Below are 144,179 nucleotides of genomic sequence, written 5' to 3' on the forward strand. Positions count from 1 at the left end.
AGCTCAATGTCTCCTTCCATGTATCCGAGCTTTATGCCCTTAAAAACCTGGCCTCCAGACATTGACTTAATCACTTGACAGCTTACAGGTTTACAGCATTGACGTTGAGGTGCTCTCCTTGGGCTCATTCGATAATCCTCGCAATCAATGGGCATTTACTGCCCAAGCAAAAGAAGATTTAAAAAGTATTGATTCACCTGATGATGCGTGGAATTTTCTAGTTTCCTATGGCTCTCATTTTGTTCCTCGAAGAGCCGTCTACCATTTTGGAGGACTCCAACTTATACACAAGATAGAAGTGCATGAAGAGTTCAAACAGGAAAAAAAAGTTCAGAATATGCCAAAACAAAATCAAGAATAAAAGGAAAACCAGACCCATTGATTTCAGAAAGACAATTGTTTTCTGATTGGAATAACATGACTAAAGAAAGCTTCATAAACCAAGTTGAAAGTTTCCCTGGAAATGGCAAAATTATTTCCCGTGGATCTCCAGATGAAGAATTAGAGCCAGTCTGGGAGATTGTTCAGGAAAAGTTTCCTGATGCAGCAAAATTTCTGAAGATGGAATGGCTGAGGACTGCTCGTTCTCAATTACCACAAACCTTAAAATTGAAGCAACAAATCAGAGATGACTTTCAAGAAAATCGTCGCAGACTCACAAAAAAATTAGAGGAAAGGATGAAGAACGCCAACCTTGAATGATCATCTAAACCAGATCATCTAGGATTACTGACCGCTACAATAGAATAGTCGATTTGCCGCTGATGTACGTTATTACGTTTTATAGCATTTTAACATGCAAAATATGTGCTTAAAAGTCTAAATGGTTTATAGTTAAATGTTTTTTTTTTTTCAGGGTTCGATTATTTTTTTTTTCAAACTTTTGTTCTGAGCGGTTTCAGTATGTATAGAGGATAGCAATAAATGATTATCTTTATTATTAATTCACATAATTTGCAATATATCAAGGTAATATATCAGCTACTGGGAGCTACAAAAATTGTTTTGCCTTCAAATACAGTGAATTTGACTTACAATCTACTAACTTCCAATTAGCGTATACCCTTGTAAAGTGTGTGAACTAGGGGTTTTGAAAATTTATATCTTGTGTATAAACAGTGCCACCATCTGAGTTTTAATCATCCCAAAGTACCCGTTATCAATTATTGACCATTTACAATGTTTGACGATTTACAATGGACGATTTACAATGTTCAACATAAGAAAAAGTCCGTCCGACAGTGTCGTAGTGAATATAAAGATCCCGCAATATAGTTTTGCTCACCATATAGGATTCTAATATCACTGATTAATGGTTGTTCTCAACAAGGTAGGTTTCCAGATTGTAAAAATGAAGGGAGAGAGACAACAGTGGGTATAGGTTGTGACAAAAATGATCTTGGAAAAGACCAACCTATATCAATGCTACCTGTTATTTCTTGTCTTGTTGAAAAATATATCAGGGCCAGTTAATCCATTTGGAGAGGAATTAGTTGGTTAAATAGTGATTAGTCTGGTTTTTGAATGATTACAAGGGCAGAAAATGTATGGATATTTATAACTAGGGTAATTAACGTAGCTATAACTAATGGCTTTAAGATTAATGCTGTGTTTATAAATTCAATGAAATCTTTACACAGTTGAAGATAGCCAACTGTTCGAAATATGCAAACTGTATGGGATTGCGTAAGAAACTCCTCAGTAATCAGTACTAGTTTGTGGAGATGAATTCTGCTTCAAAATGCGATATCGTGTCACACTTTCCTGAATCAAACAGTTCGTGGTAACGAACTGTAAGTAAGGAGCGACCCGGCTCAATGGTAACCTAAACTCTTGAAAACGGGTTTTTTATACCCATACATACATAAAAAGAATCAGATTTTAATGCTGATTTCAAATATATAACTTTCATCAAGTTAGTTCTACCCATCAACAGTTACTCGCCTTAGAAAATTTGGCTGATTTTCGAAAAAAAGATAAAAGACCCCCTAAAAGCTATAGAACCTTAATGAAAATCACACCATCATATTCAGCATATCAGAGAACCCTACTGTAGAGGTTTCAAGCTCCTATCTACAAAAATGTGGAATTTTGCTTTTTTTGCCAGAAGAATGATCACGAATGCGTTTTTATTCGTTTTTTTTTTTTTTTTTTTTTTTAACAGGGGTGACCGTATCGACCCAGTGGTCCTAGAATATCGTAGGAGGACTCATTGGAACGGAAATCAAAAGTTCTAGTGCTCTTTTTAAGTGACCAAAAAAAAAACGAGGGCAACTAGGCCGTCTCCCACGCTCATTTTTTTCCCAAAGTCATCCGATCAAAATTTTGAGATAGCCATTTTGTTCAGCATGGTTGAAAATGTGATAACTATGTCCTTTAGGATGACTTCAATCCCCCAAAGTCCCGGGGGGGGGGAGGGCTGAAAGTTATGAACTTTACCCAGTGTTAACATATAATGTTGGTTATTGGGAAGTATACAGACGTTTTCAAGGGAGATTTTTTCTGGTAGTAGGGGAGTGGGTGGGGGGGGGGGGTTATATGGGAGGATCTTTTCATGAAGGAAGTTTTCATGGGGGAAGTGGCATTGCTATGAAGGGAGCGCCGGATTTCCCAGCATTATTAAAAAAAAAGATCAGAAATTAAATATAAAAAAAAACAAGTTTTCCAACTGAAAATCAGAAGCAACATCAAAAATTAAAACGAACAGAAAATATTACGTGTATGATTGTGTTAACCCCCTAGTCAATACCTCGCTCTTTAAGCCAAATATTTTTTTTTTTGCTACTTTCATTAGAGCTATTTATTCTAAATAACAGCCTTTGTGATTAAGGGGTCATTTTTAAAGGATTGGGACAAAATTCAAACTTTATCTTAAAGAGCGAGGTATTGACTAGGGGGCGAGCCACCTAATATACGTATTAAAAATGTATGAATATAGAAGTTCAAAAATGTATGAGATCGTCGTCTGTATATATAGCTGTATCAGTACAGGAGCTGTATCAGCTCCTCATGTATAGCTGTATCAGTGATTACCGAACATTGCCTCTGTTTGTTGGTTCCATGTTTTTGCAAAGTCAAAGCTTATACGATTGTGATTATGATCGTCGTCTATATGAATGTCATAATAGCGACCCCCCCCCCCCCCCGCATCCGCTTTGTTCATCTCTCAAGAAACCTAGAATTTATCTAATTTTTTATAATAATGCTCAAAACCTCATATGTCTCATCCAGTTTTTCGTTTGCCCCAATTGTGGAGTTCTTCCAGAACTATCATGGAGATATGGTCTTTCCCCTTGTCACCTAATCCGCTATTTTACGATACAAATACAAGCTGTGTTCCAGAACTCAATTATCATTAATTGTAATCAGGAGCGGATCCAGAATTTTTGTTCGGGGGGGGGGGGGGGTACTAATTTTCGACTCGGTTTTTCGACTAATTTTTACTAAGGTTTTACTAATTTTCGACTCGGTCAAAAATTTCGGGGGGGGGGGTCAAACCGGGTAACCCCCCCCCCGGATACGGCCTTGATTGTAATTAACTATTTTTATTGCTTTCAACCTAAATTGGCAGATGACAAATTTAGCACCTAAAACCTGTATAATATATAATTAACAATAATCGGATATATATCTAAAAAAAAAAAATTCTCGAAAACGGCAAGATGATTTTTTAAGAAAACTGGGATATTACCCTTTTCCGGCGCGAAAAAACAATTTATGCAGGTAACGATTTGGAAAATAGTTTCCAAATTATTTTTTTTCTATTTTTTTCCTTATTTCTTTTCCTAAGTTAATTATTTTCCAAATAATTAACTATTTTTATTTCTTTCAGCCTAAATTGGCAGATAATGACAAATTTAGCACCTAAACCGTGTATAATATATAATTAACAATAATCGGATATATATCTAAAAAAAAACTCGAAAACGGCAACATGATTTTTTAAGAAAACTGGGATATTACCCTTTTCCGGTGCAAAAAAAAAACAATATGCAGGTAACGATTTGGAAAATATTTTCCAAATTATTTTTCATATATCGTCTGCCAACTGAAATTAAAGACTTCTAAAGGTTGAAAGCCTTGAGCATCAGAGGGAGTTTCAAAACGGTATTTGTTGACAAATCCTTTGATTCCGAGTTTTAGAGAAGGGCGGGCATTCCCGTTAGATAGCTGCGCATAGTCTTGGATTCTTAATTTCGTATTAAATTCTACGCATTGCAAAACAGGGAATCGCACTTTACTCAGCGATTATTGCTCGTTTAATAAGATTGTTGGTTTTCTAGTGCGAAAAAACGATCTGGATAGGTCAAGGACTTTGGTAAAGCTAGTATAGGACCTTAGCTAATTTTGGAGACAATTTTCATATAAACGACGTCAGAAATACCCAAACATCTACTACCCTAGTGGTTTTACGTACTTTCTACAGGGAATAAAATGAAACTGAATGGTTTTACGAGAGTTCAAAAAAAGAACTTTTCACTGAGCGAAGCTGTTCCCCTGGTATAAATGCATGATACATTTAGTCTGTTCTATACTTATAGTAATGAAAATGGATTATGATTCTTCGTTATCCGTTGTCTTGAATAAAAATAATGACAATTAATTATTCATGATAACCCGAGGGGTCACTCTCTCTCAGAAGTCATGTACAGCAGGTGGCGTGTGCCAAGCGTTTTTGGGACTGTCCCAGGGGTGCCAGAACTGTGCGGCACACAATGTTCAGTGATGTACATCAGGTGGCGGGAAGTCAGCAGCCCCTTGAGATAACCCGAGTTCAAGAACACACCCACAGAAAGGAACCAAACCCTTATAAAAGATTACCTTTAGCAGTTCGTCACCAAGCGTTTTGCCTAAAATTATTCTCAAACAATAAACTAAAAGCATGTTTCATTAAGAAACCATCATTCCAATTTATTCCATCATTCCTGATTAACTACTCATTTTTTCAGTGCCAAAGACAGTGAAGATGAAATATGGTTTTTGGATTGGTTAACCATATATGCATGAAAAATTGGGAAAAAAGAGGGATTCAATCTTTATTGATAAGGGTCTCAGTATACAGTTACGCAAATTTTGCGAGTAGCGGGTTCAAAAATGAAGCGATGGTGAAAAATCAGGAAAAAGGCTAAAAACATGAAGCACTGAACAGGTGCAAAATAAGGAAAAAAGCGTTGTAAGATCAAATCAATTGTATTTTCATAATTTAACGTGGCAACACTGACGACGATTATACTGCCAAAAACTTCATCATTTTTAAACAGTCTAAAGAAAAATATTAAAAATCGCGAATTTCAAGTTTTATTTTGAGATATTTTTTAACTAAAGGTAGGAAGTTAATCAAAGAGGAGCTTGCTCTGGTACCGTCCAAATAGATTCTTATCAGTCCAAATAGATGCTAACTAGATTATACAGGAGAAAAATAATTCCTTAGTAAAAGGACTAGTGTTAACTAAGGCGCGCAACACGAGAACTATATTTAGTACTGGAATGTAATTGGAATTTTGGAATGAATAAAACAGGCTTTTAAGAGAGAAAACTAAAAAATACGAAAAAATGAACACTTTTAAAATCAAGTATGTTTATTGATCATAAATCGAATAAACAGTTTTTTTTTCAATTATTATATTAAGAAACAATAACTTACAAGTATCGAGCGGAATTAAGAACAATTAGTTTAAATAGAATAGTACAATACAATATACAAGAAAATAAAGAAAAAAGCATTAGTTTACCGAATCGGTAGCATAAAATTACATCAACCTGTAACCGGGATCAAAATTAGATTTATTTAAATTAGACACATAGTCCAGGCTTTTATTTCTCAAATAAATATTCTAAAAAAATATATCTTTCGCATATAAATACAAACAAAAGGCATGCTTATAAATAGCTAGCAATAAATACGCAATAACAGACCACTATTCACTGTTAGAACTCAATAAGCACGATTTAAGGGCCGCTTCAAGACCAGTCTGAATCAGAAAGAGGACCAAAGACAAATAGTTTGAAAACAACGGTGAATAATGAATTAATCACTATTATAAAATATCAACGTGCTATAACTTAAAATACAATTTTGCTAGCGTCTGCATCATTTCAATGTCTTAGGTTGCTTTTACAAGGAAGATGTTAAGGCCAAAAACTTTTTTAAAAGAACGATCAAAAGAATTACCCTCAGAGGGAAGGGGGCTCTGACACGTCTAAACGATGTTTTAATACAATTTTTTTTTTGATTTGCACATATTTTAAGTTTTAAAATTTCGAGGCGACATCACCTTGTTTTTCTGTACAAGGAAAATTCCCCTACATAGTTACCCGACGCACATTAACACCTTATAGCATTATGTTTCTGACCCACGCATCTAGATGTGAGCTTATTCAAGGTTAATAAAATCTGATTAACAAAAATAAATACATTTCTTACAAGGGGAATCTCCTACCATATGCTGTCTAAGCCCCCCCCCCCCCGACACACACAATTGAGAGTTTTGGACCTGTATATTTATGTTCGCCCATGCGTTAACATTAAAAATGCTAGGGGGAGGCATATTTTTTACGAAGGAAATCCCCCTACCATGCCCTATATAGGCACACATGTGTTATTGCTAGCCCTAATAAACAGCTGTATTCTAGATTATATAACGAGTAAATACAAACAACCTTCAATAAAATAAGTGCTTATATCGGAATATATCAGCACTGAATAGGTGGTATAGGAAAAGGTAATCATGGATTATATTTTTATAACTTAATTATTACGAAATTGAGTAGCAAATAAATACTTATAATTTATTAGAAATGATATTTTGTGCACAAAACAAGATAACGAAGTAATGTATATTAACGGTTACCATTGATATCCGGTATGAAGATGACTGTTTAGTACCTTTTGATCGAAAAGGAATAATTCTGCGCGAATATTTTAAGAAAAATAAATATGCATGTATCAAACTTTTCTTTAGTTGAAACGTCCAGTAAACGTCGTACATTTTAATGTTGATGAACTTTTTAAGCGAAATCAAAATTATTCAGGTTCCAAAATTTTATAGAGTTCTTAAAGACTAACTACCCAAGGCAAAGATAATTTAGGAGCTTATGGAACATGAGCCATTCCTACCCCCCCCCTCCCAAAAAAAAATCAGTATTCAACAAAGCCCGATAAATTTAAAAAAATGTGGCGTTATGGCTCAAATAATCAATAACCGAAATTTCAGTTCTGATTTTGGCTACAATTCCAGTTACATTTACAATTCAATTTACATTTAAAAGAAAATTAACTAGAAAAAAGGATCTGGAAAATTATTTTCAGTTCCATTTACAAGAAAATTAGAACTGGAATACAATTCCAATTTCAGTATAATTCCAGAAGCCTGCATTAAAAAAGAAAACCGGAAATAAAAGAATCAATAGAAAAAAAGGAATTAAGTTCACTTTTTACCAGATAGTCTATCTCGCCTAACCACTCTCACTTTAAGCCCCTCTGCGTAAACCGGTACGGCTAGATTTTCTTGCAAGACCGAACTTTCACCCAACAGCTATTACGAAAATCCTTTTAAACGTACATTAATCATGGTGTTTTCTACCACGCTGGATAACGAATGGGGGCATTCAATCCTTGGGTGCTACCCTTCGTAATAAATCCGGCTGTCCCGAAATCCATTTGACAACTGAAATGTCTCTTTGAAAAAAAGTATGAGCATGGTTCATCCTTACCGCAGAAAGACGGAACAAAGGTACCGTACAAGAAAATTAGAAGTAAAAATTTGCCTTAAAAAGGGGGCACCAAGGGGGGCGACATCTGAGGCTTTTTGCCCAGAGCTTGGAATCAAGGAGGGATGGGCGTTTCACAAAGGGTTACCATTTAGCAAAACTGGTGTAATGGAGCGCATACCGCAGATGGTACATAATACCTTACGATGCTTCACAATCGAAAAAGAAGGGGTATTTGAAGGGTATATTGTTAAAAAGGTTTGATTTGTTTAACATCTAAAACTGCTCAATTGAAAAAAAAAATTGTGTCCACGCAGTTTGGGATTTTGATTGCTCTTTAAATCGACTGAGGCCCGTATGCATGAGCAAGTTTAAGACCTGGGCTGACAAAATCTGGAATATGCCTCAGTTTCAAATACGTTTTTATCTAATTCACCAATTTTTTTCAAATCTCCCCCCCCCACACACACACACCCCAAAAACAAATCTATACCTGTGCATCTTGCTTAGTTACCTGACTTAAGAGTTAAGACTTAAGAGCAAGAGCAAAAGGCACATGCATGAATGTATAAACAGCATAGAACCTTCAGAAGCGAAATAGATACGTAACAAAGAAGGCAAAAAGATGGGAAAGGGAGAATTAATGATACGTTTAGAACAGAACGAGAACTCAATTATGGAATAAAAAGAATAAAACAAAAAGTTAGTGTCGTGTAAAAAGAAACGATGGTTTAAAAACAGTTTAATTTATGTTTGAAGATATATGAACCTGTAACCGGACTTGAGCGTCATTGCAGGAATATCCGCTTACAAGAAATTAATATATCCAGAAGGCGGGACAAGTCGGTGATATATCCTATATAAGTTAGATACTTAATGTTATTTTTCAACGGTATTGGAAGATGGCTGGCCTAAGATTAATGCTAGAGACGAGCAAGGCCGTATCCATGGAGGGGAGTATTGGGTTTGCACCCCCTACCCGGAATTTTTGTCCGACTCGTAAAAACATAACAAAAAATGCATATAAACAAATTTTTGATGCGTTTCCTTGTATCCCCTCCCCCAACAACAAAAAATCTGGATACGTCCTTGGAGACGAGGGCTAAAGAACAACCGCCGAATCCAACTAGTGCAAAATCGACCGTTTTTAACGAATTCAACATTGCTCGAAGTGGCCAAGCATTAGAAAAGAGGGCACAACCGCCGAATCCAGAAAAAAAAATATTTAGTCTAACATTTTAAAGAATGGGTCGACAAGAAAATTTCCTAAGTGGTCGAAATTGAAGCCTACTTTATAAGATTTTTAGTTTTAAGAAATATAATTTTGCCAAGTAGAATTACGTGTTGTTGGCGTCCTTTAGCTCAACTTAACGTACAACGCTATTCTAGATTTTAAGGTTCAATGAGACATAAATTAGGGTTTTATGAGTTTTGACAACTAAAATATAGTGCTCTTTCCGAAAATATTTAGTACAAAAGAACTAATCGAATCCTATTTGCCTAAAAAATTGAAATGCCCAAAATCCCACAATTTCCGAAGGCCTAAACTACCTAAATACTGCGGCAAAATCACAACAAGTAGGAGACATAACTGCCGGCATTAGTCACTTTAAAACTAAAAATAAACTAAAACTGATGAACTTCACATAAAATAACCAGTGTTGTCAGGTTGTATAAACAATTTGAATAAAAGACAGCAAACGTTGCGAAAGAACTTCGTTTAGTTAAGCTCTGTCAACTCTTAACACAAGGCTTATCAATATCGGGGACAATATTGGCCAATGTTTGATGAAAGTGCTGCACATTAATCAGATACAAATAGAACACTAGTATCAAATAATAAATAAATTTTCTACAATTTTTACATGAAGGCACGTTTTGAAAAAGGCCAAACCCCCGAAAATTAAGCTGACGGAGTAAGCTTAGCAGGGACCATCACTAAGCCGGGCAAATAGTGGTAAGCGGAGCCCTTTTGAAATATCCATAGCGCTAGAAACGGTGGATGAAGGTGGGGTTGGGGAACCAGAGTCCAAACTCAGTCGATCCAAATCTGACCCCATTGAATCAACAGGAGACGGTGTGTCAAAGCCTAAAGTAAAGAAAAAGGGTATTAAGGATGCCAAGGGCAGACTGGAAAAAAAAAATATGAACGAGAAAATACACATAACAACTAATTCAAATATCATTTTAAGTATGCTGCCTTATAATATTATCCCCACAAACTATCCTCCTCCCCAAAACTAAAATAATCCGGAAAGTTGTCATCTGTGTTCACATATACAAGGATTAAATTATCCTAATTAAGAAATTTAGCCATCAATCGCAGACTTCACAAAATCTGCAGAAAACTCATTCACTAATAATAGACAAAATTTTATATAAAAAACAGCTAACCTTTGTGAAATGTGGCGAGTCTGCAAACGAGGAAAAAAAAATATAGATACATGCATTCCCTTTGGGGGGTATCAAGCATTAAGCCTTGGCCCCTCTCCTAAATCTTAGTACTTTTGCAGATCTCCTATACATCTATATATTTCCTGTAATTCACATATCTTTTGTCTTGCCAAAACGCTCCTCCCCGAAATAAGGTCTCATGTAGGCTACACAACTGTTCGATTGACAAGGTACGCTTATTCAAATAAAATTTCCTTTAGAACTAGCTATTTTATGGTATAAGCAAGTAACAACAAGGCAGTTCAATGTATTAGGAAGGAGTGTCAAAACCATAAAATGTATATTATAAGTTCAAAATTCTTCAATTTCTCTGTTAAAAATATCGAAGAACCCAATCCAAAGTCCAAGTCTTCTATATAAAGAATAAAACAATTATTTTAAATGAGTGGCTACCAGTCTTTTTGCCTTTTTTACATAGGTCTATCACATTCAATCAATGGTCACACCACCGGTCAGAAATTTCTAGGGTCGTTCACAGGGCTATATCCACGATTTTTGTTCGAGGGGGGGGGGGGTACTAAAAATATAAAAATCGTATCAAAAATTTATTTCATTTGTGTTACGTTTTTACGTGTCGGACAAACAGTTCGGGGAAAGAAGGACAAACCTCCTAATTCCCCCTCCCTCCCTGGACACGTCCTTGGCAATTCATAAATGACAATTTTTAGCCCTGGGACCCTTTTACACTAGTAAAAGATAGGACAAAACAAGCCTCATCTTTCTCTATTTTGAGCAATAAAATAAGAGGACCAAAATAAGTTTGGCAAAAAGGGGACCAAAGTTCAATTGGTCAACACCTTTTAGACTGTCAGAAAATTTTCTATGCCTCAAAGACCCTTACTTGAAAACTCACAGTCACCACACGGTGTCACTTTTTACTACTAAAAATAGCAGTATACAATTTATTAAATATGGATCTTGCCCACAGACTTAAATCGAGGCATACTTTTTTGAGGCAGTAGACTAACGAACGGCATTGCATCGGGTCACATCAGCCTCCGAGAGTGGGATTAAGTTTCAAAAAGAAGGGAAACCTATAGGGTTCTTGTGAGGGTCCTTGGGATAAATCTAGGTCAAATTCTCCCCTTCCCATCAGTTCTTTAGACTGAAAAGCACACTTGTCAAACAAACGTTGTTTCTTACAATCTGGCGATTTTTTTTGGTTGTTTAAGTGGTCGATGTCCAATGACATTGTTTTGTCATACACTTCCTTTCGCCTTGTATGAACCACTTTTTGCACCTTATGTTTAGTTCCTTAATATTGTGTCCCAAACTACGAGTAAATTATTAAATCATGTTCGCCACAGGCAAGTTGACGAAACTGTATGCTGTTGTTAAGTATGGCAGGTACTGGAAGGTGCAAGTCAAGACTGCTTGGAGGGTTGCTACCTCCTCTGCTGAGAATAAGTGTAGGGTCATGAAGCAAACGCCAGGAATTATCTAATATCCAAGACTAGCGAGGCGTCATCAAGTAATAGAAGGTACCACGAATATATCGCTTTTAGAGAATCTCATGCCAGTTACGGAAATCCCAAATAGAGATTAGTACACGCCAATATTATCTTGGCACATTGCCAGATCCTTGGATGGATCACGAGAGTTGAAAGTGCTTTGATTAGAAAAGATGCAAAAAAAAGAAAAAAAAAGAGAATCCAGTTTTCACTCTTAACAAATGCAATGTCAGGGGCATTTGAAGGAATAACTGAGAAAGAAAAGTTTGAGATAAAGCAGATTATAAATCCGGGTTTTTGCTCCAATTAAGAAATGTACCGGATTTATGCTTTTCAGCTGGCCATCAGCTTTCATGCCTTGTTTAGAAATGGCTAAAAATAAGCAAAAAATAGAGTAATTAATTTTTTAAGCTATGTTTTCATTTGTTTGTCACATTGGTAAAAGAAGTTGTCAAAGCTGATGTATTCAACCCTTTTTAGAAAGATACTGCCCCATATAAATACCCCATAGAAAAAACCTACATGGATAAACGATATCCTGTCATTCAGTGGGACATATAACCATGCATTCTACATTGCCGTGCTAGCTAGTTCACGGCCCTCAGAACTTAATGTACGTTTGACCTAATCAATCCTATGATAATTCAACACGATAATTATGCTATTGTTATTCAAGCAAAATTGCTTGAATATTTCGAGCAAATTGAATTCAAGCAAAATATGTTAGGTACAATTACTGTAACATGCAAGATTCAACCTTTAAAGCCCATTTCTAAGGCACAATGCTTACTTGGCAGGGGGGGGGGGGGAAGGTTGGTAAGGAGGGGGGACGATCACCAAAGCTAAGAAATTACACGAGTGACATAGCTACCAAACGGATTAGCTCCATAAAACAAGCTGAATAAAGTGTCAAAAAGTGTTTGGTACATTTGAGCAGTTTCCAAAAGGTCGCATTCCCCCAAAAAGTTATTCCCCAAAACAGTTGTGTTTAAAATTTTGAAGGCATTTTTTGTTTCTAACAGTTTTGACTATAGAAGGCCAATCATCAGACGAGAAAAATAGTTGTAATTTTGTTTGATTATTTCTTTATAGGACACACCTTTGCTTCTTATGAGTGTGGAAAAAGGCTGAGTTAATTTTAGCATATATTCATTGAAATTGCCTTCTTAAGAAAATACCAAGGCTCAAAAGTTTTCGCTATTTGTTGATGCTTTTTATTGAGAACTTCCTTATAAAGGTATAAAGTTAAACATCCAGAGTTGAAACGTTTAAACTAAAAAAAAATAATATATATTTAATCGAGTTGACTAACCAAATTTGGGTTAGTCAAGTTTGGGGGGGGGGCAAATGGGCCCCCCTGCTCGCCTGTTATTCTTGAACGGTTCGTTAAAAGCCAATATACAGATTACCCTGTGATTAAAGAATGTCCCGCATAAATCAATGAACTCTTACTGTAAACTTTCCAAGTTAAGAAACGTCCCATATTTAAATCATAAGACATAATTAGAACTACAGAAACAGATGTATAACTTTATCTTTAAATCAATAAGGAAATGAACCATTCTAGAGGTAAAACGTCAATGACTTTTCTAGAACAGAATTTAACAAAAATATATTTTCGAAATATTCAGCAGTCTGAAGGTAAAATATAGTACATGCATTTTTAATATTCCGAAAGATTGCAGCAAAGTTCGTGCTAATTAGAAGCAGATTTGTACTCAGAACTCGGAGGGGGAAGGGGTTTACCAAGAAATCTGGGGACGGGATTGAAATCATGCTCGCAAACAATAATTTACTATGGGAGGGGGGAGGGGGGGGGCAAGAACTGCAAAAAATAATCAAGTTGGAAAAAATTCGATATTATGGGGGCAAAAAATCTCTGAATTTTGGAGAGGGGATGTTCCTCTCCAACATCTTTTCTAAGTATGATGCCAAAAGTGCAATCCATGTGGTAACTTTTAAAGGATGTTCTTAATAATATTACAATATCTCAGGGGTTTGCGACATTCAGTTTAAACTTAATAGAGGGTCAAATGAGAAAATGTGGGGGTAAAGTATAGCATATATTAAATATGCAACCTAACCTAGGTACCTTTTAGTCCCCCTAAACACCAAAAAAACTAAAGTTTAAATATAGTTCCCGGAGTGAGAAACCCTTTGTTTCCCTTTTGTTTATACACCGTCTCATATGAAACACCGGGTAATGTCTATCTGATGTTCAATACAACTCACGCGTCTGTTCTGGATTCTGAATAAGTACCATACTAAATTAGATATTCTTATTATTTCTGTGACAAAAATGCCAAGTGTCGCCAAACGCTAGATGGTATTTATGCAGGGCCGTATCCAGGATTTTTGTTCCGGGAGGGGGTTTACTAATTTTTGACTTTTTGGGGTTTTTTTAAACTAATTTTTGACTCAGTTTTCGACTAATTTTACTGATTTTTACCTAGCTTTTACTAATTTTCGACTTATTTTCGAGTCGGTCAAAACATTTCGGGGGGGGGGGGGGGCTTCAAACCGGGGAAACCCCCCCCCCCTGGATACGGCCATGCATTTATGTGTTTTTTTTTGTCGACACTAGCAACAGTTCTCATTCTTGTAAGTTACCCATAATATTTTGCAGCTACCCTCAAAACGAAAATATCCAGTTAATTAAAACTACAATAGGAATTGGCGTTTTTTATTGACAGTCTAGAATTCTCAAGACTAGAACTTGACTAGAACTAGAAAACTAAACTAAAATTTTAGATCAGCTTGGATATAAATATATCAAAAAAAAAAGATAAAAAATTCATTTTTGAAAGTTTCAAAATAACTTCAAACATAGCATGAACAGAATCTATAAATAGATATACTAGCTTCTAGTGTTACAACACATACCCTTAAATATCAATGTACAGGTTGTGAACTTTCTTTATCACCTCGAAGTACATACAAACAAACCTTCAGAGCTGTTTACTACCGTTTAAGTACGGTTCCAACTGACTAAAAGTTCAGAGTTTATATAACGGATTACAGTAATTATTAATGTAAGCATGGACCTCGTGACTTATCATACCTAGAAGAAGGGTGCTTTCAACACCCTTTACCTGATTCTTTAAGCTGTTTCCGGACTTAACTCAATTATTTCAGAGCAGCCCTACAACTCTCAAGAGAGTAGCAGCCAAAGGACACAATGAAGTCACAAAAAGGGGAAATACACGAAAAATATTAGAAAATGCAGAGAAGTCGTAAAGATCGCAGGATTTCAGGGAGCGATGGTTATGGACCCTGCGTGCCTTATATATATATATATATCGCTGTTCGAACATCCTAATTCTTTTAAGTGTCATGTTTCGGTCTAATATAAACCATTCTTTCAATCTGCGCCCTCAATATATTCCTTTAAATATTATGTCAATAAATCATTTGCTCTGAACAAATCCAAAATAAAAGGATTGGTCAGAGTTAACTCGATTACATAATTTCCAAAATTCGATGAATTTTAACTCTTAACTCTCAAGTTCATTTTAGGTTTCTGAAACGGTTCTGAGTTACAGTGAGTAATCAAACCAAAGTCTGGAACCCATCCTTATTTATCAACAGGACTGTGGAGTCGGAACCGGAGTCATGGAGTCAGTTATAACTTATAACCGACTCCACAGCCCTATTTATCATCTTTCAAATTTCCTATTGGGTGTGGTTTTATCATCTGAATCTAAATAGTTGACAATCAAGGAGCGATTTAACTGTCCAAAAATGTTTACACCAGGTGGCACGTGCCACCCACGATATGGTACGAATTTTTCCATACGTGGCACGAAGAGGCACGGCTTGATGGAACTATGCCATGCGTTGCGGAACAAGTGGCGCACCACTTGTACAACAGGTGGAGAGTAGTGGGAGAAGTAAAAAGAGGGAACATAAAAAAATAACAAAAGAATATGCCTAAAACAGGATTGTCCCAAAAATAACAACCACAAAAGAAAAATTAAAAGTAAAATATTTCGATCGTAAAACTTGTCAGTAGGCTACATACAATAAATGCAGTGCCAGGTATACCTGATCTGATTTTTGAATTAGAATAAAATCTATAATATAAAAATTTATGACTCCACCCCCCCCCCCCCTTTGCCTTCAAAAATTAAAACACGACCTCGAAGCAGCCAAACGTATAAAGTGAATAATAGAATTCTTCACATCCAAGCATATGCGAAAGAACGTTCAGTATAAAACGGGAAAAAAAGGTAGATTCGTATTCATACTTCAAACTAGGGTTGTCGCCTGGATATTATAATCATTTTTAATGGTAGAAACATTAAGATTTAAGAAAAACATTCAAATGAGTTTCTACGGAATAAATCCAACAAGCTAAGCACTGATGTCAATATGAAAATTCGAATGTCGCTTATTAGTGGGTGAACTCCATTTTCACTTTATTTGCTCCAGAGATATTTAAGTTGCTTTCACACTACGTACGAAATTTTTTAGGCTAAGTAGTTAATTTACGTATAACCTTTCACGCTTGAACAAGTAATTTTACATTATTTAATGTAAAAATCCAAAAGAACAAAATAATAATATTTATCACAATTACACAATCACCATAAGCAAATTATTCAAAATTAAAAATGTCCACGACTGGAATTTAGAAAACAAGTTATACGGTTAAGAATCGAATTTTAGAAGCATAGCGGGGGGTATACAGGATTGTTTTTCTGGGGAGGTGGAATAAAAAAAAATATATGATTTGAACAAGTGGCCAAAAATTTTGAAAAATGTAGGATTTAAGAAAAGGCGGCACCGAAGCCCCTCCCTGCATATGTCACTGGACATGTATGTCTGGTTTTCCACGGAAGGCTACTACATTCTGTCGTATATGGACGCATTCGTTTTTCTACAAAGGATAGGGCTTCATGGAAATATTCTTGCAGTAGCACATGTTTTTATTTTATTTTTCTTACATTTATGTTATGTTTTATTCAATTCAGGTTCAAACTGGGAACAACGATTTGGCAATCAAAGCTAAAAAGATGGTTATCATTATTCCTTTACTTTTATCAAAAAGTGAAACATGTATTTACAGATAAGGAATAGTTTTTTTTTTCTTCAGGAAGTCATGCTGACTTTGAGAGCAATTTCTCAGAAAGTAACTGATAATTTGCAAACATGCAATCCATGCTAATACCACGCATAAAGAACCTTAAAAGCGTGTTTAAACAAAAAGAAAAGGAACGAAATAAAACATGACTGAACGATAAATAGCTATTATTCAAATTAGCTTCATTCAGAGAGCTGAAGGTTACAAACATACACGAAGAGAGGCCGCGGAGAAACTGCTTGCCCCACGACACATCTGTCACCCAGACCCTTCTTGGTAGAGCATATTTTAAGGTCAGTAAAACAAGTTACATTAAGCACATGCGCAAAATTGAGAGGCAAATGTTTAAATGGATGGGGCACGGGTAAATGGCAGGAGTATGCATGACTCTCTTACTGGACACATACTTGTTTGTTAGTTTTTGGAAAGGCATGCCTGTCTAGAGTCTCAGGCATGCTGACCAAGAATTTAAAATTGACATAAGATAAGAAGTGTGAGATGATTTGCCCCCAACCAAGTATTGCTCTCCCGGTCGAAGGCATCAAATCAGGAGATTAGGACCTCCTTTAACATACAAGTACCGGAGGGGCTTCGGGCCATATGCATCCGATCTCCTGGTTTTAACATTTCCTATTATTTTGTGCATTGTCTATAAGTATGTCTCTGCGTATTTCCGAATTTAAACCTCCCCCTCTCATCAAATTAAGTCTTTCATGTGCATAAGTTACAGATAAATTAGGGCCCACTAGTCACACCCTTTCCAATGCATAGCCTGTACCAAGTCTCCAATATTATCCTCTCTTGACAGACCTGCTTATAGATTACGAAGATATGGATTAGTTTAAAGAAAGAACTAACCCATCATGATCAATAAAGAAAAATCCAAGACAAATCTAACATTTCTAAATCCCAAGAACAAGAAAAGCTCAAAAACGATATGAGGATATTTGCTAATCGTTATATGGAAACCGATACTTGGAGTTATCTTCTGCTCTAATATAGACTTTCTTGCGGCGATGTCAAACTACAAATAACTATAGGATGAATCAGGGAAAGCCCGACAGTGGGGTAAGTCCGATGGCTTTCATCTTTTCTTCCATATTAGTAGCAGTAGGCAACGTGCCATCAACTTCCGGCAGAGTTAGCACGCCTTCCGTTCAGAAGGTTTTGAATTTTTTTGGACGGCGATTGTTTAGGAACACAGATAACTGACTACTTTAGCTTATGCAGATTATAAAATAAGTGAGATAGAGAAACTTTTTTTCATTTCTTAGAAACTAGAAGACCGGGGACTATCTTCCTGATTTTTTTAAACGAGTTAATATTAGTTGAAGAGATAAGAGGGATGTCGGTCTTACCCCTGAAAAAGCCCATCTGGGGAAAGTCCGACATGTTGGACTTACTCCCCATGTGTGAAGTTTGGCAGGGGTGTCGGACTTACCACATGCTACCGAAGATCGATATTTTAAATGGTAGAACAGATTAAATACCTAGGCCCATCTCCACAACGTCCAATGGTACAGCAATTATTAACCCTGTATGAAGGCTAATCCTGAGATAAAAACAATAGAATTAAAAAAAATTGTGGCAGAATTGGTCTTGCTATTCAAAAGTTTTCCTGAATATAATATTCTTACCATAAAAATTGCAGCACCTCCCCTCTGCCTCTCATAATGAGACAAAATCAAAATATAGATAATATCAAAATTCGGGGAATAGTTTATTAAAACGGAAGTGACCCCAAAACCTGATTGTCTTTATTTCTTACTCTGCTGCTTGATTTCTGTGTTAGAAGATTGATCAAACTGTGGTAATCAAACTTGTGGTAATGAACTGTAAGTAACTCAACAGGAAGCAAAACTCTAAAAGTGCAATTACAGACAAAAAAGAGCTGTTTTCGTTTTGACATTCTTTTTTTTTACCAGGTGATGAATACCTTTTTTCACGATGTATGTATCTCTTCTGCAAGAAGAGATGTATCTCTTCTTACGCTGCTGCTTTTTAGAACTTGTTGAAACAAAAGCTCATATAGTTTCAATGTTTGCTATACAAAAATTTATTTCAAAGTCGTTATTATTCTTCGTTCTGATGGACTTATTTCCACTTCTCTTCAACTGAAAGATAATATTTGTCCAAATTCCGCACAAATAGCCAAAGTCTCTCAAAACTGTTTATTCGTCAGTTGCACAGTTTATATAATTAGCAGTATGATCTTTCCCTATCTCACCCATTATAAAAACCCGGACCGAGGTGTGAGTGCTCCAGAGAACGTATAAACATAAGCGGCATTAGATCTTTTCACGGGTAGACAAAGAATAATCACCTACGGAACAAGTACTGACAAAACCACTTGGCCGGCTCACCAATAAGTGGGAGGAGCTTTTTGTTCGCACCGAGAATGAAGAGCCAGAAATCATCTGCGGTAAACTTACTGGATAATTATATAAACTGTGGTCAGTTGAAAGAATCTTAAAAAGGCTGGTAGCTATCAAGGTGTACATACAGTTAAAGCAGGTAATGGAAAAACTGGAACGTGAAAGAATAGTAGCCTAAAACAGCCGCACTGCAATGTAGCAGCAATTCTGTTTCTTTTGGGGATTACATTAGGGCACAACTAATATCACAGCTTCATAATGCATGTGACTGTCCGGCTACCAATCAATATTATTCTCCCAGAAAATCAAATGGTCCTTTTTATAGTTGTAGTATTGTGATAAATGAGTATCAAGCATGCAGTTGGGAATATACTATTTTTATAATACCAATATCATTGAAGTGTGCAACTCAATTCATAAACTATACACAGTATACTTCAGACTTGGAATACTATACTCCACTAGCAGTATTAGATTAAATAGATACAGTACTTTTGATAAAAAGGTACATATAAAATTATGGAGTATGATATTCATAGCTAGTATATGGCTTGCCACTGGATTAGATTACATTGTCAATTGTGATTCAGAAAACTATTGATATTTCTAACTGCAAGTCATACTAAGTTACATTTGATACTTATCTGCAAATTTTACGTATAGAAATACTTTTTGCTCAAAGAAAAGCTGTCAAAACACAAGTTGTGCTGCTAAAGTGTTGGCAGCTGTTGGAATTCAGCTATTGGCATTTTTGGAACTTTTTGCACACCTGCTTGTAACAGGTTTTCGAAAAAAAATCATCCATTCCTTCATAACTCCCCTTCGAATAAATTCATCCATTCATTCATAATTCCTTTGTCTTTTCTAGATGCCTATAAATTATTTTCAGAAAACACAACGCGGGGTTGAAGGAACATATGATGCAACTCAGCTACAAAACGCGCTAGCAGAGATATTTTCAAAGAGAATGTCTATGCTACAGGCTTCCAAAGTTTTTCAGACACCGCGCACTAACTTACATGACCATCTTATGAAGAAGACAGAAGTCAAAAAGCCAGTTTGTGGCGGAGGAAGGAGCCAAGAAATTCCCGCTGAAACAGAAAAGGATATGGCTCAGGGTCTCCGAATACTTGAAAAGTGGGGCATAGGTCTCAGCAAGCAGGAATTTCTTAACCAAGTCCAAGACTATCTCATCAAGAACAAAGTTCAAACAAGATTTAAGGACAACCGGGTCATGGCTGATGGGTGGGGTTCAAGTGCCGAAACAAAATTTCACTAAAGAAACCAGAAAGACAAGAAAACAAAAGACTTTTGCAGCAATCAGGCCCCTTAATAATGTATGGTTTTTATGAGCTGTTGCATGAAACTGCCACGGCGATGGATATTCTTGACACGCCCCAGTGCTGGTTCAATTTAGACGAGACGTCTTTATGCAGGGATCCTGGGAACACAAAAGTTGCTGGATCCAAAGGCTCACCCGCCACTTGTAGAACAGGTGGTAATGGACGTGAAAGTACAAGTATCTTGGCTTGTACCAGTGCAGATGGAGAAAAACTCCCACCTCTAATAGTTTTCTCTGCAAAGAATACCTGGACCTCCTGGATACCTGTAGATGGAGCTTACTCTGGTGCATCTTACTCATCTACCAAGAAAAGGTGGATGATGTCTGATCTCTTCAGTTTGAATTCCAATTTCTTCCTCACGTAAAGGGAAAGGCACTCCTCGTCTTAGATGGACATGGCTCACATCTTTCTCTTGTTCTTGTCAAACTTGCAGAAGAAAATAACGTGACAATTTCAAGCTACCTCCACATGCATCCCACATGCTTCAATCTCTCGATAAAGGGGTTTTCAAGGGAATGAAAGTGTCTTATGATCATAATCTCGTGAAATGGCAGAGGGATCACCCAGGTGACATTCTGTCGAAGAAAGATTTTGTATGTCTCTTATAAAAGGTATGGTATACCTATTTCACTCCTAGTCTGATCGAAAATTCGTTCAAAGCAACTGATCATACCAAGTTTGAACCCGCCTAGTTGAGACGCTATGCACAAATGAAATAGGGACAAGAGGAAAAGGCAGGCACATCTAAAGTCACAACCACCGCCAACACTGAACTAGAAAAAATCCCCTTTTCTGTTACCTTCAGTCCAAGGAAGTTGTTTGGCAACCAATCAAAAACTTTTGAAGAGATTCTTCTTGACTCAATCAAGCGGCCCGACCTCCCATCAGTTTCAGGAATAGAAAAATGAAGAAAATTGGAAAAGAGGCAGAAGTGATAACATTAAAAGAACATCTAGAGGTGCTTGAAAGGGAAGAAAATCTGAAAGCAAAAGGCAAAGGGAAGAAGAAATATTCAGATGGGAAGGGTGTGAATTAAAAAAAAAATTCTTCCTAAGAGAAAAGGAAATAGAGATCCGAGTGATAGCGAATCAGACATCAGCCCTGAACATGGCTCTGATGAGGATGATCGGAGTATTCAAGATACTGTTCAAGAAAGTGACAGTGATGACAAGGAGACACCGAATAAGCAAAAGATTGTTCCCAAGCTAAATCACTATTATGTAGTTAGATATAAAGCCAGGAATGACGAACAAGGTTGGAACACAGGAAGGGTTCTAGACTTTCCTGACGAGGGAAAAGTTAAGCTCAAGTTTCTTCACTTCTTGAGCCTCGCCACCTACTCATTCAATTGGCCAAAGAAAGACGATATTGATACTGTTGATGACAAATACATTTTTGCAGGACCAGTAAAGTTAGTGGGAACCGGACCATTTGAAATACCCCAAATCCGTCAGGTTATTGTGTCTTACAAGGCAGTCACTGGCAAGCGTCAGTAGATTTTTGTTGTATGCCTATACACGTAAGCTAGAACAGATATTTGTCACTTTTTGTATCTGAAGTCAAACCGTAATTTGAGTGATATATTTTTCTTTTTTAAAATACAAGCAATCCTTTACATTTAGTGATTCGTGCACCCCGGCTAAGATACCTGTAACGTATACCTGTTGGGTAAGTCGAACATTGTCGGAGTTACCCCATAGTGACCAAAAAAAGTATGGTCTGGCCTATTGATGCCAATCAGTTTGACATGAAAATTATTGGCTTATGGACTTTAGTGATTCTCCGATGCCCTTTAAGATGGTGAAGTCATACTATTTTTGACATATTGTTGAAAAAAAGCTAGTAGGGTATGGCACACTTCCCTCATAGCTGGGGTAAGTCCAACATAGCAGACTGTACCAACTTTGAAACCTGGTGATAGGTTACACGAACAGTATATGTGAAAATCAGAAAGTGCATAATGTGGGAAACTGCTGTAAAAAAAAAAGTTGATAGAAGATGATTTGAGATACTCATAAAAAAAAGAACATGTTATGGTATCGGACTTTCCCCGATTCCCCCTAGTTAATCGAAACTACAATCTTTTGTTTAAATACTCCGATCAACATGGTAAAACAAGGACCGTACCTAAATAAAAAACAGTGTAAGCCAAAAATTACGAAAAACTAACACACTTATTTGTTTTTGCTATTCATGAGTAGCAGCATGTCAATGTTTTTGCCAAAGAGTTGTTTCCACCTGACTTGTCTTGATAAAAGATCTCTTGAAAGGAAGGGAGGTAGCAAGCAATACATGTGCGCAGGAATCTAATTTTATAGGACAGGTCTACCAGGAGGGAAACATTTTCGGGGGGCTCAGAGCTTGAAAAGACGAAAATATACGAATATGTCTGTAAAAGTGCGAGGGTTGCAAGATTCTGTGGGAGAACGGTTTCTAAGGTACTCCTTTCTGATGTTTAGACATAGTAATACTTTTTATGGGAAGCGTCGTTACGTGTTTTTTTTAGTCCTTGCTGTGACCTTTCCACCCCTTAAGCAGACTTAAAGCCATGACAGACTTAACAACTGTCGACATATGTTCTGTTCTGACACAAAGCACTTCGCCAGCTGAGCCACGTAAACTTGATTGAGCCTGTAAGTAACGTGTTCTGTTGTCAGCAACTAAAATATGTCGGTTGAATGCCTCCCTTTGCTTCTAACTTTCAGGACAAGAGGCGATGCTTCTCTAATATAGCTTTTGACATTGATTTTTAAGTTTTGATATCTATATTTCATCCGATACATCAATACCGAATATCACACACTTCTAGATAAGGATATTAACATTGAAGAGATGGCATATATCTGGGAAATTTAATATCTTCAGCACAAAAATGGAAAAAATAAAAGGACAAAAAATCAATATAAAATTAACAGGAATACAGGGTAGAAACAAATAAAACCAACAACGACAAAAAAATTGGAGACTAGTTCTTCTGTGTTTAGTCTTTGTTTCCTGGGTTTTTATAATGTTGCTTTTTATTCAGAGATATTATAAATGCTATTATTGCAGAGTAAAAGCAGGAAAATCAAAGGTCGAACAATTAATGTTGCAAATAATAAATTTAACTATTTAATACCTGGAATAAAGCAATCTAACTAGATTAAGCAAAGGCACATTCAATGAAGATAAAACTAAATAACGAATCCTTATCCATTCAATTATAGTACGTCACAAAACTGTTGAAACTCAATTATGGCGACACAGGCTAGAGACGCTAGTTATTTTTGCTAAAATAGTCATGATATAAATATCTCTTAACATTGATATGTCCTAGCTAGATCAAACCACAGTTTTTATAATTAGCAGTATGATCTTTCCCTATCTCACCCATTATAAAAACCCGGACCGAGGTGCGAGTGCTCCAGAGAACGTATAAACATAAGCGGCATTACATCTTTTCACGGGTAGACAAAGAATAATCACCTACGGAACAAGTACTGACAAAACCACTTGGCCGGCTCACCAATAAGTGCACAAATAAGTGGGAGGAGCATTTTGTTCGCACCGAGAATGAAGAGCCAGAAATCATCTGCGGTAAACTTACTGGATAATTATATAAACTGTGCAATGATTTGCAATGATGCAGGGGGATTGCCCCTCCCAGACCTCGGTTCACCCGATATTTTCAGATAAAATTTAAATTATTCCATCTCGTATTTTTACAATTTTATGGTAGAGCCAAATTAAGGTTCCAAGCTTCTTTTTTTTGTGGGAAGCTAGTTTCTTCACAAGCTTAGACAAGAAAAATGGGTAAAATTATATTAAGTAGCTGTATAAGCTGGCTTCATGTTGGCAATTTTTTTTACCTAGTTAAAGGGCGTTAAAAATGGCGGGGTCGCAATTCTAATGTGCAAATTTGTCTTATTAAGACTTAATTACCTTTTGCTAAAAAAAATTGAAAAAATGTAAAAAATTTTGTTTAAATTTTTTAATTGTGTTTTCAGTAAAACATTACTCTTAAGATTATGGTTCTGAGAATGCGACGTTTGCGATTTCAAAATTACCAAGAACTGTGAGACTGAAATTGTTTTATTTGTTCAAAATGTCCGAACATTATTTTGTCTGAAGATACATTTCAGGCTACTGCACATGATCTTTTTTGGCGCAGAGACAACTCTGTCTATTTGGAACACAATGGATTAATTTTGAAAAAAGGTGTGATAGTATACATCCTTACGTTTTACAAACAAGAATTTTAATGCAGGGTTTAATGGTTAAAACTGACCTACCTTGCATAGGTCTTGAAACAGTAGTTGCTCGATTGAAAGCAGCTTCTGCACCAGCACTTAAGCTGATTCCCAAAGATTTCCTTGGCATTCCTAGAGTGGGAACCAAACTGGATTCCGTCCTCAAATACTCATTGCCAAATTGAAAATTTCCACTGTTCTTTGATACTGGGGAGAAAGGACCTAAAAAGATTATATTTCGTTAAAAGAAAGACATTAGTAGCTTCCATGAAGATAAACCCAGGTCCATCCAAAGTGTCCCGCCTTAGTAAAATCGTCCTAAAAATGGGGTAAACTGGGCAAAATTTGGTGACCTAAAACAGTTTTTGCTAAACATTAGGTCCATACTCCCTTAGAACAATCCCCTGGTTATGTCTAGGGGTATGAGCTGTGTTTACACAATTGTTACAAAATGGTGCCTTTTGTTGGTTTTTATTCATTTAAAAGTTAACCTTTTTCATTTAAAACGTAGCAAGTCGAGCCAAAAGTTATTGAAAATTCAGCTCAGGGCCTTGGAGTTAATAATAGCCTACATAATTTTCGCATGGATGTAACTTCCGTTTTTATTCACTATGGGAAGGACTTGAATTAGTCAGTAGGTCCTGGTCTTGGAGGCAATGGTCCTTGTGGTCTGAGCAAAGAATATGAGTAACTTATAAGAGTGGAAACTGGTACTATCGGTCCAGCGTTAGGTGACACTTGGCATTTTTTTCCTAGCTTTATAATCGTTTTTGGTCAGGAACTGAGATCAGGCACTTACTACGATATAAATTTTATCAACTTCACAAATTAAACTAATTATTCTTATTATTAACCTGAAAAAATGCACAGTCTCCTGTTGCTAGATGGCGTTGAGGTTTTTTTGTCGACACAAGAGCCAGTTCCTACTCTTGTAATTTCTCCATACTCTTTGACCTGTGCCTCGACTCAGTTTGGTGAGCCTAACCATAGTAAACTAGCCGGATACTACTGACAGTAAGTCAGCAGTTCGTGCGTACCTAGATTAAATATATTTAAGATTGTACTGGATTTCTTTTTCTGTATTCAAGCTAAAGGCACACATACCGAACTATGACCAATGACCTCCATGAATCTTATCAGCTAAAAATTGTTTCCACTTGAGGGAGAATTGTCATCTCTTTTTTAGATTGAAATTAGGATCAATATATTACACAATTTTGGCTCAACTAAGTTTAGCTGTCAGTTTAGGCGAGCACGAAGGAGATGTCTCTTTTTAAGTGAATGTTCAAGTGGGCCAAAAACTAGAACATTTTTAACAAAAGTACAAAAAGGATGAATCAAAAATCTAAGTACCGAAGACAAATGCCCGTTTAAAAGAACTTTCAGAGAGAAAAGAAACCCCAAAATGTATTAGAAAAATAATTCCTGCTGACGGTCAAAACGAACTCCCTGGAAGAGGCAAGTTCGTCACTACTCGTCAGAATCAATCACTATCTTTAGCTACGGAAAAATCGTTTGACGTTACATGACAGGTATCTGAAGCCTGAAGTCAAGCGAGTATTTCTCATTATTATACAGACACAATGTTTCATGAAAAGGGCGATGATTTTTATTCGCAACTGGAAAATCGACCTTGTTCTGTCTCAAAAAGCAAGGGGATAAGGGCGAAACTTTCAGAAAGATTTCTTGGAGGGGTAGGGGGACTTTTTTATTTGGGAAGGGGGGTAACTTAGGCTTTCACTGGTCTTTATGATTTTTCTTGTTTTATGCCTGTCGTCCAACGGTAGCATAAACAAAAAGAACTATGAGGTACAAGTGAAGATTATGTCCCCTTATAAAACACTATAATAACAAGATTCTTACTTTATACAATTCATAGTCATATTGATTGGATTTTTGCAGTCACTCCAAGTTTAAATGCAGTACAGCCCCTCTCCCAAAAGCTAAAATATAGACTAAAGTTACATATAAAAGCTTGCTGTTTTATTTCGGATTGGTATTATGAAGCAATGAGAAATAAGTACAAAAAATAATACAAAAAAAAGAAAAAAGAACATAATAATCAAAAGTTTATATACAGCCTAGGGATACATTCAGGCTATGAAGGGGGGGGGGGCGGGAGTTAACCTGGACGCGACTCTGAAAATCAAAATCCCGTAAGTAGAAATTTCTTGAAAGTAATGAAGTTAGAAAATTGTTGTCCTCCAAGCCTGCCTCCAAGGGGGCCTCATCAGTAGAACAAACAAAAGAAGATAGAAAAGCCCACGCAATGAAGGAAAATATTTCCTTGAAATACTCTAATGATCCAATTTAAAACTAACCATGTCCAGAAAACAGTGGCAGTTCTGGGCATGGGAACCCAGGCCCAGAAGACCCCCCCCCCCGCAGTTTTTCTGACATCTGACATTAAATTCCTATTATTTTATATTTTTACACTCCTATTAAGGTACTGAATTGACTACAAATTGTCGAAATTGTAATTTCGGTATACCTTGCCCCCCCCCCGTTTAATAGGCCTAAACCGTTAATGCCAGAAAACCTAATTTTCTATACTTATACTAATCATACTTATTTATACGTATGAATATTTATTCTCAGTTGTAATTTTTTGAAACCAGTTAACATTTGTAACTGCAGTTTACAGTGAGAAGTATGAAAACTGGAAAAAAACTGGCAGTGAAAGGAAATAAGGGAAAATGTTTATTGTTTTTGTCAATCTGAAAGGAATTATATACTTTTGGAGCTCTTTAAAAACTACAGGAAAAATTCCACCAGTCAACAAATTAGAAACCAGTTGATAAACCACTGGAAAAACAATGTTCACCCACCCAAATCTCTCTTTTATCGGGATAATTGAAACCCTGCTCGCGAAGCGAAATTCGAGCCGCGTCAAAACCAAGCTTAAGAGAGCAGAAAGATGCGGAGGAGTATGTAGTCAATTACAGCCGTGTTTGTCAGGTTACAGTCGTGTGTTAGGCTTCATCATTGCTCTGAAAGCAAAAGGAAACTGTGTTTAACCTACTAATAAACCTTATTTTCAATTAAAGAAAGTGGAGCCTCATGGGAGGGAGCACAGAGTGAAGCTCCAAATAGGGGTGGGGACGAGGAGCATGTTCACTTCAGCAGGCCTGGTACTGATATGAATAATCAATATAATACTAGCAAGTCACTATAAGGTGTGGGGGGGGGGTGATAGGTTGCCAACGACAGCACTATTTCGGCAATTCATTGATTAAAGCGACGAGAAGAACAAACAGGGAATGATCCGACTTTCAAAATCTATAAAGGTTTGTGATACTTAAGTCACTTTAAGGTGGGGGGGGGTGATAGGTTGCCAACGACAACACTATTTCGGCAATTCATTGATTAAAGCGACGAGAAGAACGGTCTCAAATGGGATAGGAAGACATAATAAAAAGGACATAAAGCAAATAGAAATTTGAATGAAGGGAGTAGCGTTAAGCTCTGATAAGAGTAGGGTAGAGGAGCAGCACCCGTGCAGGTGTAGGTAGTGTTTTCAGCACCCAGGGACAGTATCGGTTTTTGCACCTCTCCCCACAGTTACTACCTCAATACAAGTACACAGAAGATAATGGTATTGACTGAAAATCCCTCGGTTAGGGTCCTTTCAAGAGGCTGTTCCCGGGGACAGCCAACTCCCTTGCCTCCCTAGCCATACCGCTGGAACTGTGTAGGCTTCAGGCAACTTGGTTCAGTGACAAGCTGTCAATTGTAGAAGCAGTAATATATTTTGAATGAGTTATTCAAAGAAAATTAATTTTTTTTACTACTCCAAACTTGATTTTTCGACATAACCTCTTTCTGCAACAAGTAATTATAGTAGTAATATTTATTGTTTTCACATAGTAACAGTAACGATTTAATATCGGGCGTAAGCTAGATTCACAGCACACAAGTTTCTATCTCTGGAAAAACCAAATACTCTCTATCTCACTAATCCAAGTTTTGACAATTAACAACACTTTCATTATCTATGAAAAAAGTGTTTTGAGAATTCAGCCTAAAGCAATGATCATACAATTTTGCCAGGCTGAGGAACCATAATGACAATTCAAAATTTGATGGCATAAAACACCCGACAACCTTGCCGCAGGCTCAGCATAGTACTCTACATCCTTGCCAACAGTGCTGCCAATAACTTTCGTCTTCGGTTTCATCAACATAAATACAACCTTCAAAACAAAACAAAGAGTTTGTAACTTAACAAGCACATTCAGGTTGTACAGAAAAATGAACTCAAGTCGGAATAAAAAGGCTTCGAGCTCATGTATAATTAAAAGCAATGTTCTATAGTTAAAAATAGTCAAGCATATTGTTGTTTGTTGAGTTACTGTGTATGATTGTTGTTTATTGAGTAAAGAAATGCATTATATGAGAGACCCAGTTGCCAAAAAGGACTATATTTAGAACGTAACTGGAAAAAATAACAAAGAACATGTGTTTCTAATTTAGGGTAAAAGTACGAAATCTTTGGCAGAGAAAATGGTGAGATTTAGTATTGTGTACTTATGCGTTTGAGCAACGAAATACATCAGTCAAATTTTAAATTGATCAAATAAATCATTTGGAATTCAAGGACCATAATGGATTTTGTCATTTTTATATAAACCCTCCTTTTTAGGCATTACAAGTTGAACTTGGTGTCAACAATCAGTCATATACTTTACCGTACAGTCCCAAAGTGCGATTAATCAATTTGGCTCTTGAATGGCTCATTTTTTTTTTTTTAATGTAGTTTAAATAAGTGACTATCGTAATATGTCACAAAACTGAAGTATACGTGGAAATAGGCAGACACGTCTTTCAGCTGCAGGGAGGGTGAAATAAAAAATGAAGTCAAGGCAAATGTTAATAATTACGAAAAGAAATGTCACATATAAGGATGTTAGAAAACATCTCCCCTGTGAGCACAAATGCACAGGACAAAACTTTACAGAGAACAGAGACAATAGAGGGATAGGATTAACAATTTTGGCAGGGATTTATTTAGAGGGGCGGACAAGGGGATAAACCTGCAAAATACCCAAATAGCAAATTAGTGAGGGATCGATCTCCCTTAGAAATCATGTACACTTGATGACACATACCAAGCGTGGCGTAATTGTTTGGCACACGTGACATTCCGAGATATACACCAGGGCGGGAAATCAGCGTTCTCTCACAAATTAGATGAACAATATTGGCAACTATAGAACCCACAGCAGGATGAAAATCCCGGGAGAGGGGCTGGTATCGATGGCATCCCTTGTGTGCAGGCCTTCAGTTCAGACCTACATCTGTCTAACAATACTCAAAATTTCCTACAGTCAAAACAGGTCCTGAAAGAACGTCATTTCGTGTACATGTTCACTTTCATTGACTCGCACTCAAATTGGGTGTATTCAGTGCTTGGTTGGTAGAGAGCCGGACCTTGGCAAGAAGAGTTATTCTAAAATAAGTTCGCCTTCACTAACCCTCTTCTAGCATGTGACAGGTGCGAAAACAAAGAGTTTGATTTTATTATCCATTTATATTATGTTTCATTCATTATGATAATATATATATCTGATACAAAAAGGAAAAGCAGTTAATAAAATTTGGTGAAGAACAATCTCAAAACATACGCAAATTTTGCGTGATGTGAAAAATTCTATTTAAAAAAACATCCAACAGTTGCAATTCTAAAGTGAGTTGTAAATAAAGCTTATATAAAAATATATATAAAAAAAAAACTGACGCCAGTTTCCAAAAGTAGCACATAATTCATTGAGAGGAGCAGGTGAATGGTGTGACAGCCTTTCCATTCACACAGTTGATAGTGAAACGTGTAAAAGCCTTTCCATTTTGTCCTTCTGCTCGGAAGCTCACATTGCAAGCTAAAACTTTCAAAAATAATCCTAGCATTCATTTGATAAGGATATGATGTAGCGAAGCTAATCACAAAAATATAAGAGGGCGGTATTTTCATAGTCTAGGCGGGGGGGGGCAATTTTTTCTCTAAATTTTAATAAAAAATACCCAAAAATGTATTTCAATTAAATACTCAAAATGGCACTTTTTTTTAATCTAGGGGGCAAATACCCAATGCCCCTCCTTCCAATTGGTGTCACTGATATGGTGGATACAGGTAAACTGCTTTTTGTGCCAGCTGATGCTAAAAATCGGTACAATCTATATGTCATACAAGATTATTTAAGGAGGGGGGAGGGACAAATAAAAAAATTAGTTAAATTCAAACGAACTAAAAAGATATGATAAAAGGGCCCAAAGCATCCCCAGCAAACATGCCTATAGTCCATAGATTTAAAACTGTTTTATAAATAAAATAATTAGTGTTCATTTTGAAGGGTATTTATTATGAAGATGATATTTCATTTTATGGACTCTCTGTATTAAAAAAAAACAAAACAAAAAACAATAAAATCCTTCGAAAATAGTAGATAGTTCTTGGTGAACTCAAGAGCATATCCAAGATTTTTTTTTCGGATTTTTTTATCGATATTTTATTAAAAGAGATCTCCATTCACTTTTCTCGATACATAGAAAGCCTACGCACAATGATAGGTATTCAAATTTTCATTCGTGCCACCCTGAGTCGGTGAAACGAGGGGTTGTGATTTCACTAGTGGATAGAGCCTTCAGAATTTGTTCCCAGGATTTTTCTGGATTCGTAGTTGTTGTATTTGAGGCATGTTGTGTTTTGTAATAATTACCCAATTAAGTTCATTGATAAAATAATAGAAAATAGACGTATTAAGCATGAAAGTAGGGTTATTGGAGTTTCACAGTCTTCGGAATTAATTGTATCTAAAAGTTTTATTTCATTGCCATAAATACCGTGTTTGGGTGAGAAGCTTTCACGAATTTCACGTAAATTTAATATCAATATGTTTCAAATTGGTGAGACCTTTCTGGGAAGGATCTATTCGGTGAGACAATTCTGTGAAGGATTTAACCGGGGGAAATTTAGTAAGTGGGGTGTATAAGATTCCGTGTTCTTGTGGGAAGTTTTATATTGGTAGAACTCACTAACAATTTCTAGAAAGATTTATTGAGCATCGTAATTCAATAGAAAAACAACAATTAAGCAGCCTCTTGAAACTGTTGTTTCAGCCCTAGCGGAACGTATCTACTTTCAACCGGACCATTTTGTTCAATTTGAAGAGGCCACGCCTATTTTTAAAAATAGGTTTTTCTCAGTGGACAAGGGAGGCTATAGAAATAAAAAAAAAAACATGTTTGCTAATCTTTCGATAATTAGGGACACGGGAAATTTAAATATTGACTCAATTTATGATAATCTTTTGAAAAGTGCACCAATAGTCAATAAGGGAATTAAGATTTTAAACAATCACCAGGGGTCTATAGTACCTATTAGACCAAAACGGATTTGCTTTAATAATAGTTTACAAAAGGATTATTTTGCAACAGAATAATTAACTCAATGTCAATTTTTATATTTTTACATCAGTTGCTTTGGTGTTCTCATTGAAGTAACTATTAGCTTCTGTTCCCTAATCCCTACGTGGATTAGTTGCGACAATTGTATTTTTAGCGATGGTGGTTTTATTTGTTTTTAGTTTGGTTTTTTATCTTTGTTTCTCTTGTGCTGAGGATGCCTAGTTTACATACAGGCGAAACATCCACATTATTTTAGAGCGTAGTTCCCGGTCCGACGAAAAGTTAATAATATTTAATAAAAATTTAATATTTCGTTCTAGGTGAGAGCGAATTAACAGCTGGAACGATCGAAAATTAAATTCGTATTAAATTTTTGTGAATACGGTTAACTGGCTGCAAAAAAAGGTATAAAAAGCGTCTATGAGCATTTTTGTCACCTTTGGGGGGGGGGGGGGTCAAACCTGCACCCCCTGGATACGGCCTTTGGTGGACTGAACGCCCTTTTAGTATTAATCATCTCACTGTTGCTTCAAGCTCGATTTACGTATCACCTAATGACTGCCTGAAACTCAAAACGTATGCTCTGCAAGAATCCTTGAAATATTTCACACAAAATGAATTATATGAGTTTAAATATCAGGATCAAAGTAAACCGTCAAGTTTTAGCAAGGGTGCCCATGTGCCCTTTTCTAATCGAGGGGAGGTTGTAAAAAAATTTATGGGACAAAAGTTTAAAAAATATTTTTATTCAGAAAAGTGTTATATTTTTCTGAACGTTCCGGAATTTCTTGTTGTTTAGTCAATTCTGATTTGACGAAACGACATTTCAAGTGATCCAGCACGTAAAGCAAGGGATATTTTTTTATTTTTTTTTTAGTTATAAATTTAGTCTTTTTATACCATAAAAAACAAGGAGAAAGCAAAACGATGAACCGTTAACAACCCAAATCTAATGGATTTGCCTCTTAAAACCTTTCATATTTTAGTGTCAAACACTTAACTCTGCAATTCACAAGGGAAATCCCTCAAGGTAAGAAGAAAACTTCAAAATGAAAAAGAAGTCAACATTAAATGGTTTTTATATATAACAATTTTTACCAACTCCGTCCTCAAATGCACTTAAATATTTTCTCCATAATTAAACTCATAACTGAAAAAAATCTGGATATTCTTTTTTTCAACCTGGTCATTAGTAGGCAAAGCCAACAATCATTTTTTCACTTTCTTTATTAATTGGCTAACCAACTGAACTACTTGCTTTAAGTATAGTTCCATCTCTTAAGTGGTTTTTCATCTCTATCCAAAATCTCTAATACAAGTTGCATCTCGAGTCAAAAAATCCATAAAACTCGTCAATTCAAGAGGTTGAGTATGGGATCGAAGCTCTTTCCTCTGCTTACCCTGTCCCACAGGGTATGTTGTATAACACGGTATTCTAGAAAGAACCGATTATTGCGGTACGGGAAACACGCAAAAAAAAAACCGTAAAGCTGGTCTATCGAGGGACTTCATCCCTAAAACGCTTGGAAAGGAAATCCAACAGGCATAACCGTAGAAAAAAAAATAACCGCTGGATAATAATACTGTCTACAAGTATCGGAGACCCAGGGCCATAATGAATGTCATTAAGGAAACTTGTAAAAGAAACAAGTGTGCCAAAAAAGTGCTGTAAAAATGAAATTTCAGACTTAGCAGCCCTAGAAACGTACTTAATTTATCATTTTCAATTAGTTACCCCTTTTTCATACGGTGGGAGGGGTGATATGATAGATAATACTATCTGAACTACTAAATATCTTAATATTGCTATCGCTTTTTTTTAGCAACCATGAGACACTTGTATTGTCCTACTCCTAACTTGTTTGAGGTCCATCGTCCATCATAAAAGTGAAGCCCCACAGCCAGGGTTGCCACTCAGCCGTTTCTTTTGGTGCCACTTTGGGTGGCAAAATAGTGTCAATTTTGTATAAAAGGTGTAATTTTCCAAAAATTTGCCACTCTCGACGCTTCGTGTCACTCGCGCTCATATTAACAAGCTTTTTAAATTGGAAATATTGGTCTATCCCTTTGGGATCACCCCCGCGTGGTTTCCCGCATCTTTAAATTCTCCAACATAAAGTGTCGGATCTAATGCCATCTATCAACTATAAAAAAGAAATTTTGATTTAACTTAGTCGGTGCTGATTTCCGGCTTTGCGCAGCACTTCTGCTCTTGTCAATTTTCCAGCCCCCCTCCTAAAAACCCGCTAAAACACAAATGGTGTTTCCTGTATAAAATGGAAACTCGTCCCACAGAGTACTTTCTTCTCTTATTTTTCTGAACAGTCTTTGTTCATAGCGTGAAAAAGGAACGGAAAAAGAAAAGAGGAAAACCTTTATTTTTTTTTTCTTTTGAGGAAACGGAAAAAAAGCGACAGAAATACTCGTCTACTTTGAGGGTTTTTCATCCAGTTTTTCCATAAAATGGACTATCTGGATTATTACAGTGCATTCAGGTACTTGAAACTTATCTTTTCTCCGAAAATGCTGAAGAGAATGGCACGAACATAGATCGTAGCTATTGATGACCCTACGATAAACACAACCAATAATGGTTCAGACACTAACTCTTTCAAATAATTCATTTTGCAAAAACTAGTGGAAAAACAATAAGACAGCTAAATCATCTAATTTGTTTATCACAACCTGAATAGAATAAGTTTCACGAGAACTCTCGCCACTCCCTTTAAATTTTTCTTTACGATGTCTCCAGGGACTAGGGCATAGAAACAGTCAACTAGTATTTTAAGTATCAATACGAAAGCACCTTTATAATAAAAAAAGAGCATTTAGAGTATTAGCGTAAAAGCACATTTACAATCAAAAATTAGTGGGAATGAAATAATTAAAATGAGGAAGTGCGTCCAAATTCAATTTATGTAATAATGTAACATAAATTTAAGTAAGAAAACAAAAGTAAAATTATATTGTGATTTTGCTAATGATTGCATAGGATTTATGATAACGGAAATTTTGGTATCAATGTTGTTTTTAGTATGATGTTTATGCATGAATTTTTATTGTTCCATTGCTAATAGTTCAAAGAAAAAATATGAAAAATATGAACAGAAATGCTAGAGCGCATTTGTACGTCACTCCAGTCACTGAAGAGGTCACTAGATATTCTTGTGTGACACCAGTGAGCTTAGTGGATGTTTTTGCATTGCTGAGTTGTTGTGTGATGTCACCAGTGAGCTTTTTAGTCACTGGGCTCAAGAGCTCCAGTCACGAAAATCGATGAAAAGACGCGTAAGGCTATGCAGTCACAGGCCCAATGACAGGTTAACATGGTAACAGCTATTAACATAGTGGCGCAAAAATACACTCTTAGCTTTTCTTGCTCTTTTTTTCTTTGAATTGTAGGCAACCCTCAACTAATAAAACATAAAAATTGAATTCGGACCCACTCAAGAATTGAAAAACTACTTGACTGACTTATCGTCTATGAGCCTACAAATTATTGCAACAACACAAAATAGTTGAACTAAACAACTGAAAAAAATTGAAGGCTTCTCCACCACATTGCAGTTAAGTGTCTGTCCCTGTCCTCTTCATTGCCAAGTATTTCGTACCGAAGATCACTGGGTGATCTTCTCTTATCAGTGATAAGAATAAAATATAAAAATTTCTCACATACAGATAGAGACAAACACGTTTACGTTTTTCACCGGATAGAAAGATTCTTGCATCCAATAATTGCCACGCGCGGAGTTAAGATAAGAATCTTAACTGACGGAAAAAGGATATCGATGCATATCTACATTGACAGTTTCCCTTCCGGTTTTTTGTCTGAAAAAATTCTTTTTTTGCAAAATAGTGCTACTTAGCAAAAAAAGTGCCACTTTTGCTAAAAAAGTGTCCTAATAGTGTCAGGTGTCCCAAAAAGTGCTCTTTTAAGAAAAAAGTGTCAAAAGTGACATTAAAGTGTCACCGGTGGCAACCCTGTCCACAGCTGGAGAGCCCACCCACTGAATTCATGCGGGTAAATACGAGACAACTCAGCAGTGAACGTTTTTCCACTTAGCAACTAAAGCTCTCGACGAAATGACTGATTTATGACATCAATTATGTTGTCCATAGTCCCCTGTACATGTTTTGATGTCTATTTAAAACAAAGATATGAAGGCCAGTGTAATATAAGCAATAAAAGATTGAAATTCTTGTCACGAGCTGGTAAATCTCTTCTTTGCCAAATGTGATAGGTCTGGAAAACAACTTCTCAGAATTGATTAACACAGGCAACGACATCTTTAAAATTTGACTAGCCATTGGATTCGGGCGGTTCAGACATTATATTATAAACTGTGAAGATGATGATGTTTGAAAAAATAGGTACTTTTGTCTTATAGCCACCACACTCAAGATCTTGTATAGGGAACATAAGACAATAACCGGTTTTCATGGTCTTTAAACCAGACAATATTAGTTTCGGCTCGATGGGAAACTACATTATAGCTATATTTTAATTAAATATTTAGTTGGTATTTTGGTTAGGTTAGGTTAGTTTAGGTTACGTATTTAATAATGTAGTCTGGGCGGCTCCCCTTCCATAATTCTTTGTTGTAATTTTCATAATTTTGTTGCTAAAATATTATATTTTCATAATATTTTGTTTTATTTCATTAGCATTAAACAAACTTCACTTTTCGACAGAACTTGAGTGTGGGGGCTATAAGATACAAGTACCAAAAAACATACTCAAGGGCAAAATTAATCTACAAAAACTTGAATCATATGCAATATTCTACATGTGTAACTGCATTCAAGTGCTTGTGCTTGTAAATATACACATAAGTAGGCTACTTGTATATTTATTTATATCTGCAATTTTAAAGATGGCGTTCCTTGCAACAACCAATCTTGGAATCAATTCAGAGTAACAGGTTATGTACAAGCTGAGGAGCAGCAATGAAAGCTTCTTTTTCAGTTTCTATCATGAACTTTAGGTTTTAAATGAACTTCAAAGTTTTGTCATGAACTTTAGGTTTTAAAATATAATACTTAGGAAAAATGTAAGCCCTTCCTCTCCCTCAAAAAGATCCTAACAACGTTTCGTCAATAATATTTCTTTAACCATTTCAAAGGTTGTGCAACTATGTATAATGGGTGGAGAGGGTTGGGGGTCAAAGCTAGAAACTTCCTGCTGGGTATAGCATTGTTCTTTAGCCAGAGAAGTAAGCTTTTTCTTTGGGGAAGGGCTCCTTGTATTGGATTTTAACCCTATTCAAGTGCATTAAAAGTGGATTTGTACGGATACTTTAGATGTCTTTAAGATTTTGTTGAGGGCTGAGTAGTCGAGCGAGCGTTTTTGGGGTATTCTGGCCCTAAAAGCCCCTCCAAGTGTGCTTCAATTGACATTATCGACAACGAAATTATTCTTAAAATTTGCCGTATTTCCAGACTCTAGACTCTTCCAGACCACCGGCGGATCTAGAGGAAAATCTTGGGGGGGGCCGCGCCGGACACAGGGCGCCAAAAACTGATTATACAGGACTAATTTGATAGCTCTTTATTTATATGAAAACACTGCCAAATATGCTCATAAAGGTAAAACGTAGCAAAAGAAAATAAAAACAGTACCACACTACACAACTAAACTCAATCGGCAAGCTTTTCTGAGAGCGAACATATCGATAGCATCGTCTGTTTTCGGCAGTTCGTCTCTGTAAGTCTGCATGAGTAGTAGAGCCTCCAACCTCTCTTCAGTCATCGTGCTTCGTATTGATGAACATGTCCTGTCAACCTTTGAAAACATTCGTTCTGCTTCACAGGTTGACACAGGAAGCGTCGCGAGAATTGTCAACAATGCGAAGATGTTGGGAAATACATTTTCCTGACAACTGTTCAGCGCTGAAATAGCTGTTTTCGGTTTTTGCACGGTTTCCTTAGACCAATACTTGTTCCAAATCTCGAACTCGGTTTTAACGTCTATCTCCGTACCCACGAGCAGCTCCTTGTACTTTTCGTACCCTGGCTGAACGTCCTCCCAGCGTTTGCCATTAACCACAGCCGGGATCAAAGCTGAAAGTTTTGCAGCAGTCGAAAAATGGCAGCTGAACCGCTCCGTAAAATCAAGCAGCATGGCGTCCAGGGCTGGAATAAATGCCGCCATCCTATAATGACTTTCTGGATCCATCTTGGGTACCCCTGCCCGGTATGTAGAACGTGAAGCTATGCGTGGCTGCGTTACCTTGATGGTAGCATCAATCTTTTCGGCCATTTTCAGAAGATCTTCGTAAAGCAGTCTGAATTTGGTTTCGGCATGTGATCGCATATCTTCCAGCATTGCCTTCACGCTGCTAATGAGGGACAAGGCTCTCACGAGGTCACCATCCTTCTGTTGTAGTGACTCGGCCAAAGGTTTCATGATCGACGAAAATGAATTCAGGCAAACCAGTCTTACGAGTGTATCTGATTTTTCAATGCAGGATCGTAATGCATAAGCTCTGCTACTTGCCTCTCGATCGTGCCATCCTTCCATCTCCTGCAGAGCAGAAACGATCGACGGAAGGGAGTCCCAAAACCTGCTGATTGCTTCGTGTCTCTCTACAAATCTCGTGGTACAAAGACTGACGAGTGTCTCTGTTTTAGCTTTGTCCGCGATAAGATGCTTTTTTAGAAGTCTTGTTCTCTTGGCACTTGAGCTGAAGTGAGAAATTGTGTCTCGAACAACGTCTTGGGCATTGCGCAGAATGGGAACTGAAACTATCTTTGAACATGAGAGATTTGTGGCATGGCTCACACAGTGGAAGTAATCTGCCAGTTCCCACTGGCGTTTAACTTCAGCAGCAGCACCATTTGTCAAGCTTGCCCTGCTAGCAGCTTTGTCGTATCCTTGACCAACGCACTTTGACAAATCCAGATTTGACTTCCTGACCTCACTCAACAGCAGCTTCCCGAGGCTCTTGCCGTCTAGCTTCTCTTCGATGCTTCTACCGTCGTCACTTTCCTCATCTCCAGCGAGTCTTGACAGGGTTTGAAAGGCATCGACAACTGCAAAAGGATCTTCTCGAATCACGTATCCCTGCTCAGTTTTACACACATAACGACAAACAATGACCATCAGCTCCCTGGTCTGCCTGTCTGTTGACTCGTCCGCAAGAAGACAGCAAACCGTTGCTTTGTTTGCTTTTCTCACTACTTCGGTTTTTATCATTTCCCCAATTGTTCCAATCAGTTCATTCTGGATCTGTTTACTCGTATATTTGGCGTTGCTCGGTGCATTTTCAAGTAAATTTTTAAGTTGCGAGTCTCCACTCTGAATCCGATACCGAAGTAGGTGGCGGAAATTCCCGTCGTTTACTGCTGTAATGACATCAGAGTCTTGGATATCAAGTTTGCCATCATCACGGTGGCCACGAAGGGGGATATTCTGTGCCCCGCAAAGCTTGACAGTTTCAACAACGCTTCTCAAGAGTGCACGGTTCTGCTGTATTTGCTTGACCCTTTCACAGTCCAGAGCATTCCTGATATCTTGATCTTGACTACCGCGCTGAAACGTTGTTAGCAGCGCGGCAGCTTTTTCCTGGCAGTATTTGTGAAACTGTGCTTCAGCATGGTTTGTCAGCGCACCATCTTTCCCGGTAAGTTTCGAATAGTCTTTTAGCGGTTTCAAGACCAACTTTCCCATTTTTTGCCCTCCGCCGCCTCCAGATAAAGCCGACCATCCTCCTCCGCTTTCGTTTGTCCTCATCAAAACACAAACACTGCACCAAAGGCCTTCGTGGTCTGGATGACGACTCACTGCGAGCCAAGGATACCGGGCAAGATGTTCGGTATTCAAGCGACGCTTGACTTCGCCACCTTTTCTCTTTTGTGTCGAGACTGGAAGATCAGATTGGTTCTTCGGCTTCCACCTTTCGTTCATAAAAAACATAATTTCGCCAGAAGACAACTGATTTCGTTCTTTCAGCGCTACTGCAATACCAAAGTCATTCGACGGCGTGAAGTCAGTTTCAGGCGAAAAAATAGCGCTTTGATTCTGCTGCGGGTGCGGGGACTGTGAAATCAGTGTTGGGCTATGTACCACCAAGGTTTGAGTACTGCTTCTTGATCCTTCAGTCAGCTGATCAGTGTGTGTCGTTTCGCCGAAGTTTGTTATGAAGGCCGTCTGTGAAGTGGACGGAGTTGTTGGTGACAGTTCGTTCTCCTGGCTGAATGCGTTTTTGTGCATTCCGACCGTCGACTCAGAGTGGGCATCAGAAGTTGCCGTCGTCTCAACATCTAACAAAAGAAGTTTCTCTTTTAAAGTTTGCACAAGACATTTATTGTAAACGTATATACACTTTGTTTAATGGATTGCTTTAGTAGATTTAACTCTCAACATGGTGAAGGCAGAATTGGAACTAAATTTGAAAATAAACTGAATCAGCAACATTAACTTTAAACTCCCCCAACAATCTTGAACTTTCATACCCCAAAACTATATCTAGGAAACCCGGACTTTAAAATAAAATACCACCCTAAACATCACTAATTTAATTTGCAACCCCAAGAACCGATCCCCGACATATGCTAACAAATATTTTTCAAGAGCTGAAACCCGAAACAATTATCACCGAAGTTTACAAGGCTCAAGAGAGAGCTTTAACTGCAAGAATTTGAAAGATAATTTCAGAGCTGACACAGTGTGTCGGTAAAAATACTGCTTTAAGCCAATATCATAACCGTCAGGCGAGACGAGTGGGCTGGTAAAAATCAGGTCAAACGCTTCGGACAAATTGCATACGAAGAACACTGTACAAGAGGGACCGTATGCAATATATAACAACAAAAGCAGCTGGTACGCGATGAAGCTTGACGAATGAGCCTTATCAGGAAAGCTATCCGACAATGGGCTAAAGCTAGAAATTAGAAGTGTTGATACCCACTTTAAACGACACTCCTTCCTTATTGTTCTATCTTTAAAAGCTTACCTTTAATCTGATCTTTCTTGGCAAAATAATCAGAGATGTCCCTCGATCCTTTACGGCTTTCCGCCATCATTCTTTGTTTCTTCTCTGTTCTATATTCATGCCCTGATTTTTTTTCCGATCCATTTTAAATGCGTTTCCGTCTAACTGGTCTAACACACGGAGCAAAAATACTCCGAAGGCAGTGGCAGGGTCGCTCGCGCCTAGCCTCCCGCCGGTTGGATCTAACCACCCACGCAACTCCCCAAAGACATGCGTTTCGTAAGCATTCACAAAATGTTTTGCTCGTTTAGCACGTCCCAAAAATAAACCCAATAATCATGATTCGTGCAGTGTCGGATTTGAACTTTAGATAATGTGATAAAAAGAAAGTAAAAAATGACGGCGTATCCGATTTTTTTTTTAGCGTCGGCCTTAGTTGAATCATTCACAAAAAAGGGTCGTTTGCACGATGGATGAGAGGGCGCCAGAAAATCTTGGGGGGGGGGGCCAGGGCCCCCCCGCCCCCCCTGGATCCGCCGCTGTTCCAGACTCTAGACGCTATTCAAAATATCCAAAATTAAATTGTAATTATGAATGATTTCGAGAATGCAAAGTGAACCATACAGAGACATACATCAATAGGATTGTACCCATAAACACAGCAGCAAAACAAAACAGATGGTTCATCTCTGGTTTGGTTTTCATGCACCAGTCTTAGTGGGAAAGGTGTTATAGTCGTTTGACATTATTTCGAGTAAATTGCTTATGTGTGCGTGTACGAGAGAAGTTCTAGTTGTAACTTGAATGAACTTATTGGCTACAAAAATTATCCTGTCAATGCCAAAATTTTTCACTGGGTAAGTAAGTAATCGGGTTAAAGATGCCTCTTGGCTACTAGGGTATTACCAAGGTCCAGTAGGTCCCAGGTCCCGCATTACCAAGCTAAGGTCAAACCCACTGTGCCACCATAGGACTATTTTCTAGGGTTTTACCGGGTGAACGATGCCTCTTGGCTACTAGGGTATTAAAAAGGTCCCGTAGGTCCCAGGTCCCGTATTACCAAGCTAAGGTCAAACCCATTGTGCCACCATAGGACTATTTTCTAGGGTTTGTTGTGACTGTGCTAAGTTTAAAATCAATTAAGTACATTGAAGGGAAAGCGTCAGAAAATGTGGAAAGTTAACTCGATTAAATTGGATCCTGAACGACTCAAATGAGATAATAGTACTTACTCTGGCTGTTCTGGCTTTGAAACAGGAACAAAGAACCCGGTTTGTTCTGGAGTTTTACAAAGCGTAAACTTGAGTGAGTGGTGGATAATACACAAGTACTGGTAGAAGATGCGCATACGGTGACGCTGCATTAAGGCAAAGAGTCAAATGTATTACTGGCGGACAGCGTGCTATTCCTAGCATGACTAGTTTTCAATAGCATTATCCATCTATAAGAGGTTCGGGGATCCCCCAGGCAGTATATATTAATCTGTCCACACGCTTATGCGTATGCAAAAATGACATTTCCCTTTCCCACACTAAGTAAAATACTTTATCTGTTAGCCAGTACACACTCGAAAACTTGGATCTATCAGACAATAACCGGTTTATTGCTGCTTGTATGCGGAGGTAATTAGCTTCGGCACAGTGGAAAACTTCATTGTAGCTATATTTTAATAAATATTTAGTCTGTATTTTGGTTAGGTTACATTTTGCATGCAGTCCCGCTATACCTAACACCCAATTCCCCTAATGTGCAAATATACAGCCCAAAACTATATATATATCCTTTCTATCTCCCAAGCGTCTCAGTTGTTTCAACCCCGTACCTGTAGATCCAAATTCTCGAGTGTGTACTGGCTAACAGATAAGTACCAACTGTTCTCAGAGGGAGTATTAGCGGTATAACGTATCTCCAATCCTTTTGATTCTCCCCATCTACATCACCCCTTGATTCTCCCTTTAAGAACAGCGTTAGCAAACTGCATTTGACAATTATCTCAGAAGTGCGAAAATGTCAGATACACCCTTTGGACAAGAGCAAGAATTTTAACTCACTCGATATTTGGACATGAGCAAGAATTTTAACTCACTCGATATCGATTAAAAATTTCTATTTTCTCTTTTGGTATTAGAGTTCCCGTCCCTGAGCTAAACTATAGCCTCGGAATTTATTATCTGTTTCTTCTTCGATGTCTTACTTGTCTCATAATAGCAGCTAATTTCTATCGTCAGGAGCAGTTAATTTCTATCTTTCGAGGCTAGCGCAAGTAGGCTACTTCACATATTTTACTGAGCTTAAGCACATCGAGCTTAAATCTTGCTTGTTAACTATGAAGGCCTTTCCACGTTTATTCACCCCAAATGCAGCAAACCGAAAACCTCGCGCAACCCACATCCTTTTTATCAATTATTTCGAGATCTAAAGCGTCATGGCATGAATTATTCGGCAATGGCATTACAAGGGTTGTCCTTCGTCTGCCAATTTAGCTGACAATCACACTTACCTCGCTAAAAAGGCCAACGAGCTGTTTAAAAAAGCCGACCTTCAACAGTGGTCCAGCTTAAAGGCTAAGCGAGAGGAATATTTCAAGTAGCCAGTCCATCTATGGTTTGTATATACGAAATGGAAAACTTGAAAAATATCGAGTAGTATGACAGGTTGATGGGCTAAAACCAAATAAAAGACCAATTTCCTGGTTGTAAAAATAGATGATAAACGTCACCAGGGGTTTAAATTGTATGAACCAAAAAGATCAAGGCCTGTCAACAAACAGGCTTAAAAGATGGAATAATCATCATTTTTGACATATAAAACATTGAGGAATCTAAAACTCATATTTTAAATATAAATACTGTAAAGCCTGAATGCAGTGGGAAGCTACCGGGTCTGACCCCTCCCCCCGAAATTTGTGTTCCGACTTGCAAAAAAGTAAAAAAAAAATGCATATAAACAGATTTTTGATGTTTTGTATTTTTTTTAACCCCCCCCCCAACAAAATCTTGGATACGCTCTTGCTTTGCTGACTTGTGAACACAGCTACTGCGGCAAATATGGTTCTTATTTTCGGAATCAGAGTGAAAAATTGTATGCATGCAGAATTTCATTAAAATCCGCGCAGTTCTATACAAATTCATGTAGTTATGAAAGCATGATGTTAGATTTTCTGTTGTCTAGATCAGTTTTTAAGGATATAACTTCATGGAAACTACATGGAATGACAAGCCAACAACTGTCATCCGAGATATACTTGATTGGATGACAAGGCCGTATCCAGAATTTTTTTTTCGAGGGGGGGGGGGGGCTACGAAAAACCATAAAAATGCACCGAAATTTGTTTACATGCATTTTTGTATCGTTTTTACGAGACAGATAAAAATTACGGAGGGGAGGGGTTTAAACCCCCTACCCCTTGGATACGGCCTTGTTCAATGGTATCATTAAGAACCATTTTGTCTATTTTAACAGCTCAATGATATCCAATTGCAACAGACTAAGCCAATTATTTTATTAAGATATCCCAATGGTCGAGTGCTGGGACGTACGCAAGGGAGGGGGTCTGGACCCAGACCAGTGGCAGTTCCAGGCCTGGACATGGGGCAGCTGCCCCCCTCCCGCCAGTTTTTCTGAGGTCCAGCCCTAGCCTAATATCCTAAACTTTCGGCATTTATTATTCAATTTTCTATGATCTCCCTGTCTAAAATTATTCATGTGTACGAGTCTAGTCGAGTTGGCACCAGTGTTGCCAGGTGTCAGTTTTGAAATTGCACCACCATAAAAGTGAAAATGTGCCAAAAGTGTCATTTTTCTAGTGAAAATGCACCGACTAAACGATTTTCCCTCCAAAAATGCGACAATATAAAAAATTCAATGCGCAACCACCTCTAACAAGCGCACAAATGTGCCCCGTTCGACAACTCTGGTTGGCACCTTGTACGCTGAAAAACGTTAACTTTTCATGATAAGTAAACACAAATTTTAGAACATGGTTATAAAAAGGAAACAGCAACCCAGGAAATATTCACAATAGATCTGCGTTACCACAACCGTCAAAATGACAAACTAGATAAATCCTAGGAGATTTGACACAATACACGCAGGTATTTATCAGTTAAAGGAAAATAAGATTGTGACCAAAACTGACACACCGAGATGTACCAGTCATGACCGTCGAATTATAATGCAAGACATTACGTTTTGCAGACATTTCGTACAGCTTTACATAAGTATACGGAAACAGAAATACATGAATTACTGTTTTTTGCATAGCCTAGAACAACCTAGTTTATATGAGCTTTCTTTTCCTGGACAGATAAGCATAGATATATGAAGATATCCTAATACTAAGCTCGATCTTAGATCCAGAGTGGAATTTTAATTCCGAAAAATGCATTGTATTAAGATGAGGCTGGTATAAACTCAGCATTTTTATTTAGCAAATTCTACAGCACCTAACAATACTGTTTTAAGTTGAACAACATTTGAAGGTGTAGCTTAAGTATGTATAAATATGTATATATATATATATATATATATATATATATATATATATATATATATATATATATATATATATATATATATATATATATATATATATATATATATATATATATATATATATATATATATATATATATATATATATATATATATATATATATATATATATATATCAAAAAACCAACAAAGAGAAAAATCTCAATGAAAACTGTATCCAAACAAGGCGTCTTCAGCACGAAAGAAACATAAGAAGAACAAGATTAAAAACCAAGCCAAAACTAAAAACCAATAAAACCACCACAAAAAAAAAAAAAAATATATATATATATATATATATATATATATATATATATATATATATATATATATATATATATATATAATTGGCACAAACTGATCCACGGAGGGAAAAGATGCTATTATAGAGTTACTTCAGTGAGGACACTAGAGTTCAGTGAGGTTACTCTGGTGTCCTCACTGAAGTAACTCTAATAGCATCTTTTCCCTACGTGGATCAGTTTGCGCCAATTGTATATATATATATTTTTTTTTTTTTGGTGGTGGTGGTGGTTTTATTGGTTTTTAGTTTTGGCTTGGTTTTTTATTTTGATCTTCTTATGTTTCTTTCGTGCTGAAGACCCCTTGTTTGGATATTAAATAAAAAAAACAAGTTTTTTAAACTGAAAGTAAGGAACGACATTAAAACGAACAGAAATTATTCCGTATATGAAAGGGGCTGTCCCCTCCTCAACGCCTCGCTCTTTACGCTAAAGTTTTTATTGTTTTAAAAAATAAAGTTGTGAGACAGACACAAACTTTAGCGTAAAGAGCGAAGCGTTGAGGAGGGGACAGCCCCTTTCATATAAGGAATAATTTCTGTTCGTTTTAAGTTTTAATGTCGTTCCTTACTTTCAGTTTAAAAAACTTGTTTTTTTTTATTTAATTTCTGATCGTTTTTTAGTTAAGGCAGCTTTTATTTTGGCTCACCGTCATTGAAACACAAGTAAACACAATTTGCATAAAAATTTTACTTTTATTTTGCTAAATGGCCGTCTCTAAATTTAGTTCTGACGTAATTTACAAATTAACTTACGTAACGAACTTCTATATTCGTATATTTTTCTTCTGGCAAACAATACGAAGTTGCAGATTTTTGCAGAAATGAGCTTGAAACCTATGTAATAGGGTTTTCTGATACGCTGAATCTGACGGTGTGATTTTTATTAAAATTCTTTCACTTGTAGGGGGTGTTTCCCCCTAACAAGTGAAAAAAAAATCAGGTAAATTTTCAAAAAATCAGGTAAATTTTCTCAGGCTCGTAGCCTTTGATGAGTAATACTAAACTTAATAAAATTTATATATTTAGAATCAGTATTATAAGCCTATTCTTTTGATACATTTAGTGACATCAAAATTTCGTTTTTAAAAGTTTCGATTACTATTGAGCCGTATCGCTTGTTTTTTTTTATTTTTTTTTTTTTTATTACGTATATGTTATTACGTATATGAGGGGTTCTCCCCTTAGTCAATACCACGCTCTTTACGTTAAAAGTAAAAAAAGAAATAATTCACAAACCCCTCAATCACAAAGGCCGTTTAATTAGAATAGTTAGCTCTTTTGAAAGCACTAAAAAAGAACTGTAGCGTAGCCATATTTATAAAACCAGAATATTCAGAGCAACATTTAAGTTTTAAATGAATAGATGAGTTGGAATATGCCCGAAATGATAACCTTTTATCATCAGCATCAAACCAATATCCAAAGTAAAGGCATGGCTTGGTTGCAGCTAGTAGCTGCAACTAAGCCTAGTGAAGAACAAACCCGGCCCATAGTGACCAAAAATTTAAAAACACGTTACATAAAACTTGTCAAGTGAAATAAAAGCCATCTATAGCTGATTCAGAATGGTCATTTCCTTAAGGATTACGTTCTTCTGAAATTAGGTATCGATATTAGTTCCTTACCTGAAACGGTAAGAGAGGAACAGAGGCCAGATTCTCCAATATTTCGCGGTCAGGTTTCACCGTTAACCCAGAAGTCAAGCTATATTTTTATAATTAATTAAATAGCAAAAAGTTTGCATGATCTGGGCTCTAATGTATATTTATTTTTTTACAATCTCTATGGTTTAAATTGGTAAGTAAAAACAAAAGGTTCAGGAAGATAGACTTAAATGAAGTTTGTATGTCTCTTAATGTTTACAATTGGAAGTTTCAGTTCAACATAAGCAGAGCTCAAGAATATTTCACCAAAAGGAAGAGGGTGTAACAATCCACCATTAGACAGCTTTGAAAAGAGGAAAACAAAAAGCTATAGATACATCTATCAAGACATGGCAAAATAGTTTATGATCGCTCGATACATCGGCAAAGAGACATAAAACTAACATACCAACTCCAAGCTCTTGCGTTAATTCCTCTGGGAAGAATGTTCCCGGTTGATCTGGCGATTCTCCAAGCGATGATGGTGGTGAAGGGCTATCAGCAGTGGAACCATTTGTTTGTGTTGGAAGGGGGTAAGCCGAAGAAGATGTGCGAGACACGGGTGAATGACTCTTTGGTCTCACTTCATCAGCATTATGCACAAAATGGCAACGCGGTCCATACGGACAAAAACCAATTGTATGAAAAGTACGGCACAATTCAGTTTTATATTTTGGATGTCGTTGGAGATTACGCAGCTCATGGTAACCATGAGCGAATTGACATTTATCTCCATATTTGCAAGTACCATTTTCCTCAAAAGGGCGACAAAGCTCAGTTTTGTATCGGCTTGCATTAGCAATTGCTTGCTGTTGTGCCAACGCTGCTTGCTTTTCAGCAGCTTTGTCGGCGGGTTCACTTTGGCTTCGGTCCAATTTTTTGTGACCAAGCGATGATACACTATTTGTTGAAGATGATAAGCTGCCGAGAAGAGTGGATTGATCATCTAAATAGAGGGATGCAGCGAACAGACTTTCTAAACCGACCGTACTGTGAGGAGTAGATTTTCCGCGGGTAACGGGGCGATGTAATGGTGCGCCCACCGCTTTTGATTCACCGGATTCCATGTTTTCTGTGACTGCAGCATTTACCTGAAAGAAATTAAATAATTAAAACATGCATTAAATATAACAAAAGTAGCCATTTAAGATTACCCTTTCTTATTAGGAGAAAAACGCATGAACTTAAGTATCAATCAATCTTCATTTTACTCAACTATATGTAATGTATATATGTAGCTCAGTAATATAGTCAGGCTAATTACTTTAGATCAAACAAGTTCCGGTGTACCTTAATTTATGAGCGGAATATAAAAGGGAAATCAGCATAAACCAACAAACACTCCTTTACCAGATGCATTTTGACTTAATAATAGGTAGTAAAAAGCAAATATGACACAAAGGAAGTATTACATAAATGAATACAAGAGGGTAGTTTGACATGTATCAGCCATATTCTTTGCACTGCATTAGCGATTTCCACGCAACTCTATTCGACCCGCAAGCACATAGGAATTACTCTGAGAAGTGGTGGCGGAATATATAAGAAATAATAGGTCCAATCGCTCCCCATATATGCAGGGCTTTTTCGAATATTATCCATGTAATTCCACGTATTTTATCGGACTTGTGCCTCACCACTAGAAAAAATACCTGATGCGGCTAAAGTAGAGCCTTTTAATATAAGCTTATTAGAAGAAGTTTGACATTATATATTCTGCTTCTAGGTTTGAAACAAGAAGCTCAAACGACCAAATCCATTAGAAATAGGTAAGGTTTTGCCCGAATGCCGAACAAGTATAAGGAATTTGTAAGTTCAATTTCTAGAAGATTAGAAGCTTTGAACACCTACAGGCCCACAATCCTCCGTCAATGACCATGGTTGTAAACCAGCATTAGACTCATGATCTTGATTCATTGATATTATCACAGCTCAAACGTGGAACAGAGACTAACCTGGTTAGGTCGGTGCTAATGCTGTTTAAAGTGTTAAAATTACTGTATTAAAAAAATAGGTTCCCAGAAAACATTTAGGTATGCAACCATGAATAATAAAAGGTTCTTAGTACAGCTGTCAACATGTAGAATCAGTAATGTGAAAGTGAGTTTGAAGAGGACTGTAAACACCTAGATTTAGCAATGCTAATTTGCATGATTCTGGCTCAAAAAGAAATTGAAACTTTGACGTTTGATATGGTAGCCCTGAGTACCCACATCCCTAACGAGCGAAGCTTTAAAGCAATTGAAAGAATTCATAATGATTTAAATCAGAAAACTTTAACGAAAAAAAGGGTAAAATTCTACTTTAGCTACTTTTGACTATCCTTTAAAACGTTTGAAGCCCCCCTCCAGAAACGATCTTTAAACTTGTACGATTGTTCCGATAAACTTATTTTCCGTATAATTCGCCTATTTCTGTGTATTTTCTATTTAAGCCCCGAAACAATTTCCTCGTACGGACCTGCCTGGATGTACGTTTTTTGGAGGGGGGGGGTGCTATAGAAAAAAAGTTGTTTTATGAAATTTTTAACATATCAGCCTCCCCTCCCCCCATATACGTTTCTATGAATCGGCTGGCCTTCAATAGGCTCCTTGACCGTCTCTGGCACCATATCCCTATATCAAGCGTTCCAAATTCCAGGATTTGCCTTGAAGAAAAAATTCAATAGGATTTAAATTGGGCCATATGTAGGAGGGGGAGGCTCTGGGCCCGGGCCCCAAAATCTCGAATTGTCGGGTACTTCTAATCAAATTATCAGGAAATGTATTTTTTTTTATTATTGCCCCCATCCCCTGAAAAAGATTCTGTGCATGTTGCTGGATTTAAATATTAGAATATTTTTTTTTTTTTTAGTTGGGGAGAATGCTCTGAAAATGTAAAAACATAATATTGTCGAACGAGAAAGAAGAAATGGAATTACATGCAATGTTTCATTTTTAATACTCACAACAACAGCAACATTGGACAGGTAGATAACATCTCTAGGATTAACAACAATACACATCATCTTGCAAATTTGTCAAACAAGAACAGAATTCAAACTAGAAGCTATGAATATTCTAAGATGGGTCTCAATTCCCATACATCCGGGTATAACGGTATTTTTAGCCTGTGATAAACTGATTTGTCTGCCGAACCCGTTGTCTCTATAGGATTTACGGAGAAACCCCAGACTCAATGAAAAGTAAAACTGAAAGGGGGCATCAAAAAACTAATTGGAAAACGGAGTTAAATACTAGAATCGAAGGTGTGTAGCAGAATGTAAGCATTACAGAAAAGTAGCTTACAAAATTAAGGGATTAAGTAACATATCTTGAAAAATTGAAAGCATGACTTAAAAAAGGAAAGATGAAATGTGAAAAACGAAAAAACGTTGAAAAATGAAAGTAAAAAGCATGAAAAATAAGACATATATCCAAAATTTTGGTTTTTACGTTAGCCGATTACGTCTCCGCATAAGAGTCCTTTTGTCTTATTTCAAAGTTTCAACTCTTTTTTGCGTTAGAAATGTCCTTTTCTTTATTTTTATTGAAAATCTCCTTTTTTTCTGTATTTTCATCGAGAAAATTGCAAAACTGATTGTTTTCAGAAGAAAAATAAAAAAAAATTTAATTCTCCTCCTGAAAAATTGTAAAATGAACGAAATGTCTTCAAAAGTAGAGAATTCTTTTCTCTTTCAAATTTGTTTTGAAATGCGCAAGAGCGAGCATCGCCAGTTTCTTAAATGCACTTCATTATGGCGGGATGACTTGTACGACAAATGTATTCAAGTGTCAACTAGTAGAGATCTTGATAGCTAGCTAATCGTAATTCTAGTACCTCTAGGAGACAAAGTACAAACAAAGGGCAAATATTCATCAGAATGTACTTTTATAGCTGTTCACATGAACGTTCAGGACAAGACACGTACCGTACGCAGAAGGAGCTTTCAGGACTATGTCCTTTCTAAAATTCGGATTTACCTAATTTTGTTTTCTCAAATTTACTCCACAGAAAACTCAATCTTCGGCTGCAATAAATTTTTATTAGAAGCTACATTAGAATATTAGAAGCTACAGTGATGACAGTAGTCAAATATGGCCAATCATTAAATAAGAGACAAAAAACCTGACAGGACAGTTAGGAGCTCACAAACTGTTAATAATGTTTCCACAGCCAAACTGTAGTGAGTTCCCATCCCTCAAGATAGACTTACTCCCGCCTCTTTCTAGAACGTCTGTAAGCAAATGGGTAAATTAGAATCCGGCAATTTGGGGAGGCTTAAGTCTCCTCCAGCTACACTAACGACTTTAGTTCTCGGGGGAGGGAGGCACTTTCCGAAAACCTGTACACCAGGTGGCGCGTACCAAGCGTGGTAAAAGTGTGCCAAGCTTAGCAGAAAATATGCCATACATGTGGCGTTATGAGATGCACACCGGACGGCAGAAAGTGGGCACCCCTAATTACCCTTTGTCGCGCTTTTGGAAGGGACTTTATATGATTTTGGATGGGCAAGAAGAACAAGGCGCAAGTGGAGGCACGTTTGGGCCAAACAGTGTTACATATGACAAAAAATTCAAACATGAAATGAAAATTGACGATTGGCAATATCATCACAGCATATGAAGTACCAAGGACATCAAAAAGAAAATTTTTTGGCCCCACTGGACCTATCTTAGGTCTATTCATAATTGAAAACCCCAATTTTCTAAGTTTTTTTTCAAAATTATTAAGTTACTAGGGCAGTAAAACATTTATGTCAGTGTTGCCACGTTGAACAGTGAAAGTAAATAAGTGAAACTGATTAATTGAACTTGACAACGCTTTTTGTCCTTAAAAATTCAAACATGGACAATCTGTTGATACCCAAAGAGAACTACACTTTCAAAGGAAAGCTATCCCCTGTTAATTTGTTTAGTCTAACTTATTTTTTAAATTAAAACAGCCAGATATCATTTTCAATGTCCTTGGTACTTCACATTGGAGCTGGACAATGTTCTGTAACTCCACAGCAGCAACAACTATAAAAAGTCAAGGAAGTCATATTTTTTTTCCTTTTTATTAGTCACTGAGATATGCAATACAATTTGTTAAGAAACGATTTAACATTCACGTAATAAACTTCACTATTTTATTTTCACTTTTTGACGACAATCATACCCGATGAAACATAACGGATTACATTTAATTCCAATGTCAAAAAACTCTCACCAACACGTGTATCAACACTGCGTCTTTTTATTGAGCAATAACAAGCCATGTTTTATTTTCGGAATGCATAAAAATGAACTCGCAAAAAAAAGATAGACTCGTATTGTCACTACTCTTGTTAACTAAGTTTTAAATTGGAATAATTTTCAAACTTTCATATCTTGATCAATGGTCCGACTGATAAAACGAACTTAAATTTCAGAGCAAAATTGCATTATAGTCCTTATTTGTAAAGCTTTGTATAATTTCCTTACGGCTTTATTTTCGCAAATAGCATTCATTTCCATTGGTGTAGTGAGCGAGAAAACAGAGAAAGGCTGGACGTTGAGTTATTCATTCATTGGCAATGGCAAACGAAAAACAGGTTGCCCCCCAAAGGAGTGGGAACAGGTCGTAAGGAAGGACTTAAGGGAAATTGGAACTTCTTCGGGGGGGGGGGGGTGTAAACAGGAGGATTTGGATGGATTGGGATGGAAGAGGAACGTGGGTATGTTGGCCTTAGGCGACTTGGTGCCACAGTGAGTTGTTGTTAGTGGTGTAGTTAGCCATTCGGACTAGACATCTCAATGAGAAACTGTTTTTAAAAAAATCACTCCTAATGGATGATTGGGAAGTAAAACTTGGCATCAATGGTATAATTTGGGAAAATGGGGTATTAGCCCCCAAAATTATCTAATATTTTGAAAAATGTCTCTTTTTCGGTATTTTCATTGAAAAATGGCCTTGTTTTGGGCATTCTCTTTGAAAAAGTTAAAAAAAAAACAACAATAAAAATAGATTTTGATAGATACATATTTGCCCCTAATCTAATTCCCGTGAACAGACGCCACTGAGTATAACTTCCCAGCTAAGATCCATCTGAGGACCTTTGACTAACATACCTCACGTACACATACATGCGGATAGAGGGGTTGGGAGGATAATCCCCATCCAAAAAATTTAAGCCCTGAGGATGTTCTTGCATTGCATTCCGGACTCCATCCGTGAAAGATAGCCCATCCAAAAATGAAAGCCCTTAAAATGCACTTGCATTGCATTCCAGACCCCACTCTGAAAAAAAGCTCTGATACCCCACCCTGAAATGTTGGTTTTGTTTCATGTTTTTTTTTGTTTCATAGAAACCATTATTATGGTTTCAGTGTTGTCACAACCTAGTAACGCACGAAGTTCATCCCATATGTACTTAAGAAGCCATCGCAAAGACATTTTATTTTCAGACAGGTAGTATATAAGGGCGTTTTATTTTTGATGAAAGGAAGAAAAAGGATATTGTGAGAACAATATGAAAATGGTATGCCAAGAAAGTTCCTCTTCATTATTCATCTTTTTGTGATCATTGAAGTGTGATATAATGCCAGAGACAATTTCATTGTTATGCTTTTATTTCGTCATCCCTTTCACTTTTCCTTGTCTCTCAAAAACAACGTAAAGAATGTCTAAATCCATCATTCGTGCTACAATAACACTAGAATGTTTATGAAGCAATGAAAGTAATTGAAATCCTAATTGAACTAACGGAGAACTCGCTTAATTACGACACCTTGGTTACCCAAACAAAACGATGCTAGTGTAAAAAAAAGGCTAAAAGCCAATTGCAGGGTAGAAAACAAACTTATATCGTCCACTTATTTAAAATCTACTTTTTATTAGCAATTTTAGATTTAGATTTGACCCCCGAGGGCAGTGGGTATATTTTCTTAGGGGTTTTGAAATAAAAAGAAGTACATTGCTTCGGCCACTATTTTTTCTAGGGGGGCCTTTGGGCAATCTCATTCAAAATTCCATTCTCAAATATGTGTATCTTCGACTCAAATTATACATAAATAAATGGTATCTTTTTCCAATGTCGATTTTTATTAGTTTTTTGGTTTAATTCCAGGAAAGTCTTTTTTTCATAAACCAGAGATGAGTTTGTCAAACCGCCATGAAATTTCTGGCGAGTAAAAAACGTGGACTTCCTGCCAACTGTTGATTAAAGAAAATGAGGCAGTCCAACAAGGTACAATCCAACGTCAAAACTTGAAATGTTATAACTTTCTTTCCAATCCGGATAGGGGAGACATGTTACGGTTTGTACACAAAATGGAGGAGAGTGTAGCCTACCTACATACTGGGAAGGAGAGGCCCGATTAGCATTGCCCCCAAAGAAAAACTAAAAATAGTACGGTATATCAAGATACACCATTTTCGATTTTGACCACTACCAACTCCCACATAAGAAATTTCACCTGGACCCCTCCCCCCGCCAAGAAAAAATCCAGGTAAAATCTGGATTGTAGATATCAATTTATGTTATCGTAATTAGCATTACTGAACACGATAGGAAGAGGGGACAGGAGATGCCATCCAAGTGGGCACAATTCATCCAAGTGGGCACAATCCGAGATTTTTATAGGGTGACCAGAAACATTTATTTCTCAACCAAAATCTTGCGCACAAAAGGTCTATCCAATTTACTCAACTTCAATTTGAGAATAATTGGTAGAATCAATAACGAATTATTTTCCTGTTGTAAATAAGAATTTTGCTCAAAAATCGCAAGGACAACGGCTCTAACCCCCATAAATTGTTTCTAGTCGTGTGGAAGAAAAAAACCTGGAGAAAACACCACAATCGAAAAGAAGATGACACATTGAATGCATTCTATTCGACATATTCACGCTTCCCTTTGGAATTGCCAAAATGTCGCAGGTGTTCAATAAAGTTCTCGCATCATAGGAAATGCTCCAGGCCAGTTTGTAGTACCCAAAGAACTTCAGCAACGTCAGACTACATATCCTCGCCTAGTTGCGTTCTGATCAATACCACGGCAGCAAGATGAAGCGCATTTCCACCACTTGGCACTTTTTTGAGGGGATACACAATGAATAAGCCAATTATCTTTACAACTAATTTGACCAAACTATGCAAGCACGGCACTTGTCGATTATTGGGAACACGACCAAAAAGTGAAGTTAGGTTAATCCTAATGAAAAATAACAAAATATGGTGATAAAATAATACTTTAGGAGCAAAATTATGGAAACCTAACCTACACCCCCACCCCTAATGTGCAAATATATAGCGCAAATTATACAAGTCCAAAGCATTCTGTCTAAAGTACACTGCATTGCATCATCCATCACTTGTTATTGTAGCTATGAAACCGGTTTTCTGAGATGTAACCTATGCGTAATTCTTGACAAGTACTGCAAGCACAAACACCAAAAAATGCTAGATTACTTCTCGGTAAGATCATTAATGCAAAAGCATTTTCGCTTTTACTGTTGCGCGGTATTATATCAGGCTCTGGTAAAGACCCATTCACAATGAGATTTGAGCCAACTAATCTGAGTTGGCTCCATTTGACCCAACTAGATTTTTCATAAAAACTCGGTGAAAAATTCTGATTGGTTCAAATCAGCAGTTATTAATCATCAGTGTTAGTAAAATACCATTTGTGATTCGCCCTCAATACTGATCAGTAAAAGGGTATACATGATCGCCATTGACCAACAAGCTTAAATTTAGCTCTAGCAAAACTATTCAGAAAAACGTCAATGTCATGTCCAAAGGTCGTAACTGAAAATTTTTACATGATCGCCACTGACCAACAAGCTTAAATTTAGCTCTAGCAAAACTATTCAGAATAACGTCAATGTCATGTCCAAAGGTCGTAACTGACAATTTTTCACTTTCGTGATAATTACCAGTTTGCTAAGCTGATCTCAAAAGGAGGATCAGTATGGTAATGTAGAGGACGAGAATCAGAATATAACTGAATATAGATTGCACCGCTTATATAAGAAGTTCCATAAACGGTTTGTGGTAATTACTTCTGAAGAAGGAAAATTTCAGATCTGACATTTAGTCAGAAAAGTACCGAAAATCAGGACCGTACCCATGATTTTTTTTCGGGGGGGGGGAGATACAAAAGGATTTTTTGGGGGGGAAGGGTTTTACAAAAAACTTCAAACAACACATACAAAATTGTTCCTATTCATTTTTGTTACGTTTTTACGAGCCGGGCAAACATTTCGGGGGGGGGGGGGGTGTTCAAACCCCCCAAACCCCTGGATACGGCCTTACCGAAAGTCAATGGAATAAGTAAAAGTTCCTGAGTCAGCTCGAGAATGTCACTTGTTTGGTACCTTCAAAATAATTTCAAAAGAAATTTCAATGACTAGATCAAAGAGTACGGGTAACTTATAAGTGTTGGAAATTTGTGTTGTGAATGGTGTTAGCCTTGTGCGCAGCATCTCTCGTGGCTTAGTTTCGGCTGCTTTTGATCGGTGGACGACACTTTCTTCTTTTTTATTACAAGTGTTGATTTACTTCAGCGGTTGTTCCTCCTACATGCAAAGAAGATGGAGCCTTTAAGTACCACAGTTTATATAATTATCCAGTATGATCATTCCCTATCTCACCCATTATAAAAACCCGGACCGGGGTGCGAGTGCTCCGGAGAACGTTTTTGCAGATAGAAACATAAGCGGCATTAGATCTTTTCACGAGTAGACAAGTCAGACGCGAAACAATCGGAAACAAGTGGAAACCCGCTATTACGAATAATACACTTTGTAACCATTTCTCATTGATAGACGGAAACACACTGATCCATAAGTGAAGAAAGAAGTGGGAGGAGCTTTTTGTTCGCACCGAGAACGAAGACCAGAAATGATCTGCGATAAGCTTACTGGATAATTATATAAACTGTGCTAAGTACGTAGGTCAATAATAGCAAGAGAAGTTTAAACCTCTTAATAAAAGATGAAACCTCTAAGAAACCTCTTAGAAGAAGACGAGGTATAATCTCCTAATATGTTTTCTACGTTATGGCATTAGTCAGTTATTCATGTTAGGCACCTCGAGGCTTTCTAATTTCAGAGGAAATATTAAATTATGTAAAATATTAGACATGAAAGAGAAGTGGACTAAAATCAACTATATAATTTCGTAGATAGATAAAAACAAAATTTATTAAAACATTGGTTACATGTTAGCTTGCCGCTTCCTGAAACATGTTTTTCATGTACATTTTTAGGATTAACATCTTAATGACTTAAGATCTTAATTAATTAAGATTAACATCTTATTGACTTAATATGTCAATTATTGCTAATTCCGGAAGTATGTTCTTCATGTATATTTTTAGGATTAACATGAAAGACTTAATATCTTAATTAATTAAGTTTAATATCTTAATTAATTAAGATTAATATCTTAATGAATCACAATACGCTTTTAATTGTTGACATGATGTATACCAATTTAAGATTCCTGCTATTTTAAGCCAAAAATACATACATTTACCTAAGGCTATTCGGATTTATTAAAAGCTTGGATATAAACGCAATACTTTGCCATTAGCTTTTTTATTTATTAAAGAAAGCCTTTTGTTTATTAGATTTTTTTTACTTAACATCACATTTATATTTTCCATAACCAGTGATTCCCAGACAATACTTCCTACTGAAAACGTCCGATTTCGATACAAAAGAACGGAACTGAAAAAAGCTGTTCAAGTTTCCCTATTCTTAGAAAATAAGATCCATCATTTCAACAGTTACAGCATAAGCAAGGAAATAAACAGCATGCAATTTCACAAGGGTTCAAAATTATTTCCCTTGGGCTACAGTCTACATTCACAAAAAGTTCAACTATAGAACTTTGCTTACTGGTAAGTAGAGTTTATAATAATTTAAGGTCCAAAATGGTGCATTGCTCAGGCGGAAAAACCTTGTGAGAAGTATTTCTATCCAAGAAAGAAAATATTCAAAAGTCAATATTTACCTTCAATTAAATATATAAATATAGTAAATTAGAATATAGTAATTAGAATATATAAAAATATAGAGAAAAAAAATAAGTCAGATGAGCTGCAATTCGTAAATTGAGAACTGAAACAAACGTCTTTTGATTATGGGTAATGATGGAAAGCTAACCATATACTGATGTCTAAAACACATATGTTCATAGGTATACATAGCTCTAGCCCCTGTAAGAAGGGGGGGGGCGCACCACGGTCTCATCTTTCCTGAGAGTAACGGGGGTATTTTGGACAATTTCTGTGGAGGTTCCTCCTATCCCCAGAGTGTGCAGGTATACATATGTTGACAATGTATACAATTCTTTCGGGGGGAGGGGTATGAATTCGATAGAAAACGGTCAGAAACAGCATCCTTTGGATGTGTGACCCGTGAGAATAAGTACAACTTTAGGAAATAGGCAACCGGCTCCAATAAAACATAAAAATTAACATATAGTGTCTCGAAGGTCACTATACAAAGTTACTAAGTATGAATAGTCAATCATCTGGTTTTTCAAGATTGATAATGGTTTTTCAAGGCAAAATTCTATAGGAAAGTCATTATTAATCTGATCCCTAACACAACAAATTTTGTATCGTATAATTCAAATTTTAGACAGATAAAGTCTAATTTAAAAAAAAAAACTCAAGTTGGGTTTCAAGGAGAGCCTAGGCCTTGTAAGTCCCATAAATAAAAAGAAACTAATTTGCAGGTGATAAAGTATAACTAATTATAGTAAAGATAATTCATAACTAATAATTTATAGATATAAGACTCAGAGCCTGAACGGAAAATGTTTCATCTTAACACGAAAAGTAGATGGCACACTATAATCGGCACTGAAGCTTTTTTTTTAACGCTGGTGGCCATCTTGCGTAGTAGATCCGCTTAGTGACGTACACAGAGGGGGACTTGGGCTCTCCATGGAATTCTAAAATTTTCTGGGTTTCTAGGTACTTATTATTCAAATTATGAATTGTTATTAAATTATTAGCCCCCCCCCCAAAAAAAAAATCCTATGTGCATGTCTGCATCATAGGGAACAAATACAGGAGTAACAAACGTACTTTTAAATATTAGGCATTATTTAAATTAAATATATTTTAATTAGATATAATTCCATCTATGAAAGGAGGAAAAATTTAAGTTCTAAACAGATTGGGACGAGGGGACGTACACAGCTCTGTCGTAGCCTCAGGTGACTTTGGTGCTACGATGATTTTTAACAGTAAGTTTACAGATTGCCACCTATGGAAAAACTCAAAATCAAAAGGATTTCTTCCAGTGGTTTATAAAATATAATAATTATGAATAAAACTTGATAGCATAATTAAAAGTTTAACAACAGTTTAGCAGGTTTAGGAGAATTACACCATATTTTCAATGACTAATCCGGTTTTTCCTTACCATTGATTGTTGATACTACTCTTAATCATTAGATGAGATACAAAAAACCCGAGTCAACGAACTTCGGAAGAAGAGTCAATGTTCACGAAGACGGATGTTATGGGTGATAAATAATATATAAATTTCCATTTCTTAAGGAATCAAAAGTTATAAACGTTATATTATATAGAAATTTGGCAGAATTGTGAGCTGGTCATCTCAGAAACTTCAAGTAAAGACATCTAGTAAATCAAATCGGACAGGAAAAATAAAATGTCAAGAAATTTTAACCCAAAAAATGCTAAACCTGGGTCCCAAAACGAGGATATTTTTCAGTTTCCGCCTTATTGTAAATTTATGCATTCTAACATAACGTTTTTTAAGTTACAGCAACCAATTTCTTACCACCCCGATGAAATTAATTTTGAAAACAAGCCTAACTTTCAACGGAAATATGAACAATCTCGATACTACAGCTATACGCAATAGAAGTCCTAAATTAACCGCTTAAATTTTTCTCTCGCTTTAGAATCATTTTGAAATCCACAATTCGGCCCCGAAGGATGGATCTTTATAGCCGGAAGAAAGTTTTTGTTTATAATTCGGCACTTTATATAATCAGCAAATATTGGAGCTGAATGTCATTCTTCTTTTTTGATGGGAGGCAAGGCCGAATCCAGGGGGGGGGGGTTACCCGGTTTGACCCCCCCCCCAAAATTTTTGACCGAGCCGAAAATAAGTCGAAAATTAGTAAAACCTAGGTAAAAATCAGTAAAATTAGTCGAGAACTGAGTCAAAAATTAGTAACCCCCCCCCCGAAAAAAAATCCTGGATCCGCCCTTGATGGGAGGAATAGTTTTACTTCTATGCATTAGGGGTTATTAAGATATTTGTAAATATTGAGCAGTTCGTATTACTGACCTACGAATAAAGTGAACATACCACTCGATGCCTTTTTCTATGCTCTTTCCAAATATAATAATCGCTTTCGGCGCAAATAAACTTTACTTCCACCTCTATATATATCAATTCAGGGCGTATATTTGCACATTAGGGGGGGGGTGTAAAGTTTAAAATTACCTTTATAATCAGAATTACATCCTGAATCTAAATTTAACACTCATTTGCATCAGTAGGAAACGTATTTGCATATCTTTAAAATCATATAAGTTCGGATTGAGCAAAGTTGCGAAGCTGAAAACAATTTTGTTGTACTTTATTTAAGCAGAAGATCTATTTTGCAAGGTTCGCTTTTATAACACAGATTTTTAAAGGTCATCAAAGGTCAGGACTTTCTAGAGGGTGACGGAGTGGAGGTAGGTATACAAAGGGAGGGGATAAAGTCCACTTACACCAAAAGCCATTATTATATTTGGAAAAAGTATAAAAAAAAGCATCAAGTGGTATGTTCACTTTATTCGTTGGCCAATCATATGAACTGTTCAATATTTACCAAGATATTTAAATAAGAGAGTATCAAGATTTAAATTGAAATATGATATTCAGTCTTCGATAGGACTTTCTTTAGGCAAGTCTATCCATTCGAAGGAGAAAATACTCAGGACGTTTTTTTGTGGGCAACGGGTATATTTCAGACTATAAATCCTTACGTTTAAAAATTAGCTTACAAAGCAAAAAAAAAAAAAAAAAGATGTGACCAGCTATTTCGACAATTAAATATAAGGCTAGAATTTGTCTATTTGGCTTCTGAACGGCTGAGCTAACTAAAAAAGTATAATAATTTCACATACCAAACATTTAGATAATCGGGCCATCTTATCAATTGCAAAAAATCTTATCCCAACAACAGTCACAGTGCATCAACACTTAATTACACACTGTTGAATAATATTAATACAGCAATGCATTGAAAAGCCTAGCCTTGATATTACGCGGAAGAAACCTTGACCAAGAGCTATGTGACGTCATAAAATTTATTTGGCAAATTTCCAAGTCATTGCAAAATAAAACCCGGATATATTAAAACACTACCTTGATTATTGAGGCAAATGAACCGAGAAAAAGACCGAAAGTCTAAATTTGACACTAAGACCTCTATTTTCCACAAAAAGCACTGTCTGAAAACCCGGTCAAAATAACCTATACTATTGCACGTTGTTGATACTAATTTTGGTACTTGTTTAGTAGCCAGTAAACACGCGAGAAGCGAAGTTTGGTTAATGCTAAGGAAATAAAACAAAGTACCGTAGAAAGGGGTAACTGAACGTTAGGGGTAACTTTGAACAAAATCAGTAACAAACATTAAGCGCTCTCTATCGCACAACGCTGGAATTGCTCGTTCGCACTTATTACTAGATTATTGCTAGATTGCCTCTGAATCAGTTGGTAGTTCTTGAAATCAGCATCTGACAAAATCTTATCTTGTTAATTGCTAGAGAATTAGAGCAGTTCAAAAGTGTGAAAAAGTGCTAAAAGTAAGTTACCCTTTTTTACTTAGATAAGCTAAACTAGTGCTTTCATTTTGACATTTTTCTATAGCTCAGGAGCCGAATGGTTAGGTTTTCTGGTAAAATCTCTTCCTTATTCCATAGGTTCAATATGGCGACAGTGTTCAATGTTCTGTGCCTGCCAATTGTTAAAATTTGCGTTGAATTGGTGTAATAATAATTTATTTTTGACTCACTTTTAAGTAAAGCAAGTGGATTAAATTACACTAAAAGAGTTTGCTCTGCTATTCAGACTTTTAGGAAACCATTGCGAATCTGTTGATCCAGGAAAACGCAAATCAAGTTCAGCTGTTAAACTGATTACATTTTGGACCACTTCCTAATTCTTTCAGGCCTACTTTTGTTTCTTCTTTGATGGAAGTTCGTTAGCAATCAATTGGAGTGGTGGGGTAAATCTCATCTACCAAAATTGAAGTTTCTGTATTACCTTACTCTAATAGAGCTTTCATGAACAATTTGAAAGAGTCGTGTTTCACAGCTTGCTGTGCAAAGACGGCTGACAATTGTAGATAAAAATTGGTGGGATTTTCCCCGTCTCTTTTAGAAAAACCTAGAATTGTAAAATTATTTGACTTGTACATATTATTCCTTTGAAAATTTTGGTTTTCTTTCCTTCAGGTTTCAGCGTTGCCAAATACCCCTCCAGAATAATGAATGAAACAAAGGGAGCAATATCCCTAATGATATGTGGAGATTCAGAAGGCAAACTGCTTCCATCATTCGTGTGCTATAAAGCTGAGGGCATGTTTAGCTCATGGCGTACAGGAGGCCCTAAAAGAGCTCGGTATGCTTTATCTATGTCCGGATGGTTTGAAAGCGAAGTTTTTGAAGAGTGGTTTATGTTGCTGACACTCACTCACCTGAAGAAGAGAGCAGGAGTGAAAGTTTTGTTGGGTGACAACCTGTCTTCCCACTTCTCTGCCAAAGTTTTAAAAGTCTGCAGAGAAAACAACATTGACTTTGTATGTCTCCCCCCAAACACTACAGATATACTGCAACCAATGGACGTTGCTTTTTTTGCTCCAATGAAAAGAGCACGGAGGAAAATGCTTGATGATTACAAAATGGACAACCCAAACGAAACCGTGGTAAGAAAAGACAAATTCCCCCAGCTTTTAAAGCTACTCCTGGAAATTCTAGCCACAAATGGAAAAGTAAATCTTAAAGTAACTTTACCAAGTGCTTTTTGCGCTCCAGAGTCCTCCAGGACCACCCACTTTTGGCCCAGCATACTCCGCACGAGGTTGCAAACAATGTCAGCAAAGTTTTATTGGATGTCCTGCAAGCCCGCAGATTTAAAAAATCTGTGAGGAATGTCATGCGCAAACGTCTTAGCGTCGCACCAGGGAAAAGTATTGGATACGCAAAGGATTCAAGTCATTCAAGTTGCAAGTCCGACACGACTGACGTCCCAACAGGATGCGAGAGCGAGTCTGCAATGGAAGTTGATGAGTCGGCGAGCGCTGGGCTCTATGATGTCGAGTAGGGCAGTAGCCACAATGGGTTCAAACTACCCACCAACCTCCGTGGATGGACGATGGTTCATTGCGAAGTTCTTCATGGGCCATATTTACAAGTATTTTGCAGTTTTGAGGTAGATGCTCATTCCTCTTACAAATCGCTAAACGTGATCTGCCAGGGAAAAAACAAGAATGGATCCGTCTATTTTTCCGGAGTGAATGACTCAGCATCAGTCCGTCCTGACCAGGTACGGGGATATCTTTCAGCCACCCAACTCACTTACGGCACAAAATTTGTATTTTATCATGACTTTGGTCAGATTATACTGCACTAATTTGACTCTTTTTAGCCTTTTTATTTTAGAAGTAATGTTTTTCTCCCCATAAACTAGTTTTTTTTTTTTTTTTTTTTTCTGGAAGTATTAAGCCAGAAGAACTCATCGACTGTTCAAAGTTACCTGTTGAAGTGTTTGAGTGTTCAAAGTTAAACACCCCATGAGGTAACTTTGAACACCATTTTTAGATAGGTGTAGCTCTAACAACAGGAAGACTAGCAATTTGGGACAGTTGCCATTCGGTGCAGAATGACGTATTCCCCAAACGCCAAAAATAGTTTTGAGTAAATACTAGTTTAAAGAAAAATATCGGAAAAAAACCTCAATTTTTCACGATTTTTAGTTGAAAGTTAACCCATTCCACGGTATGATAAAAAATATAATAGCTGAAAAACAAATTTGGGCTATATATTTGCACGTTGGGGGGAGGGGAGTAAAGTATAGCATATATTAAATACGTCACCTAACCTAGGTACCTTTTTTTGCCCCTTCAACCCCAAAAAACTAAAGTTTAAATTTTTGTCGCTGAGTGAGCAATACCTCACTAGGCAGCGAAAACCTGTTCTTCATGTGGAATCTTAGAGATTTCGATGCGGCCTTTCTTGCGTGTTTACTGGATACTAAATAAATACCCTATTTTTTTCTTTTTTTATCTAAAACTCTTGAAAGTAAAAAAAATCTTATACAAAAAATATTGGCGTGTCATTAATTACTCCATAAAGCAAAATGATAGGTATAAGCCTAGAGGGGCTACTGAGAAGGGAACAATTTTTATTTCATAACACGCAGAAAAATTCTAGTCACCACATTCTGAGGGCGCTTCAACTATAGTGCCCCCCCCCCCCATCTAATGTGCAAATACATAGCCCAAATTATACGTTTGCCATGTTTTTCCGTTGCTTGAATACGTCAGCGTTGATCCAATTTATGGGTACACGGGTTGAAACAAGTGTGACACATGGCAAAATACATGGGAAATATATAATTTGGGCTATATATTTGCGCATTAGGAGAGCTAGGGGTATATTATAGTGCAAACGCCTTCAAAAAGTATTAACTACAATTTTTGCATATTAAGTAGTAAAAGTTATTTTACAAACATGTTTCCTTCTCAATAGACCCAATTCTATGCTTTATACCTAATAGTAATTCCGAAAACTACTTTAGCAGGAAACTGAACTGAAGAGGATTTTTGGAGCAAAATAGCAGACGTTTTACTGGAGAAGTTTAGAAAAGCAACAAGGGATGTCGAAGAAATAGCTTTGAAGTTGTGTCACATTGTTATATTACAGAATGTTAACCCAAAGATGTAAAATGGTCTATGATTGGCCAGACAAAAAGAATCCACCAATCAGAATCATGTTTACATTATTACTACTTGAACAATGTGATGGGCCTACTTAACCAGTGTGAAATAAGCATTAATCTCGGGAGAAGATAAGAGTTTGCATAAGCTCGAGTGACAGCTTTTACAAGAATAAGAAGAAAGCAGGGAAGCCATTAAAGAATGAACTAAGAATATGTGAAATGGAGTGGAGGACATGGATATAGCTGCTGGTGCAGCTAAACAGTCGGAAATTGAGGGAACTAGTCAGTCTTGACCAGGTTGCCACCCCCTAATGATTTATCACTATTTATAGTGATATTTATATTGCCTAAGAAAATCACTAAATCATCCAAAAAATCTCTAAAATCAAGTGATTTTCTTTCACGGGTGGCAACGTGAACCTTGGTCTGGACTAGTTCCAGTTGAAGATATGAACTGGACCTCATATATTGACACACAGTAGGAAATGATGAGAGAATTGTTGATAGTTCAGAAGTTAAAGAAGATTTGTTTAGTAAGCAAAATTTAGAGATGGTGTTGAAAGGATTGAAAAATAATAGGACGTAAAATATTGATAGCACGGTTAATGAGTTTTTGAAATATGATGACCATGAATGGTTTTTCATAAACAAGTACTTTGCAGGGCCATATCCAGAATTTTTTTTGGGGGGGGGGCACAAAGAAAAATAAGTTTTTACGAGTCGGACAAACATTTCGGCGGAGGGGAGTTCAAACCTCCTACCACCCCCCTCCCTGAATGCAGCCTTGGTACGTAATGATTTTATGAAAACTGTAACTGAATCCCTTTATAAGAAAGATGATACGAGTAAATCCTTTAATTTTGAAGCATTACCTTAATTTTAGTATGAAGCAAATTGTTTAGTATGATGTTCATCATTTTACTAAACCTAGAAGATGCTGTAAATAAAGCTTAAGAGAAGAACAGCGCGGGTTTAGGAAACGAAGAGGCGCGTTGACCGAAAATTCACGCTCAGATTAATAATTGAGAAGTCTCTTTTTTTCAGTAAATTCATTTGAATTTTTTCATTAAAGCAGAAATTATATTCTGGCTCTTAGAAATCATAGGGTTTAGAACCCTACTCAGAATAATCTGTGTTGCACAAAAAATTATTTTCCGCAAAAAGTTCTTTTTGATTAATTTCCCAAAAGACTTCCCAAACAATAAGTTTTTCAGACAAAAGTAAAGGGAAATATTGAATGCTGAGGTAAGCTAATGAAGTCATAAAAAACTTAAGAGAAGAACAGCGCTGTTTTAGGAAACGAAGAGGGGGCGTTGACCGAATATTCACGCTTAATATCGGTCGCGCGTTGACCGAATAATAATTGAGAAGTCTCAATATCGAGACTTCTCAGATTCCTTATATTAATAATAACCGAGAAAAATCAGATACCTTAAGGGGATTCGATACCTTAAAAGATCACCCTATATCGTTCATTAGAGCTTTGATTAGAAATTCGAATAAACAACAGAAAACTAAAAGCCGACAACCTACTTTCCTGGAAATCTTAGAAAAACCATTTAACTTCCCCCGTTTTGTGCCAGAGATACAGATATTCAGTTTTATTGAAACTTACATTATCAGACAGTGGGAGTTTTTTTTTCGATTAAACGGGGGAGGTTTCTGTTTAAAGTTGAGGCAAGGGCCGCCCCTAAAAATACAATAAGTAGTGCAATTATCATTAGATGATTTTAGGAATTACAAGTAGGTTTCAAAGGAATTTTGAGAAAGTTTCTGCGAAAATACGCCTTCCAGGGTAATATACACTGGACCACTGATGGCAGATTAAATGGGAGGAGCTGTTTGTACGTGCGGAGGATGTAGTAGTCAAAATTCATTGAGACGCGATCTTACTGTTATATTATTTATATACAGTGCCTAGGTGGTTAGCGCTGGTTAGAATGACGGTTGCAGTGGAGATGTGAAAAGGTGTAGCCAAGTCGTAGGGCGTTTTTAGAAATAAGATTATGGTAACAGAAGGCCCGACAGGGACAGTTGTCAAGTATGGATCTGAAACGCAGCCGTTTCGAAAGGTTGAGGAAGATTTGCTGTATGATTTCCAATCTAATGCTAGGTTCAGTGGCATATGATTTTAACAAAATCCTTGAATAATTTTGGAAAACAACATTTTTCATCGACTTTGTCCTAGTGAATGCAGCAAATATTATTGAAGAGCATGGTTTCAAATGAGAAGGTAAAACTCTCTTAGATTTTGGTTAAACAGATGATTTAATAGTTCATGGTGCCAGAATGGCGTAAGTATTTTTAAGAAGACGAAACTGGGTTTCCTCTCTTATCATTTCCACATTCTCCTTGTCCATGAGACTACAGAAAGAAACGTAGAAATAAATAAAACGATTAAATATGCCAGCAATGTAGATTGGACAATTGATAGTTTCCCGGGGAAAATTGTGTCACCCACCTATCAAAGTTATCTTGATTAGAGCTGAATTAAGCTGCCAGTTTTTCATGTTTTCAAGTACTGGACTGAAAACACTCAACCGAGTTTGGCATGATAAAAATTCACTTGGCAAAATGAGTAACAAAAATACATATAGCAATGAAAATTGCGTTCATGGGGATTCGTAGGTTAAAAATACGCGTCGGTTCACGTGAAGAAAGTTTAGCATAAATCAGAACTATTATAACCGAAAAAAAAAAATACAATTTTGAGCTTTCTTCTATTCAATAGTTTTTCACTGAATTCAGAATTCATTCAAATAAACAAACCTATTTGGGTAAAGGCTCATTTCTAATGGAACTTAGATAACGCCAGACCCATGGCGTAGCTCCAGTATTTTACAGGGGACATGGGCTATATAATAATTTTTTCTCCAAATTAATGGGGAGGGGCAAGTTCCCCTCTCTTCCCCCCCCCCGCCCAACTACACCTTTAGCCAGACCTATTCATAAAATGTACCTGATTGGGTAGCTCAAATAGAAATTATAAATATTGTGAGAGGTATCTCACTCGGTAATGCGGAACCCGGAGTTCGACTTCGAACCAAGCTGCCCTATAAAAGCTTCTCTATAAAAACCCGAATAACAAGAAATTTCTCTAATGCGTCTGGTGGCGCAGCCGCGGAACGGGATTGACTCTGCTTGGTAAAACGAAACCTGGAGCTTCATCTCCGCTGCAGCGACCCGTCTCAGGGCCTGGATTTTGATTCCGGGGGCTAAATTATGTGAAACTGTCTCCATAATTGTCCAAAGAGGAAGAATAAGAAAGTATCTCATACTTTATTAGTGTGCCATGAGACACCATGGCATATGCCAGCCTGATTACCTCCCTTAAGAATGTGCTTACATTCCTATGTTGTTTTTTTTTTTTATTCAGCTAAGCATTGATAATGAAGCCCACTGGACATCTAATCTTCACTAAGTTCTAAGTGAATTTCATTACCGGATCTAGCTAGATCTAGAATTTAACTGAATCTTATTTTAGTGCAAGTTTTACCGGATCTTCGTTTTTTCGGGGAGGGGGGAATAACAAAAAACTGATTTTATTTGCTAATTTGAATAAGAAGCGCCCAGACAATTCAAGAAAATTTTAGATATCGAAGGGGAAGGTCCGAGCACAAAGCCCCCTTGCACACTCCCTCCCGGGATCTCAATCTATTTACTATTTTCGACATTAATCCGTAGATTGTGTTTGCTATATTATTTGCTGTTTTCGAATATGCCCTCTGGGCCAAAATGAATTCCTGTTTTAACTGTTTAAACCTAGATAGCTACACTTCTTTTATATATTAGAAGCGTGCTCTTTCATGAAGTCCCACGTTCAGTACAACTGATTGCAGTCGTTTCCAATTTATTTTTGTCAATGACAGTCGACGAAACCCATACCTCTTTAAATAAAATAGATCTCACTGGCTGCCAGTGACGAAAATTAATAGCAACCGATCACAGTAACCTATATTTAATGCGGAAAAGTTTATGTTAATTTACTAAACTTTCAAAAGAAAGGGATGTGATTTTGCTTACGGGACAAAAACATTTACGATCTCGAATTGTTTCAAAGCCAAATTTGAGGACAAGTTATGTTCATTAACTGAATTTATCCCAACTTCTCTGATTAAATCAATTAAGACAGTAAACTCCAATCTACGACAACTACAAGTGGTTTTACGAAATATTTTGATAGCAAATGTTCCCAAAAATAACAATCCCAGTCAAAATCAAGGATATCTGTTACGGTCACCGACACACACAGAAATCAGGAAATAGTCAATTTTAAAACTTGTTTCCTGATTGGCCAGTCTTCTTGACCTTAACTTATATAAATTTACTAATTCGTCCATAAAAAGCCTCTAAAAGGTTTTAATCGAATATGACGCTAGATATAAGTTTTGTGATTCTATAACTTTATTTCAATTTTATAACTTTATTTTATAAGTTTAGTTATATTTTTTTAAGTAAAGTTGCTACCAAACATGCTGCCTCGACAATTGAAATATTCGCCATGATAAAAGATTAATGAAAAGGTCGTTACAATAGATATGCTAGCCATATGTATTGTTGCCAATAATTAATCATACAAATTATTACTAATAAATAACCGAACCATCAATTGGTTCAGTCTCAGATGAAAATTAGATATTATCTAAAATAGTTCTAGTACAAAATATTCGGTACTCCTGTATTAAACGTAGCCTACTCTTTTATGTACTGCAATGGAAATCAGTCACGAAAAACCCGTTTTTGACAGGTTAATTCAAGACACCGCTATAGAGTAATGCAATGCATAGCGTGGTTTTAATTGCGTATGCGATATTTAAACTGTTGTTTTTTGGAGTTTAGGGGGGCGGAAGGTACCTAGGTTAGGTCAAGTTAAGTTACGTAATAATATATGCTATGCTTTACCCCTTCCCCACCCCAACCCCCTAATGTGCAAAAATATAGCCCAAATTTGTTTCTAAACTATTATATATTCATCCTATTTTGTTTTATTTCATTAGCATTAACCAAACTAGCAGTATATAAGAGAGTACGTTTAATACAGGAGTACTAAATATTCCATAGCGTGTTAAGAGAAAGGCTGGCCCTGGAATAGACTACAGTGGGACTATTGAAATATGGCACCAAATGATTGCTTTTTTTAAAGCTCTTCAGAGGAAACGGTCAGAAAAGGTTAGGACGGAGCGTGTCAGTGTGTCGACATGGGGTGGCTTAACGCTACGAAAAGTTTGTGTAAGTAGGAAACTTCAAAACTGAGTGTTTTCTGCATATTCTTAAAAACTGAGCTGTTATTTGATCCCCCCCCCCCATATTGCAGCTAGAATACGAGCCAACACGAGGCGTAAATTGACGAAAATTCAGAGAGGCAAATTATATTTACAATAGGGGGAGGAGAATTTGCAGTTTTTCCTTTTTTCAATGAAAGTACCAAATATACAAATGAAAATACCTCCTAAGAAGACATTTTTCAAAATCTAATGGGCACTTGCCATCCATCTTTCGTTATCGACTAAAAGGTCATTTTTTTGCCTTGACAATTTTTTAGGGAAAAATCAAGCTATTACACAGGTTTAACATTCAGCGGAAAATCATATCTGACAGATCTACAAATATCCTGGAGAGGTACGACGTCTACGCTGCACCAACCCTCACCGGCGGATCTAGAGCAAAATCGTGTGTGTGGGGGGAGGGGGTAATGTGACATGGCCGAAAATAATAGACCAAATTGACAAGTTTATTCAAAAAAAGAGTGAAAAAACAGAGAAAAGGCCCGAAACGAGGGTACAAAAAATATGGTGGGGGGGGGGGACCTTGACAGCTTCAAAGACCCTTATTTTCATTTTTGAATCATTTTAAACATGTCGGTCATGACCTTTCAATGAAAAATCAACTCTGTCACATCAAAATATCGACAACTAAAATATCAATAATTTTTCCAGCCGAATCTGTTGAAAAATTAACTGCAACTAGTACAAAAATTATGTTTTTTTTTAATTTCATATCAAGTAAGTTCTGAATAAAGACTGTTTTTGAATAGAAATTTAATTTATGATATTTAATCACTTCCCCACTTATCTAACGGTGCAAAATATTTAGCTTTTACATATAAGAAACATAGGATTTTTTAAATGAAAGTAAAGAGTGACTTAAAACATGAAAAAAACATCAATAAGCTCATATATAGGAAGAGCTACCACCTCCTTAACTTCTTATTTAGCCTTGTTGTTCGTGTTATTTTTGCAACCCCACTCGGTCGGTTACCACTCGGTCGGTTTTCGGCCTACATTTCCCAAACTATTTAGCAAAACATGTTTTTAGTTTATACAAATTATCATGGTCATAAAAACATCACTTTTACCCTTACTATAACTACAAACAAATATAGGCCTACTATATTACTAAACATTTGTCACAATCTGAATGGAACCTACTGTAAAATGAGATAATCGAGGAGTCATGTGGCATGGTAGCTTCAGGTACCCCGGTGTATTACGTCGTGAAAAGTTATCAGAAATATTCAATGAAAATGTAGGATATGTCAAAGTTTTAATGCTAGGGCGTGAAATGCCAAATATGAAATTTTTTATGCCAAAATTTTCCGAACTTTTCAGTGGAGGTTCAGAATTAGTTCTAAGCAACAGCCCTACACGAGACAAGTACGGAGTTTGACAAATTGGATGACGTGAAAAACCTGCATGAGCAAACCGCAACTAAATTGCTCGATAATAGAATTGACAGATTGTGCCTATCACTGTGACTCTTCCGTGTGAACCTATGGTAAAGCTCAAATCAATGCTGACAAACCTGCTAATTTTCCAAAAATTTTGCTCTAACAATAGTTCAAACTTTTCTAAAGTTTCAGGCAGACCACATTGCCCAGCTCAATCGATCCTTATTTCCATGCATTTCCAGGAATAATTTTAGTGTCTCTCAAGTTCCTGACTAATCATAACATGAGAAATATTGCACACTTGAGCATTACTATATTAGTCTTTTTACGATGCTATTGTTTCAAGTTTTACGACTTCCAACAGAAAGGCTTACGAAATTCAAGCGGGATATGAAAGTTTCGCCCAGACGGGTTGCGTTATAATTTCGAACATTAAATTTGTTGAACTCTTTTCAAGCTTTTTGCATTATGCGGATTTGGGTCAGTAAATTTTTAATTTGATGTATTTTTCGACAAAACGCCTTAATTTAGGTATTCTTTACTTGACCAAGTTGTCGTTCTATGACGAACAAATGAATTTTCAACTGAAGATAAATCCATTTATTTAGACATTGAAAAAAGGGAAAAAGTCCAGATATTTCGATCACATATAAAGCGATCGTCATCAGTAGAATTATTAAAAGTAATTTCATTATTTTCTAAGTACTTTTCGGAAGTTTATTATTTTGAGAATGACCCGAAGTTATTTATTTTGTTGTGTATTAATAAGCTAATTTCAATTATATTATTTTAGTAATTCTACTGATGACGATCGCTGCATATGTGATCGAAAGATCAGGACTTTTGTACCTGTTTTTTTTTTCCAGTCTAAATAAATGGATTTATACCCATTTGAAAATTTATTTGTTTATGTATTTTGAACATACGATGGTCCCGAGTCGCATTCTATTGTCGTCAGGCTTTTAAAGCAAAGCATTGCACACTAAAAGTCACAGGTGCCTAGAGCTTAATGTTCCAGGCCCCATCTTCTATGCATGGTTGCCAGTTTTTCTTGGGTTATGCTAGCACAGCCCTTGACCCAAATGGGCTAACTTTAATGAATCTCATTAGCCAAGTTCAATTTTCCCCATCTTAAAAGGCAGAAACCTGCCCAATATGTGGCACTAAATCTGGGCTTCGAAGCATTTGATTGTCTTTTACTTTATAGCCTACGTAGTATTATAGCGAGAAATTAGCACATTTTCATTGTTTTCAATTCGTAAGATAAATTATTCTTTTCCAAGCTGATCCAACCTCAAAATAGAAACGAGGAAGAAATATCATTAAACAAATAGAAGTAATAAAACTAGAACAAAAGGAAATATCGTGTTCTAGTGCACAAATCCTTAGAACCAATTAGATTTATAGTCTTATTAACACACCAAGCGATAAGAGGCACATAAAAAACTAAAGTTCATTTTCCGGATTTCTCTTATCTGAGTAAACAGTCTTAGAGTCAAAATACCGACTTTTTTATATTATTTTATTAATTTTTCTCATAGATGAAAAAAAACAACTCAGATATGCTTGATAATACCAAGCGCAAAATGAATAGATTTGAAGCATAAGCTGTATATTCTAGGATAGGCAAATGAAATTAAAGAAAATATATGTATTGGGTATCCATATTTAAAACATGTTAAGCACAAAAAATGAGTTAGAGCAATTGCTGCTTGAAGTTACCCTACTAAGTTAGTTGGAAAAAATAACAGGACAAATTAGCATTAAGCATGTGAAACCAATTAATAATAAAGTAGTTTCTGAATTGGCTATCAGTCGATCAGGGTTGCCAAAGAGACATTTTAGTGCTTTTTTGATACTTTTTCACCTTCAAGGACTCCGGCCACTCGGTCTAAGAAGTCCACCTTTTAAAAAAAGAGACATTTTTTTAAGTAACCTTCGTTACTTATTATACTTTTGCTTTTACTGAAAAAACTAGATCCCCCAAACTTTCTCCGACTCATTAATTTGTCTTAGAAATGCAGACAAAAACACTTAGTCCACTCTGACTAAAAATTATTTTGATGCCCCCCCCCCCTTAACAAAAACCCTGGGTACAGCTCTGGTGACGTGTTTTTCTTCAGCTAAGATCTTGAAAAAATAACAAAGGCCGAGAATGTGGCTATGCGATATATTATACACCGTGCTTCAGGTTTGTTAAAGTACCAAGGACACCTAAAATGAAAACTAATTCATTAAATTGGTCAAGTGCAAACTTACACAGCCATATACGTCTTAAATTAGTGTGAAAAACCGATAATTCATTTTTAAGGAGAAAGATCGCCTGTTTACATAATGTGTTCCAATACAAAAGTTCCTGGCCAATTTCAAAAATAAAGAACATGTGCTATTAAACAGCAGAAAATGACCAAAAAATAAAAAAATCAGCATATAGCCTTAGAAAGTGTTGTTTTCTTGTATGTTCTGGTAAAACAGAAATCAGAACCTAGTTCAGCAAAGCTCTTTTCTTTGAAAAATACTTTTAAGGAATGCTTCTTGAAAAGAGCTTGGTTAGACTAGGCCTAGTCTTGATGTTACTAGGATTTTTGGCATTCCAGGATCTTTTAACCATGAAGCAGTGTAAAGGTAAACATTAATGATTCTAAAAGGAAGTATCAATGTATAGGCTACCCTAGTGGTAGTTTTGCAGACCTAATGACTTCCACCGATAGCTTACCTTATGTAGGCTAAGGTAAGACACCTAGTAGGTTGTGCTATTTGCTTGAATATTTTGATATAAATCTACCTCAGTTACTATATAATAGTAGCATATACCTTTTATGCTTTTTTTATATTAGAAATACAAATTACTTGGGTGAGCACTGTTTGACTAGGCCTATTAAAGTCATTGGTTCTTTATACTCTAAGCAACAAATATTGTCATTTACTCTTATATACAAAACCATATAAAATCAAAACAATAGGCAATATTGTGTTTCCTTTAAACATGGAGAATTATATGAAGTCTTCTCTATGACTTTTTAAGCATCAAATTATTATAGAGAAACATGAATAAAGTTATACAGAATGCTTTTTGGTATTCTTATTTAATATATGATCCACTAAAATTTCATACAAAAAGAAATTACATTACCCCACTGATGCATAGATAAAACAACAAAGTCATACAGATGGCTTTTCATAGTTCCAATTTCAGTTCAGGCAACTTGGTGGTCACATATCAATCCTAAAACTTAGTCAACCTACCTGAGAATTTATGTGGACAGGAAAATTAGGCTTAGGATGCTTCTTCATCAGCAAGTTCCATAGACATTGTCTGTTGTGAGTCAGCCCAAAAATCTTAGTCATCTCTATTGTAATTCAAGTAGACTTTCCAAGTAGGCCTGTCCGCCTAGAGTCTAAGGCATTTTGACCAAGTTTTAGGATTAACATGACCACTAAGTCACCTGGACTTGCAGTCCTCAGTCAGAAAACCCGATCTATAAGCCAAGACAGTTACACTAAAACAGAATTAATTGAAAATTGGTTGACTGAAAAGTTGCCTGGCCTTGTTTGCAAACAAGTGGCATAGGGTCTACCTGCCTAAAGTCTTAGACAGGCAACCCAGTTTATAAGCTCAGACAGTTACACTAACACAAAATTCATTCAAAATTGGTTGACCCAACAAGTTGCCTGGATTTGCAGGTGAACAAGTGACATAAGGTCTGCCTGCCTGTAGTCTCAGGCAAGGGCAGCTGAGTTTTAGGACTAACATATGAACATCAAATTGCCTGGACTCACAGGCAAACCAGCAACAATAATAATAATCGATTGAATTTTCAGAACATATATCCTATAGGCCTTCAAAAAATTATGGGTATTTATTACTGAAAAGGATGTCACACTGTTATACTAAAGCAATGCAGGAAAAAAGGTACTGTTCTAATATCTGGGGAACACGTGAGAAGTGAAGTTTGGTTAATGCTAGTGAAATAAAACAAAATAGGATGAAAATATAATAGTTTAGAAACAAATTTTGGCTATATATTTGCCCATTAGGAGGGTGGGGGTAAAGCATAGCATATAATAAATACATAACCTAAACTAACCTAGGTACCTTTTTCCTCCTAAATCCCAAAAAACTAAAGCTTGAATATAGTTCCTGGAGTGAGAAACCCCTTGTTTATAGACAATAAGATAGGAAATTACTGGGTAATGTTATCTGATCTTGGCTTTTCTCAAGTTGCATTCGTGAATGTTGCCCAGATATTATAACAGTACCCAAAAAAAATTAGTGGAACAAAACGGAAATTATATTAAGAATAAGATTAGAGAGTCATGACTTCTCTGAATGACAAATGTTGATTAAATAAAGCATTACTATTAGATCATTATCTGTCATTGTTATTATGTAATATATATTATTATATTATGAATCATATGTAATGTATTATTGTATTGTTTGTACTTGCCATTGTACACTGTTTAGTCTAATTCAGCATTAGGCCACATAATTTTGGGGTGCCAATTATGCGAGGGGGGAGCAGTTGCCTCAGTTAGACTTTGAAAAATACCTTCTTATTTCTAGTTTACTACTTTTTATTTTATCATGGCTAACTGGTTATTTTTGCCCCATTTAGATTTTGAGGATTGGAATCACTAACATAATTACCAGATACAAATCATCAGCACAACTGGGTTATATTTTGTTTAGCGATGAGCCTGAATAAAAGACTCTTATTTAGTTACTTCATAATAAATAAATTATTATGGTTATTAGACTTTGAAGTTGATAGCACGAGCCTATGCTTTACTCCCCCCTAATATGGAAATATATAGCCTAAGTCAGCTTCAATCATTAGTCAGCTACATATGACCTATTTTTCTCCTTAGCCAGTTATTTAAAGAAGCAAATTTTTTAGCATAGGGTTACTAGGTTTCTATGGGCTGTTCTGAGTCTTCTAGCCCCTTCATGGCTCAAAATTAATAGTCCCTGTAAAGTGATTATTTAATTATAAAAGAGCATGAAAAATACTTATTACTTTGACTTGAGATGAACTACTAAATGTTTTTGGACAGTACAGTCTCGGCTCTGTACAAAAAATATTTGGTTGATTTGATTTATAATTCGGTGTATATTTTCAGAAAGGCGTGCGTTCGGGAGGGGGGGGGAGTCCCGTCAAAGTTAGATATATATGGATTTGCAATGGATTTCTGACTATACGTGTGTATTATTTTTTAGGCCAGACCATCTTAATATTGCCTATCACATTTAAAACAGTTGAAATGGGTGACTTTGATATTGATTGTTTTTTTTTTTTTTTTGCTCTTTTGGATTCTTAAAAAGATATCTTGTATTAAAAAAAGGTAATATCAAGTTAATATCACATAAATATAATATCTCCCTATGCCCCCCCCTCTTCTATACTATCTTGATAGGATACCGTCTGTGTTTTAAATAACAGAAATATTTAACTTATTGGCACCCCTTCTTTAAAAAAAATCGAGGTATTATGATTTAAATATTATAGCCCACTACTCCCCCCCCTCTCTGGATACCACCATGATAAAATACCGTCTCTGCTTTAAATTAGAAAAAAAAATTGGGGATCCCTGCTTTCCATTAAAAAATATTTCGAGATATTATAATTTAAATGTAATACTTCCCTCCCCCCCCCCTCTGGATACCACATTGATAGGATTCTGTCTCAGCTTTCATTAGAAAAATAAGTTACTTAATAATTAACTAGGTCACTATATGGTTCAAATAAACACGCAAAATAACGTTAAAAAGCTTAGTGTTCCTTGAAAAAAATTGAGGGTATGAGTAAGGGGGTACAAAGACAAAAACAAAAATGTCAAAATTACTCAGATATATCTCAAACTATTGGAAAACTGAGTCATAGATTTGCCGTGGTATTCAATAAGATCCAAAGAATACAATTAAAAGGGAGCACACACAAAAGCCAAATTAGGGCAGTAGCCTATGAGAAATCGCAAAATACCCAAGACAATGAACAAGTCCTAATAGGGGGCCTTGGGTCTATCAAAATATTTCAATGGTTTCCTAGGGAATTTGATATCATTTTCTTCTGTCTCCATTTTAAATGAAAAAAAAAAAATTAACCTTTAGTCATCCCCGCTTTAAATAAAAAAATGAGGTACTATCATTTTAAAATAATATCACTCTAACCCGCCTACTATAGGCAATAATTTAAAAATTATTTTCTAATCATATTTCTTCGTTAGCTTCCATTTAAGTCTTTAATTCACGAGCCTTGTAAGTAGCTTAGTCTATAGCTAAATTTGTCACAATAGAAGGTTTGTTTTTTTTGGGATTCAACTTGAAAATAAAATTCTTGACTACAAACGATGTAAGAAATAGCGATTGGGAAACTGCATTCAAAATGATTTGAACTCATTTCATAAAGACGATCCTGTTTTTTGTCGACATATGAAGAACTGTGTATATTGCAATATTTGCAATTGCATCTGTCTCTTTTTTATGCAAAGTAACAAAAGAGACGAAAATTAATGAACAAGAGAGTAGTGAAGAATTATGGTATGCCAAGCAATATTTGGCAGGGAAAGTCACTGGTGATAAATCGCTAGGGGTGGCACCGTGATTGCGTGGTTTTCGGGGATTCGGGGAACCACATTTTTTTTCGGGGTGACCCATAGATTTTCAGGGAAATACCCGAAAATTCGGGGATAGTGCAAGCCCTGCTTGATTTCTAATCAGGAAAATCGAAATACTACACCACACAAGAAGGAAAAGCCCCGACTTTGCGGTTGACGCAATAAAGAATTGCTGCAAAATTAATTTGAAATCGACCGAACACCGCCGCCTCTGTCGGCGGCGGCGTGCCTGCGGCGCGCCGTTGGCATTACGACACTTCGGTGGCGCCAAGCCTCTCGTCGGCGGCGTTTGGTCGATTCGCTGGCACGGCGTCGGGGTCTAGCTGGAACAAGTATCCTGAAATGGTATCTTCCATACCATCTAGCGCTGGGTCATCATCAAAATATTTTCTGACACATCAGAATAGTCACTTTCTGAACTTGAGGTCACACTTTTTTCACAAAGTGTATTTTCACTAATATATATATAACAATCAACAGATTTTGTAAATTCGAATTTTCACAAATGAAAAAGAGTGTCGGATTCGTAAGAAATAGTTTTCGCTGATATTATTCAGCTCCGAAGTTTATCGTTGTTTTATTATTGACAACACTGTTTTGCGAATTTATTCAAACTAAAAATGCTAATAGCAGCTTAACAAAAACTCGTAGGAAACCCGGATTTTCAGGTATGAATAGACCTAAAATAGATTAAGAGGGCTAAATGTGTTTTCATTTTGGTGTCCTTGGTACTTTAAGCACAAGGGGTTAAGAATTGAAAATAAAATTCCAGACAAGCGTCACGTTTTTTTACCGAATTTTAGAAGCACCTGTATTTTTTCAGTGGGGGAAGGTAGGGTGAAATTCTAGTCTACTTCTTCCTTTGCGGGTGTCCATGACTGTATGACTTTAGAAAACAGATGTCTCCAGGTGAAATCAAATGTTTGGTTATCTCTGATAGAGGATGTGCAGAAAAAAGGTAGTTGAAGCTTTTCCACAAATTAAAAAAAACTTTCTACTTGTAAGCTTTCGAAGCCAGAATAGATAGGGGAAAAAAACGCTTTGAAGGTATTTTCTCAATTTCATAATCTAGCAGGCTAACAGAACTGCAATCTTAAGGTCAATTTCCACGAGAATGAGAGTTGAACTTATTTTCACTTCCCATCCTCGTGAAAAGAACTATTTGATCCATAAAAAGGTGGATTTGTCCACACCGTTTACAGTGTAAATATTAAACAGTAGCCAATTAAACAGTAGGTTCAAAATTACACGTTAAAGCGCGCGGAAAGGGAAGCTTCCCTTTGCGTCAGAGCAATAGCTTCTATTACTACCACAGAATAAATATTAAAGAAGGCGGAGTCATGAAGAAAGGTATACGACTGATGTATCCCAAAAATCTTTAATGGAGAGTATAGGAATTTTCGCTACTGTTTAACATTTATATTGTGAATCCGTTCTACTATAGTCGAAAGGCAGAGTTGTAGGCCTACTAAGGCTCTTTATCAAGTTCAACAGGAGATGGATTGTAGGAGTATGGAAGCACAAAAATACTTTGATTGGACAAATCCAGCGCAAAACATAGATTCAGATGGATACCGGATTTTTATCCTGTTCGCATCCTCGTGAAAATGGCCTCTTGCTTTTGTATCCCCTCGCTAATGACTTATTTTGATATGTATCCGAACGTCCGTCTAATGTAAAAATCGAACATTAAACCAAATCAAGAATTATCTCCTCTAGACCAAATAGCCAAGAGCTTCGAAAAGGAAATGACAAAGTCTTCAGTTTCTATATTTAGTTTTCGAATATCGAAATTCCAGTCGCAGGGAAGAGGATTCTGACGTAAGCATCAATGTTAGGAAGCAGTCTTTTCAAAAATGATTTACAAGGACAAGCAGGCTCACAAAGTCAATTAAACGACACGAGCAAAAAAATTCTAATATATATATATATATATATATATATATATATATATATATATATATATATATATATATATATGTCCAAAATACCTCTTTTTATCCTTGGATTTAGTCACCGTTGCCAGTCAATTTTTTCAATTTAATGCAAGGTTTGATGATGGGAGGTTAGGTTAGATTAGGTGTGGTTAGACGAGGTTACGTTGGTTTAGGTTAGCTGAAGTTAGGTTTTTAACCCATTTCTGATATTTAGAACCAATTTTAACCTAACCTAAAATAACATAATCTAACCTAACCTAAATTTTACCATCATAGGTTGCATAAGACTGAAAAAGCTGACTCACAAAGGTAATTGAATCGAAGCAGAGAAAAAGGAATTTCGAACATTCACCGGTGAAAGTCACCGTAACAGACATTCACCGTAACATAAATATATATATATATATATATATATATATATATATATATATATATATATATAAATATATATATATATATATATATATATATATATATATATATATATATATATATATATATATATATATATATATATATATATATATATATATATATAAAAAATATATATATATATATATATATATATATATATATATATATATATATATATATATATATATATATATATATATATATATATATATATATATATATATATATATATATTAAATATATATGTCGTATTCGACACAATTCGTATTCCTATAAATTCGTATTCGAGATAACATTTTACTATTAAAACTAATCGATACATTATTTACCATTCCTGAATCAGCTACAAATGGCAAATTTTTCTCACGGCCGAATTTTTTGCTCGAGAATTTTATTCACGCAAAAAAAAAAAATGTTCGCGTCTTTTGCAACGGAAATAAGTTATGTAATTCGTTTTTTATCAGATTTTTTACAGTGTAAAGGCAGCAAGATTTCAGCAAACATGGTAAATTCAACAAGGGTAAATTTCAAACGGAATTAGATCCTACTACAGCACAATTTCCAACAAAACCTAATCTATTCGCCGCTTAAAATGCGCAAAAACCCAAACGGGAAATTCCTACTACCAAAAGAAGATTATTTAAGCGTTCAATCAGCTTAGAATCACAAAGCTAGCCTTGAAAACAAGAAAAGCAAGTGATGTTGTTTTTCCTGTTAGGCTGAAATCGGGTGTGTTTTTCGCTATTGCGTCACATGAAAGAATACTGACTTATCGGTACAACCACCTGAGTGCACTTGCAACATTTGTTTGGTTCAAAGAAAGATAAAAAAAAAAAAAAAACATCGGATACCTAATGCCCCATTCATAATGAGATTTTACCAATACCTAGATTTAGCTAGCGCCAACGGTAAATCCAGGATTTTTGTTCGGGGAGGGGGGGGGGTAAAAAAAATTGTGAAAACGTAAAAAATTTGTATGTGCATTTTGTTCATTTTTATGACTTGGGCATAATTTCATAGATGGGGGTTCAAACCCGGTACCCCCTCTGGATCCGGCCTTGGCTAGCGCTAATATAAGCTAATCAGGATTTTCATAGAATATTTCAGCCAGTCAAAAAATTCAATAATAAATCTGATTGGAACAAATTAGCGCTATCTGTATCTCAGATTTATTAAAATCTCATTGTGAATAGTTCTAACAACGGAAGCCAAGAAGAATTATACCAAAATGAAGCCACTCTAAATAAGACTATAGCTCGATTTTTTTATTTAGTTTCTTGGATATTTAAAACTTAGATATTCTTAAAACTAATTATTTATCTATTTCTCACCTGTAAAAATATAAAATACATAATCTAAATTTAGCAATTAAAAGTAGTTTCTCAAAGAAAATTTTTATAGGAAAAGGCCGTGATTTGACGTGATTTGACACAGCAATTGCATCAATTTCACCAAAATTTTACTGAAATTTGATTACAAAAGAACGAGTTATTTCAACTAAAAGTAAAGGGTCAAGTTAAAACTTACAAAGAACAAAAATCATTTTAAGCACAAGGGGAAAGGCATCAAAACTAAACGCCTATACGACAAGCGTTGTGTTTTTTTTATTACTCCGCGACCTCTGATTCGGTCTCTACGACCCCTGATTCGATACGATCATCCATGACAAAAAAAAAAAGAAAGAAAGAAAAGAAAAATGAACAAACGCCAATCGAGCGCCAATGCCATCTAGAGTCCCTTAACTTAGTGACTCATTTAACGTAATTTTAAGCGAATTCAATTTATTATACCTTTTTCGCCCAACTGAGCTCCGCTATATTACTATGCTAAAAAGGCGTATACTACACCCTCCAACCTTAGAAGTGTTGAGAAATTAATCATTCAAATTTACGGAGAAGAAAAAATAATGGAGTTATTCCAGCTGACAAAAATTCACATAAATATAAGGAGCCAAATCTTGATAAGGAATGTTACATAATAAAACATGTGGTCCCAACATCATTCTATTTTAGTCTTGACCTGAGATTAAAGATCATAAAAAACAGTTTTCAAAAGATTACCGAAGGCATTTTGTGTCTTTTCACAGTAATTAATTAAAAAAAAAACTTCCCGCAAAAGAAGTTTTTTCAAAAAAAATAATAATAAAGGACATGTTTAATTTAAGATCAGCATATATAAATTCCTACAATAATTCAAACTCAAAACTACGACTCAAATTATTATTAAAGAATAAATGAAACTCAAAACTACCAGAAATTAAATAAACAATCATAGCAAAGAAACATACAACAGGCACTAATATAAGTGAATAAATAAATATTAAAACGAGTGAAACTTAAATTGAAAAAGCAAATCAAAATTAAAACGAAAAAAAATCATTACAAACAGGAGTTAGGCTACTTTGCCCTTTCATAACCGTAAAAGTCTAAAGCCTCAGCATTATTGGCCCTTTGATCCGATGTATTAGAGGAAAAGAGGGCATGGGGGGGGGCTAGTTGCCCTCCGACGACTTTTGACTCTTAAAAAGGGCACTAGAACTACCTATTTCCAATTAAATGAGCCCCTCGAAACTTATACGACCACCCCTTCTATGTGAAGTGCCTCTGAAAAAAAACAACAAATAAATAATAAAACATTGAAACCGCATGGCCTTTACTATGGGCAACGCTTTAGCGAATGAGTCATTCCAATCGAATGAGCCTTCTCCGAAACTTCTACGACCACCCCTTCTATATGAAGTGACTCTGGAAAAAAAATTAATAAAACATTGAAGCCTCATGGCCTTTATTATGGGCAACGCTAATAGCGTTGCCGCTGATGCAATTCCGTGCTACATTTATGCATTCATTTATAAATTTTGGAAAATCAAAAGTAAAGAGGTTATTCGAGAACAAAGAACAATGAAAATGGAATCTGATCGTTTGATTTGGTTGAATGGAAATTAAAACAGCCACATATACCTTAAAAGTTAGGAAAAAGTGGGAATTCGATTTTCAAACAGTTTGTGGTAACAAACTGTAAGGAGCGACTCGGCCCAATCGTAAGCTAAATGAAAGCTAATCGTAAGCTCGAAAGCTAATCGTAAGCTCGAATGTAAGATAGCCATGATTCAGCATAGTTAAAAAGTCCAATAACTATGCATTTGAGGATGAAATAAAGTTCCTGGGGAAAGGGCTTTAAGCTACGCAATTTTCCCATTGTTCATAAATAATATTTGTTATTGGGAAATACGGGGAGGAAAGCTCACAGGGGAAAATTTTACATGGGAGGGGGATTTTTTAGCAGGATTTGAAACTAAAACTTCAACGAACAGAAATTATTCCGTATGAGGGGGGGCTCCCCAATGCTCAATCCTCGCTCTTTAAGCTAAACCTTGACTTTTTATCGCAATTCTTCACGACTACTGAAACACTAAGGCGGTTGGATTTGAAAGAGACGTATTTAAAAAAAAAACTTTAATATGCTACATTAGCGTAAATAGCCATCCTCATGTACAGAAATTTTTCTGTTCGTTTTAAGTTTTAATGTTGCTCCTTAATTTCAGTTGAATTTTTTATTATTTAATAAAGAAAAAAGACCTGGCGCCAAATTCTAAGAAAAGTGATGGAAAAATCAGCGAAAAAACAAGCTAAAAATAAACAATATCAAACAGCTTAAGAAGAATTAGCTTCCCTTTGAAGGTGTAGTTGCTCTTGGGAAGAAATAGATTGTATGTTTTATTTTTTTACGGACAAAAAGCGTTGTCAAACTTAACTGATTATTTTGCTTATTTAGGCCCACGGTTAAACACGGCAACACTGACAAAAATATTGTAGCACCACAAAAAACATATAATTTTTAAACAAGCTAAATAAAAATCTTAGAAAATTATGGGTTTCAGGTATGAATAGACCTAAGACGGATCCGAGAGGGGGGCAAGAAATATTTAAATATACCAATAAAACATGATATCGAACTTCGAATAAATTTTTGCATTATAAATAGTTTCATGTGATAAAACGTAATAGTACTTATCAAACAAGCTAAGGTTCTTATCATGATTTAACTCTCCAATAACTCACTTCAATAGTTTCAGTGCGCGTAAATACATTTATATATGGAACATTTCATTTTCCATAGGTATGGTCATTATTTAATCCGGTTTATCTAGCTCCCATGAAAATCCTAGGCCGAACTGACTTGGCATCACAAGATGTATAGAATCTGCTGTCTCTAGCTGCGCCGCCAACACTGCATGCCCTCTTTTGCACAAGAAAGTTTCCAGTGAGCCCCTCTCCCACAGAAAAACTGAAGTTTTCAAACCATACTGAGTCGTGTCAATATTAAAAAAACAACAACTATGAAACACAAGACTGAGCTCGAGTCCTCCCAAATACGTATATAAGAACACGTTGCACGTTTTCCGACCTGTAATTGTTCTTAGAGTACTTTAGAAGCGGTTTTAAAAACAAATGAATGTCCAAAATAAAACCTGGTAAGTATATACTTCACACAAGGTGTTTTATTTCCAGGAAAGTCGTAAAAAACGGTTTTTGAAGCCAAAGGTAACACAATTATGGCTAGAAAAACAGGTTTAACCACACACTTGCTCGTAGCATACTCAGCTGTGTTGGTCTCAAGCGACTTGGAGCCACAATGAGTTGTTAGTAGCAGTAATACTAGCCACCCCACCCCTACTAAATTAATGTTCCCCATGTAAATCCTCCATTTTATCGGCTGAACTGAATGCCAATCTCTTTGCCATATATGTGCTTACGAAATATTACCTTGAAACTGAAAATATTCTTTATTTAAAGAATCCCCAATCTGCAATATTGCTCCTTCAAAAGATCAATAGAATTGCTGATAATAAGTATCTAAAACTCATCAAAAGACAGCTCCTAAGTCTATAGTAAAGAGGTAATAGTATACATTTCCAGCGTGTTACCAGCTTAGAAAAGTATTAAGCATAGCGAGACGTTAGATCTTCTAGTTGCCAAGGCCACTTCCTTAACCCCAGGCAAAAAAATACTAACAAGTCACAACCAACATATCGCATCTCCTTCCTCTTCAAGAGATCAAAGCTATCCTGCATTTCAGATTGAAATCAGATGGCCTTGTACTTAATAATGTCCTATTCAATTAGAGATGCACCATTCTCCCCTACATCATACTTGCCACTCAGCTGATGAAATCATCCACCGTGTCTTGCTTGGATGCCAGTCCATGTGCGAGAGGACCATTGCCCTCAAACGTCTTTACTCAAGTAAAAAAAACTCTTAGCCGCGTTTTCAGGCTCAGCGGGTTCGAACACGGGTTGTTCTCGTCTAGTTTCAAGTTTCTATTTTTTCGTCTAGTTTCAGCGGGTTCGAAGTTTCAACCACGTGTTTTCCTTGAGAACCCGCACTGTGAAAACGCTTGATGCACTAGACGAGAACAACCCGTATTCGAACCCGCTGAGCCGTGAACAACCCGCCTTCGAAAACGGTTTTTTCTCGTCTAGTGCATCAAGCGTTTTCACAAAGCGGGTTCTCGAGGAAAACACGGGGTTGAAACTTCGAACTCGCTGAAACTAGACGAAAAACTTGAAACTATACGAGAACAACTCGTGTTTGAACCCACTGAGCCTGAAAACGCGGATCTTAATTCGCTCAATACAATTCTGATTTCCTGCCCCCAACCATACCCCTGACGATGATAAAATGATTTTGATATACCCATTTAGACTCCGGCGCCGCGCCGGCGGATCGACCGAACGCCGCCGACGAGAGGCCCGGTCGAACGCCGGCGAAGTGTCGTAACGCCGCCGGCGCGCCACCGCCGGCAGAGGCGGCGGCGTTCGGTCAACTTTAAAGTATTTTTACGGCAATTCTTTATTGCGTCAACTGCAAAGTCGGAGCTTTTCCTTCTCGTGTGGTTTAGTATTTCGATTTTCCTGATGAGAAATCAAGCGGAGCTTGCACTGGCCCCAATTGTTCGGGTAATTTCTCAAAAGTGTATACGTCGCCCCGAAAAAAAATTTGGGTTTTTGGCACCTCAAAACCCAAAGTGTACCTTCTCGTGAGTTACCACCAGTGACTGTCCTTGCCAAATATTACTGTGTATACCATAATTCTTCACTGCTCTCTTGTTCATTAATTTTCGTCTCTTTTGTTACTTTTCATAAAAACCAGACAGATGCAATATGATATTGCAAATATTGCAATATACACAGTTCTTCATATGTTGACAAAAAAAAAGTATCGTCTTTATGAAATGAGTTTAAATCATTTCGAATGCAGTTTCCCAGTCGCTATTTCTTACGTCATTCGTAGTCAATAATTTTATTTTCCAAGTTGAATAGAATTATAGAACGCATTCACTACTATACAGCTTCAGCCTTTTGTTGGATTTTGAAATTGGAAGCCGACAGATCGTTTCTGCAGCTGAATTGTAAGTTTGCAGATTTTTTTTTTTGCTGCTTTTAGATCAGATTTTCTTAATTTTTAATAATCAATTATTGAACACCTGATAGAAAATACAATCTTCTTTCTGGAACCTTTTTATCCCCCCCCCCCAAAAAAAAAAGCCTTCGGTTGAGACAAAATTTAGCTATAGACTAAGCTATGTACAAGGTTGGGGAATTAAATATTTAAACAAATACTACCCAAAAAATGTTATTCATAAATAAATGTCAAAGAATTAAAACTAGAGGAGGGAGATAGGGGCTATCAGCTTTAAATGATAATACCTCATTTTTTATTGAAAACAGAGGTACAAAAAACATACTTATTTTTTTCATTTACATTGAAGACAGAATGAAAGGATATCAAATTCCCTGGGAAACCATTGAAATATTTTGATAGACCCAGGGCCCCCAATTAGGACTTGTTCATTGTCTTGGGTATTTTGCGATTTCTCATAGGCTACTGACCTTTTTTGGCTTTTGTGTGTGCTCCCTTTTAATTCGTTTCTTTGGATCTTATGGAGTACCAAGGCGATTCTATCACTCAATTTTCCAGTAATTTGTTGTGTTTCGAAATAATTTTGACATTTTTGTTGTTGTCTTTCCACCCCTTTACTCATACCCTCATTTTTTTTTTTTCAAGGAACACTAAGCTGTTTAACGTTATTTTGCGTGTTTTTTTGAACCATATAGTGACCTTGTTAATTATTCAGTAAATTATTTTTCTAATGAAAGCTGAGACGGTATCCTATCAAGGTGGTATCCAGAGGGGGGGGGAGGTAGGGAGGTATTATAGAGGGGGGGTAGGTGACGAACTATGATGAACATTTCAACATATTCCTGGAGCTACTTCAGTCTGCATATTATTTCATTTAATTACACTTAAAACGGACGAGCTTTTTCATTTTTTTACCTAAAAAAATAGCTGGCACTTCATTTTTCTTCATAGCGAATAAACTATTAAGTGTTTTTTGTTTCATTGTAATTGAAGTGTTCTCATGTGATCATCAGGTATTTTTCAATTTGTTAAATTTACTCCTTTTAGATACAGTTTATAATTTGACTGATATTAGGTATTTATCAGCGTATAATTTGGAATGAATCCCCAAAAGAAAAAATGAATAATATCCAAAAGAGCAGCCAAAAGCGATAAAAAAGCAGCAGTTCAGCCTCTGCCTACATGACATATATTCTATAAAGAAGCCAAAAAAAAATCTTTAAAATGCATTTTGTTAAATTGTTATTAAAAACCAGTTTTTAATGCAAGAAGGCTTCTTAGGAATCCAAAAGAGCAAAAAAAAACAAACAATCAATATCAAAGTCGCCCATTTCAACTGTTTTAAAGGTGACAAAACAGATATAGGCAAAGGGCATTCTGAAAAAATTAAGCTTTCAAGTTCAAAGTTAAATTCAAAGTTTTTACCCAGATAACTGACGAATTTTTTGATACGGTATTTTGAAGTTTTATATGCAGTAATGCTCGATGAAAAAAACTACTAATTTTGATAATTATTTATGTTAAGAATATATAGCTAATACTTCAACTACTCGTTTTATGCAAGGGTTCTGAAACGCCACAGCCATTTCGTTTCTATCAGATTTCTACTTCTCTTGATGAATAACGAAGAAGATCAGTTTCCAGCCAGTGACTTGTGAATTTTTGAACTCATGAATAGGCTCGAATCTGTTGTAAATTTAAGCTGTAATTTGAGAAAGAGTGATGAAACATTAATGTTTGCGGTCAACATTGATCGCGCCGGCGGCGCGCCGCCGACATCTTACCGGCGGCTCGGCGCGGCGTGCTGTTTTTTACCCCGCCGCCGCCGGTCTTCCCTCATCGGCGCGGCGCCAGGGTCTATACCCATTGCTATGCTAAAAGAGACGTGCATTAATTCATAATCAAGACCCTGTAATGCAGCCAGTTCAATACAGAGGTGAAAAAGCTTGCCCTAGGCTTTTATAAACCTCTAATCTAATGAAGAGGTGCCGCTGGTTTTGAAGCAGAGAAGCGGGTACCATCACGACAAAAATAAAATCGCTAACATCCTAGAAAAAAAAACACTAAATGGGTGAAAAAAAAATCCCTAAAATTATAAATTGCCTTTTATCTCTCTAAAAGTGGTAGAAAGGGTACGGTTTTAATTTATCTTAGAGTAAATTGCCAAGAAAGAAGGCCATACAAGGTATTGAATGAAAAAATCTTGAATGAAAACAAAAGAATATTGTACCTTCTAAGGTACAATGTGCTTGCTTGTGTGCAGAATGTCTCCTAAAGATTAGAATACAAATAATAATTTTATTCTGAACCAAGCGTTTATGTGCTTTTTCCAATTGAATTTCCGTATCATTTGCGAGTTTAGTACAAAATCAAGAATAAAATCGAAAAATCACTAAAAATCTCAAGGCGAATCGAAACCACTAGGCAAGAAAAAGGTGATAAATCCCTAGGAGCGACAACCCTGAACACAATGGCAAGACTAGAGGCACAGATATACAACCAAATGAGGCTTAAAAGAAGACAAGGCGGAATTGGAGGTACGCTCAACGGCAAACTTTCCAAAACACTTACGATCAACATTGTGCAACCACAAAGACCCCACCTAAAGTTTAGTTTCCAGACGCTTTAGCGACAAAAATAAACAAACCCAGGAAGATGACGCATTCACTAGGGAAGATATTATTAAACAAATAGTTGATAACAATTGAAAAAGTGAGATAAATTTATTCTTTTGAAACTTTCAATCTGAATAGTTCTCCACGTGGTTGCTCCACGTGGTTTGAATTTGTAAACGGTTGTCATCAAGTGAAAGTTGTTATATCTCTTCAGAACATCTTTTAAAGTATATGACAACAGCTAAAAATGGACAAAATGATGAATTAATCAAAAATTTCGTGGTAACGAACTGTAAGTAAGGAGCAACCCGGCTGAATAGTAGCCGAAATTGAAAACGGAATTTTAATACCAATATATATCTAAATGATGGAATTTTTATGCTGATTTCGAATATATATACTTCATTAAGTTTAGTCTTACCTATCAACGGTTACGAGCCCGAGAAAATTTTCCTGATTTTCGAAAAAGGGGGAAACAGCCCCTAAAAGTCAAGTGATCTCAATTGAACTCACGCCATCAGATTCAGCGTATCAGAGAACCGTAATGTAGGTTTCAAGCTCCTATCTGGAATTTTGTTGTTTTTTTTTTCAGAAGAAAGGTCACGGATGCGTGTTTGGTTGTTTGTTTTTTCTTTTTTTTTTCCAGGGGTAATCGTACCGACCCAGTGGTCCTAGAATATCGGGAGAGGTCATGTTTAAACGGAAATGTGATGTTTTAGAGCCATTTTTTAGAGACCAAAATATTGGAGGGTAGCAAAACCTCCTCTCTCACCCTTCTTTCCCAAAATCGTCCGATCAAAATTTCTAGATATCTATTTTGTTCATCATAGTTGAAAGGCCCAATAACTATGCCTTTGGGTATAACATCACTCCCCCCCTAAAGCCCCAGGGGAAAGGTCTAAGTTATAGAATTTGCCCATTGTTTGCGCATAGTATTTTTCATTGGAATGTAGGAATACATATTTAGTTGAGGGGGACAAATTTTGTGGTAGGGATTTTCCCACGGGGGAATTTTACATTGATAGGAAGAAGTTTTCAGGGAGTGAAATTGTCAGGGGAAATTATACACAGGGGGAATTTGCAAGAATTCTTATACAAAATTCTTTTATGTCTTGCTTTTTCTTTTTCGTCTCAATTTTACGCTCATAGTGGTTATGAGTAATTGTCTGGGGTAAACCGGAATTGCATTGTCTAGAGGATATCTCCGTGGGGAGGGGGTTTCTCCGTGGAGGTGGGGCCAGATTTACTGGCCTTACTTAAAAAACGATCAGAAATAAAAAGAAAACTATTTTTTTCAACTGGAAGTAAGGAGCAACAATAAAACTTAGAACGAACAGAAATTATTACGTATATAAAAGGGGGCGCCCCTCCTCAACACCTTGCTTTTTACGCTGAAGTTTGAATTTTGTCTCAATTCTTTAATGATGACTCCTGAAACGCAAGGTCCGTTTACTTAGAACAATAAGACGCTTTTTTAAAAGTACTAAACAACTTTAGCGTTAAAGAGCGAGGTGTTGATGAGGGGACAACCGCCTTTATATACGTAATAATTTCTGTTCGTTTTAACTTTTATTGTTGCTCCTCACTTTCGGCTGAAAAAACTTGTTTGTTTTTTTATTTAATTGGTGAAAGGACTGGATTCCTTCTTCTTCAGATAACGAGTCCAAGACGGGACTATTTAAAATAATTATCATTGATTCAAAATTCATTTTTAAACTATATAGTAGCCCTACTCATTTGAACATATTTTTTCCTTCCTGGGAATCCTGTCTGGGAAAATCTAGACATTTTGAATTCTTATTAAATAAACCTAGTTACTGTATTCAATTTTGTGTTTACGTTTTTATTGTTTAACCGAGGAATAAGCCTTTTTTTTAACTTTAAACATTTTAAATGTTAATTCCATTAAATGAAAAAATGCTACGTCTTTAATTGGTAATTAAATAAAAAAAGTCTTTTTAGCTGAAAGTAAGGAATAACATTAAAACTAAAAATAAAGAAAAATAATTTCGTATATGAAGAGGGTCGCCTCCTCCTCAGCATCTCGCTATTTACGCTAAAGTTTTTTAGTACTTTTAAAAAAGCTTCTTATTATTCTAAGCAAACGACACTTGTGTTTCTGGAGTCGTTCTTAAAGAATTGGGACAAAATTCAAAATTTAGCATAAAGAACGAGGTGCTGAGGAGCAGGCAGTCTCCTTCATATAAGTAATCATTTCGGTCCATTTTAAGTTTTAATGTTGCTCCTCACTTTCAGTGGGAAAAAACTTATTTTTTTATTTAATTTCTGATCGTTTTTTAAATAATACCAGAAAATCTGGCCCCACCTCCACTAAGAAATACTCTACCACGAAAATATCCTTTAAAAAATTCAATCCCAGTGAAAATCTACCCAGGATAATTACCCTTAACAAATCCACGCGTAAAATTGAGATGGAAATTAGAAAGGAAGACACATAAAAACTTCTTGCAAATTCCCCCAGTTTATAATTTCCCCTGACGACTCGCCCCTTGGAAACTTCCCTCCGATGGATGTTCCCCGATGAAAAAAAAAACGAGGAAAATTCGCCCCCCCCCACCCGAAAATGTATGCATACTTCCCAATAACAAATACTATGCGTAAACAATAGGCAAATTTTATAACTTAAAGACCTTTCCCCTGGGGTTGTGGGGGGGGGGGGTCAAGTTATATCAAAAGGCCTAGTTATTGGGCCTCAAATCTTTTTGGTCACTTAAAAAGGGCACAAGAACTCTTGATTTCCGTTCGGACGAGTCCTCTCATGATATTTTAGGACCACTGGATCGATACGATCACCCCTGGGGAAAAAAACAACAAAAAACGAAAACAAAAAAGCAACATATAAACACGCATTCGTGATCTTTCTTATTCGTGATTTTATTTTTGTCGTGATGTTTCTGTTGTGATTCTCATTGAGGTTCTATCACTTTTAAAGGGTGTTTCTCTTTTTCAAAACTAAGGCAAATTTTCTCAGGATCGTAGCCGTTAATAGGTAAGACTAAACTTGATGAAACTTAACGAAATGTTTGATATCAATTCGTAACTCCCAGACAATTGCTAATGTGAAAACTGCCATATGACCGACCTTACATAACGGATATCTAACGCGAGTAGTCCTAAATTATACTACACAGTCAGTCAGGAAGTTTCAGGTCCTCAAAAGAGAGTACGTGTTTATGTGACAGTCGTCCGACAGGCTATTCTACTAGTATGAAGGTTATGACCCTTGATATCAGACATCTCAAGGCAGGGTCGTATCCGGGGGGATAGGGGGTTTGAAACCCCCGTCCCCAGAAATATTTGCCCGACTCGTAAAAACGTAACAACAATTAATAGAAACAAATTTTTGATGTTTTTTAAGTTTTTTTGCACCCCCCCCCCAAAAAAAAAATCCAGGATACGACCCTGTCTCTTGGGATACACTAATTGTAGATTGCTCTCTGCTGGAACTGAGGGAACCCTAGACCTAGAGAAAGACGTTTAAATAGCGTTTGGGAGAAAAAATAAAGACAAATTGCGATGAAAAATCTATCCTGGGACGTAAACCCATGGCCCCTTAGGCAGTTGTTTTAGCCACTAGATTGTCATGACAAACCAAATGATCAGCTGATAAATTATATCTGACAAAGCAATCAAGACCGATACCATCCGACAAGGATAGATACCTTGCAATAAATCTTTTGAAATGAAACAAGAAAAATATCACCTGAAATATGTTGTTTTTGGCATTCCAGACCCCGCACCCAAAATTTATTTTAGGTAGGCTATAAAGCCTTGGAAAGAACTATTCTAACAAAAACGGAAACCAATTTCTAGCTAATGTCTAAACCAACCCTTCCCTATAGAACGTCAGGGGCGTAATTTGCTATGGGGCAGGGGAAAATAACCCTCCCAGACCTCGGTTTGCCCCCCCCCCCCCAGGCCCGGTTTGCCCCCCAACTGAAATTTAGTTTCTTCAAAAATCTTATCGAAACTAAGATAAGCCTGCATAATTCAAGCATCCACAGAAACGCGTCAGTTTTCTTTAGTATATCTTTACCTTATTACTACTACTACTACTAACAACTCATCGCAGCACCAAGCCGCCTGAGGCCAACTGCTAGATGTTTTCCTTATTGAGGCTTAAAAACAACTTCTCTTTGCCTAAAAGAAATGTTTGACCCATCCCCTCTAATTTCAAGCTTGATTCGTTTGATTCGCATCTTGGGCTGGAAAGAATTTGAATTCATAGTTATTTTTAAATAATTATTATTCATTCCATATATATTATAGTTTTAGCACAATTGTTATAAAAGGTAGACTGGAAATATGGCAAATATACAAGAACCTATCCTTTCATAAATTTTACATCACTCGAGATTGTAACTTTTGAGTAGGGGTTGATGAGTGAATTCCTCTAAACATGTAGGGGTGATTGTAAAAAACCGGTTTCATATTTAGATTCAGCAACATAAATAGAGTTAAAATCAGTTCTAAAATCCAACCCACTAAAACAACAAATTTTCTGTAGGTCTGTGTTTTTAGCAGATCTGATAAAATCTCACATACGAATTATGGAAAATTTTTACTTCTAATTTTTTCTCTCAGTCTAGCATGTTTTTAAGAAATAAAAAATGGTAAAATTTTAGTTTATGGGCTTTTTGCTATCTTGGAAAGTAGTTTAGTTAGGTGAATGGAACTTTCAGGAAAGAATCCGGGGCCAAAAATATACCCCAGGAAGGTATTGCGAAGCTATTATTCTCATTTCTAGGGCTCAGAACATGGCATGCATGACAGGTCTATTCCTATCTTAATTTTAAAACAAATAGTTAATCCTAATTCTGAGGTCGCAATCTCCTCAAATTTAGTTCTTCAGTGGTTTTAGTTTTTAAAATACAATTCCAGTTATTTCAGTAGAATTTTAAGCCCCATAAAGTGTTTTTTTCTAAATTAGAATAGATTTACAGCTTTTGGGCTTGAGAACCTTGTAAATTGGGCTTGAGCAATTGGGCTTAGAACAATTTTCATGTGCCTCATTTTTAGCAGAGGATATACATTGCAAGGTTCCAATTTCATACCATAGACTATGAAAGGTTATCAAAGGTCAGTGTCCTTTGGAGGGAGAATGAGTGGAGATAGGTGATCCAAACTACCTTCCTCCCCAGGATATCATTAAGGCTCTAGATTCATTCCTGAAAATTTCATTCACCGAACTCAATTACTTTCCAAAATCAACAAAACCCCTATACTAGAATGGTACTTGTTCAGTATCCAGTAAACACGCAAGAAAGACCGCATCGAAATATCAAAGATGCTATATGAAAACAGGTTTTCGCTGCCTAGGGAGGTATTGTTCACTCCGTGACAAAGATTTAAACTTTAGTTTTTTGGAGTTGAGTGGGCAAAAAAAGGTACCTAGGTTAGGCTACGTATTTAATATATGCTATGCTTTACCCCCACCCCCACCGCTAACGTGCAAATATATATGCCCCGAATTTGTTTCTGAACTATTATATTTTTATCATACTGTTTTATTTCATTAGCATTAACCAAAATTCACTTCTCGCGTGTTTACTGGAAACTAAACAAGTACCACTAGAATTTTACCCTGACAATTTATTGAGACTCATATTTCTGATTTCATATTTTCATATTTAGACTCAGCAATACAAATATGGTTAAAATCAGTTCTAAAATCCAACAAACAAACAAAAAATTCTGTATGCTCCTGTCCTCACCAAATCTGATAAGAAACTAGTGTGGGAATTATTGAAACTTTCCACATATAATTTTCGGTCTCAGCCAGGCAAGTGTTTATAAGAAGAAAAGGTAAAATTCTACTTTAGCTACTTTTGGCTATCTTGGAAAGGGGTTAGGTTAGGAAAATGAAACTTTCAGGTAAGGGTCTACAGGCTAAAGTATGTCCTGGGAAGGTATTTTGAAGTACCTACTTCCACTCTTTCTCCTTCTAGAGGGTCCTGAAATTTACTTACATAACAGGTCTATACCTATTGACAATTCGACAAAACTACATTTTACTTTAAATTTGAGTTGTCTGTTTCTTTTTCTCTGGTTTTAGTTCTGAAAATGCAATTTCAGTTCTTTGAGCAGAATTTTAAGACATATAAATAGTTTATTTTCAAAATTTAGGAAATGTATTTGCATATCTTTAAAACCTTATGAATTGGGATTGAGCAAAGTTGTGAAGCTGAAAACAATTTTATTGTACTTCATTTAAGCAGAAGATCTATTTTGCAAGGTTTCACTTCTATACCTCACATATTTTTAAAGGTCATCAAAGGTCAGGACCCTCTAGAGGGAGAAGGAGTGGAGGTGAGTACTTCAAAATATCTTCCCAGGACATACTTTAGCCTGTAGACCCATCCCTGAAAGTTTCATTTTCTTAACCTAACCCCTTTCCAAGATAGTCAAAAGTAACTAAAGTAGAATTTTACCGAAGAAAATTTGCAATTAGCATGCGGATTAGGAAAAAATAAGAAAATCATGCTTTGAACTTACGCGAAAATTTGCAGAGCATGTAATACAGTGGTAAAATGACGTTGGTATTCCTTCAGTGCGAATAATGGCATTGCAATACTGCATTCCGTACTTGATGAGAATGAGACCCAAGCAAGTTTTGAATATGGACAAATATTCAAACTGCAATACCGAAATTGCTTTCTAATTAGCACAAGAAAGCAAAGGTATCATAGATATCTTTCAGCTAGTATCCCCTACACCTGTCTGGTTCAATACAGAAGGAAACGTGGCCTTGATAAAACCGGACAAAGAGATCACAGTGAAATCCAAAGAGACAAGCATTATGGTTTATCAATTTCTAGCAAATTGTCAATACAATCATAGGCACTTCCTACTTTTAACAAATATCCTTATAAAATAACTATTAAACTATTAATTAATAACAATTAAATGACAATAATAATTAACATAAGATAACAATAATTAAAAATAAATTATTAATTAATTAATAAATGGAAATATTTTTGTTAATAAATGAAAATCTTTTTTAAAATGTAGCCTGAATTTTTTTTTCGAGGAGGGGGGGGGGGTGTTAATCAAGATTTTATCCCGGGTGCAAGAGGTCAGAACCGCCACTGTAATGGTCCCATATATAGATAGCCTAACAATATTTTTTCTCTTAATTGAACCTCCTGATACATGATTTTTTTTTGTAAAACGGGTTTGATACAATCTAAAATTGATAGAATTTAGTTTCGTCTGTGATTGATTGTAATATTAGATTAAGGTTTAATGAAATAGTTTTAAAAATGGATACATCACTTACATCACTTGCCTTTTTAAAGCTATTTCCAAATATAATAATCGTTTCTGGGGGCAATTCCATTTTGAGCTCTTAATGAGGCACCAAAAGGTAACTTCTTATTTTGTCTACGGTTTTTACTATAATGTCAAGTTAAGAAGTAATTAAAAATTAGCTTTTAAACCAATCCTTAAACAACTTTTGATGTTTCAGTGCCCTGCTAGCGACAAAAAAAAAAAAAAAAAAAAAAAAAAAAAAAAAAAAAAAAAAAAAAAAGACAACAGCGCTACCCATGCAAAAATGTGATTTTCCTCATTGATGAAGGTGGGGCTGTAAATTTCCTACTTCCGGGTTTTCAACAATGGTGATTTTAATGGTGTGCTTTTTGTTTTGTTGTGATGCCATTTTTGTCGGGCTTCAGGCTCTTTTTAAAAACTCTGACAATTTTTTCAAAATAATATTTTACTACAGATTGATCAAAATAAAAATTACCATTCCTGGACCAGATGCAAATGACGATTTTTTCTCACTAGACAGTTTTATCCGAAACGTATTTTAAAGTTTTGGTTACTATTGGCTGTTTTTAGCTTCTATACGGACTTAAGAAAGAACTTGCCGCAGAAGCAATTATTATATTTGGCATAAGAGATGTATATTATATAAAAGATGTATTATTGTATTATTATATATACATATAAATTATTCTATATAAATTATTATAAAAAAGGCATAAGAGATGTATTCACTTTTTCCTAGCTAAATTATATGAAGACATAAATTTGCCGAGACCATGATGTCCCTCCCAACTTTTTTCTTACAGTTACAAAGACCAAAAATTGGCTTTAATTCTTACCATCCTTTAAACTGGTTACAAGCCAAAATAGAGTGCAATACATTGAACAAAGACTTGATAGAGACTGAACTTGTTTGCCCTTGGATTTAATGTTACGGAGGGGTGCTGCATTATTGCTTGGTTTCGCGTCTTGGTTGATAAGATAGACTCGTTCTAGGAAAACCGAAACATACGATCACGTTTACATGTTGTTAGGTATCCAAATAAATATTGAATTATAATTAAACTATTTGTTTGAATGGTTTGACAGAAGGAGTCAAAGGATACAGGACACTAATTAGATGGGAAGCTTCGGTGCTCTTGTATACGCTTAGTAGAAATTAAAAACAATTTTAGTAAAATTCTTGTTTAGCTACTTTTTGCTTCCTGGGAAACAGGATAGGTTAGGAAAATAAAACTTTCAGTAATGAATCCAGGGCCGAAAACATACCCCAAGAAGGTATTATTAAGCTACTATGTTAACCTTCTTCTGACTTGTAAGTCCTAGAAATTGGCCTACTTGACAGGTCTATTGGAATTTTGACAAAACAACATTATACCTTCATTTTCAGATTTCAGTTTCTTTTTCTCTGGTTTTATTTTTGAAAATGCAATTCTTGTTATTTAAATACGATTTTAAGCCTTATCAATGGGTTTTTCTAAATTTAGGCAATATAGTTGCAGATCTTTAAAACCTCATAAATTAGGATTGAGCAAAGTTTTGAAGCTGAAAATACTTTTCTTGCATTTCATTTAAGCAGAAAATAAATTTTGCAAGGTTTTACTTCTATGACAAAACTATTTTTAAAGGTCATTAAAGATCAACTCCCTCAGGAGGGAGGAGGAGTAGCTAATGTAGGTACTTCAAAATACCTTCCCAGGAAATACTTTGGTACTTTCCCATTATATGGGCACTTCTAAAAAGTCAAATTTGGTTAATGCTAATGAAATAAAACAAAGTGGGATGAAAATATAATAGTTTACAAACAAATTTGTGATATACATTTGCACATTAGGGGGAGGGGGTAAAGCTTTGTATATATTAAATACGTAACCTAACCTAGGTACCTTTTTCTCCCCCTAAACCCCGAAAAACAACAGTTTAAATATTGTAAATTCAATCACGCTCTTCGATCAATTTAGATAACCATTACCCACTTTACGAGTCTCCATCACTGCATTCATTCGACTGTCTATAGCCGAGGTGGCCATATAATGGGAAAGTACTAATACTTTTTTCTATAGATTCATCCCTGAAAGTTTCATTTTCCTAACTTATCCCCTTTCCAAGCTAGTGAGAAGTAGGTAAACTAGAATTTTACCACCATTTTTGCCGCTCACAGTGTCAGGCACGTATGCAGGATTTTTCTTCCAGAAGAGAGGGGTAACAATGATAAAACAAATTTGAAGGTACCGTTGCATTAGCTGGTACCCACGCGATATATTATATAGGGAAGATGCTTAAGAAACTAGTCAAACGGGTTTCTTTCAATAGGGAATTGGATCGCAAACCGTGGTTTGTCATTGCGTTTACAATATTTAAACTTTTGTTTTTTGAGGTTTAGGGGGGAAAAAGGTACCTAGGTTAGGTTAGGTTACGTATTTAATATATGCTCTGCTTTGCCCCCCCCCACCCCCCTAATGTGCAAATATATAGCCCAAATTTGCTTCTGAACTATTAAATTTTCATCATATTTTGCTTGATTTCATAAGCGTTAACCAAACTTCACTTCTCGCATGGGTACCAGCTAATGCAACAGTACCAATTTGAATCTTTTCCGTTATACCTATACTACTATTTAAAATGTACTTTTTATTCGTTAATGGGTATTACGTTGAAACAAGAGTGACGTTTGGTAAAATGCATGGGAAATATGAAATTTGGGCTATATATTCGTACGTTTGGGGGAACTGGGTAATGCAAAGTGAAGTGCTTTTAGAGTTGATAGAAGTATTTAAAAAATTTTTAATTATCGAAAATCAAGAAATTACAGAGAAAAATTGTAAAAGTTTTGAGTTTTCAGCAAAAGAGCTTGAGGACTCCCTTATCAAACAGTTCATGGCAACGAACTGTAAGTAAGGAGCGACCCGGCTCAAAAGTAACCAAAACTCTTAAAAAAAGAATTTTGATACCAATAGATACATCAAAAGAATCATATTTTTAAGTTGATTTCAAATACATAAGTGTCATCAAGTTTAGTCTTACCCATCCAAAGCTACGCGCCTGAGAAATGTTGCCTTATTTTCGAAAAAAGGGGGATACACCCCCTAAAAGTCATAGAATCTTAATGAAAATACACCATCAGATTCCGCGTATCAGAGAACCCCAATGTAGATGTTCCAAGCTCCCATCTGCAAAAATGTGGAATTTTGTATTTTTTGCCAGAATAAAGATCACGGATGCGTGTTTATTTGTTTTTTTTTTCAGGGGTGATCGTATCGACCCAGTGGTCTTAGAATATTGGGAGAGGGCTCATTCAAACGAAAATTAAAAGTTCTAGTGCCCTTTTTAAGTGACCAAACAATGGAGGGCAACTAGGCCCCCTCCCACGTTCATTTTTTCCCAAAGTCACCCGATCAAAATTTTGAGGTAGCTATTTTGCTCAGCGTGGTCGAAAAATATAATAACTATGTCTTTGAGGAGCGACATTAAAACTTAAAACGAACAGAAATTATTCCATATATGAACGGGGCTGTCCCCTCCTCAACGCCTCGCTCTTTACGCTAAAGTTTGACTCTTTCTCGCAACTCTATTTTTTAAACAACAAAAAACTTTAGCGTAAAGAGCGAGGCGTTGAGGAGGGGACAGCCCCTTTCATATACGGATTAATTTCCGTTCGTTTTGAGTTTTAATGTTCCTCCTTACTTTCAGTTAAAAAAAAACTTTTTTTTATTTAATTTGCATACGCGCTCGACATAACTATGTTATAAAATATTAGCCTAGTTGTGCAAAGATAACAAGTAATCAAACTGAAGCCAAAAAAAAACATTTCGGGAGGGGTTCAACTCAAACCCCCCTACCCCCCTCTGGGTACGGCCTTAGTGAGGATCATTAGGATTCTTGAAGTGTCTAGGTAGGGCATGGCCCTAAATTGGTTGGGAACCAATGGTCTAAATACAATGGTCTATATACAACTTATATAGACCATGGTTTATATAAAATAATGGTCTAAAACAATAAAACAATGGTGTATAATTAAACCAATGGTCTAAATACAACTTATTTAATTTACCGTGGAAACATGTCAAAGTAGCGGTACTCTTAAATAGACGATACTTACATTGATACCTACAACTTTATTATTAACTTACTAAATCTTACTATTTTATCAACTTGAAAAAGAACAACCTTATAAATCAAATTCGTCAAAACCACAAAAAAGATCACAGAAAAACAGTGTTTGGACTACGAGTTCTAAAAATAAAAACGTAGCAACAAAATCTCTGTTCGTAACTTCACGTATTCCAGGGTAGGTCAAAATTCGGGGATTTCTTATTGCCTCTTGTTGCAAGACGATTGCCTCTTGTCGCTTAACCGATTTAGAAATTGAGTATGGACGAATATTTTGAATATATTGGAACACGTTTATAGCATTTAGTGGAATGGGGGGCCCCTTAGTCTCTCGTTCAAACAGTAGTTTTTACCTAAAGATTATTGAATCATATTACAATATAAACAGAACATTTTAGAGATGAATTTATAAATTTAATGACATTTTGGTCCTGTTATAATTCCTACATTTTGAGGACTGGGCAAAGTTCAGGATTTTCTTCTTTTTTTTGTAGGAAGTGCTAATTACTTAACCAACATTTTTATTTCTTAGATGTATTACTTCTAGACGGTTATACCGATCTTCAAAACTGTGTCTTCATATTTGTACGTATACCAAATTTTCTTAAATGAAAATTGCCCCAAAGTTCAAGGTAATTACACCTACAGAACATTGCACACATCAAAATGGATAAACCGCAACTAAGAAAAATTGTTGCTAAAAAAATTACCTTGACATAGTATCGGAACTACAAGTGACGTCTTAATCAAAGAAAAAGACAATAAAACTTGCCAATTTTTGTGAAGTTAAAGTTTAAAAAACTGGTCCAAAGAAACTTCTTTTAGATGGTTTTTGTAATTGTTTTTTTTTTTTTTTATTTCTCAATATGAATTATTTCACATTTCGAAGAAAGGTTCCGTTGCAACTTTGTCACTGGAATAAGAATTACATTTATCATGGTTGCAGCAATACTTGCAACCTAGTAAAAAGCAAAATACAGCGCATTACACAAAAAAGCGAAATATAGCCCAAAATTCAAAATATGTTTTTAAAAATTTTTAAATGCGAAATAATAGTCATTCCACACTGATTTAGGAAAAACAACTATTATTGAGGTTTAAGTCCCAAAATATATTTTCAGGAACTTCGAAAAAGAGCTTCAAAACCTTCCAAACCCTCAAAATAATAAGTATACTATTGGAATTCCTATGTTGAAAAACCCCTAACGGAGGTTTCCAACCCCCTCCCCTTTAATACCTAAGAAATTCATATTTTAGCCTATGTATCATGGATGTTTAGCGATGCATTACTTTTTTGTTTGTTTCAGATTAACATGGCGCAAAATAAAAGGGATAGGGAAAATTTTGAATTTTAGCCAGGCCTACCGTCAGAAAATTCTCTGCAAAACGTGAGAAGTACCCACAGCGAGAGAAATTCAGAGAAATCAGATATTAGAATTCATCGAGAGCCTGCGGGAGTACTACTAGTTTGACAAACAGATATGCCATACAGGTATTTCGCTGTAGTCTCCTAATTAGCTAAGGTTCGGGAACCAACTTGCAAACATTTACGAGGACTAAACGACAAAATACATGCAAGCCATACTTTGAAGCCCAATCTTCTATATTTTACTTTTCAGAAGACTGAGTCCCTTTTTGATCAAAGAGAGTCAAGTCTTGAAATCTCTGTCTGCGTGTGACCATTTTCTGGGTAGGAATTTTGGTGAGTACGGTGTTCCTGCAGCAACTGCAGCAACAATGGTTCATACACAGCCAACGCATTGAAAGCGCTTGTATCTCCAAGATCGTCTTCAGTGGCCAGTAAGCGGTTCTCACCCAAGAAGTCATCCCCAAAATATATGGAAAGACAACTTGTGGTCTATCCGCATGTCACAACTACTTCGTCAAGCAGAAGATAAACTCGTGGGAGTTGCATCCACAGTCTGGTGAAAGAAGAGGCCCCAAAATGACCTTCAAGGACTGATGGGACTTAAGTAAGCCATGATGTTCAATGGGTGTAAATCATGAAAATGGAATGTTTGAAGGATCCAGCACAAACTTAGCTCATTCTAAAGGCTAAGGCTTATTTGTTTATTAGATATCTTTCGACATTATTCAACTCTCGGAAAACAGTTTTTTTTCGGGGCACTCGACAAAGATATGTTCGTTAGATCAGTTGTTAATGCAGCCATATTGCTGGCAAAAAATCAGCTAATATCTAATGGCAATAAGGATATAATAAATATGAACGGTGGAAATTATTTTTTTTAATGTGTTCACCCTTTCGTGTCTCCTTAATCATACATTTTAATAGTCATTCAAGAATCATTTCCTGCTAAAATGATGAACGTAAATAAAACAAAAAATATTGATCAAGCTCCCCTTGTCCAGTTGTTGCGTTTTATTTTCTATGATCTGTTTTACATTCACTAATTTTACTTTAATGTTTAAGTAGTTTAATGATCTGTCAAGGAAAATATTGAAAAAGCAGATGCACTTGAGGTTAATGGTTTTTTTGTGTACTTTCCTCAATGAAATTGTACGAATACGACCAACTTGAAATTTGGAAAAATTATAAACAGTATATTGGAGGAGATTTTAAATATCTTTCAGGTGATTTCAAAGTAGTCTAGGTAGTCTTTGAACGTTACACTCCAATCAACATAAGAGCAACCAGGTCCAACCCCTAGAGGGGAAGACTGTAGGGCATTTTCCCTGGAGGGTGATCAAAATCGGGAAGCGCTTAGGACACTATTCTTCATTTTCGAGGGGGATCGGGTTCTTCGAACTGGTTCGGGGGACCCCTCCTTTGCAGATATTCCCATCATGATAGTAGCGACTGAGGAGTAACCACTCGCCACGTCTGTTCTAGAAAGTACATTGTTTTGATAAAAATTTAAAACGACATAATACTTCAACGACTTTCTTCTATAGAATAGAAACAAAGTCTGTGATACGATTTATATATTTTTCTTGGAAAATATATTTAGAACCTTTTTTCTGTTAAAACAAAAACCAATTGAAAGTAAAAATAGTTTCTAAAAACTTGGCCAGGTCTGATATTCTGTGAAATGAGCTCCCTGATCATTCTACGTTATTATAGGGGGAATTAGTGCGTCTAGAACAGACTGATACACAAGAGTAGTCTTCAGCCACCTGGATATCGAGGTTTTTAAGATTTTCCCAATATTTCCTTTTTCTATACGGACAACCTTTTTTTCTTTTTTCAAGGTTGTGTCTCCCTTCGCCATTTTCATCGTCTAATGTAAACAAATACGATACATTTAAAAGGCTTGCAAACATGCATAAAACTGATAGTTGTTCATTTTGATATCAATTAAAAATAACTTTTTCAAAAGAAGTAAAGAGCCATATCTATTTTATGAATATAAATTCGATATTTTCTTCAGTTCTTCTTTTACCTTTTTTTTATCAGACTGAAATGCAAGGCCTATATGTATATGATTAAAGAGATAGACAGGTTTTTTTTATTTGGATTAATTAAAAAAAAACTTTTTCCACAAAATAAGTTTTTATAAGATAAGTAAAGAACTCCATTAAACAAAAAATGAAGAAAAATAAAATCAAATAATCTACGAAGAGTGAAACTATCACAAATCAGCATCAATAAATAAATGAAACCCAAAACGAACAGAAATTACAATAAATAACCAAGTCAAACTCAAAACGAGCGGAAATTAACATGACTTGGGCCCAAAACTCCTTTGCCTTCCGAAGGCCAGAACATAATTCGCACTTTACTTAAAAAAATACAAATGATTGTGCGTTGTCAGTTTAGTATAAATATACTGATATTTAGTAATCAAAATGTTAATATTATTTGATTTATTAAAGTTATAAAATTAAAAAAATTTATATTTTTTCAGTAAAGTGCAAATTATGTTCTGGCCTTGGGAAGGCATAGGGAGCCCAACTTATGTTAGTTTCTGCTCGTTTTGAGTTTGACTCGGTTATTTATTGTAATTTCTGTTCATTTTGGGTTTCATTTATTTATCGATGCTGATTTGTGGTAGTTCCACGCTTGGCAGATTATTTGATTTTATTTTTCTTCGTTTTTTGTTTAATGGAGTTTTTTACCTATCTTTGAAAAATTTATTTTGTGGAAAAAGTTCTTTTAATTAATTTCTGTTCGTTTTATATTGACATAGTCTTTTCAGAGAAAAAGAAAATAATACTTTAAATCTTTTCTTTTTTAAGATTTTATAGTTTGGCCTGATATTAGTATGCTGGAGAAAAATTTTCAGCAATTTTTAACAACATACACCCTCTTTAAAATCTGGAAACAAATAGTAGTGTTTAATTTAGTTTCATACCTCCTCTAGTTGACCTGAAATGGAAAACTTGATACCATTCGCAAAAAAATCTGTTTACTTTCTTTAACAGCTTGGATTCACTTACGCTATTTTGATTTGGTTAAATTTTAAGAGCAGAAACAGTCCCGAAAGTTTGAACATAATACCCTCAGTCGTTCTTGGGACAATGCTGAGATGCCTTATTTGGAATTAGCATTAACACAGTGCATTTTGATTTAATCTTATGGTAACATTTAGTTTGGAGCCCTTTTTGAAATTTCTATAACAACTTTCTATATAAACTTTATATGCCCCCAGACCATAACTTACAACCCTTGCATTGAGGTCTCTGAGGGGTTATCATCCTAAAAGACCTAATTTCAAGAACTTTCAACTACGTCGAACAAAATGGATATCTCAAAATTTTGATTGGATGTGTTTGAGAAAATGGTGGGCGTGAGAGGGGCGTTAGTCACTCTCCAATCACTTTCAACTATTAAAAAAGGCACTAGCCCTTTTAACTCAATTCAACTACGTTGAACAAACTGGAAATTTAAAATTTCGATTTTATTTATGGGGGTAAATGGCCTTCGGGAGAGGGGGGTTAGTTGCCATTACATCACTATCGACTATTAAAATGGGCACTAGTCCTTTGAATTTCAAATCCAATGAGCCGTTTTTCAAGTTTCTACGACAAAGATTTGAATAAAAACCTTATATGCCCACAGGGCATAACTTGCCCTGAGGGTTGTGGAGGAGTGTCCTGCTCAAAATATATTTTCTATCTGGAAACAAAATGGCTATCTCAAAAGTTTTATTGGATGTGTTTGGGGCAATGATGGGCGTGGGGGGGCTAGTTGCCCTCCAATCAGTTTCGACTATTAAAAAGGGCACTAGCCCTTTGAATTTCCAATCGAACGAGCTTTTTTTTAAGCTTCTACGACAACGCCTTCTATAAAAACCTTATATGCCCCCAGGGCATAACTTAAAACCCTTGCCCTGTGGTTGGTGGGGGAGTGCCCTCCTCAAAAACATATTTACTATCTGGAAATAAACGACACTAAACAAAATAAATTATTCCACTTTTTTATTGGATATGTGGGAGAGAGGGATGGGCGTAGGGGGGGGCTAGTTGCCCTCCAATCACTTTCGATTATTAAAAAGGGCACTAGCCACTCCAATTTCCAATCAAATGAGCGCTTTTCGAAGTTTCTACGACAACTCCTTCGATACGAAGTGCCCGGGTATGGAGAAAAAAGAAAAGCCTGTGGGAAGTTTTCAAAGTTAAATGTGATATCTACATCACATAAAGTTTAATTAAAATGTCTGCCAAAGAGTTGCGATCTCAAGGAGCGTATGAAGCATACTAGGATACTAATATGATTATAACCGAGATCTTTTACACATTCTCTGTTCAATCTTTTGGTTTAAACATTCATAGCTGCCATTTTCAAACGGTCTATTTCAAGTTCACTTAAAAATATATTAATTATACTGCTTTATAAATAATGAGTTTTAAAGTCAGATAAATAAGGATGACATTTTTTCGCAAAAGATTATACCGTGCCAAAGAATCTGAGCCAAAGCCAGATTTAAAAAGAAAAAAACACTTATAAACAAGCGTGTTTTTTTTATGAATTGGCCAAACGCCCAAAATGTGCCAAAATTTGAAAATATCACTCGATTATCAAGAATATTGCTACAACTTCGCAATGAGTTCATTAATTATATTACGAGCTAATATACAAAATTCGAATGGGGAGGGGGGGGGTGCTTGATTTACGTGACTTCTAAAAGAAACATGCTATGAAATGAGCAGGATATTATTCAAACTTTATGCTTGACCAGTATCTCAATGAATATTTTGCCCGGAACCGTTTAGACCAAAAAGCGAGAGGAAAGCAACCTGACAGGAATGAGATGAAAAATGAATGATTGTTTTCTTCTAGACAAAAACCAATTGTTTTGTTTAACCCTCAAATTGTCTTACGAGCTCCAAGTACAGCGAGCTGAAGCAGGCATAAACGCAGGGAGATACCCCCCCCCCCAAAAAAAAACAACAACAAAAAAACATAAAGTTTCCAAAAATTTCTGATCAATTTTTATCTCAATCATCATTTTTGTATTACTGCCTCCCCCTCCCCCCAAAAAGAAATACTACATGCGGACCTGAGCTGAAAAAAATTTCGTATTGCTTAATTCTGTAACGGTACCATACCAAATGTAGATCATTTTCTGGGATAACCAACTAACATTTCTTGATACTGATCAGGTTCCAAAGCATAAAAGGGTGTGGTCGGTTTATATCGACATAACATGGTCCAAGTCTAAATAACCTGGCAAGATAAACGAAATGGGTCAGATTTGGGTTTATTGAACTTAAATAATTTTTAGTGTCTTGAGTCTGCATACAATTACGCTTATACTAGGCCAAATGGAATCGGAAAAATATACCTATATTTAAGCAGGTTCGATAGAACAATTACCAACACCTATTTTAATAATATTTATACATATTTACAGGAAATATAATATTTAAAACAATATAAATCTTACATATATCTCCACTATCTTTAGCTTTTTCCTTCCAAATATATGGATTACATTTCTTAGTCTTTCAGACAAGGAGGTTTCAGACAAGGCCATTGCAATTAAAATATGATTCCAATTTAGTTGGAACACTTGGTTTACATTATAAACGCTTATTTGGGGTCGAATAGTTTTACGACGACGGGGGAAACTGGTTTATTGTTTTGGAAGGGTCTTGGAAACACCTGCCTCTTTCTATGAAGGTCATGAAATCTGAGACTGTATCTAGCCATAAAAAAAAATGATCTTTGGATCTCGGTGTCTGTCATTTTCTTCCAGTTGGAAATTAAAGACTAGAGGAAAACAAGCCCAGGAACAATAAACCCTGTTAATCGTATTTCAAGGCTATAAAGTACGAAGGACAATAAAAATGAAATTCACTGTTGCTACTCATGGTCGGATCCAGGATTCTCGTTCAGCGGGAAAGGAGGGGGGGGGGTAAAAACCTTAAAAACACATCAAAGATTTGGTTATGTGCAGTTTTGTTCCGTTTTTACGAGTCAGACAAACATTTCGAAGGGGTTGTAACACCATAGCCACACTGGATACGGCATTGCTGCTACTAAAACTCACTGCAGTATCAAGCCACCAGAGGTCAACAGCTGCGCAGGCTCCTCTCCATACCTCTATGCCCCCTCCTAAGAATTTCTAATTTCTTTTTAACCTTTCTTACAACCTCTTCCAATCCTATTCCGGGACGACTTGCTTTTCGTTTGGCCCTAGAGGGATGACCAAAAAGGACGACCTTTGACAATCTATCATCGTCCATCAGCAAAACTTGTTTTAGCCATCTCAACAGCCTGGTTGTTTGAATTAGTTAAGGGGAAGACCACAGTGGCGTAATTTCATCAAAATCCTGGGGGGGGGGCAAAGTTGGTGCCGATTTTCGTAAATCAAGTGAAAATGACAGTGGAAAAGGAAAAATGAGCCATATAGTACCATAAGGGCAAAGATATACTAAAGAAAACCGACGTGTCTCTCTGGGTGCTTGAATTATGCAGGCTTATCTTAGTTTTGACAAGTCTTTTTTGGTAGAAATTAAAATTCAGCTAGGAGGGCAAACTGAGGTGGGGGGGAGGGCAAATTAAGGTCCGGGGGAGGAGAAAAATGAGGTCTGGAGGGGGTAGTTGACCCCTTGCCCCATAGCAAATTACGCCCCTGGAAGACCATAAATGTCTTAACAAATTAAAAAACCGGAGATTCAATTTTCAACGAGAACAATTTTTTGCACCAAATTAAAAAAAAAGAAGAAACAAACGTGGGTGGGATATTAGCAAAAAATAAGCTAAACACGCATGACAACGAACAGCTTAAAGAAGGTTTAGCTTTCCTTTGGAGGTATAATTGTCTCTGGGAATCAGCAGATTGTTACTATTTGGAATTTGACAGACAAGAAACGCTGCCGAATTATACAACTTAGTTTTGCGTGTATTTTCAGGATCCTATTTGACAACGCTGAAAAAAATGTGGTACTCTCTAAAGAACTTCATTAATTTGAAACAACCAAACCGAAAGATCGCGGTTTTCAAGTAAGAATAGACCTTAAACGCGTTCAGGGGGGGGGGGAAATGGTTTTATTTTGATGTCCTTAGAACTTTTAAACATGGTTCTAATCTCTTTATGCACTATGTCAGGTATATATGTAAATTAAAACAGTTCCAAAAATCTTCTTTAATGCCCAAGAGGGCATATAAACCTACGGCTTATAACCCCTGCTATAGAGCTATAAACATTGGCAAAGTCGCATCCATGTTACCTAAGGTAAGCAAGGCAATGTAAAGCAAAAGCAAGGCAATGGATCCTTCAAATCCTTACTCTGTTGTTTTTGTTTTTGTGTGTAATTCCAAAAAAATGGATAGTTTAATGAATTATCAGTACTTTTTTCTGAAAAATCATAGCTTCAATTCATAGGAAGAATGTTCTGTGAGGAGGTAGGCTAACTGTCCCGGGGGGTGAACTTTCCAGAGAAAATTTTACGCCTGGGGGATTTGACAGAATTCGTATACGAAACTCTTTTTAATTGACTTACTTTCCCTTTGCCAACTCAAATTGGTTGAAAAAAAAATTGGTTGAAATAAAGCCTAGAGGCTGAAAATGTACATCAGGCTTAGATCCCCGTACTTTCAACCATACACAATTGACATGTAGGGATCAAGGGAAGTTTTCTGGAAGATGGGTAAGAGCACAAAAGAGTGATCTCGTAAGTCATAGTTTTGACGGGATATTATGCGCACTAGTCTCAGGATATGGCAGACCCTGCCCCAAAGGTCCAGTACTGGCACGAATCCTCCTGATCGATGTGAATATCAAAATCTTGGTGGAAACTCTCAATTAAAAATACTCTCAATTCAGCCATCTGGGCCTTAAACCTAATTTTTGAATTATCCGTTCTATCCCCAAAAAATTCTTAAAGGCACATAAGTCTAAAAGTCCTTCTTAAATTTCCCTTTGAACCATGGACCAATATCGAGGGTGGTGAATTTATAACCCCTGAATTAGAGAAAGAATGGATTCAATTACTTTTCTATGGGGGGGGGGTTGCAAAAGAACACGTTTTAGGAATAAATGGCCGTATTTGCAAGCAACTTCACAAGCATTGCAAAGTTTTGGGGCTTCTTTCGGTTCTCATTGCGTTTTAGAGGGGGGCCTCATGTGGCCCTTTTGAGTTCTTCTCTGGGACTTAAAAACCAACCACTTTAAATTTGAGCGTTAATTATTATGTGATTTCAATATTGCAAAACTAAAAAAGAGGCATTTGTTTCAAACTGAATTTTCAACTTTGCACATGGGTTGTACTCTAAATATTGTTAAACTCAATATAAGCTTTTCGACACCTCTAAACTCTTTTTTTTTTCTTTTTGATAATAGCCGAATTGGAAAACGAATAATCCGTGAAATGTCTTAGTAACATCACAATTTCAGAAGTTTCACAGCCAGTCTACCGGAATTGCGATAAGGATATGTGCCGTGGAGATAGCGATGGGAATTTGATACCATCTTGTTTTAAATGACCTTAACCGCAGCATAAGTATATATATATGCCATAGAATTTTCATTCCAAAAATGACAAAAAAAAACTACTGAATTTTGGTTTTACTAAGAATAAATCTCTTGGATTTTACATAGTTCGCCACTGAATGTGTCTTTTTGTGGGGTGCTATCATTTCGACTAACCGTCACAAGCACTAAACGTCATAACATCTAAAAGGAAAATATGCCAGAACCACTAACCGTCATAACATCTAAAAAAAATTATAAGTTTATATAATAGTAATAAGTATATAAGTTTAGAAACAAATTTCGGCTATATACGTATTTGCACATCAGCGGGTGGGGGTAAAGCATGGCATATATTAAATATGTAACATAGCCTAAGCTAGGTACCTTTTCCCCCTAAACCCCGCAAAAATAAAGTTTAAAAATTTTAGATGTTATGACGATTAGTGGTTCTGATGGATTTTTTGGTCGATGGTATGACGGATTTTGTAGTGCCCCTGACGTTAGTGCTCCTGACGGTTAGGCAGTGGCGGATCCAGGAGGCACCCCGCCTAACGTAGTCTAAAGTAGCATAATTTACTTAATTAACGCACGATTGCGTTAATTAAACTTGCTCCTAACGCAATTTTATCGGATCAACCTTTTTTGCCCCCCCCCCAAAAAAAAAATCCTGGATCCACCCCTGCGGTTGGATGTTATGAGGCCTTTCATATGCCAGCAATAGGTAAAAACATGTTCCAAAGCGGGCGCAACACAGTAATTCCAAAAACTGTTTGTGCGTCAAAACCTAGTGAATGAGCGTTTGCTACTATCTGTCAGTGACACCAATCTAGGGAGGGGAAGGGGATAGAATTGTCTTTTTATATTTCGACCCCCCCCCCATGATTCCAAAAATACCTTTCTGTGGTATTTTCCTTGAAAAATAGCCACTTTAAGCCTACAAATTTCCCACCACCGTGATTTTGAAAAATACATTTGCCCCTCCCCCAAGCATTTCCGTGAACTGGCGCAACTGCTATCTGTATCCTTAATACTGGTTAAAGAAGGCCAATCAAACTGGTTCAATTATGTCCGTAAGGATGTAAACTTGATTTTGATTGGTATATTAGTTTTATTTGATCAACCACAGGGGCCACAATATACGAAAATGTACAGCAAGACAAAGATTTTGTTTAACGAAAATAAAAAAAACGTATTTCAACATCTAAGGAAGGGGTATTTTTTTCGATTTTCTTAATGAAAATAAAAAAAAAGGTATTCTTCGAAATCTATAGGGGATTGGCGTTCCTGACCAATCATAGACCTTTTTAAATTCTTAGATTAAGGTTTTTATTCCCTATGCAAGTTTTTTGCATGCTATTGTTCTGCAGTACTACGACTTTAATGTTTCTACCTCATATAACAATTTCTCTACCATTCGATTACCAAGATTCAGCCTTATCCATCTACCGAACTGCACTTTCATATTTTCTTTGCATTTTTTTTCTTTTTTAGATTCAACAATACGTTATTAAATGGTGTAAAGTCATTGAAAAGGTAGAATAAACTGAATGCTTAAACAAGTTTAGGCCAAAAAAACGTTCTAAGCAATATCGTAATTCTGACTCGGTGAATGGATCGCTCTGAAATTAACGAATTCGATGCAAGTTACAAGTGCAGCCTTAACGCAAAATTGCGTATTCCAAATATAACATATAGGCCTACCTTAAGCATCAAAGTTAACCTTCAGTAAGTCTTTTAATGAGCCGAAGATGAAACAGCTTTATGTAGATCTAAATAGAACCTGGTACTTACGTGTTATAGCGACCACAACATCGAAGTAATATTAGGTTAATCCTAATGAAATATACCAAAATATGATGAAAATATAATACTTCATTAACAAAATTACGGGAAATAAAACAAAAAATCATGGAAAGCAGGCCGCCCAGAACGCATTATGTTAAATACCTAACCTAACTACCTCTATATATAAAATATTTAATTAAAATATATCTGCACAGTTACCGTATATCTTGCTCATGCTAAGCTGATTATCTCTGAGGGGATACAGAAAACCGGTTTCATTACAGATCAAGAACAAAGTGTGGTCGCTATGAAACGTAAGCACCACGAGCTTTTTTATTAAAAAAGAAATATAAGCAATAATTGCCTTTGGTTCGACTCGCAAGTCAGCATATATTACTCATTGGTCCATGCCATGATTCCCGCAGAATTTTGAGCTTTTGTAAAAATTATTGAAATTCCGATATAATACGAACATGGTACACTTGCTCACTCGCTGGACTAGCCAAATGATTGCCAATCATTTACCTCACTAGTAATACTGCCATCAATATGCTCAGTTTGAATTCAAAACTGAAAAACCAAAACCAAAAGAGACCTGAAAGGCTGTTATTTTTAGAAGAGTCGATAAACTGGATAATCGAGAGGTTCAATAATTCCGGTAGTTGTCACGGATTTTCCGGGCGCCTAATTTTAAGTGGTGCGGTTAGAGGGTCGGGAGCAGACACGCACTCGAGAGAAAGTGGTTTTGGGCCTGCTTTGGAAACATAGGGAAATTATATGAAACAGAGAGGGAATTATAGAAGAGTTGTAAACATCTTGAGATAGGTATTTGACAGGGTGAAAAAAGGCTCCATCCCAGATGATGATTTGCTGCTAGTCCTGGTAGTTACCTCATTTTCTAACACTGAGGTACCTGTTATACCTTCTCTTGAACGCGTCAAGGGAAGGATTTTCCGGGATTACCTCTGCCGGCAAGCTATTCCATGTGGCAACCGATCGTCAGGCGAAACTTGTTTTCAGATATTCTTGGCGGGGAGTACCCTGCTCAAGGTAGAGCTGACAAGTTGTGCTTCGGCGAGTTGATCGCAAGGGCTTTGCTTTATCAGGAACGAGCTTCGATAGCTCCTCTGATGGAGGGTTATACAAGTACATTAAATGAAGGACTATGATTTTCATAGGCGCGAAAAGCTGGATCTCGGGGAAGGGTGACTAAAAGCACTTTTTGGGCAGAATATTGATATTTTTCACATTATATCATTATTTCGGTAGAAATCTATATGCGGTACTTGAAATATCCTTGGAGGAGGGGGATTCGGCTTGTCCTCTGTAAGTGGGTACCATTACCTTAACTCTTTCGGATACCACTAAAATCATGAGGATTTAAAACTTTGTAAGCAAGAAATCCAAGAAATCTAAAGAGGCAAAATGAAAATATAAACTAGAACTACGTTTTGTACGCAAAATACACCCCCATTAGCAGGGGTCTTCCAGCAAAAATTTAATCTTACGCTAATAACCCTTTTGAGAATTGAATTCACTTTTGAGCTTAGTATTGAGTTGTTGATTGAAAATTAATACATATGAACTATATCATTAGCTTCGAGCAGATCTTCATAGAAGGAAATTAAAAATGAAATTCCTAGACAAGTTCAGGACATTTCAGCCGTCTCAAACTAAATAGGCCTATAAGCAAAAAAAAGCCTTGTTTTTTTGCCTTTGCATCAGGGGCAGATCGAGGATTTTTTTAGGGGGGGAGGCAAAATTGGTTTATCCGATAAACTTGCGTTACGAGCAAGTTCAATTAACTCAAACTTGGGTTAATTAAGTAAATTACACTACTTTAGACTACGCTAGGGGTGGGCACCCCTCTCACCCCCTGGATCCGGCACTGTTTTGGATCAAAATAAACAAAAAAAGGATCTACCCAAAATCCCTGTAACTAGGAAGGGAATCAAAGGGAAAATCCTCTTAATTATGTTAAATAACTCTATGAGTTAATTTCTTAGTTTGCCCATTTGATCTGTTTCTTTAGTCCCTTGTAGCTAGGGACATAAGATACAAACCAAACGACTAGCAACCAGGGCCTAGTTACTAATCTTTTTGTCCATAGATTATCCATTTTTCTAGATTTGCAGATACATCATCGGCGTTGCCAGTTAATTTTCTTTCCTTCTTTGATGGTTACTCTTTTATAATTAATTACAATATAAAAGGTCTCACTAATCGAGAGCAGATTAGAACCAATATATAGAGTACGGTATTCTTTCAAAGCCTTGGGAAAAGGTTAATACCCTTTGAATTTCAGACAATCAAGTTTCATTTTCTCGGAGAAAGAGAATATGCCAGAATAATAATGATAATAATAATAAAATTAAGAGTTATTAAAATAGACCGGCATGAAGCATAAAGTGGCTAATTCTTTTGCAATACAAGAGCCAAATTTCAATAAAATGGGGATTTGTTTTTTTTAATCAGGGATAAAAAATATAGCCACAATTCCAAAAGCAAGTCTTTCCTTACATTTAAAGATTTTCTAAGTTTAGCAAAATAATACAAAAAAAAATGAACTACACAGAAGCAAGTTTTACTCAAAACATTATTGAAAACATAATTTATATGCACAGAATAAACCAATCACTTTCTAATAAATACCAAAACGTAATTCGGTAACCGTGATACCCATATTAAAAGGTAAATCCTGCTTATTTATCAGAGCGATGTTGTATGTAAAGAAACCTGCGTCACATTTATTATCTTCAATAATGTTTTAACTCTTGTCAAAAGCCAAGACAATAAAATACATTTTTCAAGGCAAGAACTAGCGAGATGTTGTCTCATTTACAACAGCCGAAGCTTCCATTTTTCTACAGGGACGAGTTACGGTAAGCCCCTCCTCCAGAAGTATCCATACCACACAGGGTGAATATAGAACCTATTTAGGGGTGGGTGGAGGTGTTGAATATTTTCTTTGTATATAGATTTAACTTGTACTGTACAACCTTCATAATGGGTATATTCATTTGACTCATTCCATGTTTCATGTGGATAGTGCTGTCACCATCCTTATTCCCGGTGAGGTATTCCCCTTACAGGCTTCAAGGTTAAAAACAATATGTAAAACTTCATTATAGCATTTTGTCGCAACTGAATCAGTCGAGTCCAAGTATTTGCCTTAGATCGGCAAAAAATAATAACAAATTAACAGTCCTAGTCACTGGCATTATCAGGACATAACATTGAAAGCACTCGCGAAGTAAACAAAATCGTGTTTGTAACGAGTGGACCAAGTTCATACTACCACTACTACTGCTACACCTACTACCACTCGCTGCAGCACCAAACCACCTTAGACCACCACAGCTACACACGCTCTTCCTCCATCCCAATCTATTTAAGCTCCCCTCTTTAGGCCCTACCAAGTCTGATTTCTCAGACGCCTCCCAAAATATCGACCGCTGACTAAAGGATGCCCTAGACTTTCAATCATTTTGAACAAAAGTTTTCGTCAATTGATTGACGTGTGCTTCAATCAACCTTCAATCGACCCTTCAATCAACCCTTCGACCTCAACCAAATCTAATGTAACACACTGCTTTTGATCAAAATGATTGAGTCATTCAAACTGTCTATCAATCACCATCAACGCTTGACTCAAGCGTCAAACCGGGTCCTAGACGGTCAATCATGCTTGAGTCAATCGATTGATGGAAGCTTTTGATCTAAATGATTGACCGTCGAGGGCCTCCTTAACTAGTCTTATACTCCAGCCAACAAACCAGGCACAGCGGTATTGATATAGCCGTCTGAACACAAGGCACGCAAAGCTTCTAGGGCATATGACTCATTATAGTATCAAATGGAATTCTTTGAAGTTCACCTATCAAGAGAATAAGGGCACAATCTTCTGAGCGTTTCTGATTAGCAGGGGCTCAACCTAATCAATTTTCAATTTTTGACATTGAGAAACAGTGACCCCAAAACTACAGTAGGCTATACTGAAAACCAGAGAAACAACTTTCGCTCAGAAACCCCCTTTCTCATACTCATAGATTTACTGGTTTTGATAAGCCTATGTAAGAAATTACGGGCAAAAGAAAATAATTTGTTCAAAAGTCAAGAAATCTACATTTAAATATTAGTAGTCTACTGTGACAATTAAACATTAGATATCATATGCGTTTTCACTATACAATGTTTAAAAAATATCAATTTATATTTTTTTTCAATATTTTCTTTTCGTTAAATTCAAAATTCCGATTATTTTAGGACATTATCATGGCAAATGCATTTTTTGTCAGTAATCTTGTTAGATTACTCCTCTTGTAAACTACCTACAATAACAAAACTCTTACCTCCACTTCGCTCTTGTCAAAGTTTCTCTTTTTAATTAATTTTTATAGGCGTCATCAGTTTAATTGAATCCCAGCCCCCCCCCCCTATGTCGGATAGGCAATACACAAAGTTTGCTGGGTTTTATCCTAACACTTAATCATAACAACTGACACCATAAAAACGAAGTTTTGATGAGAAACAAGGGCAAAATTGAGCTCTATGATTCCCCAGGAAGGTGTTTCCAGGTTGGAAACGTTTCCAAGTTTCCAAGTTGGAAAAGGTGGCTACCGCCACCTTTTCCTCCTTACTAACCTTCGCGGACCTTTGACAATCATTGTGTTATAAAATTGAAATCTTGAGAAACGGGGCTACTACTCAAATTAGACTCGAGGAAAGTATTTGCAGCATCATACCTTGTTTTCAATCCTCACCTATTAGGTGTACTGGTTAAGAAAGCGATAAGCGCGCGATAACTGAGGTTTCGTTAATGCTAATAAAATAAAACCAAATAGGATGAAAATATAATAGTTTATGAACAAATTTGGGCTATATATTTGTACATTAGGGGGGGGGGGGGGTAAAGCATAGCATGTATTAAATACGGAACCCAACCCAACCTAGGTACCTTTTATCCCCCCTAAATCCCAACAAACTAAAGTTTAAATATACTACAGACACCTTTTCTCAATCACTATATATTGGAGACTACCCGGTTATTATCCTATCTGATCTTCAATACAATTGTCGCGTGCTTACCGCTTTCTTAACCAGTACCAATGATTTATAAATTATATAAATCTTTATATGGCTTAAAATTCTACTGAATTAATAGGAATTGCGATTTTAGAAACATGTGTCAAAACTTAAATAGGTCAATAACATTGAAAGCTCTCGTGAAGTATACAAAATCTTGTTTATAACGAGTGGACCAAGTTCATACTACCACTACTACTGCTACACCTACTACCACTCGCTGCAGCACCAAGCCACCTTAGACCACCTTCTAAGGTGGCTTCAATCCTTACTTATTAGGTGTTAAATGATTTGGTACTGGTTAAGAAATCGGTAAGCGCGCGATAACTGAAGTTTCGTTAATGCTAATAAAATAAAACAAAATAGGATGACTTAAAAACCACTTGTCATCAAAAACGTTCCTAGGGAGGGGGACAACAAGGGATGTTGCCATGGATGCCGGGGCTTGAGGGGCGCTGAGCCTGGGGAAACGCTCATTTTGATCCAATTTTTCACTTTGAACGGCTCTTTTGCTTATATTTGGGTTGGGAGGTTGCTGTAATTAAGTTTTCCCTGGGCATCACATACCCTAGAAACGGCTCTGCCTGTCATCAACGCAATCTTCCAAGCCGTAGAAAAGAGGAAAGGGCATGAATAGTAACCTGAAAACATCTTCCTAAGTTATACTTTGAATCCTGGATTCATTCCTGAAAGTTTTATCTGCCTAGGTTAATTCAACTGCTTTTTGACGCTGGAAGAAGCTCCTTTACTAAACTTTACCAATACAAAGCTCGTAGGTTACAGAAAAGAACTAACCGGAAAAATTAGCAAACCTCCGGTTTAGTTTTTGTTTGAATGTATTTGGAATGGGAGAGGGTAAATTTTTCGCAAGTCACATTATTGACTTACGAATAAAGTAAACATACCACTCGATGCCTTTTTATCATTTTGGTCGGAAATGAATTTTACCCCCACCCCTATATATACCAATTCAGGATATATATTTGCACATTGAGGGGAGGGGGTAAATTTTATTTATGATGTAAATGGTAAGTTTAAACTTTACCCCCACCCCCCTAATGCGCAAATATATACCCTGAATATATAGGGGTGGGGGTAAAATTCTTTTCCGACAAAAATGATTATTATATTTGGAAAGAGCATAAAAAAAGAAATCGAGTAGTATGTTTACTTTATTCGTAAGTCAGTAATATGATTTGCGAAAAATTTACCTGGGAGAGGGGTTGAATTCAACTTAGCAGAAAACGACTAGCCTACAAAAATCAAATGAGATACAGATAAGAATGAAGTAGCCTAACAATTTCGTTAAAATTCTTGCGTAAAGCAGAGATCACACAAAAAAATATAGCCTACCAATAGACACTGGCGGAATTAACACCAAAACAACAAAACTTGGCTATAGCCTAGGCTATTTAGACATTAAGCTCTTTTAAGCCTATGCAATGAAGATTTGTGCCAATTTACAAAAAATTACTAGGCGAAGCAAAATGTTTTATTTCTTTTATATTGGGGGGGGGGGGGGCAAATTTGTCAATTAAAAAAAAAATTAAATGAAAATACCCCAGAAATTCTTCAAAATCTTGGCCAAGCAAAAATCTTAGGGAGACACATTCCCTCTCCCCCCTGATAATAAAACTCTCTCCAGATATGATAGCCTATATTCTATTGTACAAACAGGGTTATGAATTCAGAAACAAAACAACGTTTTTTGGTTGTACCAGAGGAAGTTGGTGCCAAGCTATGGGTACTTATATTCTAAGAATAGCCAAATTTGTTAAATTACCCCAGAAAATTCCTCTAAATGGTACTCCATCGCCATCATGGCCATATTATCCTCTATCTAAGTCTAAGAAAAACAACTAATCAACTGATAAGAAGAGCTTATTGTTTAATGAAAAACGGAGCCTTGAGGAGAGCGCGCCAAGAGAAAACCAATCAAAATCCAGAGATTGCCATACTATGACGTCATTTCAAAAATATAAACGAAAGTGAAAATATTTATAAATAATAAAAGTCAACAATTTTCACGGTCACCAAACTTTAAAAGGTTGAGGACGGGCTCGCCGTCGGTCTAATTGGGATTAATTGTGAGCCTGTGCTAATCTGCCAATGTCAGGCTTTGGTGCGTCGAAGGTTATGACTGTATTGTAACAGGCAATAATACCTTGTTAAAAAATGGTAATGTCTTACTCAAGGTGCAGACAATTATGTTCATGCATCTAGACAATTTCTATTTAGTTTTCAAATAATTCCAGAAACATAAAGAGGTTGAGACTTCAATTTGGACTTTGAACTGAAATTTATATGAAAATTTGACGTAGATAATTTCGGAGACCACACTGCATTTCCATGACGATAAATAAAAGTTCAAATAGGGATAAAATCCTTTTAATAGACAGTGTTTTACAAACAGTGATATGAATTCACAAAAAAACAGATATTTCGGTAACATATGCAGCGACCGTCATCAGTAGTAAAACCGTAGAAATACCGAAATATCTGATTTTTTTTTTTTTTTGAATTTCTATCACTGTTTGTGAAAGACTGTCTATAAATGGATTTTATCCCTATTTGTACTTTTATTTATATGAAAATTGAAATTCAAATTAAAGACCTATTGGAACTCAACTTAACTGGAAATTCAAATTGAAATTTGAAATATAAAACTTCAAATTTGAAATATATGTATTTGAACACTTCATCGGCGACATAAAAGGGTAGAACCCAGAGAGCAGGGTTGGCAGTAGTGGTAACTGATCACAGGCTTATGGTTTTCTTTTTCTACAGTGATGTGTGTTCACAGCTTAATTCAGCTATACTGTTAATTAGAATTTTTCTGAATTTTTTTACAAAACATTTTTTCTTTCGAATGAAATCAAAACATTTTTTTTTAACTTAAAACAAACAAATACTCTCCTGTAAATGACAGAAGCTGTCACCTCTCCCCCAGCTTGGGTAGGAACCCAAGCTTTTAAGAATAAGAGTAAAGTATAAAAAAAAACTCATTCCAATAAAGCATTTCATAAATAGAGCATTTACATTGCGTTAACCAGAAAGCTCAAGAAATAGTTAATATTGCCTGTAGTGGCACCATTTGGTGGGATCAGGGATCATATCCCCATAGATTAAAAAAGCCCTTTTAAGGTATTTTCCCCCACCCTAGATTTTACAAAACACCTTTTTTTGTGGTAGGAAACTTATAGTCCAGTCTGTTAATCCTCGCTAGAAACATTATACGGCCTAACAATGGTACTTGCGAGACACCACGTATCAGGTCTCTGAGCCATCAGATGATCCAGCCAGTCAGATTAGTGATTCCTTCGTTCTTCTACTACTTGAGTCAGTGGACATTGCAGCACAGCCAAAATTTGAAGCAGTATAAAGGTGACTTTTTGTTTACCCTTTTTGAGCTCATTTCAACAAAGCGACTTAAACCATCACTTCCCTCCAAGGCATGAGATATATGTTATTTATGTTAGGATTGTTATTTGATATATTAAAGAATCAAATCACATCATTCCTTATTTCCTCATTAGTAAAAAATAAAACCTATAATAGACAAGGTGTACAAGTCGCTGCCCATACAGAGGGGTATGGATTTAACCCCGCCTCTGAAGACGGTAAAATTAAATGAAAATAAACGTGTGTTGGCTATTTTCCTAGAAAAAACCTAATCAGATATTTTGTCTAGACCCACTTCGCGATATTAGGTAAGGCTTTGAAGGAGCACAATACAGGCAAATACAAAATGAATACTAACACAGGTGAATTGTACGAACAATTTAAGGAATTATTGGGAAAATTGTAAAATTACCGCGATTTAGGAGATTTTGGCGTTGAAGGCCCTCTTTGACTTTCAACTTAGTTCATTTATAGGTAAATTAGCCCAAAAATAATTATTAATATCTGAGAACGATACAAAAATGAAATAGAATACTATATTCCTCAGTTCTAAAGGAAACCAGTTAGACTATTTCAATGCTCAAATCGGGCTTCAAAAACCTTTCAACAAAAAGTTCCAACATTCCAACGCATTTCCTTCGAAAAAGTCCCTTTTTATTTTTTTATTTTTTTTGCTTGAAACCCAATTTTTTTTGTTATTTTCCGTAACTTCAGCCTGCAATTTCTAAAAACTTGTTTTGGGTGGGATTACCTGCTACCACCGAAACGTATTAAAGCACATAAGCAACCGACCAAAGATCTTTGACATAATGGACTAATTTTCAATTAAAATGCGTGAATGGTATATAACGATCAAAAGTATAATATAAAAAAATCATCAAAATCAACAACAATGAAAAACCTTCTATGCTTCAGACTCTAATTTGAAAAACTTTTTCCAGGGCAACTGAAAATCCAAATTACAGTACATGAAAATTAGCAAGGTAATGTAAATTTTAACTTGAGAATTACCTTCCTTGCTTTTCCTTCTTTTTTTCAGTGCTAATTTCTATGTGATACCGGAGGTGATCCCAAAATTTTCATCTTTTTTCTTCGTTTTCCCTATCACTCTTAAAATACTTAGTCCTTTTTCTTTTCAAATCTTCTATATTTATCATGGTTGACAACGTAATTTTTAAAATAGTTTGTGATCAGAAATCAGCATTGAATCTTCTTTTTTACTAAAGGAGTTTACTGATTCGGCAACAGACAAACTCCTACGATCAAGATCATTCGTGTAAATGTACCGTCCTCTCTCAAAATCAGTTTTGGGCCCTCTGGAATGTAATTTTCCTGATACCCTTTACCCAGAATGTTGACAGTGGCGGATCCAGAGGGGCGAGCCCCCCCCCCCCCCAGCGTAGTATAAAGTAGTGTAATTTACTTAATTAACACGAGTTTGCGTTAATTAAACTTGCTCCTAACGCAATTTTATCTGATCAAATTATTTTGCCCTCCCCCCCCTTAATTTTTTTATCGGATCAACCTATTTCCCCCCCCCCAAAAAAAAAATCATGGATCCACCCCTGAATGGTGATAGGTTGTTTGTATACACATTATACCAAGTTGCACAGTTCTGCACATGTAGATCGTTCTACTTATGTAGTTCTGAATGGTTCAGCAACTCATTAACTTGTTTTTTTTTTATAATCTTCTATATAAGACAAATATACGAAAAAATACATATAGACAAATTGTCTTACAAAACACAAACTTACAAACACTAACAGAAACTCTCAATTTTTTTTCAAATTGTCTTGACTGTCTGGAGACTAATCAAGCTATACCGGATAAATAAATATATGATGAAAAACAGACAGTGTTGTAAATCAGGTAAAAAGGATGAAACAACAGCTTTTTTGTAAATCAAAGTGTTTTTTTTTTTGGTATTAGTTCCAAAAATGTTCTAAAAGACTCTTAAATATATATGTAACGGGTGGACTAAATAAATAGCTTGGGGCTGCTATTGTTGGAGGCCTAATTGATGCTGATTTGTGGTGGTTATATGCTTGGTAGATTGTTTGATTCTATTTTTGTTCATTTTTGGTTTAAAGAAGTTCTTTACTTTTTTTAAAAACTTATTTTGTGGAAAAATTTCTATTCGTTTTACATTGACATTGTCTTTATCAGGGAATAAGAAAATAGTAGTTTGAATTTTTCTGTTTTTTCTTAAAAATTTACAGTTTGGCCTGGTATTTCTATGCTGGAAAAACTGCTATTGTGCGGGCTGCTCATGTTGTTTCTGGAGGCCTAATTTTTTTACATGATCATTCCGAGTACAATGGTAATCTCCTAATTTCTATTCAATGCCACTGGGGTAGGACGTCTAGTTCAAAAGAATATTTGAGAGGGCTCGCTGCCCCCTATCTCTTTAAACCCTTGAAGGGACACTCGAACTTTAGATCTCGATTGAATGAGCCCCTTCTAAGTTTCTACGGCCATAATTTCAATACGAAAAAAGGCATGAGAGTCACATCCCTTTTTGCTATGTCAAAGTTAAATTGTCTTTCGAAGTGCTGATTTTATTCAATATCCCTTCGAGCACCCATTAGCACCCATTCTAGTATAGAGACCTTTCACCTTTAATAAAATGACATTTTTAAAGCGACTTTTTAAGGCAATGCGGTTCCTTGAAGAATCACTATATCTCGTCTATTATGAACTTTTTTTAATTTGTGTGACCAAACTACTTAGAATCGATTGGGGGGTCTTGCCATAGCCTGTAGAGCTTGTATAAGTGATTTCAATAAACGATTGAAAAATAAAAGTTGACGTCTAAATTCCCGGAAATCTTAAAAAGGACATTTTTAATTCCTCCGTTTTGTGCCCGAGATAGAGATAATCAGTTTTAATAAAACCTACATCTTCAGAATGTGTGAGTTTTGTTTTCTCGACGAAACAGTGCAGAAGAGTCCCTAAAAATATTTTAGCAAAACTTAAACAGGCTAAACTCAGTTCAAAGGAATTTTCATTTGAGTAATTTAGCCGCATTGGGAGTTCCCTGTGGTGCCATCCGCATTGATTATCAAACTCGCCCACAAACGGAAAGTCAAATTTTTCATTCAAATTTCTCAGTCAAACCACAATTTTTCGATAGCTTTAATTGATAGCTAGTCCCCTGGCAAAATTTGCTAGTGAACCCTTTGTCTTTGAGATGGTCTGCCGACACAGATGCTCGCAAAATGATTTTAAAGGTTTCAAATCGCCTTAAAAATATTCACTAACAAAAACCTACAAAAGAAGTTTTACCAAGAAAAGTAAAGAGCTGCATTAAGCCAAAGACGAGCAAAAATAAAGTCAAATGATGCGTCAAGGTAAAACGAACGTTAAGCACTATCAATAAATAAACAGATCTCAGAAAGAACAAAAACTATAGTAACCTATCATTTTAGACTTAAAATGAAAAGAAAACACGATGAACAGGAGTTGGGCTAACGGCCCTTAAGCCGTCTAAAGACCTGAACGTTATATGCGCTTTACTGAAAACAGTTTTTTTAACAAAAAAAGAAATTCACAGGCAGCGCAATAGCGCTGCCTAAGTGTATTGTTATTTTTTTCCCCAAGAAACTTTGTATAGAAGGAGTTGTCGTAGAAATTTCTGAAGAAGCTCTTTCGATTAGAAATTGAAAGTTTTGGTGCCAATTTTAAGAGTCAAAAGTGATAGTATAGGCAGCCGCAAAACACCCTTCATTTCCCAAAACACATCCAATCAAAATTTTCAGATAGTCATTTGTTCAGCATATTTGAAATGTCCAATAATTATGTCAAAGGGGATGCCGGCCCTCTCCAAAGCCCTCAGGGCAAGGGCTATAAGTTACTGTTAACATATGAGGTCTTTATGGAGGGGGTGGTCGAATAAACTTCGGAGCAGCTAATTCGATTGGCAATTGGAAGTTCTAGTGCCTTTTTTAAGAGTCAAAACTGATTGGAGTGATCCCCACATGTATTGGATTGAAATTTTGAAATAGCCATTTTATTCAACATAGTCTAATCATAATATAACAATACTTCTGGGGTAGACACAGCCTCCCCCTCCCAGAGCCTGGGGGCAAGGATTGCAAGTTATGCCCCGGGGGCATATAAGGTTTTTAAGGAGGGAGTGATCGTATAAATATTGGAGGAGGCTCATTTGATTGGAAATTGAAAGCTTCAGTTCCCTTTTTAAGAGTAAAAAGTGACCAGAGGGCGGCTCGCCCTCCCCCATGCATTCTTTTCCCAAATATAACCGATCGAAATTTTGAGATAGCTATTTTATCCAAAATAGCCCAAAAATCATATAACAATCCTTCCGGATTTAACACAACCCCCAGAGCCCATGAGAAAAAGTTGTAAGTTATGCCCTGAGGCCTATAAGATTTTTATGGAAGGGATGGTCGCATAAACTATGGAGAGGCATATTTCATTGGAAATCGGAAGTTCTAACACCCTTTTTAAGAGTCAAAAGTTATCGGAGGACAGCTAACCCCCTCCCTACGCCCTCTTTTTTCCAAATAAATCTGATCAAACATTGAGACGGTCATTTTGTTTAAAAATAGTCCAAAGGTCAAATAATTATACCTTCTGTGCATAGTAGCTACAACCTGTGGGCAAGGGTTGTAGATTATGCCCTGGGCATATAAGGTTCTTATGGAGGGGGTAGACAAAAAACTTTGGAGGAGCCTCAATTGATGGGAAATTGAAAGTTCTAGTTCCCTTTTTTAAGAATCAAAAGTGATTGGAGGGCAACTAGCCCCCCTCCCTTACACCCTCTTTTCCCCAAACACATCTAATCAAAATTGTGAGATAGCCATTTTGTTCAAAATAATCCAAAGATCATATAACAATACGTCCTGGGTTGAAAAAACCCCTGGAGCCTGAGGGAAAGTGTTGTAAGTTGTGCCCCGGGGTCATATAAGTTTTGTATAGAGTGGGAGGTCATATTAACCTCAGAGGGGTCTAATTAAATTGGAAATCAGAAGTTCCGGTGCCCTTTTTAAGAGCCGAAAGGGGTCGAAGGGCAACTAGCCCCACCCGCGCCTTCTTTTTCCCAATTGCATCCGATCAATATTTTGAGATAGAAGTTTTGTGCAAAATTGTCTAAATGTCAAATAGCTATGCCACCTGGGTTGACCAAACAACCCCAAAGCCCCCACGGCAGGGGCTGTAAATTATGCTAGTTGCCCATTGTTACCAGAGTTGGTTTTTATGAAAGAGGTGGTCGTATAAACTTCGGAGGATGCTCATTTGATTTGAAATCGAAAGTTCTAGCTCCCTTTTTGCGAGTCAAAAGTCATCGGAGAGTAACTAGACTCCTTCTTCTCACGCTCCCTTTCCCCGAATGTACCTTATCAAAATTTGGAGGCAGCCATTCTGTTCAAAACAGTCCGAAAGTCAAATAACTAAGCTGAGGGGTTGACTGCCCCCAGGCACTGGGGCAAGGGCTGTAACTTATGCAAGTTGCCCATTGTTAACATACAAGCTTTTGTAGAGGGGGGTCGTCATCTAAACTTTGGAGGGACTCATTCGATTGGAAATCGAATGTTTTAGTTCTTTATTTAAGAGTTCAAATAGATCAAAGGGCATCCCCCCCCCGCACCGTTTTGCCCGAATGTATCCCGTCCAAATTTTGAGATAGCGTTTTTAAATACTCCAAAGGTCAAACCATTCTTCCGTGGTTGAAAACCCCTCCTAGCCCTTGGGGCAAGGACTGTCAGTTATGCAAGTTCCTTATTATTAACATATTAATTAAAAAAAAACTTTCCGAAAAATAAGTTTTTCAAAGAAAAGTAAAGGCCATTTTAAACTTAAGCAATCCTCTTCATATTCTGTTCGTTTTAAAATTTTTAATAATTTCTGTTCGTTTTAAGTTTTATTGTTAAGTATTAAGAAAGACAGGAGTCGTTCTTAAAGGGCTGCCCCCTCCTCAACGCCTCGCTCTTGACGCTGAAGTTTTAATTTGTCCCAATTCTTTAAGAACGACTCCTGAAACACAAGGGGCAATTAGAACAATAAGAAGCTTTTTTTAAAAGTTCTAAAAAACTTTAGCGTAAAGAGCGAAGTGTTGAGGAGGGGGTAATCCTCTTCATATACGTAATAATTTTTGTTCGTTTTAAGTTTTATTGTTGATCCTTACTTTCAGTTGAAAAAACTTTTTTTTTTAATAACCATTAAAAAACACTTTAGCGCTAATTTGGCTGACGAGGAATTAATTTAGAATTTAATCTGTGGTCTTTTTAAACAACTTAGACAATACAGCGACAAAGGGAATGTTTAAGTTCTTCTTGGGGTAAAAGCGTACCAAAATATAAATTAAAAAAAAAATACTAAATGCTTTCATTTACTCTTTGCTTACAAAACAACTAAAAAATATATGCATTCAAAAATTTACTTTTTACATAGATTCAGATTTTATTTGATTTTAATTTCTGTATTAGTGGCAGGTCAATATTAATTTCTCATTCAATTAGGGCCTTCGAATAAAATCATAAATTAGTCAATTATTATCTTCAAGAATTTTTTTTTAGTTCTTCCTCTGTCTGTTTATTTTTCATTTCTACAGAAATTAATTAAAAAAGAACAGAAATTAAATTAAAAACACGATTTTTTAACAAAAGTAAACAGCGAAACTATATCTTGAGCAAAGCATTGCAAATAAAACTCGCGCTATAATTGGGTTATAAGGGGGATGACTTCCCATTTCATATATCTAGTAATTTCTGTTCGTTTTGAGTTTGAGTTGAATAACAGTTTTATTTTTGGTATGTTGTAAGTTCATTATTGGTCTCCTTTTTCATTAAGTCTATCTCTGTTTTTTTTTTAACTTTAATATCAGTCTTTTAAGATTTGTTTTTTAAATTATATTTGGGGCACAAGGTGGGCGACTTCCGAATTTAGCCATTTCAAGAGCAAAAGTTTAATATTTGTGTTTTTTTTTATTTTAGTTCATTGTTAATTATAACTTCTGTTAGTTTATTTTTATCTGCTTAAAAAATAGCACTGCTCTTTTTTCTATTTAATCACAATGATTAATAAGCTCAAGCAGTTTGTGGTAACGAACCGCAAGTAAGGACTGACAGTAACGAAAACTATAAAAAAGGGATTTTGATACGAATAAATACATTAAAAGAAGTTGCTTTTATGCTCATTCCAAATACAAAACATTTATTAAGTCTAATGCTACCCATCAAATGCTACGAGCTTGAAATAAAATTATCTGATCTTCTTCCCCAAAACAAAGTCAAGAGACCTTAATAAAAATCAAGCCATTTGATTCACGCTATCAGAAAATCCTATTGTAGAGGTTTCAAGCTCCTATATACAAAATGTCGAATTTTTCATCCCGCTCCCAGAAATAGAGATCACAGATGCATGTTTATTTGTCCTAGAAGATCGAAACAGGGGTTTTTCAATAAAAATTCTAGTGCGCTTTTATAGTAACCAAAAAGATTTTGCCATGGGAAAGTAGCGTTTTCTGCTATTTCGAGGCACCAGGCTCTAGTTCTGCCCAAAGAAGACCGAGTTGGCATTGATTGAGGGTAATTCTGGGGTAACCAATCAATTTATATGCATCAAAATATTGTATATTGAACTTCCCAGCTACAGAGGAAGTAATGCCGGACGATAACGCATTCGTTTCTGAAAAGTAATGTATCCCATACAAGATAAATGCTTAATATGGACATTAATTTTGATTTAAATCAGTTGATTCATTTACATTTTCATGAAATTGCGTTTAGTGATGTGTAATTGTGCATCGGCTATTAAGAAGGAAGGGAATCGGGTTTTATTGTGAGAGGACTGCCAGACTACTCAGAGAGCACGTCTTAATGCTCAGATATCCTGATTCTCACTAAGCCTTCAGTTAAACATAGAACGAATTTTGGGGAAGCGGTGAGGGGTGGTGGTAGAAATTAATATCCAATGTTTCTTGATTACCGGGAACACTTTAATAATAGTTGTACTGTAATGCTTTTGATTGATGCTTTTTGTCGGGCAAATGACTATAAATTTACTACTTCATCTGCGCGAAGTCGACAAAAACTTAGTATTTTTTCGGTCCATGACTATGTCAGAGTTGACTGCTCCATGACTGTGTAAGACTTCCGTCGGGCAAAGACGACGAAATTGACTGCTCCATCTGCGCGGAGTGGACAGAAACCAATTGGCCGCCCAAAAAACGACTTGTCGGGTCGAACCTTGCAAAACTTGATATTCTTTAACGTGTCGGTTAGTCGGAGCAATTCCATCGGCTCTACTGAGAAAAAGCTTGTCGGGAAATATGGTTGTTTCTTTCCAAAATATCAAAAACAGCTGACATATTTTGCTAATACATGAGCCCATAGAATTGAAGGTTGTACTAAGGTTATTTAGAACTAGACCTCTTTCGTTTGTTTTTTCAAAAGCCTTATAACAAATCATATAACCGAGGGTATGAAGAATTAAAACTGCAAGGGAAAGAAACAATTTTCATTTCTAGATTCGAAAACTTTGCTGCTTTGCGACATTATGCTTATTTTAAGACTTTATTTAACAAGAAAATTTAAAAAAAGAAGGCAGGAAGCCTAGTAGCCTGGGCTGTACTGCCATTCCAAAAATGATAAAGAAAAAAGATCCAGAACCAGAATAAAGCATGTCTGTGAAGTTTGTTCTGAAAGAAAGAAAGATGAAAGGTATTACGAATTTGCCTCTGATTATCGAGCTACCAACATTCGAAAACATCATATTGAGGAACTCAAAAACGGTACCAAAGTGAAGATTAGGTGCAAAAGACCACTCTGTTTGAAATTCTAAAATGGTTACGGCCCGGTAACTCAAAGAAAACTGTAAAAGGCCCTGTCACGAGCAAACTTTATCTCGAACAGTAAGATAGCTTAGTGAAGGGCAATTAAAGGGAACAGAAAGCTTAGAGTCTGTCTTGAGTGGTGCCTCTTGTTTTAGTGCTTCACCGTTGCAGCCACCTCCCGTCTCGTATTCTGAGGCTGCTAAAGATGTTTATATCGAAAGTTCAGCAAATCTCCTAGTTGTAAGTACACGATTTGATAGGATAGACTCCCCAAATTCTGGGCAGAATCTTACTCTTAAGGGGAAATTAGATCAATGAGTGTCAGTTTGTGAAAGTTTGAGTAAACTTAAAAAAAATTTGATTGAAACACTCAATAATTTGTAATTGATAAACGAGGGAATGATAATAAGATTAGGGATAATTAAAACAATATAACCTTAATTTTTAATTATATATGATAATAAAAGAGTTATCCTGAAGGGCGGTGAACATGTCCTTTAATGTGCAAACTTTTTGTATTTTTAGCATATTTAATTTTGCTTTTGTGAGTTAGAGGACAGTCCTGGTAAGTGGTCTTTCCTACAGGATTGAAGTATTCGAGCCGCGTGAGTCTTAGAGATATTGGTTTATACGTAAACTTATATACAAGATAGCGGTATTAGTATGCAGTGAATCTCTACAATTTTGAGCTTGCTCTCTACTTTTGGGGTTCTTACCCTCTTTTTTTTTCGAGGTATCCTTTAAAATGGAACTGGACTGAACTGAACTAAGGCGTACCCAATTACCTGCCAGAAGCAAAGAAGAATAGAGTTTTGGAATTGCCTTTCAAGATTAATAGGTTATGGCCAGGTTTCCTTATAAACGTTTTTGAATTTGTTTTTAGCTTTTCATTTTTTTCGAACGAGTGAAATAAATACAGACAAACAACTGTGGCGAAATCGAAGAAATATTTCAAACATCTCTTGAGAAAGTTTTTCCTGGTCCATCCTTAACAAATATTGGAGTCTGAATAGAAGAAGATGCGGCTGAAAAAATCAAAGTTACTTATCCTCTCAGGTCTGACACTGTGGAATCTGGAGAAAGAAAAAAAACACTGGAAGAAGTCCGTTCTTCAGAAATTGGTCACGTAGACACAGTATGAATCATGATATATTCGCTCTTCTTTCTTGACTGGACCGAGGTAGGAAAAAACAGGACAGTTGAAGATAAGTTGGATTCCGTCACTAATGAATTAGACGCTGGAATACAAACGCTAGACATAGGGCGATCAATAAGCGAACATGGAACTAGGCTTATTAGTGAGTCAGAGAAATTCATTTCTCAGTAAGTGTCAAGAATGGAAGGCGTAGAATCTGAAGCCGAAAGTTTTCAGCAAGGATCGTAAAAGTCGTGCAAAATCCCTAGCTCAAAAAAGAAAACTTCCAGATTCAGAAAAGCTGAAGCTTATCAAGCTAGAACCATTCAACCAAAAATCGATTTTCCAATAAACAACGAAATCCAATCCCAGAGTTCCAAACACCAGTTGCTGTTTTTTAGAAACTGGTACAATGAGTACCCGTGCCTAGAGTACAGTATAGACAAAAGATTTAAGCTACTGCTTTGCCTGTTCGCTGTTTCCAATTGAACCTGACTGCGAATACAGAAACAAAGATTCTTCATTTATAAAAAGAATAGAAACTGGCACAAAATGCAAAGCAAGGGCGCCAAGGCTGAAATGCTCGTCCCCCACTTCCATTAAAATGGTCACAAAGCTTCTATAGGTGATTTGATTTGTTTTGTAGAGAGAAATAAATCATTGCTAAGCTTAGTTAAGAAGGAGAAGCTAATGAAAGATACGGAGTCAGAAAAAGAAAGGGAAAGAGGGCGTCGCATTCTATGCATGTTGCTAGATGTTCCTGCCACTCTAGATAAACAAGGGCTGGCATTTGGTGGGAAGAATCATGACGGGGAAAATCACGTTGAGCTAGCCAATCTTATTTCAAGACACAATATCAAAACGAGCCATTGAATGAAAAACCAGTACAAGCCAAATGTCACAAGCCAAGTGTCGAGTATTTTCCAAAATAAATTAATTGCAATTGTTGGAACAGCTAGTTAAAAAAATCGTAGCAGAAGTTAATGACGCTGACTTCTTTGGCAAATTTGCAGACAAAACTCCTGCTATCAGCTATGAAGAGCGTTTAGCTGTAGTTGCCCGGTACATTGATAGAGAGGGAACCTCTAAAGAGCGTTTACTCGTTATTATAGATTCTGAGTCAAAGAATGGAGCCGATATAACAGAAGAAATTCTACAAGTTTTGCCGATGGCTCGTATCAATAAAGAAAAACTGGCATTTCAATGCTACGATTTTGCAAGTAATAAGAGTGGGCGTTTCGAGGGTACACAAGCTCACTTTCCAAGAAGTTAGGAAGAAATATTCAATACCTAAGATACCTAGCCCACAGAGGGAGCATTATCGTCCTTTCTGCAGAGATTTGCGAAAACGCTGGAAGCATCATTGAGTTTTCCGAGTTATTCTCTCTAGCGAAAAAGAACAGACGAGGTTTGCCTTGAGTTTACACAGCGTTCACTTTTGAAAAAACTATTGCAGTGACATTTGCCACAGGTGAACGAATATGTAGCAGGATGAAAATAGCCAAGAACAGATTGAGCTCAAGTATGGGAAACGATTGACTTAACCATCTCATACTCATGATGTCAGAAAAAGACCTACTGGAAAAAATCACCTCATCCTGCTTGTAGAAAAATGGAAAGATAAAATTCGTACAACATTAAAGTTTAAGTTAAAGTTATTTAAAGTTATTTTCTTTGTCGTGATTTTGCTTTAATACCTGAGTTTTTCTCTACAATATATGACCATTAAAAACGTACATAAAAAACGAAGTAAAAAATGTCAGTTGTCGTCGGCACCTTCTCAAATTCGTCGGCACTTTTTGGAAGTCGTCCCCAGGGATAAAAGGCTAGTGACGCCCCTGAGTAGTAGCAGTATTAGTAACAGTAGTAGTAATAGTAGTAATGGTAGTAGTAGTAGTAGTAATAGTTGTAGTAGCAGTAGCAGTAGCAGTAGTAATAGTAGTAGTAGTAGTAGTAGTAATAGCAGTAGTAGTAGTAGTAGTAGTGGTAGTAGTAGTAATAATAATAGTATTAATAGTAGTAGTACGGGTAGTAATAGTAGTAGTACTAGTAGTAATAGTAGTAGTAGTAGCAATAGTAGTAGTAGTAGTACGGGCTAGTAATAGTAGTAGTACTAGTAGTAATAGTAGTAGTAGCAGCAATAGTAGTAGTAGTAGTAGTAATAGCAGTAGTAGTAGAAGTGGTAGGAGTAGTTGTAGTAGCAGTAGCACTTGCAAGTGGTCATAGTTGCAGTTACAAGTAGTCACAGTCACATATGGCCGCAGTCGCAATTCCTAGAAGCTGAAATAGCAGTCATAAGCTTCCCCTTAATTCCTTTAGCCGTTCCAGATATATTTCAAATACACCCTTTTAACGTCCAATTTATTCAAACATCCCACTTGTCATGCCCCAAAAGATTCAAACTAGTACCTTTATCCATACCTAAGATATTGCAAATACGCTATGTCCAACTTGTATAGACTTGGTGTTTTTTGATCAGTTTTTCCACTTCTACGGATTTTTCTGTAGATTTACGCAATTTAATGTCCGTCTACGGCCAAAAGAACATTGTCATGGAATCTGCAGAATACCTACGGAAAAACCAAAAACCAAAAAATGGAAATGTCATATTCACCCTTCTTTTATAATATTTACCTAGTTTGTCACCAGAAAATATAAATGTTTGATATTTTTCAGTTGTTCAAGAGGAGGAGATTGCTTCATAAAACTATCACTAAGCAATCTGTGGCCAAAAAGTATCAATGTTTGATGTTTTTCAATACTTGGTCTCACAGAAGATTAATGCAAAAGCAGCCCCCAAAGCACAAGTTTTGTAATGGGATATTCTTACTCTGAAACAGATCAAATCCTGCAAAAACACCAAGCACCTGCCTGAAACTGAACCTTATCTCTTTCTACTGGTTTACCTGAATGTCTCTTAGTTTTTCTGTCAGCAAAATAATAAAAAAATCTAACCCAGGTCAACATTTTAAGTCTGGCTAAGTTGGTAAAAAAAAAAAATCATTACCCGTGCAAAAAGGAAACTTTGGAGAAACTTACTAACCAGCAAAAGAGAAAAGTTTTGAATCTGGACGAAATTCTAATCTTGTACTTGTAAAAATTACCACGGAAAAAGCTGCCAGATTTTTGTGGTCATGTGGACCTTGAGACTTTTGAGGCATGTAGTGGCTTACGAAAATTCTACTAAATACTGGACGCCATCTACAGATTATCTTTGGAAAACTTCCGACGCTTAATAGATTATAAAAAAGAGCTAAAGGGCTAGGCACACGTAGCTGATTTCGGGAACCGATTTCAGCAAGGGTACATTCCACGTCGAGTGATTATAATTAATGATGCTAAGAGGCTTGGCTTAGTGAAGTTTTTCGGTGATTAATCATCATTAATTACGATTAATTTACAATTAATTTACGATAATCATTAAATATGATTAATTACTTGCCTAAAGCTCTAAAGCCCTAGTACATTCCTTGTCTAGAACGTAATTAGCCCCTTTGAAGTTTCTACGACAATACTTTCTATACTTGTATGCCCCCCGGGCATAACTTATAACCCTTGCCCTGAGGGGTTCGGGGGGTTTGTCATCATAGAAGACCTAATTTCCAAAACTTTTAACTACGTTGAACAAAATGAATATCTCAAATTTTTTTTAGATGTGCTTGGGAAAAGGGTGGGCATGAGAGGGGGGTTAGTTGCCCTCCAATTACTTTCGACTATTAAAAAGGGCATAACTTACAACCCTTTCCATGAGGGCGGTGGGGGGGGGGCTTACAACCCCTGCTGTGAGGGCTGTGCCATTTTGATTTCATGTGTTTCCCTCCAATGTTAGTTGCCTTCCAATCACTTTCGACTATTGAAAAGGGCACTAGCCCTTTGAATTTCCAATCAAATGCCTCCTTTTTCAAGTTTCTACGATAAAGATTTCAATAAAAACCTTATATACCCCAGGGTATAACTTATAACCCTTGCCCTGAGGACTCTCAGGGGGCTATAATCGTTAAAAACCTAATCTCCGGAACTTTCAATTAAATTGAACAAACTGGCTATCTCAAAATTTTGATTTAATGTGTTTGGATAAATGGTGGGCGTGGAAGGGGTGTTAGTTACCTTCCAATCACTTTCGACTATTAAAAAGGGCACTAGCCTTTTCAATTTCCAATCGAATGACCCCCTTTTGAAGTTTCTACGACAACGCTTTCTATAAAAACCTTATATGCCCCCAGGGTATAACTTATAAACTTATTGTCTTGAGGGCTATGGGGGGGGGTTGTCATCCTAAAAGACCTAATTTTCAGAACTTTCAACTACGTTGAACAAAATGGCTATCTCAAAATTTTGATTGGATGTGTTCGGGGGAAAGGTGGGCATGAGAGCGGGGTTACTTGCTCTCCAATCACTTTCGACTATTAAAAAGGCACTAGCCCTTTGAATTTCCAATCGAATGAGCCTTTTTTGAAGTTTCTACGACAACACTTTCTATAAAAATCTTATATTCCCCCAGGGCATAAATTACAACCCTTGCCCTAAGGGCTGTGGGGGAGTGTCCTTCTCAAAAACATAATTTCTATCTGGAAATCAACTACGCTGAACAAAACGGCTATCTCAAAATTTTGATTGGATGTGCTTAGGAAAATGGTGGGCGTGGAAGGGGTGTTAGTTGCCTTCCAATCACTTTCGACTATTAAAAAGGGCACTAGTCACTCCAATTTCCAATCGAATTAGTCCTTTTCGAACTTTCTGCGACAACTCATTCGATAAGAAGTGCCCTGGTCTAGAACCCCCCCCCCCCCCCAAAAAAAAAAAAATAATAATAATAAATTGTGCCAACATCGTTCTTTACTTAGGCAGCGCGATTGCGCTGCCTATGATGTAATGTCATGTTATTAGAGAGAAAACACCAGTCCTGGACGATGGGATTTTATCCACCCCCTAGACGATTAAAAATTTAAGTGGGTTTTATAACAAAACTATGCTTTCCGATAATTTTTTTTTCTTCTTTAGGAATTGCCGTAATTACCCCCACCAGCCAAGAGGGCTAGGGGTAATGATGCAACCCCTGTAAAACGGATGGAGATGGCTGGGGCATCCAGGATCGCACCCAAGGCGCAAGCTGTGAGGCCTACGGTCATAAGATATGCTGGTCTCAGTCAAACTGCAACCCAATCTACCCAAGGCCATGAAATCGGTACCCCACCTGCTCATGGCCGTGACACTGCCTTTCATCATGCTCTGCCTGGACCCTCTGTGCCTAAGCAAGTCCCCCGTCAAGTGTCGGCAGAATTTGAGGATGTGAGTAAATTTATTTTTTAAGCTAATGTATATTCTTGTTCTAAGAATAATCCATTCTTTTCGGCATTTTTTTTCTCAACCAATAATGCTGTTTTCTTAGTCTACTACAGGGAGCCTAATAAAGGCATTTTTCGCTATTTTTTCTAAAAACTATTAAGGATATTACTGCAATTGTCTCGAAAAAGGTTTTTCAGCTTTATAAGGGCTCTTATTCGTTAGAATGTTGAAGGATCAAGTTATATACCATAACAATTCAAAAGAAAAAAATAAATGGTATTTCTTTCGCTAATTTTTTAGTTTACTACTTTAGTTTTTTTTAGTCTTTCATTTTGCCTTTTCAAGCTTTGATCGGCTTTTCAGTCTAATAAAGGCATTTTTTGCTAGTTTCTAAATTACTACTAAAGAGCATTCATTTCACCTTTTCAGGCTATGAAGGGGACTTTTCAGTCTAATAAAGACATTTTTCGCTAATTTTTTAAATTGTGGAAGAAACCCCTCTTAGGACATAGAACGCTATATTTGCATAAATGCTAATCTGGAACACATTAGGAACTGTAGTGAATCAATATTTTGTGCTTTTTTTTATTAGTTAGCTTCTTGTATGACTTATTAGACTGAATCAATAATCTACGCGCTATATCGTGAAAAGTCACTAAATTTAGGAAAACATCGCTAGTTTTAGAACGAAAATTACTATAAATCACTAGCTAGAAAAAAATCACTAGGCAACATAAAAATTGCTAGAAATAGTGATACATCACTAGGGGTGGCAACCCTGTTTCTAAGTAATAAAGGAGATCACACAAAAGCAAGGTGCTGTCATCGGTCAGCCTTTGTCGGACATTAATAACTTTGATCAAATCAGATTCAATTGGCTATCGGGTAAAAAATCTGAGATAGCCAATCTGTTTCAAGCTCTCGAGAATCCTTGAATTAAATCACCCAGTTTATGAGGATACATTGCCAAGGTGCTGTGCATTCCGTCCCAAAGCAATTATGAAGTCCATATATAGCCGTTCATAGTGATAGCAGTTATTTCTAGCACAATTTGCCTGGGGTTGCGAAGGCATAAGTTCTGCTCATTTTAGAATACTCTTTACTGCCAGATCACAAAATTCATTTAATCAAACACTAATTTGACTTTACGGGAAGTTTTATTTTCACCTCCAACGTTTAGCTTGTTAATATACGTGTTTCCATCAAAGAAACAATCCGACAAGGGTTGTCGGAATGAACCTTTTATTGCACGCTAGCAAGCCCAAAGTAGCATGACTCGACAGCGTCCAATCACTTAACAACACATTGTACCCTTCATGGGTGTACGGAGGGGAGGCCAGAGGGGGGCCGCTGCCCCCCTAGAACTTCAAATTTACACCAGATATGGCTGAAAAATCAGATGGTTGAAAAATATAGATGGCTAAAAAGTAGTTCATAAAAGGTGGTTGGTTGAGGAAGCTTGAATGACAGAATAAAAGTCTAACAATAAGCAACTATCCATAATATCTTAGGAATTTTTAGCTCTAATCCAAGAAGATTAATGCTGAAGCTTATTGACGATTTAGGATTTTTGGTGATTACTTATTAATAAAGATTTCACAGGTATGATAGAACTTGCTGGCAATGTAAGGTTTTCTGAACTGCCAATATAACTTCAGCTCCCCCCACCCTCCATCACAGAATCAGCTGCCCCCCGCCCCCAGACAAGAAGCTACGCACGCCCATGGTACCCTTATTTGGCCCAAAATATCGTGTTGTATCTTCAGACTCGCCTTTAGAGATCTGGTTTGCCCTCCTGTCCCGTCCCATTGCCAGAGATTCTCTTGTGCCGATACCTCCGTCCCTACCCAATGAAAGCAGCACTACATTTCGTATGTAATTTTCTCTAGGCCTTTGCTGAATTAGTTTCAATTAAACACATATAAGTGTTTGTATGTGTGAAAGCTTGGTTAGTTCTGGCAAAACTCCATAATCTTTTAATTGACGTATGTTTAGATTACGCAATAGCCTTGAAATTCAAATTTATTCTCGCTCGGTGGGTCCGTCTTTTAAAATTATACAATTAATTACAACAGAGCGGCTCAGGTGCCACAAACCAAGAAGAAAAAATGATACTTCTGGCTTTGATTCTCATGTACAAGTTGTGAAGTAGAAAAATGGCAAGGGTATTTTTTTTGTTTGTGTACACAGTAAGGGAGTATCCATGAATCTTGTTCAGGAGGGGGGGGGGGGGTAGTGAGTATATTTTCTGAGTGAGTATACATAAAAAAGCTTTTTAAAGCCCACCAAATTTTTCTGTATGGATTTTGTTACGTTTTTACGAACCGGACAAAAATTAGCTGGGGGATTCAAATGCAGTAGCCCCCCCATCTCCTGGACGTTTCCTTGATATAGAATGCGTTTAACCATTGATTACCTAGTGGTTGAACCATAGCTTTGCATAGGGCTATTATAATAACATCTTTTTGGTGTGTCTTAATCTGTTTGCTGTGTCTTGAGGCAATGCCGAATCCAGTGGAAGGGGATTCCTGGGTCAGAACCCCCCCCCCCTGAGGTTTTGTCCAACTCGTAAAAACGCAGCAAAATGCATATTAATGAATATGTGATGTGTTTTTTAATTACTTTGTACCCCCCCCCCTCCAGACAAAATTAACCCCTTCCCGAACAAAATCCTGGATATGCCCTCGCTTGAAGGCATGAAAACAAAATCTTTGTTTAAGCAGTTGTAGTAAAAAAAAATAATCTTTTTCCTCTTTTTCTTCGCTCTCCTGTAAGATTTATTGGTTATTGCACATCATACCGTAAAGCCTTTTACACTAGCATAATTTGACGTCTTGTCAGGTTATGTATTCTTACGGAGCAAATTTTGTCGATTACTTAGGCAGTACTAAGTCGACTCGAGCTCTAATGATCTTAGAGCTGAAGTCAATTTAGGACCAAAGAGGAAGGGAGTTGAAAAATTTTTGTCTGCACGAAGTAGATACAGATTAGCTTGGGAAAATCTCAGCAGGTTAAGCAGCCTAGATGACTTTTAGGCCTAAGCAGGTTAAGGAGCCGTAGGCCTACGGGGGATATTATTTTGTTGTCTTTATTCTTCCATACTGTTTAAAGTATCTGAAAAAACGAGTATGTAGAAGTTTTGAGTCAAACGAAGTAGCAGTTTTGGTAGATGGTGCTGGTGATCTTCTTTTCGAGTCTTGCATCAGTTTCCACTCTTTAAGTCCATTCGATACCTAAAAAATTATTTTGCGAGGTTCCATTGTAACTGAACCACCGTGTAACTGAACCCCAAGCAACTGAACCCCTGTAACTGAACCACCGTGCAACTGAACCTCCGTACAACTGAACCACCGTACAACTAAACCAGCGTGCAATTGAACTACCGTGCACCTGAACCCCCGTGCAATTGAGCCCCCGTGCAACTGAACCCCCGTGCAACTGAACCATCATGCTACTGAACCCTCATGCAACTGAACCCCCTTTAACTGAACCCTCGTGTAACTCAACCCCCGTGAAACTCCACCCCATTTAACTAAACCCCCGTGTAACTGAACCAACACGGCTGTGATAATTAAAAGGGTGACATATGCCATTTTGGTCGAAAATAAGTTAAGTGCCGTGGGTAAACTCAGTACAAGGAATCGAATGGTGAAGACAGAATTCTCTTATCTTCTACCGTTGCGAAGAGAAAAAAGAGACATATGCCACTTTTGGACGCGGATCGCAGCTGGGCCAAAAAGGAGATACGCGCAGAGCACGTGTCTCCTTTTGACCCTGTTCTTTTGAACTTTAATATTTGGCATATTTGGCATATGTCTCCTTTTTGGCTCAAGAATCAGCCGAATTTCAGCATAATCATCGTGATTTGAAGAAAAGAAGAAACAATTGTTGTAATTATAACATGGGGACCTGGCATATGTCTCCTTTTTTTGTCAAGGTAAATGAAGACATACGCCATAAAATGGAATGATTTCGAGCTTGCTCAGAATACTTGAATTCAATTTATACCACTGAAAAAAGCAGAAAAAGCTCGTCTAGAATATGTTCCCTTGATCTCCATTAGTCTCGCCCTTCAGAGCGACCACAGCCAACAAACTTTTTTCCGTTTTCCGGCTCTCCTGAAAAGTAGCAAAAATGGCGTATGTCGCCCTTTTAGTTATCACAGCCGAACATGTAACTGAACCCCCGTGCAACTTAACCCTCGTGTAACTGAACCCTCTTGCAACTCAACCACCGTACTTATATTGGGTAAAACACAAGTTAGAATCTTTACATGTTCAACCTTGTTGGAATTGTTTGCTCTTTTAAGTCTTCATATAAATTACTGTCAAGATTATTTATAAAAATGCTCTGTTTTGTTGTCACAAAAACAAAGAAAATCGGACGTCATAAACTCTTAAATCCAGATTTATTTCTCTTTGTTATGTCTGTTAATGGGGGTTCCCTTCACCCTGTCACTTTCTACGGGTCTAAGCGTTTACCCCTCTCCCCCGCGGAAAATTTCCCCTCTTCCGCCCACGGGAACCCCATCACCTGGAAAATACCCCCCTCATGGAAATTATGGTTTTCAAAATTTAAAAATATTCTTTAAGTCGTGTTATTTTTTAGCTTAATTGATAAGTTCTATGGGAAGTGGAAAAAAGGACCTTATGTGTAAATCTTGCCCCCCCCCCCCTCCGTGCAAATACTTTCTTCTCATTAAAGATCCTTCAGCAAACCCCATACAAAAAATTTCAGTATGTTTCCCAATGACAAATACTATCTGTAAGCAACAGACAATTAAAAAAAAAACTTATAAAGGAACTGTCTGCAATGGGGTTATCTGATTGTTTTGTAGCTAGAAAGAGAGGAATATACCTCAAAGGGTGCATTTTGATGCCAAAACAGCTTAACTCTCATTGAATCTTCAGACAAGTACAGGAGCAGCTCAGAGGGAGAGACGACAGGAGGATGTAGGTAGAAAGTTTTTGATAATCCCCAGGCATTTTTAGTCTTTTTTTATAAGGCAGAAATAATTGAAGACGAACCAAACACAAAGGGTATTTTTGTTTGGGGGGGGGGCATTTTCCACGGGTGGGTATTTTCTGGGAGGGGGGTATTTTCCGTGAGGTGTTATTTTCTGCGGTGTATTTTCCTTAAGGGATATTTTTTTTGTGTGTGTGTGTGGGGGGGGGGGGGGTAAACGGCGGTTCTCACCGTCTACATACTGTAATCTTTTTTATCACTTTGCTTATTTTGTTGTTTTCATTTTGTGGTATTTTCTACGCTCGTAGTTGTTTATCGTTTGGTTTGAAAAAGGTTAATTACCTGCTTCGATGGAGCCAACACAAAAGCTACTTTCTCTTTGTGTTTGGGAGCTTTTGGTTTAATTTCTTTTTCTTACGTAGATGTGTAAGGCTTTTCCTGAACGATGAGTAATAAAAATATGTGCTGAAAATATCGGAACTTGGAGAATTTAGATAACAAAAAAAATCACTTTTTGTTGCGCTTTCTTTAAATTAATTAAAAAGATTCTTTCGAAAAACAACTTTTCAAATAAAAATAAAGAGCCCTATTAAACCAAAGAACAAGCATAAATCAATTCCTATAATAATACAAGCCAAAAATGATGAGAAACTACGGTACTGTTTCGCTTAATGGTATACAATGGCTATAGACAGTCGAATGAATGCCGCGATGGAGACCCGTAAGCGGGTAACTGTTATCTAAATTAATTCAAAAAAACTTTCTGAAAAATAACTTTTTCAAAGAAAAGTAAAGGCCATTTTAAACTTAAGCTCAGCAGATACAAATGCCTTTTAAAATTCAAACTTAAAACGACCAGAAATTACTAGCAAAGAATAAATGAAATCCAAGACGAACGGAAATTAAATAAACAATCACAGCAAAAACATACAACAAGTAATAATATAAATGAATAAATAGATCTTAAAGCGAGTAATGCTTAAATTGAATATGAAAATCAAGCTTAAAAGGGAAAAAAAATTTTCCTATTGAAGCATAAATGAAACTTAAAACGAACAAAAGTTAAATAAACAATCAATGCAAACAAACATACAATAGATACTAATGTAAATTAATAAATAAATCTTAAAACGAGTGAAACTGAAACTGAATATGCAAATCAAGCTTGAAATAAACAAAACTCACTACGGACAAGAGGTTGAGTATGGCCTCTTTCTATCCTTGCAAACTCTTAAAGCCTTCAATGTTTTTAGCATTGTACTGAAGAGGAATTTTAAGTAAAATATTGTCTTTTGTATATGACGCTGGGCATAAGAGTTGAAACAATAGTAACATTTTTAACTGATGAGCTTTCAGCAATTATTGTCATTATACATCAAATATTCAGTTTAATTCATTAGCTCTTTTTAAAGTTGTTCAAGACGAATATAGTTTCACTACAAACAAGTGTTTGGATACTGCCTCCTTTCTTATCTGTAAATAAAAACCAAAATCCTACTGCGTCATTGGCGCTTAACTGAAAACGAATTATATTACAAATATATTCTTTTCCAGTTCTTACAGCATTGAAAATAAAAGTTAAGTTGCATTAAAATTGACTCTTGAACTGATGGATCTTTCAACAATTAGTATCAATGTGCATCGAATTTTCAATTTTATATTGTAAATACTATTAAGAACTTATCGAGGCGCTTACAGTTTCCAATGAAGTACCGATGACACAAGTAAGCTTTAGACTCTTACAGTGAGGGAAGGAGGTCATACCCAAACTCTTGTTTGTAGTGATTTTTGTTTTTTTTCAAGCTTGATTTATATATCCAATTTAATTTTTACTCGTTTTAAGATTTATTTATTAATTTACATTAATATCTATTGTATGTTTGTTTGCATTGATTGTTTATTTAATTTCTGTTCGTTTTTAGTTTCATTTATACTTCAATAGGAAAATATTTTTCTTCGTTTTAAGCTTGATTTTCATATTCAAACTAAGCATTACTCGCTTTAAGATCTATTTATTCATTTATATTATTACTTGTTGTATGTTTTGCTATGATTGTTTATTTAATTTCTGTTCGTTTTGGGTTTCATTTATTCTTTAAAAGTAATTTCTGGTCGTTTTTAGTTAGAATTTTAAAAGGTATTTGTATCTGCTGAGCTTAATTTTAAATGGCCTTTACTTTTCTTTTAAAAACTTATTTTTTGGAATTTTTTTTTTTTAATTATTTTTTTTTCGTTTTTGATTGCAAAAAGTTTCAAGTTTTTAAAAATTCATTATTTCAAAATCAAACTTAAAAAAAATAATCGAATGTTCATCAAAGTATGAAAACTGGTATCAAAGTAAAAATATCAGAGTGAAAAAATGGGTGTGT

The 144,179-nt window shown here is 36.2% G+C and overlaps 1 protein-coding gene across 6 annotated transcripts; it reads right to left on the minus strand.

Moving 5' to 3' along the window:
- Positions 1-5,551: 5,551 nt before the first annotated feature.
- Positions 5,552-120,077, minus strand: Tis11 (Tis11 zinc finger protein). 6 transcript variants are annotated; one of them, XM_089092148.1, is made up of 4 exons: positions 120,006-120,077; positions 47,869-48,550; positions 24,688-24,867; positions 5,552-9,799 (listed from the first exon to the last, which is right to left on the minus strand). In XM_089092148.1, exons 1-4 carry the CDS (start codon positions 120,048-120,050, stop codon positions 9,633-9,635), a joined length of 1,074 nt encoding a protein of 357 aa, XP_088948274.1. In that variant the 5' UTR covers positions 120,051-120,077; the 3' UTR covers positions 5,552-9,632. The 6 variants fall into 6 exon arrangements, with proteins under 6 accessions (XP_088948274.1, XP_088948276.1, XP_088948271.1 ...); XM_089092150.1 differs by lacking the exon at positions 120,006-120,077 and adding an exon at positions 98,201-98,223; XM_089092145.1 differs by lacking the exon at positions 120,006-120,077 and adding an exon at positions 75,309-75,548.
- Between the last annotated feature and the right edge of the window lie 24,102 nt (positions 120,078-144,179).

The sequence above is a fragment of the Artemia sp. Qi Xiang Cuo genome, chromosome 7 (genome assembly GCF_049724085.1).
Source record: "Artemia sp. Qi Xiang Cuo chromosome 7, ASM4972408v1, whole genome shotgun sequence".
Lineage (NCBI taxonomy): Eukaryota > Metazoa > Arthropoda > Branchiopoda > Anostraca > Artemiidae > Artemia > Artemia sp. Qi Xiang Cuo.

What these genes read in the sequence shown, in the direction of transcription:
- Tis11 (XM_089092145.1), bottom strand. Translation starts at nt 75,410, where the DNA reads ATGACTAAGATTTTTGGGCTGACTCACAACAGACAATGTCTATGGAAC. An exon ending in AACGCAAGAGCTTGGAGTTG is followed by an intron (nt 24,868 to 47,868) that starts GTATGTTAGTTT and finishes TAATCTTTTTAG; the next exon opens with GTCCTTTCTCCCCAGTATCA. An exon ending in TGTTTCAAGACCTATGCAAG is followed by an intron (nt 9,800 to 24,687) that starts GTAGGTCAGTTT and finishes TCTTTACTTTAG; the next exon opens with GCTTTGACACACCGTCTCCT.